The sequence below is a fragment of the Rhinopithecus roxellana genome, chromosome 21 (assembly GCF_007565055.1).
Source record: "Rhinopithecus roxellana isolate Shanxi Qingling chromosome 21, ASM756505v1, whole genome shotgun sequence".
Taxonomy (NCBI): Eukaryota; Metazoa; Chordata; class Mammalia; order Primates; family Cercopithecidae; genus Rhinopithecus; species Rhinopithecus roxellana.
In genome coordinates, this window is record NC_044569.1 from 16,607,410 (window position 1) to 16,751,588 (window position 144,179).

Here is a 144,179-nt window from a genome sequence, read left to right on the forward strand (position 1 = left end):
TGCCTGTAGTCCTAGCTCGGGAGGCTGAAGTAGGAAGGATTCATTGAGCCAAGGAGGTTGAGGCTTCAGTGAGCCATGATTGTGCCACTGCACTCCAACCTGGGCAATAGAGGGAGACCCTGTCTCCAAAACCGTGGGAAAAGATATTGCAGTACATTTAACTCACACAAGGCTACATTAGGATCTTCACAAGCTAACAAGAAAAACACAAAACAACTCATCTAGTAGAGTAGTGGACCAAACTTCAGTAGGCACATTAGAGAAGAGGAAATGGAATGATCAGTAATGTCAGGGATGGTGGGGAAATGCAAATTAAAACTATATTAAGATACCAATTACATCAGATTGTCAAAAATAAAAATGTCTGACAGTAAGTGTTGTCAACGATATAACACATCCACCACATCCAGTGATATAACAGTTCACATCTGGTCGGTGGTTTCAGCCACCCTGGGAAAACAAATTAGTGATATCTGATCATACTGAAAATATGCATACTGTGTGACCTAACAACCATACATATATACTTTAGATCAGGGGTCGGTGTGATGACTCATGAGTTTAGAATGGTTTTTAACATTTTTAAGTGGTTGGAAAAAAATAATATTTTGTAATTTATAATGTGAAAATTATATGAAATTCAAGTTTTGGTGTCCAAAAATAAGCTTGGAATATTGTCACTCATTTACATACCTCTTACAGATGCTTTCATGGTACAACACTAGAGTTAAGTGATTGCAACAGACATTGCATGGCTCAAAAAGCCTAAAATCTTTATCATCTGGCCCTTTGCAGAAAATATTTACTGACCTCTTCTCTAAATAAATAGTCTTGCACATGTGTACTAGTAAACATGTTCAGGAATGGTCATAGCAGTATTGCTTGTAATAGTGGAAACCTAGAAAGAACCCAAATGTCCGTTAAGAGTAGAGTGGAGAAATATGGTTTGCTATGCCAGTGGAATACTATTCAGTAGTGAAATGGAATTGGATGCATGAATGGATCCGAGCATATGGATGAATCTCAGAAACAGTGTTAGAAAAAAGCAAGTCAGGTTTTTCCACCTATAAGCAGTTCAGAAACAGTGAAGTATAAACAAAGGATTGTTAAAGATACTCGTGAGGTTAAATTATCAGGACAAGGAAGGACCGTAAGTTAAGAATAGGGATTGCCTTTGAAGAGTTGGGGAAAGGTGGGATTTGAAAGGGAATTTTAAAAGTCATGTTCTTATTGTTAACCTAGGTGGTGGTGATGTATGTTGTATTGTGATCATTTATTTCTGTGACACATTTTATATGTACTTTTTTGATATTTTATAAGTTTTTGTGATCTGGGGCATTAAAAAGTATCTTTTCAAATAGTATAGTCTGTCTCATAATATATAATTATGACCCACAGAGGGGAAGCTCATCAGCAGACTAGAAGCTGCTTTTTACCTGTAGCCCCCTCTTCCCTGGTTCCCCAAGCATTCTGGTTGTATCAGGAACCCAATTCAGATTTTCTTAAGCAGAAAAGGGACTAATAGGAGGATTCCTTGGTGGGTCACCGAAGCCAAGGAAGAGTCAGGGACTTGGTCACTGTCAGGGCGCTCTGCCTCTCACCTTTATGTCTCTGCTTGGCCTCGTTCTTTTTAGCTGCAAGTGGCCTTCTGCATGTCGGGGGCAGTGTGACTGAGTGCAGTCCTAGAGCACAGCCTTCCAGGTCTGTGACTCAAGAGGCCAAGAAGGAGTCAGGTCCTGTGGTTAGCCTGGCTAGGTCATTTAACTATACTGTGGCCAGGCAACTGGATCTGTTACCAGAAGAAACCCTTCAAGGAGGAGAGGAGAGGTTAAGGGTCAGAATCATGAGCCAGGGAGCCACCTTTGTTTGTAACTGTTACATATGTATTAAGTGTAAAGCACTATGTGTGGCATTTTGTCACACCTTTGTGTGGATATTAGGGCTGTTTTGACATTAACACTAAGATGCCGTGATGTTGCCTAAGACATGACACTGAGACATGGCTGAGGTGGGAAGAGGGGTTAGAAATGTCTGTTGAGCGTATTACCTCTTAAAAATCAAAATACAGCATGATCAGCTGTCCTGCCACTTTACAGTCACACCTGTCTCCTTACCTTCTTCCCATGAGGACATTTAAGGCATTAAGTACTTGAGTTTAAATAGATGTTACAAACTTGGTTTAAAACATAACATGTATCTGGCCAGGCATGGTGGCTCACGCCTGTAATCCCAGCGGTTTGGGAGGCTGAGGTGGGTGGATCACGAGGTCAGATTGAGACCATCCTGGCTAACACAGTGAAACCCAGTCTCTACTAAAAATAACAAAAAATGAAACAGGCGTGGTGGTGGGTGCCTGTAGTCCTAGCTACTCAGGAGGCTGAGGCAGGAGAATGGCGTGAACCCAGGAGGCGGAGCCTGCAGTGAGCTGAGATCAGGCCACTGCACTCCAGCCTGGGCGACAGAGTGAGACTTCATCTCAAAAAAAAAAAAAAAAAAAAAAAAAACCACACACAAAACAAATTTACTATTCTGAATGATTGGAAGGGCATTTAACCCATTGGTGTTTAATTGAGATGCAAATTTGTAAGGTAGTTTGTATCTTTTGCTTTTCTGTTTGCCAGGTTCTTTGCTTTGAACATACATTACTTTACAAACAGGAAAAATATAAACTTTTAAAGGTATTGCTGGAAGTCAGTTTATCGTCTTAAAAACTGACACTGCACTCAAGACACTAAACATTGTATTCCCTAAATTGAAACATTTGAGCCAATAAATTTTGTAGGAGTTTATTTACATGATGACTACCCAAAATGATAAGCTTGTTCTTCTGACCTCTAAACTTGAGATAACACCTGGGAAATAACTACAGAAAGAGAATATCCAGGTTTTAATGAAATTTTGTGGACATCAATCTGGGCAGGAATTTTGGATTTTTTTTTTTTGCTAATTTTTGTTAAATGCTTATGTTGAATAAGAAGATTGTAAGACCTGAAAATTGGTTCTCCTTTTTCTTTGTCTAGTGAATGAGGCTTCTCAGTGCTAAATTTTGATCAGTAATCACTTGACACCTCAAAAACTGTGGCGGAAGTGTTGGCCTGAACACTTTATAGGAAGCTGGGAATATAAATTGAAGCCTACGGGACTGGAGCTGTACTCACTTTGGCTAGTAGGGTTAGGCCGAATAGCTGCTACTTGGTTTTGACAATTTTGGCTTCAGTTATCTTTCCACAGATTCACTTTTTTATTGCTATAAGGTAGGATCCAAGTTTATTTTTTTAGTTATATGGAAAGCCACTTGTCCCTGCATCATTTTTCTTTGTAGTAGCATCTTTTTAGTTTTCAGACTTGTATGAATTTGTCTTGGGGTACCATATAGTTTTAAGTACTTCTGCTTTATAATTAAATCCCATCCAGGCCATGTGCGCTGACTCACACCAGTAATGCCAGCACTTTGGGAGGCCGAGGTGGGCATATCACTTCAGGTGAGGCGTTCAAGACCAGCCTGGTCAACATGGTGAAACTTCGTCTCTGCTAAAAATACAAAAAGTAGCTGGGCATTGTGGCACGTGCCTGTAGACCCAGCTACTTGGGAGGCTAAGGCAGGATAATTGCTTGAACCCAAGAGGCAAAGGTTGCAGTGAGCCAGGATCCCACCACCGCACTCCAGCCTGGGTGACAAAGCAAGCCTCTGTCTCAAAATAGATAAATAAGTAAATGAACAAATAAATAAATAAATCTACTCCCCAGAGCCTCATTTAGGTTTTGATCAGAATTATATTGAATTTATAGATTAATTTTGGGAAGAACCTGGTATTCATTTTCTCATCTGTTAGTTAGTTGTTCTTTTGTATCCTTCAATAAAGCTCCACAGTTTTCTTCACCTCTTGTACCTATTGGGTTTTTATAGCTATTTCGAATGTGGTTTTTTTGTATTGTTTTGAGATGGAGTCTCACTCTGTTGCCCAGGCTGGAGTGCAGTGGCGCAATCTCAACTCACTGCAAGCTCTGCCTCCCGGATTCACGCCATCCTCCTGCCTCAGCCTCCCGAGTGCTAGGACTACAGGTGCCCGCCACCATGTCCAGCTAATTTTTTGTATTTTTAGTGGAGACGGGGTTTCACTGTGTTAGCCAGGATGGTCTCGATCTTCTGATCTCGTGATCCCCCTATCTCGGCCTCCCAAAGTGCTGGGATTACAGGCGTGAGCCGCCACGCCCAGCCAGTTTATTTATATATTCTAGTTAGTTATTACTACCATATAGGAGCATGACTGATGTTATATGTTCATCTGTATTCATCTGTCTTGATGAAATCAATAATTAGCTCTAATGGTTTATCTATTGATTCTTAAATAATTTCTATGTAGAAATCATACCATCTGCAGATGATAATTTTGGCTTTTTTCCCCCTAAGCCTTATTTCACTTTCTTGTCTGTTGCTTGGACCTTCAGTACGGTGTCAAACTGAAGTGAGGATACATACTTGCCTTGTTTCAACTGAAGCTCCATCATTAAATATGATGTTTATTGTAGATTAAAGAATTCCCTTTCTAGTTCTAGTTTGCTGTTGAAGTTTTCTGTTGCTGAGTAATGAATTACCTAAAAGTTTAATGGCTTTAAGCAATGAAGTTATCTCCTATTTTCTTTGGATCAGGAATGGAAGAGCAGTATGTTAGTGCATTTTTACACTGCTATGAAGAACTACCTGAGACTGGATAATTTATGAAGAAAAGAGGTTTAATTGACTCACAGTTCCACAGGCTTACCAGGAAGCATGACTAGGAGGCCTGAGGAAACTTACAATCATGGCAGAAGGTGAAGAGGAAGCAAGCATGTCTTACCATGGGGGAGCAGGAGAGAGAAAGAGGTGGGGGAAGTCCCACACACTTGTAAACCCTCAGATCTCCTAAGAACTCACTCATTATCATGAGAACAGCAAGGGGAAAATCTGCACCCGTGATCCAGTTACCTCCCTCCAGGTCCCTCGCCAACACTGGGGATTACAATTCAACATGAGATTTGGGTGGGGGCACAGAGCCAAACTATATCAAGCAGCTTAGCGGGATATTGGCTCAGGATCTTTCATGAGGTTGTACTCAAGCTGTCAGCTGGAGCTGCCGTCATCTGAAGGCTTGCCTGGGGCTGCTTTAAAGGGGGTCCCACTTGCATGCCTGGCAGCATAATGTTGGTTGTAAGCAGGAGGCTTCAGTTTCTTACTATGTGGACCTCTCCATAGGAATGCTTAAGCATCCTTCTGACATGGCACTGGCTTTCCCCGGAGTGTGATCAGAGAGAGAGAGCTAGGGGAGGCCATAGAGGGTTTAATGACTCAGTCTTCACTTCCATCATATTCTGTTGGTTAGAATCAAGTCACTATTAGTCCAGCCCACACTCTAGGAGGAAATTAAATGACACAAAGTTTTTGTGTGTTTCTTTTAGTCTGTTCGCCCTCACAGAGTAGCGTAAGTCAAGGGCTTCTGTCTGGAAATCTTTACCTCAGGCCTCTCCTTTGAGCCCCCGAGTGTGTATCCAAGCAGCCATGGTAGCATCTCTCATTGAAGGTTCAAAGGCAGCTCAACATGTCCAAAATCACACTTCCCATCTTCTCCCCTCCAAAAATTGGTCCTTTTTCACTGGTCCCCATTTCCATGATTGACACCATTCTCTATCCAGTTGTACAAGCCAGGATTGAGTTTGTCCCGTCATATCTCTTGAATCTTCCCACTTTTATCATCTCCAGCTTCATCTCACATCACAGTTTCCTTTTCTTTTTCTTCAGTTCACTAGCTTTTCAGTGTTGGGCTCCTTTCTGCTATACAGCCTTTACTATTCACTGCCTATAATGCTTATTTTCCCTCAAACCATGTCTTTCTGAGGGAAGCCTTTTTGACAAAGTCAAATCTATTATAGATGTGTATAGAGCTGTATACCTTCTTTCAAAGCAGTTGTCACAATTAGAATTTCACATTTATATGATTGATTAATGTCTGCTTCCCTGGAGCCAACTCTGAACTTCATAAGATCAGGGAGTGTGTGCATTTTGTTCACCCTTGTATTCCCTGCATTTGACACATTCCCTACATTTACTGTTTGGGTGATTGAATGAGTTAATAAGTGAATGAATACATTGTTAGATTCTAGTTCTGTTTGAGAAATAGAGCAAATAAAATATAAAATTAATAAAATAATCTAGACTCTATTGTGTTAGAGGATAACACTTGTCTTTTTAAGTCTTTTAGTTTTCTTGGCAGAAACTTTAGCTGTTAATTAAATGAATAGATTTGTTGAAGGGTCTCATATGTAATACCCCTGTCTGGTTAGTATGATGTAAAACTAGTGATCCTGGCTCTGGGTGACTGGGAGAATGCTGTGTTCTCAGGAGAGAGGAGTAAAGCGTGGATCCAAGAGAATGAAGCTTTGTTTTCTTAGAAAGTTACTGTCGAGCTGAGATTCTCTCAGAATTTCTGCAGAGCTTTGGTTAGAAATATGAGGGGTAGGAGAAAATCATTTGGCCCTAGAAAATACTGATTAATCTTTGGGAAAATTTGGCATATGATATTAAGAACAGGATCAGGGTTGGGCGTGGTGGTGCATGCCTATAATCCCAGCACTTTGGGAGGCCGAGGCGGGTGGATCACTTGAGACTAGGAATTCCAGAGCAGTCTGGGTAACAAAGTGAGAACCTGTCTCTTACTAAAAAAAAAAAAAAAAAAAATAAGAAGAAGAAAAGGAAGGAAGGAAAAAAGGAAGGGAGGGAGGGAGGAAAGAAAAGAAGAGAAGAAAGAAAAGAAAGAAGAAGAAAAGAGTTGGATCAGAAGTTTACTGATATGCAAATGGGCCCTGACTTAAGATTTTTTGTCTTTACAAGAGTGTAAAACCATCAGAATTTATATGTAATGTATGGTATTCAGTAAATTGCATAAGATATTCAATACTTTATTGTAAAATAAGCTTTGTGTTAGATGATTTTGCACAACTATAGGCTAATGCAAATGTTTTAAGCACCTTTAAGGTAGGCTAGGCTAAGCTATAATGTTCTGTTGGTTAGTTGTATTAAAGGCATTTTCGACTTTCGACTTAAAATGTTTTCAACTTATGATGGGTTTATTGGTACATAACCCCATCGTAAGTCAGGAAGCATCTGAAATTAATCACTATACTTTGATATTAACTCTACTTTTATAACTTTAAAAATAAGTAGTTAAATGCATTTTAAATGGAAGGTTTTAAGTTACTGTGGTTGGAACAAAATAAACAACTTTAAGTTACTTCCAAAATGAATTTTGGTATGCATCTTTTGAGAAAACATAAAACAGTTTCTCTCTTTGTAAAACTGGCATTATTTCTTTGAGGTTTCCTCTCCCCCATGTTTATTTATTTTTAAGTTGATTGAGATTGAATTTATTTACAGTAAAATTCTTTTTAGGTTTAGTTTTATAAGTTTGCACAGTGGACACGGTTGTATGATCACCACCCCAAGGAAGTTATGGAATGTTTTCATTGCCACAAATTCATTTATGGGCAATCCCCTATTCCTTTTTCAGCCCTTGGCAGCCACTGTTCTGATTTATTGCTGGTTGCTGGGTGGTGTTTCATTGTGTAAATATAGCGCAATTTGTTTATCCATTCATCAGATGATGGACATTTGGATTGTTTCCAGATATTGATGATTATAAGTAAGCTGCTATAAAGATTTGCGTACAGAGCTTTGTGTGGATATATTTTCCTTTCTTCTGAGTAAACAGGAATGGGATTACAGATTCTTCTGGGGAGAAACTCAGCTGTTTTTCAGAGAGCCTGTACCATTTTGCATTCCCACTGGCACTGTATTAGAGTTCCAGTTGCTCCAATTCCTTTCCAGCACTTGTTATTTTTCTTTCTTTTTTTAGCTGTTTTCATCAGTTCATAGTGGTGTTTCATTGTGGTTATAATTTAATGTTGAACTTCTTTTCGTGTACTCATTTGCCATCTGAAAAAAGTGTTTGGCTTTTTTGGTAAAGTGACAATTCAGACCTTTTGCCCATTTGATTGGATTGTTTGTTTTCTTATTGTGTTCTGACAAATTTTTTACATATTCTGGATACAAGTCATCTATTAGATATGTAATTTATAAATATTTCTCTCAAATTTGTGACTTTATTTTCTTTCAAAGAAAAATTGGAATTTTTAACTTAATCAATAAAGGTGTATCACCTGAGCATAAACAGATATTTTCTTAATGGTGTCTTTTGAAGATTAATTAGGAAGTCCAGTTTTTTTTTTAATGGTTTGTGCTTTTTTGTTCTATCTAGGGAATCTTTGCCTAAGCCAAGGTCTCAAAAGGTTTTATTCCAGATCTAGTTCAAAAATTTGAGTTAATATTTATATGTGGTATAGGATATGGGCCAATATTTGTGGGGTTTTTTGTATATGGATATCTAATTGTTCTGGGACCATTGAAATAACTATTAACAATGGACTGTATATGTGTGGGTCTTTTGTAGAGAGCAGGGCTTGGCTTAGTGCTAAGGTTAGCACTCACTGGTGCACTGTTGTCACCAACAGTGTCGTCTGTGGTGACAGACAGTGCTTTGGCTGTGCCAAAGATTCCCAAATGATGTTGTCCGTCTTCTCCTCTTGGAAGAGTGGGAAATTGCTCAGGTGAAGGCAACACCAGCAGTCTCTGAAAAATGTGGGACGTTCATTCTTCAAACTTCTTTTGTTTCCTGAACCTTATTAAAGGTCTCTGGGCCAAATGTAAAATTCCTTTTCAGGGCCTCCTAGATTATGGCTCATCTTTTTGAACAAGGAGATCATGTTAATATTAGTTATTAATGGCTACCATGGACCTAAAAATATGATTTATGACTTAACAATGCATTCATAATTTTGCACCATAACTTTTTATAAAGAAACTGCCTCCATCCCTTTACCTTGAAGAAAAAAACTTCAAAATGTAATTTTAAAAGTCTGATTTTGTAATATATTAATTTTTTCTAGTGATGAAAAATACTGTACCAAAAATGTAAAATTGGCCTTGAATTTCTTGGAGCAAATAATGAAGTCTGAAGACATTTTTAGTATATTACTTTGGGGTTTGATGTCCTATAATCTCTTAAAGGGCGGAAATTTGTTGTTAGACAGTTCTCTTCAGCTCTGACTCTTCTCCGCACCTGCTGATTTGTTCTGCGACTGAGCTTTGTGTGCCTTTTGGAACAAGGACTTGGTTTTCTTTGTATCCTTCATTTCAAGGACATTGAAGGACACACAAAAGTTGCTTAGTAAGTGGAGAATAAGGAATAACTTTACAATAATGGTGCCAATAAAGGTAGCAATTCTTTCCCTAAATACATTGTACTAGCTTTCATTAAACAAATTGAAATAATAATTATTTAATTATATATGAAAACTAGAATCTTACCTGCAATGCATCATGCAAATTAACAATCTTTTAGGCCGGGCGCGGTGGCTCAAGCCTGTAATCCCAGCACTTTGGGAGGCCGAGACAGGCGGATCACGGGGTCAGGAGATCGAGACCATCCTGACTAACACGGTGAAACCCCATCTCTACTAAAAAATACGGAAAACTAGCCGGGCGAGGTGGCGGGCGCCTGTAGTCCCAGCTACTCGGGAGGCTGAGGCAGGAGAATGACGTAAACCCGGGAGGCGGAGCTTGCAGTGAGCTGAGATCCGGCCACTGCACTCCAGCCTGGGCGACAGAGCGAAACTCCGTCTCAAAAAAAAAAAAAAAATCTTTTAAACAACTCTTTAGAAAGAAAAATTATCTGCCATATTTAAATAAATGTTTTTTCATTCTTTTACATCTTACATATTTGGCAACATACTTGGAACTTTATCTTCAATTTTCTAAAGACATAAGTAGCTTTATTTTTTTTCTTGAACATAAACAACAGAGTAAAAAAATTCAAGTTCCTTACATGTTATTTGCTCTTCACCAGATTTCTTCCTGATACAGTTATGCTGTTTTAAATGAATCTCAAAGAAACATCTCTTGTGCCGTTTTGTCTTTTTCTTTCCTTCTTCATTTAGAAGATGTTTTCTAAGAGTTTTCTCTGAAGCTTGTAGAGATGAGCAAGCCTTCTATGACTTCATTCCCTTGCGGGGAACAGTAATAGAAACCCCAAATTACCAGTGGCTTCGTCCTAAGAGCCAAACCCTGTGGACATTCTTTCTTTGTTATCTCAGCCTCATAGAGGGTCTAACATGGCTTATCCATACTCCTTCCTTCCTTCTCATGCCTCTCTCAGAGGGGTCTGTCTTCTTCAGTATGTGGAAAGTGATGAGTTTCCTGGAGTTTCAGCCCCTTTTTTTCTCTGCCTTCTTCGTTGGCCACCTCATCCCCTCTGCCAACCCCAGCTGCTGCTTGTGTATGTATGTTTAACAAACCTGCCTTTTCACATCAGACTCAGTTACTCCCCTGACTGCCTGTTGACACCTCGACTTGAGGCCCCTCACATTCAGTGTGAACTAACTCAACTCATGATTTAGTCTGTATTTCCTTTCATTATTGTATTACCATCATCCATCTAGCTAGTTATCTTGGCCTTAAATCTGGGAATCATTTTTTTGCCTCTCCTTTATCTTCCTTTCTCCTCATACCCCATGTAGAATGTGCCAGACACCCCTCTTCTCCCAAACACTTCCCCTTCACTGCACTTCACCTTCAATCTTAAAAGCTAATTGCACACCCTTGCAAAACTTAAGTAGAAGTAGATGAAAAGTTATATTTACATTTAACTATTCTGAAGGCATTTTTTAAAAATAGGATTTTAGAGATCGTAAAACCGCATTTGAAATTCAGATACTGCACCAGCAATCAGGCTGCTTTGCCAGTGATCAAAAGAGGCAGCTTTTCATATGAAATAACACAAAATATAAATGTATGTATATAGTTTATCTGGTGAGAACTGTTGTTCCATGACATTGTGCACTCTAATGCTTTAGGTTCTCCCCTCACCTCAGTTACCATAGTTATCAGTAGTTGCTCACTACAGGTGACCCAGTATCAGGTATTGAGTAAGCATGATTTTCAGGTAAGAACATGACAGTAGCATCCTTGTTTTCATCTTGCAGTCAGGGAGTATTGGTTTGGTGAAAGGAGGAATGTGGCAAGTGATCAAAGTCCCTAGAGAGAGGAGCATAAATAGTGACTTTACATTTATAAGTATCACTTAGTGTTTTCTCAGGTTGCTCTCTAGCAACCTTGTGAAGTAGGCAAGAACTGCTGTATGTATTTCATGGATAAACTACAGGCCTGCCCTGAATTATTCACGTAAGTGCATCTCTGATGGCTACCATGGAACTTGTTGCATAAAGTTGTCCTTGTAAGAAGCTGCTACCTTGCCCACACTCTGGTCCGTCCAGGGCGTCTGCATTTGTAGCTTTCAGCATGGACACAGTGCGAACTCTTGTTTCCTCACTCCACTTCATAGGAATGCACTTGATTTATATTTCCCCTGGTCTTCAGTGACACAGGCTTTGAGCCTCAGAGTCAGCTGCTGAGCGAGAGATTCTCTGCCTCTCTGAGGTCTCTCAGGCTGCTTCAGCATGCTCCACGATGAATTCCTTATGCATAAGACGCCTATGCTCAAACTACCCCAAATGACTTTTCAAAATTGTTAACAGTTCCTCTAGTCATTTTCTCATCATGGTATAGCATAATAAAGGGCGATAGCAGAGTGGGAAATGGAAACTAAAAACAGGGAAGTATATAAAATTATTGTCAGAGCCAAGACTAAATGTCAGATCTTGTGACATATACTTTTCTTTCCCATTATACTTTCCATGAATCTGTTTCCTGAATGATTGGTGACTGTTGGCAGTTTTAGATTGAGATTCAGTGTAAAAGAGGAATGAGAGTTAGCTCGGGAAGCTACTGTAGTGCAGGCTCCAAGGAGAACTCTGTTAATTCTTGAGCCTGGGTACTGAATGCGGACAGTTGAAATGCACTTGGAATCACTAGTTGCCTAATCCCCTGTGGTAATTAATAGCTTAACTTTTGCCTTAACACATAATGTAGCAATTGAGTAGAAAAGTAGTTAAGACCCAGGTGTTTGGTGAGTGTGAAATAGTAGCTCACTGTTGTTTTAATTTGCATTTCCTAATTGTAGGGAATTGAGCACTTTTCTACGTGTTTGTTGGCTGTTAGGTTTCCATTCTGCAAAGTACCTGTTTATATCCTTTACCTATTTTCCTATTGGATTGTTGTATATTGATTTGTAGGAATTATTTATATAGTCCTGATACTCTTTATATATTTTATAAGCATTTTTCCAAGTCTGATTTTCAAACATAGTCTTCATAGTGAAATTTCTTATTCTTAATGAAATTAATAATTTATAGTATTTAATGTTTATAATATTAAATTAATTTTATAATTCACTTTTGAGGTTCTGAATTTTTAAGTTAATCTTTTTTCCTTTCTTTATAGGGTATGAATGTGATTTCTGATGAAACTGGATTGGAATAATTTTCATCTTTGTATATTTATATATATATTTTTAAATTTTGCATTTGACTTAAAGTGCCATGAGAAAATTTGCATACTGCAAGGTGGTCCTAGCCACCTCCTTGATTTGGGTACTCTTGGATATGTTCCTGCTGCTTTACTTCAGTGAATGCAACAAATGTGATGAAAAAAAGGAGAGAGGACTTCCTGCTGGGGATGGTGAGTGACATTTTATAATACAGCTGTTTAGATCAGTATATCACTGGTTTTTACTAACTAATTTGGGTAATATAAAATTTTAACTTTTTTAGATTAACAGATGTCCCTGACTTCTGTAGGAGATATGATGATCATATTGATAGTTCTCAAATGGGTTCATCCAGCAGTTAAAACCATTAAAGTATCGTGTATAGAATTGCTAAATTCGACTTTTGTGTTCAATATTCAGTGTAGTTAATTTCTTACAAGTTACTTTATGTTACTTAATAATGTGGGTATCTCATAGTTGGGAGTATCAAAGTTGTACAGAAGATTAGTCGAATGCTGAGTGGAGCATTAAAATTGCATTATAAGGTATCAAAAGAGATTACTCCAGCCCTCCCATCTCAGTCCTAAGGGGAAGAAGTTTTTATAGTTGTGATCTGAAGAGGTTTTTGTTGTTGTTGTTAATGTTGTACATAGCTCCAGTTAGCACTTCTAGGGAGAACTTTTAAAAAGATTGGGTGATAGAGTAGAGGCTGGAGTGTGAGATCATTGCAATATCTAGTATGGAAAGGAAAGAAAATATACAAATATAAAGGAGGGAGGGAATAGGTGGTACTAATATTTTTGTCAGAGGACTTTGGAAAATTCAGTTTTAAACTCCTTTTATTCAACAAACAAATGTTGCCCTTTAAAAAAAAAATTTTTTTTTTTTTCATTTTTAACTATAATGAAAATGACTGCATAGCAAGAGTCAGTAATCCAGTTGTTCTGGGCTCTGAACTCTGTGATTAGTTATAGAATACATGGCTGTACAGCAGTTATACTATTTTTAGAAATTATATACAAATAATTACTCTTTCAACATGTTTTCTTTAAGCATATAGCCACATTTAAATTTTTTGCACTTTTATAATGAGAAGGGCCTTTGATACCCCAAAATTTACAATAGAAAAAAATATTAATTTGTATTGTTAACTGTACCAACTTAACTGTAATTGCTATATGTGGGCTTACGTAACTGGTTCTATTTATATCTTCCTGGGAAATCTGCCTAAAATTAGGCTCAGTTGCTAGCACTGAATTCCAGTAATGCCTAGGCTAATTCCTAACTTACATTTTCACTTTTTTGAAAGGTTTTAATACAATTTTTCATCCAAAGTCAGCCTGTTAGTTTGTATATTTACTTTATAGCTCTGCTGTTTAGTATCTTTGTTGGGTGACAAAATGTTGCCTCCTTAACTGTTGCTAGAGCTGTACTCATGCCGTCTATGTTTAAATCAAAGAACAGGTATTACTATTCATCAGTCAGAAACTTGAGTATTCTTTTCCCAAACAGAATGGAGTAAATTTCCCTTCACCCTACCTTAATTCATTGCCATTTACAATAAGCTCCTGGTGTTCTATCTTAAATGTAAAGACTTGACAGTGAGAAAGAATAGGCTTTGTAGCGTGTGAAGATTCACTTGAATGTTTTTTTGACTTTTATATGTGCTGGCCAAGGTACTAGGTTTTGTTGATAAACAGTTGAACAAAAAAATAAGACAAAATTCCTCCCTTCAGGGAACTCACAGTCTAATGGAAGAGAAATAACAATAATAAATACCAGCATAATAAATACCACTTTAGGAATATGCACAAGAGTAGAAAGGAAGGAATGCCTTGGGGTGTCTGAGAAGCTGCAGTAAGGAAGTATGTTCCAGCTGAGTATCAGCTTGAGCAGGTGTTTGTTAGGTCTGTTGGGAGAGGGGAAGACCTTCCAAGCAAAGGAAAGAAAGATGTGCAAGATTAGCAAGTGAGAACAGAGTTGATAGGAGAACAAGAGCACAGGATGAAGCTTGGGAGGTGGCAGAGGCCATGTCACACAAGGCCTTTTATGGCATTGTAGGGATTTTGGACTTCATCTGTAGACAGCGGCATGGCGCTGAAGCATTTTAAACAAGGGAGTAAGGCCTGATTGGACCTGGACTTCTGGAAGAATGCTTTGTTGGTCATGTGACTGGTGGACTGGAAGAGAACAAGGCAGGTAGCAGATACCAGTCTGAGACTGTTGTGAGAATTTGGAAAAGAGCTTGAAACAGACACTAAAATGACATTGGAGACGGAGAGGAAATGAATATATATGAAAAGTATTTAAGTAGTGGAATTTACATAACCTGGGGAGCCATTGAATATAGAGAATAAGAGAAAGAGAAAAGTCTAAGGTGGCTTTCCTGTCTCCATGGTTGGAAGAATTGATGTTCCTCGGAAGAGGAGCAGCTTTGATAAAAAGGTGGATGCATGAAGTTGAATTTGGAATTTTTTTTTTCATTTTTCTTTTTTATTTATTTATGAATGAGATGGAGTGTTGCTCTGTCACCAAGGCTGGAGTGCAGTGGCACGATCTTGGCCCACTGCAACATCTGCCTCCCGGATTCAAGCAATTCTCCTGCCTCAGCCTCTTGAGTAGCTTGGGTTACAGGCGCACACCACCACACCCAGCTAATTTTTGTATTTTTAGCAGAGACAGGGTTTCACCATGTTGGCCAGGCTGTTCTCGAACTCCTGACCTCAGGTGATCCACCTGCCTCGGCCTCCCAAAGGGCTGGGATTACAGGTATGAACAACTGCACCCAACCTCAGTTTGGAATATTTAACTTTGAGAAACTGGTAGAGTTGTTCTGCAGTAGAGGATGGTCGAGATGGAGAAAACAGATGGGAATTTAAGCCTTGTCTATACATGAGGCTGTGCACGGTATGTGTAGAGTTGGAAGACACAGACTCCCTGTTGGAGAGCCCCTCCTGGAGGGTCACTGAAGGAAGAGAAGGCTTCCCAAGAAGTCAGAGTAGAATGAAAAGCCCCAAGGAGTAGGTCATAGAAGCCCAGTCAAGGGTGGTGTTTGCTCAGAGATTTTGCCTGAGATAAAGTGTTTCTGATAGGTTTGGGATAGGGCTTCTCGTGACCCCAGCAAGTGTCATTTCAGGGATGGTAACTGTGGAAGTCAGTGGATTCTGGATTCAATATACCGGAGAAACAGTAGGGATGTGGCTGTTCTTTAGGAAGCTTCAGCATGAAGGGAAGCGTGTAGTATACAGTAGTTACAAGAGAGAAATGGAGCCGAAGTTGGTTTTCTATGTATTTATTATTTGTATATGTTCAGGAAGAGGTTTAAACTATAGGGGAAAGGAGGGATACTTGAAAGAACAAATTCTCAGCAGATGAGACAGTGTGGTATCAGAATCGTGAAAAGGATTCTCCTCAAAGAGCATTCACAGATTATTATAATTTTGACAGCCACTAGTGGCATGAGTTTCAAAGAAAAAGACTGGGTTTTGTACAGAAGTACAAGCTAAAGGAACAATAATCTGAAAGTAGCAGTGTAGAGGTATGAGATGGCATCATTGCCTCTGGAGGAAAGGAGAATGAATCATTCTCCCAGAAACAGTTGTGAGGTTAATGGACTCTGGAGGAGAGCTAGACTTCAGTTAGGTCTGAAGATGGAGCCTGTGTGTTGTGGAGACCAGACAGTGGAGAGGCTTTACAACAGCCTGGGGGTGTCAGGGTGTTCAGGGGACAGACTGAGAAGGACGTCCCAGTGTGAGAGAAGGGCTGAGCAGCCGGAGGGGAAGTATATAGCTAAGGGGAGATAATCTTTGAGGTCCATGGTAGTCTTAAGGGGAGAAATGATTAGGGGAAGAGCACAGTTGATGCTAATAAGCAACGGTTTGAAAAATCTGCTTTGATGTGAAGTTTCAGTGCAACAGGTGCTGAGAGGTCCTAAGTCCTTTCAGAGCCCAGAATTTATTAAGGTTCTGCTAGTGAAAAATTGCTGTGGTGAATTTGAAGAGGTGTTTACTAAAGAGGATCAGGGAGAGGGGATGGGTAATGGCACCAAGGATGCCAACTTTCTAGTGGAATTAACATGTGCATGACCTCAGAGTTTCCCTCTTTTTTTTTTTTTTTTTTTTAAGATGGAGTCTTACTTTGTCACCCAGGCTGGAGTGCGATGGCGCAATCTCGGCTCACTGCAACCTCTGCCTCCCGGGTTCAAGCGATTCTCCTGCCCCAGTCTCCCGAGTTGCTGGGATTACAGGCAACTGCCACCACGCCCAGCTAATTTTTGTATTTTTAGTAGAGTCGGGGTTTCACTATGTTGGCCGGGCTGGTCTTGAACTCCTGATCTCGGTTGATCTGCCTGCTTCGGCCTCCCAAAGTGCTGGGATTACAGGTGTGAGCCACCATGCCTGGCATCAAAGTCTCTCTTGATAGAACACATAGGGCCTCCTGGATCTTTGTTTTGAAACAACCAAAACAACAACAACAACAAAAAGCACTGAGCGTTGTAACACTCCAGAGTGACTGTTTCAATATTGGAAGCACCTAATTTCTGAACGTTCTACTCTACAGCTCTGATTTCGGTGAAATTTAGCAAATTCTACTCTCTCTGGTGTGAAAAAAAGTTTCCTAGGTTTGAATAGAATGGATTGATGTCATTGTCATAATGCTGAAGGCTTCCTGTAACGTTGTTGTTGATATGCTGTACTTAAAGAGTTTTCTAAGATTCTTCTATTTACTTGTTACTTGCCTGCTTCAAGGAATAGTGGGCCAGACTTCGGTGATTCCAGAGGGGTTTGTTTTTTTCTGAGTAGTTCTCTTATAGGTCTGTACTTGTATTTTATACCTAAGGCTATCTGAAAATAGCAGAGTTCTGCTGCTGCTGGAGTTAGATTGGGCTCCCTTGGAAAGAATACGAGTGGTGGGGGTTATGGCCTAGGAATATTTTTACTACTCTTCTGCTTACCAGAATTAGCTCATTTATCCACTTTATGGATTTGGGTGTTATATAGAGTGTTCAATATTTTTAAAGATGCAGTTTCAAGTAGTGATTGATTCTTCCTGTCAGTACTGCATTTTCAGATCATTAAAATATTAATTATTTAACTTTTCATGTACTTATACTGGAATTATTTCAACTGTTGAACATTAGGAAGCCTTGGAGAACATGGTTTATAGAAAAAACTTCCAATGGTTAAAAACTTTAAAATATTACTAGTAAAGGCTATAATAATTTTATAACAAATTTTTAAGTGTTGATTTTTATAATATGCAGCACAGGTAAATTGAACATGAAATTGGAAGTTGACAAAGATGTTGAAGTAGCAGAAAGTTACCAGTGAAAGTTATAGATGATATTTTGATGTTTAAAAAATCAGATAGTGTGCTGCATTGTATTGCATCTTACATACCTTTGCTTATAGAATATTCTGTATACCACTGTAAAAGTGATAACATTCCAGTTACCATTGTGAGCCACATTCCAATTTCAGAGATGTTAAAATGTAGGAGGAAACATTTTGAAATAGTGAAATATAGTGCATAAAGACAGTAAAGATGTTAATTGTATAGTAAGATCAGAAAATAGTTTGGGAAAAATGATTTTAGCCTTTTATTAGTATATTTACCCCCCAAAAAGAAGTCATATAACTTTATACCTCTTTACTTTCATGAGAGAAACACACATAGGAAATTTGAAAAATACCTTAAAGTGTATTCAAAGGCATGCCAGTGGTTTATGTATGTTAATCTTGTTTGGAGACTTTCAGAGTGAACCTCTGGTTTTCTTGGTAAATACCTTTTCTAAATCATGATAGTTATCTACAGTGTCATGTAAATAAAACTTAACTGAAGTATATAATAAAATATGTTTGTTCTCACATAATAGTTTGGAATGATACCTTTGTCCCTCCCTTGTCAAAGTGATTTGATTCTTAGAAATGAGCTGCATGTAGAATTTTATGCAAAGATATTTTATTTAGTTCATGAAATGACATCCAAACTCATTTCAGTTTCTTTCTAATAAAATTTTGACAGAACTAACTTTTAATATACATAGAAGACTGGCAGTAGAGTACATGGAAACTTAATGCTTACCATCTTTTTAGTTGCTTTCTAATACTGTAAATGCATTAATAATAGCATATATTCACTAACCACATGCATTTCATCCAAACTCGTTTGCCAAGAAAATTCGTTTAATGACAAATTTAATTCTGTAGGATATTGTAATTTCTTATTAATAATTAGAGTATTGTGGATTCTCTAAGTCATGCAGTAGACATATAACTTTTGATTAATGGTAATTTTAAATGTGGCTCTGAAATTTCATATGTAACAGTAGGTTAGAGTACATAATACAGGTACTGTGTTAAATTTTCAGATTATCAATAATTATCAGGTGATGAAATGTGCAAAATATTTCATCAGCAGGATTGTATATGCTGTACATTTTTGCCTGATTCTTTAAGATCTCAAGACCAACTTTAAGTTTCTAGTTATACAGTTACATATGTAATAAGCAATTAAGTTTATGTTTTGTAGTGTTTATAGTAATAATTTCTCCAGTCGTCCTTAATGCCCCTCCTCCACCTTGAAAATTCTCAAACAGAAACAAAAGTAGGGAGAATAGAAAATTATGGCTGGGCGCGGTGGCTCACACCTGTAATCTCAGCACTTTGGGAGGCCGAGGTGGGTGGATCACCTGAGGTCAGGAGTTCAAGACCAGCCTGACCAACATGGTGAAACCCCGTTTCTACTGAAAATACAAAAATTAGCCAGATATGGTGGCGCACATATGTAATCCCACCTACTGGAGAGTCTGAGACAGGAGAATCACTTGAATCTGAGAGGCAAAGGCTGCAATGAGCCAGTATTGTACCACTGCACTCTAGTCTGGGTGACAGAGTGAGACTCTGTCTCAAAAAACAAACAAACAAAATTTAAACTCTCATAGATCCGTCATCTGGCCTCAAGAGTTGTCAACTCATGGCTAGTTTTGTGGCATGGATACCTCATTCTCTTTGTCTCCCTCCGACCTGTTTTGTTGTTGAAGAAGAAATTGAGGTATTTCTCATTTCCAGTTTCCTGCAGTCTGGATTTGCATCCCTTTAATGGTGCATGCCATGTGCCTTTGCCTCGCATATATCCTGTGAATTAGGTCTAGAGGCTTAATCAGGTTGAGGATCTTTTTCCCCCTAGCAAAAACACAGATGGTATATGTATACGTTAATACTCTTCATTTAAAAATTGAGCAGCTTGAAAACGTTTCTATTTTCATTTTTCTGTAAAGCATTATTTTATACTAAAATAGGGCATGGGCAACAGAAGCATATTTATAATCAGGGCCACTAGATGTCTCCCACCTACTCTTTATGTTTTCTGTGCCATCCACGAAAGATCTTTGTCACCTTCAGACCTCTGCTGGTTCCTTTTGACCCCTGATATACCAGTCCCAAAATCTGTTGGTTGTTCTTTACTTTCAGAGGAGACTGCAAGCAGAAATGACTATACGAGTTTTACAATTTATGATTTTTAAAGCTTTAAAGGCTTATTTTATATGGAGCATTACATTTCTGTACTTGTATTATAGTTTTTGCTACTTGTTGATGATTTTTGTCATTGAGAATTTTTTAAAATTCTACCAACCATTATATTTAAGGAGCTTACTTACTGGGCAAATATTAGGCAGGACTTGTTTTTAAAAACTTGTTTTTAAAAACTTGTTTTTACTTGAGTTTCCTAAAATTTTTAAAGTGATTTGTTCCTCATAAAAACACAGTTTATCCTGAGAACAGGGGAACACTAATGCACACTTTTTTCATCATCATTCTCTGAAGTCTGTTTTTAAATTCTGGACGTGGTTGAGGACACAATGAATAGTTTCACATCCTGCAGCTCTGGTATTGGTTGGTGGCTTTGTACCACTGGCCGAAACAATCACCCTAAAGTCAACTTTACCAGTGAGTCCTGTTCTTGCACAGATGAAGCCTGACTGAAGAGAGATGGCTTTTCTGCACCTTGATGCCACTATTTTTGTTTAGAAATGTTTTGAGGATGCCTAAAAAACATTCTACAAGAGAATAAAACTTTAGATTTTAAAATAAGTAATGCATAAAATGTATTTTCATCCCGTTTTTGGCCCCACCCCATTCTTTAGCCATCCCTTTTAGATGAGAAGTCTAACATAGCACCTTCCAAATTTAATGTATCCCAGAACCTGTTTTTCTTGGATATTTATTAACATCTTAAAAGCATATAATCAGGAACAAAGCTTGGGAAGTGCTCATCAGGCACATTGCTCTTTTTATGTCTATATCAAGAGATAACATTACTTTTGATGAGAATACTTGTTCTAATGGGAGGGGTACATGAGACAGGTTTGACAATCATTATAATGAGAGATAGTAATTGGTTAGAGACATAAGAACCCTGGATGAAATAACGTGATAGTCAAAAGTAGTAAATAACCACTGTAGAGAGATTCAGAAAAGCTACAGGCAAGAGAAGCCATTTTAGTTGGGCATGGGAAGGCAAATAGGAATTTGGTGTTGCAGCGATGGAAGCGGGAAGGGGATGTGAGCAAAGGCATGGAAGCAGGAGAATGTGAGGCACATTGGAAGGAAGGCAGTGGGTGGCTGTTTGACCAGAAGATGAAGTACTGTGGGGGTGGGAGAAGAAGGCCTAGCAGGTGATAGGTTTGGAAAATTAGGTTCAATTCCACATTACAGAGGTTGGACTCTAGGAGGCCATAGGAATAACAATGAAGGCTGCACTTTAGGGAGGTCATTGTGGGAGTAGTTTTTGAGATGGGAGCCGACACCATGCAGTGACTCAGGTGAGTGAGGCAAGGTGAGGAAGTCTTGAATCAGGACACTGGTGTGGAGGTAGAAGACAAGACAGCCCCTTGGAAGGGTTGACACCCTGGGAGAGGGTGGGCCCAGAAAGGGGTCTGGTTGTTGAGGGCACAGTTCAAACACAAATGTTATTAAATAGAATCATTAATCAATCAATTGCTATGAAATTAATGTTTGTTAAGTTTCCTCCTATTCTTAGTTCTAGAGCCAGTACAAAAGCCTCATGAAGGTCCTGGAGAAATGGGGAAACCAGTCGTCATTCCTAAAGAGGATCAAGAAAAGATGAAAGAGATGTTTAAAATCAATCAGTTCAATTTAATGGCAAGTGAGATGATTGCACTCAACAGATCTTTACCAGATGTTAGGTTAGAAGGGTAAGTACCTATTGTGGTCCTGATAGTATGTGAATGAAAAGTATGTTCTGAATTTTCAGTAAATTGCACTTGAGTGCTGATTGTTCTTAAGGCAAATGTTATATCACTATGTTACTACTTACTCCACTTAGAAAATAATTAAATGCTGATAGAAATAATATCTCAAGCTTCTACTGATTATTAGCACTATGTATTTCAGGCATTGGAAGATAATTCTTTATCTTAATGGATTAGTAGGGGATTTTAAACTTTATTATTACCAAAATACATACTCAACTTTTTACAAAAGATTTAAGTTGTATGTAACTTGAAACAGTGAAATACACAGTCATAAGTGTACAGTTTGCTGAATTTTTGCTATGTATGCACCTATGTAACCATCAGCCAAATCAAGACATAGAATGATCCCATCACCGGCCGGGCGCGGTGGCTCAAGCCTGTAATCCCAGCACTTTGGGAGGCCGAGACGGGCGGATCACGAGGTCAGGAGATCGAGACCATCCTGGCTAACACGGTGAAACCCCGTCTCTACTAAAAATACAAAAAGAAAAAACTAGCCGGGCGTGGTGGCGGGCGCCTGTAGTCCCAGCTACTCGGGAGGCTGAGGCAGGAGAATGGCGGGAACCCGGGAGATGGAGCTTGCAGTGAGCCGAGATTGCGCCACTGCACTCCAGCCTGGGCAACAGAGCGAGACTCCGTCTCAAAAAAAAAAAAAAAAAAAAAAAAAAAAGAATGATCCCATCACCCTTGAAAGTCTCCTTGTGTTTTTTGTAGTCAGTACTTCCATCCCCAGAGGCAGCCATTATATTGACCTCTCTAAACATAGATTAGTTTTGTCTCTTTTTGAACTTTTTATAATGGATCCACACCATTTTTTTGCCTTTAAGATCCATATTGTTGCATACATCAGAAGTTTATTCTTTTCTCCTATAGTATAGTGATTTGTAATATGAATATGCCATCGTTTATTTATACATTGATAGACCTTTGGATTATTTCTACTTTTTGACCACTATAAATAAAACTGTGTGACATTCTTGTTCATGTCTTTTGGAGGACTTAAGTGCCTGTTACTGTTTGCTATATACTAGAGAAAGGAATAGATTATGCATTTATATAGCATTAGCATGTGTTACCAAACATTTTCCCAAAATGTTTATACCAATTTACACTCCTATCAGCAATATGCAAATTAGATGTCTACTTGCGCCATAGGAAGAAGGTAATAATACAAGGTACTAGAGTACAATAGGCCCAGTTAAAAGCAAGCAAACTACAGAGAATAGGTAGAGTAAGTGAACATACACATTCTGTGCTGAGGCCCCCTGCACTCCTTGCTCCCATTGATGCTGGCAGCCAAGCTTGCCTCCTCCAGGGAAGAGACTGAAAGATCTTTCTCATCAGAATTGGATAGCCCTAGAGAGAAGGGTAAGTACCTAGTGTGGTCCTGAGAGTATGTGAATGAAAAGTATGTTCTGAATTTCCAAGAAATTGCATTTTAGTGCTGATTGACTTGGGAAAGTTTCCAACTTAATGGCACAGCCTGATCACCCTTATGGAAACGCATAGTCAGTGAGTCCTACTCATGTGTTTAGGCCTCATATTCAGCCTCTTGGTCTTGCGTTCTTAGTAACAAATAGATAAGCAAGGAGTACTAGACATCTCAGGAAGCCCTCAACAAACAGAAAAAAGCAACTTTGAGGGAAGAAAAACTATTAAGGTAGAACACATTCAGAGAAATAACTAATAACCTCAACAAAATAGAGAATATATTACAACCATAAAATAAGAATAGGATACTATTCAAAAGATACACTGAGAGAACCAGAAAGAGCTTTTGAAAATAAAAAAATGAAAATAAAAATGCAACAAAGAGATGGACAACAGTAAAATTATATGAACATTGAAATGACAATCAGGAAATCCAATATTTTAATAATAGGAGTCTCAAAAAGAATTTTAAAAATAGGGAAGAGAAAATTTATCCACAAAATTTTCCATAACTGAATTGCACAAATTTTCAAATTGGAGGAGCCCACCAACTTTTTGTAACAATAGATGAAGATAGACTGCACTCCAAGACATTGTGACTTTCAGAACACTGAGGATTTCAACTCCCAAGGGGAAAAAAAAAAGACCTTTTACAGGTTTCTTAAGAGGCGAAAGCAGGTCACGATCAAAGGGTTATTAATCAGGATGCCTTCAAACTTCTCAGCAACAACTCTAGAAACAAAGGAGCAAAATTCTAAAGGAAAATAATTTCCAATCTAAAATTTTATATTCAGCCAAACTTGCAATAAAGTGCACCGGTTAAATAAGGATATTTTTGGACATGGAAGATCTCAGGACATTGAACTGCCAAGCATCCATTCTCAGGAAGTTACTAGAGATAGGACACTACCATTTAAAACCTTAGTTTTAAATAAACCAAGGACAAGAAAGACATAGAATGTAAAAAACAGGAGATTCAGCTTGTGTGAGAAATGGTGAGAATGACCAGAAGATGATGAAGGGACAGCCTGAGTGAGAGTTGCACAGGCAGAAGCGACCAGCCCAGACGGAGCCAGTGAGAAAATTGCAGAAGAGACTTCAAGAAGATGCCATTGAAGTTACACCTGATATGGCTGAATGTCTAGAGTAGATTTAGACAATTGATGGGAAGTTTGGGATTGAAATACGTAGAAAACCATAGTAAGAAAAAAAATTAAATGGGCATTACCTTCAGGGAAAACTTTAAAAAACTTGTTCAGAGAAAACAAAAGTAATCATAGTTTACTACTACATGGCTTAGCCATGAATAAGTCATGACAAGGTAACTGTTGAATACTGTGCATGTAAAAATTAAACAAAGGAGATGAAGAGTATCTCTTTATCCAGCAAGTTGATTAAGTGGAGATCCGTCAGAAGAAGCTTAATTTGTAAAGATTTTTCACAAACTGTTTGCTTTCCTGAAAATTTAAACATTGTTGAAGAAAACTGTAGACTCTCCACAGTCTACAGTTTAAATGATGCCTGTATTATGAACAACCTTACACTTCGTTCAAGAGCCTCAGCTATTATTGCTTCTGGTAGAATTGTTTTTGTCATTTTAATAACTCCCCTAAGTATATCACCATTCTCAACACATTTTCTTAAACATTTATGTCTTTTTGTCTTTATGTGGTTTTTGAAGATACTTTTATTAATGAATACCTTTTAAGTGCATTGTAAGTCACCAGGTTTTGGACATTGAACAGCTTTATGATATTAGGAACAATGTTGAAATGGTGTGATACAAATGCTTATGCACCAAGTTTCACACTTGATGATCAAGACTCCTTAGACCCGACAAAGTCCACTTTTGTGAAAGCTGCCAGTACATAGTCCTTCTGGCCAACCGCTGGGTCTCTGTGGGACTGGGCTGCCTAGGAGGTAGCGCAGAGTCACTACTACCACTGAGTAGCCTTTTTATATCTTCCCTCCATCTCTGGACTGATACCCTTTTTAAAAAAAAAAGTTTTAGAAGACTTTATTATGGAAAATTTCAAATGTATACAAAAATAGAGATAATAATGTAATGAACCCTCATGTATTCACCACTCAGCCTCAGCAATTCCTAACAGTTTTGTCTTATGAATTCTTATACCCTCTGAGATGTCCCCCAACAATCTTTGCCTCCTGGTATTTACATCTCTTTGTAGTCTCCATGTTGCACTAAGATTGGTCTGTTTGAGCAATAGAACATGGTGCAAGTAAAATGAAGTATCTCCTTCAATATTATGTTATCAAATATGCTGTGGCTTCCACATTGGTCTTTACTCTTGCTGTGATCATATGTTCTGGGATAAGCCCCTGACACAGCAGCAGCCCTATGTCGACACCTGTGTGGTTTATGGCTTTTTGTGAACAACCAGGTAAGTAAGATTAGAAGCATATTCTCCATCCCCAAGCAAAGACAAAACATTTCTAAATATTTCAGTATGTAGCTCTGAAAGATAAGGACTTATAGAAAAGAAAAATAAAAATCATGATACCATTTTCACCCCTAAAATAACATAAACAATGATCCCTTCATATCATAAAATAGTTAATATTCAAACTTCCCTAGTTATGACATACATATTTCTTTTTTTATAGTGTAGGTGTCAGGATCAAAATTGCAGCTGGTGGATATTCTCTTAAGTCTCTAAAGTCTGTAGGTTCCTTCTCTATCTTTTTTCCTTACAGTTTATTATTTGAAGAATCCAGGTAGAATACCTCACATCTTTTCTCAGCCTGCATTTTGCTGACTGCATCACTGTGGTGTCATTGAACATGTTCTTCAGTTCCCTGTCCTGTGAATTGGTAGTTAGACCTAAAGGCATATTGTACCAATATCCTTAAAGTCAAGTAAATTGTGTGCTTGTGGTATTAAAGGTGTGAGATCTGGCCCATAATATGCATTGTTATTGGACAGGTTCATTACATGTTTCATTTGTCTATTTTCTCTTTTTGTAGCTCCTGTTAGCTAGGAATTAAGTGCATTGAGGAAGAAAATACGTTATCAAAGTTGATAGTGTGAATGAATGCTGCATATCAAAACTTGTGGAATGAAGCTAATTCCGTGCTTAGGTGATAATATGTACCTTTAAATGCATATGACTTTTTGAAAAGAAGATGGAAAATTACTGAACTAACCATCTTAAGAAATTAGAAAAGGAACAAATTAAAGAGAATAAGTAGAAGGAAGAGTGGAAACTTAAAGCCTGGAAACTTAGGAAATAAAAACGTACAGTAGAGGAACAGCAAAGTCAAAAGTTCATGGGAAAAAAATGTTAAAATGGACTAATCAAGAAAATAAGGAGAGTCACAAATCCATATAAGGAGTGAAAGGTGGTGTCATTACAGATCCAGACCTTAGAAGATAATATATCACAAAGATGAGAAATTATAAAGTAGAATACAAACATCAAGTATAGAGGCTCAACAAAGCTGAGAGTTCTTTGGAAAAAAATCAATAAAATAATAAAATCAAAAAATGCCTTCCTATATAGCAAATAATGGTATGAAAAAGACAGCATCCCTGCACATCTTGCAGACATTTGAAAGATTATACGTAGATTTTATGAGGTTTTTTAAATAGTCAAACTCATAGAGGCAGGGTGTAGAATGGTAGTTGCCAGGGTCCCGTGGCAGGGGAGAAAGGAGGAGATGCTGATTAGTGTTTCAGTTATGCAAGATGAATAAGGACTAGATATCTGCTATACAGTATTGTGCCTGTAGATAACAATACTGCATTGTACCCTTAAAAACCTAGATCTCGTGGTAAGTGTTCTTACCACAATGACATAAAGATAAGATTATAAGTGAATATTATAAATAACATCCCAATTTTTAAAAATTTAGATGAAATTACTAGTTCCTAGAAAAATATAACTTAGTAAAACTGACATCAGATAAAAGTAGAAAATATAAGTGTTATAGCTATTAAGTATTAAGTTATAGCTATTAAGTGTTATAATAATAATATAAGCTATTAAATTAATTATTTAAAATCATTACACATGGCTGGGCATGGTGGCTCACACCTGTAATCCCAGCACTTTGGGAGGCTGAGGCAGGCAGATCATGAGGTCAGGAGATCAAGACTATCCTGGTTAACATGGTGAAACCCAGTCTCTACTAAAACTACAAATAATTAGCCGGGCGTGGTGGCACATGCCTGTAGTCCCACTTACTCCGGGAGGCGGAGCTTGTAGTGAGCCCAGGTCACGCCACTGCACTCCAGCCTGCGCGACAGAGCAAGACTCCATCTCAAAGGAAAAAAAAAATCGTTACACACAGACACTCACAAAGTCGGACATAAACACAGACATCCAGGCATAGATGGCTTTGCCAATGAAAACGAAGCAACATATCAAACTTATTTCATTAAATCAGCATGATCTTGATATGAAAATCCAACAAGGTTATTACAACAAAGAAATATTACAGACCAGTAATCTTGATATAGATGCAGATTTACAAGTGAAATCCAGCAATATAAATAATACATTAAAAATCAATTGATTTATTCCAGGCATGTGAAGTTGGTTTAGGATTTGAAAATCATTTAGATTCACCACATTTGTAGGAAAACAGGTGGTAAGTTATGTGATCATTTCGTTAGCTACAGGAAAAACATTTGATAAAATTTGTCACTGTCACGATAAAACCCCTTAGCAAACTAGGAATAGAAGGGAACTTCTTTAATCTGACAAAATGTTTCTGGAAAAACAAAACCCTCCCAGCAAATATCTATATTTAATGATAATTTTGAAAGCTTTCCCTTTGAGATCTGGAACATGACACAGATGCCTGTTAACACCACTTCTGTTCAGTGTCGTACTGGAGGTCTTAACCAGTGTAAGGAGGCGAGCAAAATAAGTAACTGTTACCAGGATTGGAAGAAAGGAATTAAAATTTATTAATTTAAGAAGTTCATTAAAATTTTATTATTTGCAGTTGACATGATTGTGTATAACAAAAATCCAAAAGAATTAGAGGATTAGAATCAAAAAGTGTTTAGAGACTGGGCATGGTGATTCACACCTGTAACCCTAGCACTTTGGGCACCTGAAGCAGGAAGATTGCTTGAGTCTAGGAATTCAAGACCAGCCTGAGCAACATGATGAGACCCCATCTCTACAAAAAAATTAAATAAATAGCTGGACACAGTAGTTCATACCTGTAGTACCAGCTACTCAGGAGGCTGAGGCAGAAGGATATTTTGAGCTCGGGAGTTCGAGGTTGCAGTGAACCATGATTATGCCACACTGCATTCCAGCCTCGGTGACAGTGTAAGACTGTGTCTCAAAAAAAAAAAAAAAAAAAAAAGTGTATTCAGCAAGGTTGAAGGTTTTAAGGTTAATATTAAAAAGAAAAATAAATTGCATTTCTATATGTTGTTTTCTTACAAAAGCTAGGAAATAAAACAATTTTAAATAATACTTATAATGCAATCTGAAAATATCAAATATCCAAGAAAGGCTCTTCAGAGTAAATTCTAAAGCAAAGAAAAATTAAATACCTAAATAAATGGAGAACTATCCCACATTCATGGGGTCAGACTCCTTGATACTATAAAGATGTTGGTTCTTTCCACATCTTTTAATGCAGTTCCAATCATAACCACGTTTGCATGTGTAATTTGACAAGTTGATTCTCAAATGTGACTGGAAATGCAAAGACCTGGTAGAGCTAGACATTCTTATAGAACTATTAAGATTTCTTAGAAAACTATAGTAATTAAGATAATGTGGTATTGTTGCAAGGATAGACAAGCAGATGAGTGGAACACAATAGCGAGTTCATGACCAGTCCCATACATACTTGAACACTTGGTTTAGGACAAAGGTGGCACTATGTGGCAGTAGGAGAAGGATGATCTTCTAGAAAATGAACAAATGAATGATGCTGGGCCAACTTGATATAATTCAAGACAAAACTGAAACTGCATCTTTACCTCACACCATACAGAAAAATCAATTTTATATGTATTACCTGAAATAAATGTGAAGGCAAACCAGCAAAGCCCTAAAAGTTCACATAGGAGAAAATATATTTGTGATCTTGGTGTAGGAAAGGACTTTGCTTTAGGTGTATTTCTACTAGATGGCTGGACTTTTTTCTTTTAAACGACAGCCTACCATTTATTTATTTAATATTTTGCTTCTCTCGTGCTCATGTTCATAGGCAGCCTACCATTGAATGGACTCTCACTATGTATATACACGCGTATATATTTTTGAGAAACAGGGTCTTGCTCTGTTGCCCAGGCTGGAGTGCGGTGGCGCAGTCACAGCTGGCTGCAGCCTCAACCTCCTGGGCTCAAACAATCATCCCACCTCAGCCTCTCGAGTAACAAGGACTACAGGTACATACCACTACATTTGGCTAATTTTTTAAATGTTTTGTAGAGATGGGGGTCTCACCATGTTGCCCAGGCTGGAACTTTGTGTTTTAAATTTAATCTTTGGTTTTTAATAGATGACTTTTATGTATATTATGACTTGATCTACATGTATTATGACTTGATATATTTGAACTTCTTTTAGGTTGAACCATATGAAACTGATATTCAACCACTTTTGACCCATGAAAATGACAGTTTCATAAACTTTGACCTAATAAATCTTGCTTTCTGTTTAGTATCTTCTTCATTTTTTTCCTCTTTTCCTGCTTTTCTAATTGATACAGTTTCAACTGGTAAAGTTTTAGTATTCATGTTTTTCTGTCTCTTGGTTTGGAAGCTGTATACTTTTCCTTTCTTAGTAAGACCTACGTATGTTGTAATTGTGAAGGTGTAGATTTATCTTTATGTGTCTACATGTTCAGTGCACATAGTATACTTTTGATGTGAGCACTGATATTATTCTTCAATTGTGGGACATTCCTAGCTGTAATCTCAAATACTGCTGCTTCATTATTTCCTCCTGTCTGTTCTTTTGGAGCTACTTATATGCATATACTAGAGCTCCTCAATCTATACTCTTATTTTTTCTCTGTTGCTTTTCAAATTGTCTCTAGGCAAATTTCTCATTTATATCTTGATAATGGCAAAGTCCAGGTCTGGCTCTGCCATTTACTGGCTATGTGGTTTAGCACAAGTTGCCTGACTTCTCTATACCTCAGGTCCTTAACTCTAAGATAAGGAGAATTACAAGGGTGGTTGTGAGGATTTGTAAAGTGCTTTGCACACTTCCCGCAATCTAGGATACAGAGAAGGCCTCTGTTCAACAGGTCTCTGTTCAGCGAGTGAGCTCCACGTCCCTATTTGATTCTCAGGAGAAGCTGACTCCAAAGGGACTTTTCCATCTCCACTTTTTTTTCTTTATTTTACTAGTCATTTCCTGACTTCCAAAGCAGATTCACAATGAAATGCCAAGTGGTAAGTATTAGATAGTATTTTCTTAAGCCTCAGCTGTGCCGGACAGAGGTAGTCAGCTGCTTTGCATTCCTGCTCCCCTACGTGGAAGGAATGATGCTGTGGGATGGCCCCTGGAGTGCAGCTTTTTCACCACCTTTTGGAATCCAGAGAAACCTTGCTTATGTTCTAAGACATGGGCTTAACTGGTGTGTAGCTGGCTGTGTCCAGATCATCCTGTCTGCCAATAACTTCTACTGCCTTGTACAGTCTCTAAGGGCACGTTTCCTGAAGGAAACTGGAGGGAAGAATGACATTATTACACTGTTCAGGAGAGTTAAATAGAACCAACAGTCCCTGAATAACTTTTCTCATGTGTGATCTTAGGGAAGGAAGTGTAAGACAGATTCCAAATCATCTAGTAAGCCAATTCCATCCTATATAGTTAGTCTTAGATATTTAAAAAGTAATTTTAATAGCATTTATTGAATGCTTTATTATATACCAGTATTATACACATTGTCATATTCAAACAGATGGGCAAAGTAGTAGTAATGTGCTCAGTTTACAAATGGGGAAACTTGGACTTAGGGAAATTAAATGATTTGTCCAAAGTACAGTTAGTAAGTGACGCAAGTGAAATTTGAACCCTAGGTCTCAGGGTCAAAATATGTGCTCTGAATCACTGTGCTTTGCCCTTACTTTTATGGTTAGATCTTAGTTGATCTTCTCTGAATGAGAGTATACAGAGGAGTAATTTTGTAACATTGCCAAACACTGCCTGGCAGGTAGCCAGACATTTTATGAAATATTGAGTTGTCATTGATAAATGCTAGTGACAGATGAAATTTAATGGGGGAAAAAGAATACATTGAAAATCATAGCTTGAAGGGACATGGAGGAGAGCATTGGATTATACATGCATAGTCACCTTGGTGTGGAAATTTCTTGAAAATTCTTTTCTTCGCTTTTCTTTCAAACTGTAGTTCTTGACATATATATGGATGATTGATGAGCAGTACAAGTTTTATCGTAAGTTGTGGATTCAGCTTGTAGTTCTGTTACTAGCTGCTATCATGAACAATCTACTTTATTACTTTAAGCCTCAGTTTCCTCATCTGTAAAATTTGGAGAGTAATAAGTCTGTCTTAGGGTTTTTACAAGCATACATGGGATAATATATTTAATCCTCTTAATGCAGTTTCAAGAACTTAATAAAAAGTCAGCAGGACCTTTTCAGGCCAGTGCCCTGAGATAAGATAAATAGAGTAGGACTTTTTTAGAAATGGGGTCTCACTTTGTTGCCCAGGCTGGTCTCAAACTCCTGGGCTCAAGTGATCCTCCTGCCACAGCCTTGCAAAGTGCTGGGATTGTAGACGTGAGCCACTGCATCCAGCCAGAGTAGGACTATAACAATTGAAAAATATTAGTAATAGTAAATTCCAAGTGACTTCTGTAGCTCTGTATTTCTGAATTGTTAGGTACACTTATGTGTTATTTAATGACTGGAGTATGTTCTGAGAAATAGGTCATTAGACAATTTTGTCATCGTGTAAACATTATAGAGTGTACTTACACAAACCTAGATGCTACAGCCTACTACACACCTAGGCTATACAGTATAGCCTATTACTCCCAGTCTGTAAACCTGCATAGTATATTTCTGTACTGAATGCTGTAGGCAATTGTGTAGTACAATAGTGTTTGTGTATGTAAACGTAGAAAAGATATAGTATAAATACGGTATAAAAGATGAAAAATGGTACACGTGTATAGGGCACTTACCATGAATGGAGCTTGCAGAAGTGGAACTTGCTCTGGGTGAGTGAGTGCTGAGTGGATGTGAAGGCCTAAGACTTTACTGTATACACTGCTGTAGACTTTATCAACACTGTACACTTAGGCTCTACTAAATGTACTTTGCATATTAAGTAATTATGCTAGTATGTTGATGGTGGCCACAATGACACTAGGCCATAGGTATTTTTCAGCTCCATTATAATGATATGGGACTACCATCATATATGTGGTCTGTTGTTGTGGGGGTGCTGTTGAAGTTCAGCGGGGTGAATGCCCTGGTTATCCACCACATTCCACTGGCAGCCGCACAGTTTGAGGGAGAGGAAAACCAATGGAAGCACACTGGAACCGGGGAGGGAAGTATCTTCCTCCTGCATTGTCCCTCCAGCACCTTTTACCTACAGAGCTTAAGTATGCATCATGCGGACTGCAAAGGAGAAATGCTTATAGGGGCCAGTTCCATTATTACAGTGCAGGTAATAAAAGGTGTATTTCGAACTAAGAGGCAATACATTGATAATGGGTACACTACATGGCAATGATGAGTCATCTCCAAGAGCTAATGTATTATGTGTTTGTGGATGCCTGCGCTTTAAAAATGGTTTTAATTTATAAGATGGTAAACATTAATAGCCATAATCCACATAAACAAAAGCCCTTTGGGGTCCTCAGTTTCTAAGTGTGTAAAGGGATTATAAGTCAAAAAGTTTGAGAACTGTTGCTTTATATTACTCCCTTTAAGTAATGTTCAAAAAGTCAGGCAAAACTCATCAGTAGTACTAGAAGTCCTGTAGAGTGGTTACCTTGGACAGGGGCACAGAGGAATCCTCTGGGGTATTGGTAATCGTCTGTTTCTTCATCTGGGTGCTGACTGCTTGATGCTTTCACTGTGGAAATTCATTCAGCTGTACACTTATGATTTGTCAACTTTTTGCATGTATATATTTCAATAGAAAGTTTGACTCTTCCATTTCTTCCTAACCTATACCTTGCTGTTAAACCTGTATGTAACTTTTAGAAATTAGCATAAACTGGCCAGGCGCGGTGGCTCACGCCTGTAATCCCAACACTTTGGGAGGCTGAGGCGGGTGGATCACGAGGTCAGGAGATCGAGACCATCCTGGCTAACACGGTGAAACCCTGTCTGTACCAAAAATGCAAAAAATTAGCCGGGCGTGGTGGCAGGCGCCTATAGTCCCAGCTACTCAGGAGGCTGAGGCAGGAGAATGGCGTGAACCCGGGAGGTGGAGCTTGCAGTGAGCCGAGATCACGCCACTGCACTCCAGCCTGGGTGACAGAGCGAGACTCCCTCTCAAAAAAAAAAAAAAAAAAAAATTAGCATAAACTTACAGTGGCTAGTTTTCATAACTGAGGATAAAAGTCTCACTTGGGCCAGTGTGGAAGAAAGCTGCTTCCTGAACATGGCCTGTGGCCTTTCTGCTCATCCTCAGCTCTGTGTTCTATGAACCGGTCCCCCTACCCACTTCAAACCCTGAAACACAAAAGGACAGGTGGTTTCTTGATTGGAAAAGCTTAGCTAGAATGCTAAAAGGCTCTTTGGTTCTTCTCAGGTACCTTGTGGCTCTTCCAGGTTAGGGATGTGTGTTTGTGTGCTTTTGTACCTGTTCTGAAGTTAATTGTGGTTGTTTAATATTTTCTCTATGTTTTCTCGTTTGCTTTGAGAGAATATTAACTTTTATGAACTTGTTATGGCCTCTGATTAACCATTTGATTTAAAAAAATTATTTCATTTTTATCATCTGTCTTTCTGGATTGTAATATTGCTTCTCCCTCTGATTCTTCCGTCCAGTTTCTTTCTAGTGTTCTTATACTCTTATAATCTTACTTCCTTTCCATACAGTTTTAGAATTTTATTCTTAAACATATTATACAAATAGTAAATTTGGGTTATCACTTCTCTTCTGCAGAACCTGCTGTCTCCACATTTTTCTGTCTTCCTTTCTGTTTCCTAGCCATAGACATGGCTAACAGTACCATTTGTACACTGTACCTCTTTCATGCATCACTTGATTTTATTATTTTATTTTATTTTGGTAAGGTAGCAGCTTATGTGGCCACTTTGGCTGTTTCCTGCTTCCCAATTCTACGATAATAATAAGTAGGATTCACTTGGGAAAAGAGATTGTATGTGGCGTAATAAGATTCAGCTAAATAATATAAGAAACTCTTTTTCTGACCCCCTTTTACCCATACATAGGCCATTCCTGACTTCAGAGTCTTATTCCAGGAGTCTGTGCATCAGGAATTCAAGATATAGCTTGCTCAGCTATGATGTACCTGAAACTAGTACTAGTTATAATACATAAATATTGTAGCCACCATTTATAACAGAGTTTTGATGGGAAACTATTTTCAGAAGTATTATTAGGACTGCTAAGGACACATCTTTTCCCCTCTAGCCTAGTCTTTTGGGCCCCACCTCTTTAGTCTAGACTTGGAAGGAGGGAGCTGCAGACAGGGTGGCAGGCTGTGTGGGCTTTCTTGTGGTTGTTAGAGTGAACATAGGAAGTGGGCAGTGAAGTGGAAATGAGGCTGTGGGTAGAGAGGAGGTTACTGGTAGTAGGAGATGGAGACCATCCTGTGAAAGGGGTCTTGGGAGTGGTGAAGAGGGAGAGAGGGGCTGCAGTGGAATATATCGAAGGACGGGAACAGCTACTTGTTGCTCCTTGTCTCCTGGGAGAGAGAAAGGACAAGGGCTGATGGGGCCCCTATGGTGACTTCTTTCAACCCTCTTACTTTGTCATCTTTTTACTCTTCCTTTTTCCTTTTCTTCCAACTGCCAACCGGCAGCCCTAGGGTAGAGTGTTCAATAAGAAGAGTTAATTCAGCAGCTTCAGAAGAGGAGTCTTGTTTGTGTTTTCTTCATTTCCTCCCCATCCTTCCCTTTTTCCACTCCCACTGACAGGCGATTACAGTTGAGACTGGGGAGTGGAAAGTTTGAGGAGCTTGAGAGAGAGCAGGGAATAAAGGAAGAAAGAGGAGGGTGGAGCAACTGTTAGAATTGGGGATACCTGGGAGAGAATTATATATGCACTGTTTAGAGCGGGCTTATGTTCTAAAGCACATCTCTTGATCTCAGGTTACCTACGCTGTTACTTTCTCTAATAGGCTGTTATCTAGTAATTTCATCTAGCTAACAAGGTTGAAAAAAGAGACCATGTTGCCTAACAAAGTGCTAGAAACACAATTATTGTGTGGATTTTGTGTGCGTATCTTTTGAGTGTGTTTGGTATTTCTGATGATTGCATGCTCAGGCATAAATAGTCTTTACTGAACAAGATACATGTTGATATTTAATTGTGGAGGTGGCAGCATCAAGAATTGGAGCAGCAGGGCATGGGCTGTGGAGTCTTCAGTCAGATTCTGCTGCCTCCTCGCTATCCCTGCCCTGTTTCTCATCTGTGAAATGTGGCTGCACACATCTGTCTTACAGAATGACTAGGAAGATTAAGAGCCTGGTACATGATAGGTACTCACTAAATATTTATCTTCTTTTGTGGAAGACATATTTTTGTTTAGATTATTAAACTATGTAAACTCCAGTGGTTCTGATTTTTTTGTCTAATAGGGTCCTTGAAGTACAGTCAGTTTTGGGTAGATAGCTTTATTTCATTCTCTATTAAAGTGAATCACCTGAAAACATTCATCAGGAGGAAGTACCTAATTTTAAGAATATAAATGACATTTTTGAAATAATTTTAATCTATATCATTTTAAATAGGTGCTATTTATTAAACATGTAACATTAACCAAGACTTAAATAAAAAGGTACCAAGGATCCCACCCCTAGAGCAAACTGCTTTTATTGTTCTATCACCCCTTCTAGTCCAGATTCCTTTATTATGCAATCTTAACAGTCACTTTTTATAAAGGCATTTGCTTTGTCTCTAGGTGTAAAACAAAGGTGTATCCAGATAATCTTCCTACAACAAGTGTGGTGATTGTTTTCCACAATGAGGCTTGGAGCACACTTCTGCGAACTGTCCATAGTGTCATTAATCGCTCACCAAGACACATGATAGAAGAAATTGTTCTAGTAGATGATGCCAGTGAAAGAGGTAAATTTTAAATTTTAATGCCAATAATTTGCTACACCTTTTGTCACTAACGGTTAAAGCTAGTTGCTATAATTTTTAACCTAATAATTTTATACAAAATTCTAATTTATCCCAAAAATACGGCATTTGGATTCATTCACATACGTAAAAAAGTACACTCTTGTGAGACTTAAAATATTTAATTAACATTTGATGTGTATTGCATCTTAATCTTGTTTCAAAAGGAAATAATGCTATATAACATAAACTATTATGCAGGACAGTGAAAAAACTCATCATTTTGTTAGGATTTTCTCTGTGGGAAGCTGCAGGACTGAGTCAGTAGAGAGAGACTGGATTCTGCTTACATCCATGAATGGAGAAATGTAGTTCTATGTTTAGTAGGAAATATCTCTGACAGCAAGATGGAGCCTTAGCTGGGTGAACCTTTGTTCTCCAGATTTTTCTTAGATTTCCCTATTTTCTCCATTTCTGAGTTTCAGGAATGATCTATAGCTAGGTACATAAAAGGGTTAGGAAGGATGAAAAGGTAGGATGTAATATGACTCTCATAATAAATCTCTACCGACTGTTGCCTACATGTCCTTCTAGGAATCTCAGAATTTTTCACAAGCCTAAAATATCCCAAACTATTGCATGAAATACTCTTTGGGAAAGGACATATTAATGAAAGGTGCCTGGGTCAATATTATATATTCTGAATCCTTACTAGAGATTTCACACTACAGAGTACCATATAGAAAAGGCTCCACTTAGTCCATCAGTAAAGAAACTAGCTTAACTTAGATACCCAGCATTTCCTAATTTTCTTATTCATATCTCATCTCTGTAGGAATCATTGGTGTCATGTGTTCCACCAATGTTCCTGTGTTCACATGAGAAAAATTTAGAGCTACAGAAAATAATTTCCTACTTCTTTTCTTCATCAGCCTTAAATGATCTACCATTTTAACCTCTTTTGCTAGTATCTTCAACTTTCTTGCCTATTCTCCCGTTGCATCTGCTATGATTTAGTTAAGTATCATACTTTCTCCTTCCTGTGCCCACACTGAATACATGCATTTAATAGAAATTAAGTTTATTCATGTCAAATATCAATTATTTGGAGTAATTAGTGCAATAAAAACTATTTAAATCTTGTTACTTTGCCAGATTATACAGATGCAAATGAAGAATAAGATAAATCCTACCTTTTAAATTAGCTTATATCTAACCTTTTTAATCAAATTAAAGAGATAGTTTATAATCACACAAGACATTTAAATAGTATAATACATGACATAATTACATGTCAAAAGGAATAAGAGCTGTTAAGAATACCACACATAAAGAAAGAATTGTTGACAACAGAAGTATAAACCTCATGTGGATAATCTACTTGCTAGGAGTTAATTCCTCTGTAAGAAAATTAACCTAAGTTAATATAAGGAGGAATATATACAGACATCCTGCAAATGACTTGTGCTTGGTTTACTTATATGTTAATATTTGCTGGATTAAATATATTCTTCCAGAAGAGATACTTAACCTGAGATAAAATTGATTATTTTTTCATTTCCTCCTTTGTTTTTCTCTTGTTCTGTGAATGCCCAAGAAGGCTGTGTAGAATAATAAATTTTTATAGGATATGGCCTAATTTAAAAGGTGCAGAGTCCCACAACAAGTGACAGAGAAACTCACCTATACCAGTTCTGTCTTTCCTTCCCCTCATGCAGACCTCACCTAACACCCCAGTCTGTGTACATCTGTGAGAGGAAACTGTTGTGAGCAGGTGTCTACCTCACTGCTCCACCTGAGGCTTAGTCTCTAGGTGGGGTCCTGGAGTGCCGCTCCAGAGTCCCTGCTGAGGGTTGTGTTTCTCCTTTATCTTCCTGCCTTGGAAGCCTCAAATATCCAGGTTACCATTTCTGATATCTGGGAGACACTAGATCTTTGTTTTTGTGGTTATAATTTGCAGTCTTGCTTTCCAGGTTGAGAATCATCTAATGTGTTTTTCTTTGGCTCCATTGTTTAAGTCGTAATTGTTAGACCCAGAAACCAGAGCAACCTCTTTGCTTTTATGTAACTCTTTAAATCTGCTTTTTTTCCTATTCATGAGACACATCCAAGGCACCATCATTTCTCACCTGGATGTGGAAATAGAGTAACAAGTCAAACTAATGCCCCCATATACTCTTACCCCCTCCCATCTAGATGTTCATCATGGTGCCTCCAGAGTGAGCTTTTTTAAAGCATGCAAATCTGATCATTTCACTTCCATGATTTAAACCCCTCCACTAAGGCTTGTATGACCTGGCCACACCTGGCAACTCCAGTCACATCTTGAACCATTCCCATACTTATTCCCACTGTCCAATTTTCTTCTTTCAGTTTGTTAAAGAGTATCATCTTCCTATCTCAGGGCCTTCACTTGTACTGATTCTATTCCCTCTCCCTGGAACATTGTTCTGTAGGGAACATTCGTCTCCACCATCTATCTCCCCAGCGTTGTCAACATTGAATCATCCATCCATCAGAGTTCAGCTCAGATGTGATATATTTAGAGAGGCCTTTCTTGACCTCTCCAGACCTTTCATGTCTCTCTGAAAACATCTCATAACACTCTACCCCTCTGCAGCCCTAACCAGGGTTTGAATTATTTATTTGTCTGTTTAATAGGTATCTTCCCCCAATAGACTGTATACTTTGTCAGGTCTGTTGGCTCACCATTATCACCTCACTTCCCACAGTGCCTGTACATAACAACAGTCTAGAATTATATAATGAATGGGTGAAAGAATAATGTATGCTGGTACATTTAATCGTCACATTTACTTCTTTTCTGTGCAAACTTCGTAATTGGGTTGTATAGCATAGATAGTGTGCCCATGGCCTCTGAATACTTGATTTCAGGTTAACCTGCTGAGTAACTCTATTAAAAAAGTATGAAGTAGGTGCTGTAATTATTTCTGTTTTATTGATGAGGAAAATAAGGCTTAGCATGGTAGATGAGTATCCAAACCCTGTATAAATCCAGAGCCTGACCTCTTAACTGCTGTGTACCTCACTTCTGATTGCTTCTGGTGCAACTTTACTGTTACAGGATCTGTAATGAAGTCAGAATTTGGACGAATCCCTAGTTTATGTCAGAAGTTATGTAATTTTCATCTCAGAAAGTTATCTTAAGACTTAGAATTTATGTAATGTTTCTAATCTGAGAAGACTATTATTTTTTCATTTTATACAAAAAGCAGAGGTTTATATTTAGTAGAGGTTAGGCGTCAGATTTATTAGACTCTGATTTCCTTATTCTTCCCTACTACTCTTTAGAGTTTTGGCTAATATTTCTCAGGCATTGCTGTGAACAGTGAAATTTTTCCCTGATGTTCACACTCTCTGACAACCTCATACCCTGAGAAATGCATAGGGATCTATTTATAGGCCAATAGTTATAAAGATGTCCTAGTAAGAAGATTCTCCCTTGTTTTTAGATGTAATAGTAGCTTCTAACTATAATCTCTTAACTCATGGCTTCATTTTTGTAAAATGAGACTTGGATAGTTCCTAATCCCCCACCTAGCCCTGAGTCCATAATTCTATATTGACTGAAAAGAAGACACCTGTATCCTGATGTTATTGTGTGAAAGCCACAAAGATGTCAAACAAAGATGCCAAGAAAATTTGTGGAAGAACAAATTTTGTGAGTTACCAGACCACAGAATCATGCATCTTTTTTTAAATTTTGTTCATAAACAAGATAGTATAGCTTTCAAAGACATGTGGGACTTGGGGACTAGATTGCTTTAGTTCTGAAGAAACATTTTAAACTGATATTTTTGGAAAAACTTGTTGGGAGACACATTGTTTATGACACACCCAGTCTTGATTGATCTAAGGTACTAGATTATATCTTATACTCTACTGCATGAAATTCTATCAAATTCTGGATACAAAGTATTTTAAATTTGCGCTTGATCAGGTGCTTCCACAGACCTGAATTGTTCTCTCTATAGAGTTCCCTTCTAGGATTCTCTTGTTGTAGATAAAAAGATGGGCTTTAAAGTCAGGCTGACCTGGGTTTGAATCTTGGATCCATCCCTTACCAAGCTGTATCACCTTAATCAAATTCATGTAATATGCTGAGCCTTAGATTTTCATTTCTAAAGTATGCATAATAACACTTAACCTCATAGGATCGTTGTGAGCATTAAATGAGATAAAATACATAATGAGACTAGCATTACATATGTTAGCATTGTGCTAAACAGACACAAAATGTTAATAGGTACCACAAAATGTTGTTCTTCTCTGGGATTGGCACTACCTTTACCTTTTTACTCAGAATCAAGTTAGATCCTTTTGACCCTAAGACTTGGTTCATAAAATCACAGTGATATCTTTCAGGTAACTTTTTAGCTCAAATATTAGAAAATATATTAACAGAAATGGGAAAGATCAGTGTTTTGGTGCAGTGGGACACACAGGCCTTTCTCTTTTACAGCTTTTATATCCCTGATTGTTTCATTATTGAGTCATTTTGTCTTGTTGAGTCAAATAGGCAAGAATCATTTTACTCCCATTTGTCTTTTCCACCTCACTATGCAGGACGCCTTTTGGATCTCTACTTTTAGTATTTAATTAATAGATGTAAGGATAATCTCTCTAGGGGTCCCAGTAGTTTCATCTCAAATATTTTCTTCCCTAGAGAGATTATCCTCATACTTACTGTATGGTGACTAGTTGGAAAGGCATTTGGCCATATTACCACCAATAGCTTCTCTAGCATAAATTCTGTAAACCTACCTGATCTAAAAAATACTTTCTCTTTGCTTTGAGGAAGTTGCACCTTTTCTGCTTTTTAAAGTCAGTTGTGAACTTTGGAGGAAAGGTTTGCCTTATCCTATATGCTTGCCTGTGTCCTGAGGAGCATAACCTCTTATCTGAACTCTCCAGGATATTTATTGATTTCATACACCCACATACTCTCCCTTTCCCCTGTTGCCCCCTTTTTCTCTTCTCTTCTTCAGTTGCCCTTTCCTTTTTAAACTTTTTTTCTTAACACCTAATTGTCGGTTTAAGGATCTCTATTTGGCCTTGCAGTTAACAGTCCAGCATTTCTTTTCCAAGCATTACCTCACTTTCTGCCTCCTGATTTAAAAAAAAAAAAAAAAAAAAAAAAAATGCGTCGTCAAAGACTATGGTAATCAACAAGACAGTTTGTTTCTGCTTTCACAATTTTCTGAACTCTACATATTACATATTCTGTGTCTTCTCTCTGTTGAGGTCTGGATTTAATGCCTTCTTTGTATTGCTGATCCCTAAGCATGATTAGGAAAAGAATTGAGTCTGACAGAGTTACTTAGTGAAACGTAGGAGCATTCCTATCCTTGGTTAAGTCTGATCCCAAAGGCACTCTCCTAATTCTGCATGTAATAAAATAGAGGCAGCTCTAGTCCATTCTCTCGGGAAATATAAAGGCTTCCTTTAGCAAAATGGGTTTGTGAGTCAGGGAGCCTTGCTGAGAGTGTTCAGTAAGGGTATGTTGAATAAATATTCCAAATCAAAATTACTTTAATCTGAATAGCACCAGGCCACACCTGTTTTCATATTTTGTTTTGTTCATTTTCCAGACTTCTTGAAAAGGCCTTTAGAGAGTTATGTGAAAAAACTAAAAGTACCAGTTCATGTAATTCGAATGGAACAACGTTCTGGATTGATTAGAGCTAGATTAAAAGGAGCTGCTGTGTCTAAAGGCCAAGTGATCACCTTCCTGGATGCCCATTGTGAGTGTACAGTGGGATGGCTGGAGCCTCTCTTGGCCAGGATCAAACATGACAGGTAATTTTCTGGTGTCTGTAAGTTTGTTTTTAGTACATTTGTCCTAAACTATCTGGTGAATTGCCAAATTCTATATTTTTAAATAAATATAAAAGTAATTTCCTCCTAAGTTTGCTTTAAAATATCTGTGTAAAGGACTCTAAAGAAAACATCCAGAAGACCACATTCTGAAGCCTGGCATGAATGTTTGCAGACTGTCGTGCTAATAGGGAGTGATTAGGAAGCATGTCGTTGGAATGTATACTATATGCTCTGTTCACCAAGCTGGAGCAGAACAGATAGACAGTGACCTCAGGGAAGACAGCATAAAACCCTTCACTTGGGCCGGGCACGGTGGCTCAAGCCTGTAATGCCAGCACTTTGGGAGGCCGAGACGGGCGGATCACAAGGTCAGCAGATCGAGACCATCCTGGCTAATACGCTGAAACCCCGTCTCTACTAAAAAAATACAAAAAACTAGCCGGGCGAGGTGGCGGGCACCTGTAGTCCCAGCTACTTGGGAGGCTGAGGCAGGAGAATGGCGTAAACCCAGGGGGCGGAGCTTGCAGTGAGCTGAGATCCGGCCACTGCACTCCAGCCTGGGTGACAGAGCGAGACTCCGTCTCAAAAAAAAAAACAAAAAAACAGAAAAACAAAAAACAAAAAAAAAAACCCTTCACTTGTCCTTGCTCTCTAAAGCTAACGCTGGAGCAGGCAGATCCTCTCAACTTGTAGTGCAGCAAGAAGTAGAAGAGAATGGAGAGAAGCACATTGTGTCCCGAAATGCTTAATTTTATATGGAAAGCACCATAATCTTGGATAACACAGGAAGAATAGTGGTGTCATGAACACCTATGGTTATAGTTTTTCATGTTACACATTTTTCAAATAACTCCTTATTTCTGACTTAGTTCTTTTGCATCAGGAGAGAACTTGACTTCAGTCTGCTAGATATATGTTGGTTGAATTTCTGCTTGTCATTGTGATTTGAGGTAGAGACTATCCTTGTTAACATTTAAGTTTAGATTTTAGTGGAGTGAACTTTTACTAATCAAGTGGAGCACGGTGGGAGCTAAAGCCACAGCATCTATTCTATTTGATAGCAAATGCTGGATCTACATTTTTTTCCGGAAGATGAATAAATAGGAAAACTCAGCATTGGGCCAGTCACTGGGAAAGTAGAGCAGCTTTAGAAAAAAAAAACATTCCCTGAAGAATCAAAAGAATAGGATATCCCTGTAAATTCTTTTCTTTAAATAATAGATGACTGTTTTAGGGAATATTTGCTTGCCTGAAGATAATACATAACCCATAGAGAGAAAGCAAGATGAGGTGATGACAGAAGTATGGAAGGGAATCAGCGGAAATAGCAACCACAGTGACTTCCCGTTTGGGCTGTATGGTGGACTCGATATTCTGAATAACTTTTCCAACTGAAAAAGCTGGATAAAAGGCCAAACACATTTTAAATGCATCATTGAGTTGGCACAAAAGTAAGAAATTTGCAGATCTTGAAAAGAAGTGAGAGCAAATGTGCAGTCCAAACACTAAAGCCAGCTTTCACTGGTAGGGTTTCTGCTGAACTTTGGGGACACTAAGCTTCTGCCTTGAGAGACAAATAAGATGGAAGGATAGGAGACAAAAACCTAGGACCTGCCTCAGGTGAGAAGGTTAATAGCAAACACCTGTATAAAGCTGTATCTTAGTATAAGGCAAGAATGAAAAATAAATCCCACCACATCAGAGAAAACTTGCTGTCTCAACCTTGGTATGCAATGGCAGAGGGGAAACAAATCTTCCCTAAGAATTTGTAAACAATATAGAAAAGGAATGAACAAAACTCTTTTTATGAGGCTGGTATAACTGTGATATGAAAACCAGAAAATACTACAAGGAAAATTACAGGGCAAACCTGTTCATGAATGCTAGTGCAAAAATCTCACAATACCAGCAAACTGAACCAGCAGTACACACACACACGTGTAAAAAACATATCATGGGCCGGGCGCGGTGGCTCAAGCCTGTAATCCCAGCACTTTGGGAGGCCGAGACGGGCGGATCACGAGGTCAGGAGATCAAGACCATCCTGGCTAACACGGTGAAACCTCGTCTCTACTAAAAAATACAAAAAAAAAAAAACTAGCCGGGCGAGGTGGCGGGCGCCTGTAGTCTCAGCTACTCGGGAGGCTGAGGCAGGAGAATGGCGTAAACCTGGGAGGCGGAGCTTGCAGTGAGCTGAGATCCGGCCACTGCACTCCAGTCCGGGCGACAGAGCGAGACTCCGCCTCAAAAAAAAAAAAAAAAAAAAAAAAAAAAAAAAAAAAAAAAACATATCATGATATCATGCCTGCTTGGTTTAGCATAATATTACAAAACTAATTCATTTAATACATCCCATTAATGTATTTTTAAAACTGTGATTACAAACTTATTAAACACCTCTGATCACTCCCATAGATACTGAAAAAGGGTTCACTGAAATTTAACATGAATTTATTATTAGAAAATACTTAGCAAACTATTACACAGTGGAAGTTGAATTCAAGAAAGGACAGCTTTAAAAAAAAAAAAAGCCTTTGCAAGCAGAAATCATGTTAATGGAGAAATATTGAAAGCATTTTTTAAAAAGATGTGGAACAAGATGTTAATGCCCTCAATCACTTCAAGACTTCAGGTATTATTAGAAGTCTTCCGTAGGTTTTGCTGTACTACAATAAATAAAGAACATTTATTTATTGGAAAAAGGAAAAGCATTGTTGTCAATTATATATGTGTTTGTGAAGAAAATGAATCTGGTACATAAAATAATAGAAACAATAAGAATTTAGCAATGTCGCCAAACATGAGATTGCTATAGAAAAGTTCAGGCTGGTGCAGTGGCTCATGCCTGTAATCCCAGCTCTTTGGGAGACCAAGGTGGGCAGATCATTTGAACCCAGGAGTTTGAGACCAGCCTGGCCAACATGGCGAAACCCCATCTCTACTAAAAATACAAAAAATTAGCCATTCATGGTGGCTCCTGCCTATAGTCCCAACTACTTGGGAGGCTGAGGCGGGAGGATCACTTGAACTCAGGAAATCAAGGCTGCAGTGAGCCAGGATTGCACCACTGCCCTCTAGCCTGGGCAACAGGAGTGAGACTCCATCTCCAAAAAAAGAAAAGTTTATTTCACACCAACAAGGAATACTTAGAAAATATAATGTAAAAAGAAAAGATACCATTCGTAATAGCAGTGGAAGTCATAGACTACACCTAGGAATATGTTTACTGAGACTGACTGAAATTCACAAAAAAATCTTGAGAGAGAGGTGGTGTTCATGGATAGGAAAGTCAGTATCATAAGAGTATCAGTTCTACCCAAATTCATATATAAATTCAGTGCATTTCCAATTGAAATCTTCACAGAATTTTGTTTGAGAGACTGTACAGGCTGATTCTAGCATTAATATGGAACTGTAAAAAAAAAAAAAAAAAAATAGTTGGGATGCTTCTGAAGAAGAATCAGATCTAAGGGTGCTTACCCTACTAGGCATCAAGACTTATTTTAAAGCTGTGTTAATTACAGCAGTGGTATGTTGATGCAGGAATTCACAAAGAGACTAGTGAAACAGGGTAGGTTCTAGAAACCGCTCATTTTTGTATATAATCTTCATTTATGGCAGAACAGGCACTCATAGTTATGGCAGAAGGAAAAGGGACCATTACATAAATAGTGGTGGAACAATTGGTTATCCATAGAAGAAATAAATGAAGTTGGATACTTGCTGTATATCATAGTTAAAATCAGTCCCTTGAGGATTAAAGACTTAAATATAAAAAACAAAAATATGCTTCTTTTTAAGACAATATAGGAGTATGAATGAAAAGGGGAGGGATTATCAACCAGTAAATAATTATGACGCTAGTTTGATGTGAGATAGAGCATGAAAGTTTTCACCATTGCCTGTAACATTATAGAATGTAGTTTTATTTTAAAAACACTTAGGCCCAGGTGCAGTGGTTCATGCTTGTAATCCCAGTACTTTGAGAGGCTGAAGTAGGAGGACCCCTTGAGCCCAGGAGTTCAAGACCAGCCTGGGCAACATAGGAAGACCTCGTCTCTACCCAAAAAAAAAAATTCTTTTAATTAGTTGAGTGTGGTGTTATGTACCTGAGGTCCCAGCTACTCAGGAAGCTGAGGTGGGAAGACCATTTGAGGAGGTCGAGGCTGCAGTGGGCCCTGATTGCACTACTGCATTCCAGCCTGGGTGACAGAGTGATACCCTGTCACAAGGGGGAAAAAAGTAAAAACACTTACTATACAGTTGTTCTATAGTTGGCATTAAACAGGAATGTTTTGAAAGATTTTTTAACTTGCTTTTATGACATCAGGAGAACAGTGGTGTGTCCTATCATCGATGTGATCAGCGATGATACTTTTGAGTACATGGCAGGCTCTGATATGACCTATGGTGGGTTCAACTGGAAGCTCAATTTTCGCTGGTATCCTGTTCCCCAAAGAGAAATGGACAGAAGGAAAGGTGATCGGACTCTTCCTGTCAGGTAATTAATTTGTCAAACATTTTCCCTAAAGTGTCATTGGCAGAAGGTTGTGGAGCTTTGGGAATCATATCAAATGGATAAGTGTATTTTGAGAAACATGAAGCATTCGTATACCTTATGGTAGTTAAGAGCCATCTTTCACATATGTGAGTGTTATAAAGAAGCATTTCTCCTCTAATAAAATTAGAAATTTTTACTTACTCTGTAAATCTAGTGCACATGAGAAATGATGACATGCATGTTTTTTCATTCCTTTATGAACATTTTGCAAATGTGTAAGTCACATCTATTCTTTAATTCAGTTATTAAGGATAATAATACTTAGCTTAATTAATTGTGTCAGTATGTGAAAACTATTACCTAAAACTGGGTCCTTGCATTATAATGTGAGATTTTAAATTCAGACTTGTACCATCTGGATGAGTTATTGACTGGTAAAGTTAGAAAAGCTTGTATCAAACCTAAAAATAGCTAGAATTGACACAAAGTATAAAAAAATTCATTAATCCATTTATTTTCTGATTTTTTTTCTCTACTTGGTCATATATAGATTTTTTTTTTCAGGATGGAATAAAAATCCTCATGCTCTTTTTAGAACATGAAATTGAGACCTTTGAGCTCTTCTGAGCCATCCTAAAATTTATCCCAATTATATCAACCTGCTACTTCTGTATTAAGAGTTCCTTCAGAACCAGGCTTCAGCTGTCTTCTGTTTTTGGGCCTCCTGCATCTGCCTTCCCTTGAATTCAAGTCCAGTTCTGGCAATACTGAAGAAATTTTCCACTGACTATGTGCTATTTTCCTTAGCCTGAGTTCTTAGTAGTGCAAGGGACTTTTCTTCTCTTTAGCTGTTAGTGCAATTCACTATCTAAATCAGGGGTTCCTAAACATTTCAAAGATGGCAAACTTTTTTGAAAATCTGGTGAAAGCTATGGGTCTTCTCTAATGGAGAAAAATGCACATGTACATACAGAAGATTTAGCACACAAAAAACTCAGGTCAAGAAACCCCTGTATTAAATGATAATTCTGAATTTTGGGCTGTTTCTTTTAAACCCTTTTCTCATTCTTTTTTTCTCCTAAAATCAAAATAAGTGCAAACCTTTTTTTGAAACAACTGTTTCCTCTAGAAAGGCAATGAGTACATTTTAGGGTTCATCTTAAAATACAGTTTTCGTGGTATCTTTGGTCCTTGTAACTTAATTATTTTTTCTCCTGGTTGGAGTTCACTTTTTCTCCATACTTGTTCTTTATAAAAATCAAATGGGCTGATACTCATTTATTTAAATCTTCCTTCATTTCTTAATCATTTTTCTGCTCAATTTCACATGTTCCCACTCCCTTTGCCTACCTGAGCCCATTTTGATGAATTAGGCTCCTCTTTTGCAGAAATACCATACAGTCAGGAAGGAACATACTGATTTTATTCTATATTTTGTCTCCTGTCCTTAAAGATTTCTTGTGGGTATTGGGAAAAGACCTCATTGTTTCCATCCTGTTTATCTTATGTGTTTAAAATATTTGCCACCCTTTAGAATGTGGCATGGTAACTCTAACCTGAATCTGCTTGGTTAATATAGTCAACTGCCTTGAAGTTACCAGGATCCATGGAGTGGGTGCACAGTCAGATGGAGAGGATTGTGAGGAATAGCTTTAATTTAAGGAGTTTGAGATCTAAACTCAGGACCTGAGGACCAAGCCAAGAAAGATAGAAAGTACTCTTAGAACTGTGACAGAGAGGGATGTCTGGGCAGAAGCATGACCACGGTGCAGGTCATGTCTGAAGACCAAATAACAGCATAAAACACAGAAAACCCCTAGGGCCTGTGAAAGTTTATGAAGAGTGTGAGAATAAGTACTTACTCAGTAGTTATAAATAGTTATGAAACTGCTTTTAAAAACAAAAGCTGATTGTAAATTTTAAATTGCTAATGGTATAGCGTTATTGAATTTCAGAACACCTACCATGGCAGGAGGCCTTTTTTCAATAGACAGAGATTACTTTCAGGAAATTGGAACATATGATGCTGGAATGGATATTTGGGGAGGAGAAAACCTAGAAATTTCCTTTAGGGTAAGTTCCCTTCAATCCCTTCAAAAAAATTAATCTTTTATTTAACCTCAAGTATAGATGTGCTTTGATTATTCATGTATCCCTATATAAAAAATAAAAATTGAATTTAATACAAGTTTAATGTAACTTCAGAACCTTCGGTCCATAAAAAAGACTGATATTAAGGGTTCATTATAAACTATTGAAGCAAATAATTTCGTTACCTTTGAAGTCCAGCTATAAAACTTACACAAGATTCCCTAGTTGTTTTTAATTTTTATTATTTTCAAGGAAGTAATTTAAGCTCTAAAAACTAATATGTAGTTTGAATATGCTACTTTGGTACTTTACTCTCAAAAACATAAATTTCACATTTTGTAATATGCTTTTTAGTGTGAAAACTTTTCTATATAAAACCTAGTCACTTTACCAGCTTTATATTTTTCAATAAAAAGAAAAACGCAAAAGAATTCTAAAATGACTCTAAATTGATTTAACCCAGTCTACATATAAAGTCTTTCCATTTCATGTTCACTAGAATCAACATATCATTTAAATGGCATTGCATATTTTTGAAAATAACCAACTTTAGACACGTAACTTATTATAGTGGAAGTCACACTGACGTGTACTGTAATCTGAACCAGTGAGCTCACTTTGTTCCCAGTGAATCGCTTTGCCTTCTTGTCAAAGAGAGGGTTGGACTCTAGATCATCTTGGAGATCCTATCCAGCTCTAACACTTTATGATCCTGGGAAAACTTGAAGGTAGGAACACTGAATATTTAACAAAATCAGAACTTTCCAAAATGTTATTTTAATTGTAAAGAGTTATGAGAGTTTTAACTTGGTTGGGGGAATATATTTTGAAAGGAACAGAAGGATTTCATTAAATTAAGGATGTAAGCACATACTTGATCATCTTTCTTTTACCCCTTTTTTTGTTTTTATTGTTCTAACAAACACAACAAAACATGCTTTTACTGTCTCACTGAAGAACTTACAATGGATCTAGTTTAGATTCATAGGTTTGGTTTCATGTATAAGCCGTGACACAGGTTTGGAAAGGGGTGAACAGATGAAAATCTGGCTGGCTACTCCATGGTCAGGTTTTGTTTGGTGGTTGCTTTTAACCATGAATCACATTAATACATTATATACTCTGTACACACAAAACATAAAATTTAAACATTTTGTGAAACAGTATGTCCTTGTTAACAAGTACGGGTTGCAATTCATCAATTTGAATGTATGATTCTCTTAGGAATAATGGTCTGCAGTTAGAAGAACACTGCTCTAGATCTCATGTCTTTTCTGTATTTAGCCTGTAACCTATGTTTTCTTTGTTTTAGTCTTCAACTTTTGGTTTGATCAGAACCTAAATTAGAGAAATGTTTCTCTTGAGGAAGCACTGACTTTGTAACGTAACCCTACAGTCAGAGCCCACCATGTGCCCCTGATATTGCGAAATTCCAACTGTGGAACCCAATAGATGTCAACACTTTTTTTTTTTAAACTATCAATGTCATGTATGGTCTTAGCTGTTATTTTCAGATTTGGTAGTATGGAGGTACTTTGGAAGCTTTTTACCAGTAACTACAATATGTTCCATTTAAGTTTAAACAAAAGCCAAACCCCTATTTAATTGAAAAGAAAAATGCTATGGGAAAACTAAAGTGAACATTTCCTGATTACTCAGCTACATCTTACGGTCATCTCTGCTGTTTTCAGATTTGGCAGTGTGGAGGAACGTTGGAAATTGTTACATGCTCACATGTTGGACATGTGTTTCGGAAAGCTACACCTTATACGTTTCCAGGAGGCACAGGGCAGATTATCAATAAAAATAACAGACGACTTGCAGAAGTGTGGATGGATGAATTCAAGAATTTCTTCTATATAATTTCTCCAGGTTAGCATTGTTTTGCATTAGAAATACAAGACTGTACCTTTCTTGACCCTGATGCTGGAGGAGAATTAAGAAGCATGGAAGTGAAGCTTTGAGCAGAGGTGAACACCTACCTCGTAAGGTTATTGTAAGGAATGAATGAAATCACACACAGTATAGAAAGTGCTTGGCAGAATGCCTAGAATAATACATAATTAACAGTAGTAAATTATCCAGGTCAGTGTTGCTAGCCCAGATTTTACAGATGTTCTATTTTTTTAAAAACCTAACCACAACATTTAATATTTATTCCTGTGAAGTTTCATCTTGTTAAATTTTCAGCTATTTTTCTAGCTTGCATGACTTTTTCTTGATTCTTGGAGTTTTCATTCAACATAACAAAACCACTGTTTTTGCAGTGGGTCATAAGCATTCTCTATAAGCAGCCCCTCGATGCTGTCATAGGAGGCTTTCATCAAGTATCACAAGGCCACCGAGAGCCCAGAACATGTCACAAGAGCCTTCTTTCCAGGAACTTTGCTATTCAGACTTTTGTAGGAAGAGTTGTTCCATCAGCTATAAGTCGGCCTGACATTGTTACTAGTCCATCCTTATTTTTTAGTTACTGCAAGACTGTCAAGTGGCAGAGTGAACAATTCAGTGAGTTGTGTGAGAGAAGCCTGACTGCAAACAATTGCTCTGTTTAATATTTGAGCAAAATAGACCTTGATTTTTTTGTTTGTGCCTTAACATATATTGAAGTTTACTGCTCCCATATCACTTATATTTCATTCTCACATAAATGTCATTTTTCTTTGAAAAATTAAAACACATGTTAATGTCTTTTCCTTGCTTTATACTTTTGGTGGATTCATAGTGTCTCACTTGGTATAGTCACATATCACCCAACTGATACCACTGTTCTCATTCATCTGGCTTATTAGATTCAGTAATAAACATGTGTTACCTAAAACCACACTAATAATTCAGAGTCAATTATTTCAACAGGTGTTACAAAGGTAGATTATGGAGATATATCATCAAGAGTTGGTCTAAGACACAAACTACAATGCAAACCTTTTTCTTGGTACCTAGAGAATATATATCCTGATTCTCAAATTCCACGTCACTATTTCTCATTGGGAGAGGTAAGAAATATATATATATTCTATGTGGTTATTATGTTCTTACTTTTTTATAAAAAAAAAAAATAGAAGTTAAACTTCCAATAAGGAAAGTCTAAACAATATTCTTTTTCCCATTCCTCCTTCCTAAAAGTTGATTTCCACTGAGTTGATGCATCTGGAGATAAGCTGTGTACTGTGGAGTCTGTTTTTCCCTATTCTGTGTATAGTGATGTGTTTCCTAAACAGACTGTACCATCTGCAATTGTGAATCCGTAAAATCTGTATATATATATTAAAAAAAAAAAAAAGACTCCTTGCAGGTCTTTGTGAACTTGTAATTATAAGATGGCTTTTAGAAAAAAACATGAAGCCAAGTAGGGAAAAAATCCAACCTTTTTGCGATAGAAATCAATAGAAGGACAAGATTTCCTTTTATAAATCACAGCAGGAAATAATGATATGTGTAGACAGGGCCAAAACCAGGCCTATCCCAGGACTAAATCTCAGGAAAAGTGGCCTCCCACTCTGAAGAAGATTGTCACTTCTTCAGTCCTTTCATTCATTCAACAAATATTTGAGTAGCTAGTATATGACAAGTACTATTTTAAGTACTAGGAATACAGCAATAAGTAAAGCAAAGATCCTGCTCTTGTTGATCTTACAGTCCACGAGTAAGATAGATTATGAAAGGCACACAGTATGTCAGGTGGTAATAAGGGCAGAAGAGATAGAGAATGACTGGCAAGTAAGCATGGGTAGTAGTACTGTTTTATGTAAGGAAGTTGAAAGAATAAAGAAGTTGAAAGAGTCCTGTCAAGGTGATTTTGAGCAGAGATCTGAAGAAAGTGAATGAGCAGGTCATATGAATTTTTAGGGAAGGAGTATTCTGGACACAAGAAAGAACAAGTATAAAGATTTCTGGTTTTTGTTTTTTTGAGATGGAGTCTCGCTCTGTCACCCAGGCTGGAGTGCAGTGGCGCTGTCTCAGCTCACTGCAAGCTCCGCCTCCCAGTTCATACCATTCTCCTGCCTCAGCCTCCCGAGCAGCTAGGTCCACAGGCATCTGCCACCACGCCCGGCTAATTTTTTGTATTTTTAGTAGAGACAGGGTTTCACTGTGTTAGCAAGGATGGTCTCGATCTCCTGACCTTGTGAGCCACCCGCCTCAGCTTCCCAAAGTGTTGGGATTATAGGCGTGAGCCACCACGCCCGGCCTAAAGGTTTCTAAGATGATGATGTACTAGTGTGTTCCAGAAACAGCAGGGAGACCAGTTGTCTGGAATAAAGTGAACAAGGTGGAGAGTAGTAGAAGGTAAGGTCAAAGACATAGTGAGGTTCAAATCATATAAAGCTTATAGGTTATAGTGAGAACTTTGCATTTTGCATTTTATTCTTAATCAAATGGAAGCCATTGAGAGATACCAGCAAACTTCCATTAGAAAAGGATCACATTGTCTGCTATGTGGAGAAAAACTATATGGAAACAGGAGTAGAGCTGGTGTATTGTTGGAAGGAAGAGAGTAAAGGATTATGTAAGGTTTCTGTCAAGCTTGAGACACTGTAAAGCTGCCGTTACTGAGATGGGCAAGCCTACAGGAAGAGCACATGCTCAAGGGAATCAACAGTGTAGTTTGGGACACATTAAATTTGAGATCCAAGTGAAGATGTGAATTGGTCTTTACATTTAAGAATATTCAGTTTGGGGGAGAGGTTGTGATAGAGATGTAAACTTAAAGGTTGTCAGCATATAGGATGGTTTTTAAAGCCACAAAACTGTATGAGGTCATCTGAGGAGGAGAAAATGTTAAGTATGAGAGAGAAGACCGAGGACAATGCCAGAGGGAACGCCACAGTTTAGAAATCATGGAGATGAGAAGGAATCAGCAAAAAAGATTGAGAAGGAGTAGGCATTGAAATAGGAGAACCTAGAGAGTGGTGTCTCCAAGACTAAGGGAAAGATGATGTTTCAGGAAAGAGGAAGTGATGAGCTGTATGGAATACTGCAGAGAAGTTGAGGAAGATGAGTACTTAGAATTGGTGATTGCATTTGGCTAGGGAAATGTTATCAGTAGCCTATCTCACAGTGTTGAGTTTCCCATGGATGTTGTTAAAAACCGTGTTTTCAAGAGAGAATGGAAGAAGCAACATAGATGAATGTTTACAAATCTTGCAAGAAATTTTGTTGTAAAAGAGGGAAGAGAAATGGCTGGTAGCTGGAGGAGAATATGGGCTTAAAGGGGTTTTTATTTGTTTATTAAGATAAAACTATGCTGATATGAGCAACCCAAAAGAGAAAATTTAAAGATGCAAAAGAAAGAGCCAACTTAACACCCATTAGGATGGCCACTATCAAAAAAAAGACAGACAGTGACACATGTTAGCAAGGATACTGAAAAATTGGAACCTTTGTGCATTGTTGGTGTGAATGTAAAATGGTACAACTGCTATTTAAAAACAGTATGGAGGTTTCTCAAAAAAAATGCTCAAAAAGAACTACGATGTTATCCAGCAATTCCACCTCAGGGTATGTATCCAAAGGAAATGAATGCAGGGTCTGAAGAGTTATTTTTACTTATATGTTTATAACAGCACTATTCACAATAGCCAAGAAGTGGAAGCACCCCACGTGTCCGTTCTTTCTGGTCCAGCTACCAATGCACAGGCATTGTCCAAAATTGGGTCAGTTCAAAGGAAAAAACTCCTCATTCTTGGTTCTAAAGACAAGCTACAGAGTGACTGCTGTAAATCTTGATAGAACATACAATGGAATATTATTCAGTCTTAAAAAAGGAAGGAAATTCTGATACATGCTACAACATGGATGAACCTTGAGGACATTACGTTAAGCATAAGACAGTCACCAAAAGAGAAATACTGTATGATTCAGGCAGCTAGAATAGTCAAACTCATAGAAACAGAAAGTGGAATGGAGGTTACCAGGGCTAAGGGAAGGGGGTAAAGAAGAGTTACTTCATAGGTCTAGAGTTTCACATTTGCAAGATGAAAAAGTCCTGGAGATTCATTTTACAACAGCATGAGTATATTTAACAGTACTAAACTGTACACTTGAAAACAGTTTAGATGGTAAATTTTATGTTATGTGTTTATGTACCAGAATAGAAGGAAAGAAGGGGTCTGTTTAACAGGAGTCGTGTATTTGGATGGATAGGAGGTGAAATCTGTACACAAGTAGAGGTTGTTGGTTGGGGGTGGGAAGAAGAGAGGTCATCTCTTGTCATAGGAAGGAAGATAGGGGAATGGGAACAAGTGCAGGGCAGCTGTAGGTTTGGAGGTGGACACTGGCAGTTTGTGGTGGAAGTGTGAGGACCTTCTAATCTGGTGGCTTGTTTCCTCAGTTGAACACAAAGATTATGGGCTGAGAGTGAGGAAGCTGTTGGTGAGGGGGAATTGGGGAAAGAGAAGAGGATGTAAAATAGAAATGTAAGATAAGGGAAAGCAAGTAGATCCCCGAAGGAAGCCAGATGGTGGAGAGTTGGTGAAGCCATCTGGCCGGGTGTTTTTTCCAGTGCCAGGGCAGGCACAGACTTCTGCATTTATCCTTAACAATTACTAAGGCTATTTCAGGATTGACTTGAGCTCCCTACCTCTGAACTTTGTTGTGATTTAAGGAATTTGTTTTCAAACAAGTGAGGACTACATTGAGTTTCTTGAGCCTTTCATTCTCACCGATGCCTCATTAATGGGAATGTGTTTTCCTTTGCTATAACCTCGTACTGGTCAAAGAAGGCCCAGGGTGAGTGGTGCACCAGGGAAAGATTTCTAGCAGTCATTCTGCAGCTTGTCTTTAGAACCAAAAATGAGTTGTGGTTTTTTTTGTTTTGTTTTTTTTTTTTTTTTTTTTTTTTGAGCTGACCCAATTTTGGACAACACCTAGGCATTGTTAGCTGGGCCACAGTTTGGGCGTGTGACAAAGAAACACTTGTCTGCTCCATGGTAGATGGCTGCCAAGGCAAGCTTGCGTCTTACCTGCCTCTTGCCAGCTGGCTTCTGGGCAAGTCACAGCATTTACCCTCTGTGGCCTGCTTGTTGTCGCCTTATTAACTTAGCAGCTGGTCTTAAGCCTTGTACGCCGTTAATCCCAGGCCACATCCTCCAGGTTAAAAGTGTCATTTCTAGATTGGAGGTCATTCTTGAGAGTACCCACCATAGTGCAGCCAGGGATCTTATGCTTCTGATCACAGCTTCACCCATGTCAGCCTTCCTTTGCTAGCAACAGTAATTTAGCCTTTCATAGATCTCTTGCCATGCTTCAAGGGTCCAGGGAAACCTGAAATCGTAGGATTTTTGAGCAGAAAGGGAAGTCAGAAAATGTAAATATGACTATGGTAATAGATATAATTTAGAGCCTCTGGCTTCAGCTAACTCTGACTTTTGTAGTTCCTGTAGAACGTGAATAAGTGTGTTTCATTGTGGTATCTGATAGCTGTTAACCCAGGAGCTGAGTATTCTAAACAACAACAAAAAGTAAACAGTCTAGACCTTTATTGGTTTAGTCAGTTTTAGGGGCTGACCAATTGCTTTTCCAGGCAGATCTAATAATCCTAACATTTACTGAGCATGTACTTTATGTCAAACACAAATCTGAATGCTTTATGAATATTAAAGCACAGTACTATAGAATTGTGCTGTTATTCCCACTTCACAGATAAGTAAATTGAGACACAAATAAATAGTTTAAAAAACACGGCTAAACTCACAACCATCTGGTTTGAGAGCCTGTGCTGTTAACCCCTAATGTCGGTATTCTTTCTCATATCTAACCAATACTTCCCTTGCAGCAGAGAGTGGAAAAGTGAATCCAGATTCACTAATACTAGATTATAAAAATACTTTAACAAAGCTCCTATATTGTCCATTCTAATGAGATAAGATACTGATTCTGGAGGAGACTAATAGTAGAAACAAAGGAACTTAAGCTCTCACCCTTGCCTGGTTTCCCAAGAATGAGTGCATTCACAATTATTTTCAATTCCTAATGTCAAAAATAGTATTTTTAAAGTAACAGTCAGGTACAGCTAAGTTGCCACTTCTGAAATGGGGTTGAAGAGTTGCTAGGTCTGTGGAAAAAGGAAAGAAAACCAACAGTTACTGTGTGCCTACTATGTGTCTGTCTGTATGTATTATCTCAATTAGAGCACTTAACAAACCCGAGAGAGAGAGATTTATCTCTGCTTTACCAATGAGAAAGGGTTCTTATAGCAGTGTTTTCAATTCTGTGTTATAAATAATATTGATGTCTGATGTCCCCAAGGTGCTCAATTAGAAAGGCGAGGTACTGGGGAGACGAAGGTAGATTTTGAGGTCAAATATGTTTGGGTAATACTATTTTACATCTTACATCCATCTGTACCACCATTCCCCACTCCTACCAAGAGTCGTAGTATATTAAAAGGCTTTGAGAAGTCCTTCAACAAAGAAACCAATTTAAATTTATTTATTTGGTATTTTCCAAACATATCTGATCATAAATCACCTTTTTTAGTGGGGCACCTTGCAAGATGCTGTTCTTCAGATTGTGGTTTTTGGAATCACAATCTTAGAGTAAATAACTTGCTAAAGGTCTCATGGCTAGTTGGGAATGAAGCCCATCTGCATGTCCCCAAAACCTAAACTCTCACCCCTACAGACTCTTTGAAAGTGTGGATATTCACACACTGTAAGTCAGACATTGCTATGATTCAAGTAGAAAAGTTTGTTTCTAACAGCTCCTCACCCTTTATGATACTCTCAGTCTGTACATCATTTCTAGATTGTTTTGGCTTGACCCAGTGTCGTGCCTGGCCACGTAAGGAAAGATGTGTTAATCAGCCATAAACAATTCCTATGAAGAGTGCCATTAACCCACTGATCTCTCCCCTTGAAACAACTAGATGTCCTAGGATTTACACTGTTTCAGAAAGTACAAACCAAACTTGGGCACTTTCCACATGACTTTCATAGGGTGGCCAAGGGTGTGAGAACTGGGGTTTATTAGCATGTTGTGCAACTTTTCCCATCATTGACAAGTAGCTCCTCACAAATGGTGAATGATTTTCTCCTATGTGTCAGGATCTGGACATGCACATCCAATGTGTCAGCTACATTGAATTTAATTAAAATTAGGCCATGCCTGGTAGCTCACGCCTATAATGCCAGCACTTTGGGAAGCCAAAGTGGGTGGATCACTTGAGATCAGGAATTCAAGACCAGCCTGGCCAACACGCTGAAACCCCGTATCTACTAAAAATACTAAAAATTAGCTGGGCATGGTGGCACGCATCTGTAGTCTCAGCTACTCGGGAGGCTGAGACACAAGAATTTCTTGAACCCTGGGGGTGGAGGTTGCAGTGAGCAAAGATCATGCCACTGCATTCCAGCCTGGGTGACAGAGCAAGAGACTGTTTCAAAACATAAAATAATATAAAATAAAATAAGTTTAATTAAAATTAAATAGAATTTAAACCCCAGTTCTTCAGTCACAATAGCCACATTTGAAGTGCTCAATATCCACACATGCGTAGTGGTTACCATATTAGCACAAATATAGACATTTCCATCATCTCAGAAAGTTGTACTGGATGGTGCTGGAGACATTAACATCTGCTGTTTTAAAATAGCCACACGGCCAGGCGTCAGTGGCTCATGTTTGTAATCCCAGCACTTTGAGAGGCCGAGGTGGGTGGATCACGAGGTCAGCATTTCAAGACCAGCCTGGCCAAGATAGTGAAATCCTGCCTCTACTTAAAAAAAAAAAAAAAAAAATTAGCCAGGTGTGGTGGCAGGCGCCTGTAATCCCAGCTACTCGGGAGGCTGAGGCAGAGAATTGCTTGAACCCGGGAGGCAGAGGTTGCACTGAGCCAACGTTGCACCACTGCACTGCAGCCTGTGCAACAGAGTGAGACTCTGTCTCAAAAATAAAATAAAATAAGATAAAAAATAAAATAGCCAACCCAGGAGGTTACCCATCTGTCTGTATCATGTACTGCTACCCTGTCATTTCACTCATTTCTCCTTCCCAGGTCCTAAGTTGAGGTGACCATATTTGCCTTGTCAAATCTAGTGTTTTCAGATCTTACAACTAATGTGTGCCCCCTCTAATTCTCTCTACTCTGAAATCATTTGGAATTATCATAATTCATAAGGATGTACCATATCAAATTCCCAACCCACCCTGTCAGTAGATACCCTTCTACCTGGTTAAGGAGAATATCAGGACCATATTGATATTCAGGAGTATCTACTTCAACCAAGAAAAGCTCCCTTCTTTTCCCATATCAAATCTGCCTTTTATTTAAGGGTTCCTGATAATTTAGAATCTCAGTTGCCATTAGATGTTCTGATGACTACTGAATACGTTACCAAACAAGGCTCACTTCTTGCTTTTCTCTTTCCAAGATAGTCAAGAGGTGACTTGAAAGGAGTGAACTAAAAGGAATTGGTAGTGTAATAAGACCACTAAGCAGTTAGCTGTAGACTTGTGTGTACACCAAGAGATGGGATAAAATCCTCTGAAGAGTGTAAAACTCCAGAAGAAATCTGGCCCATTTGTTCCTTAGATTGAACTTCAAAATACCCCTTATCAGAAGGTTGTCACTATTTTTAGAAGTCCAACAAATAAGACATTTGCATAGAACATCCTTACAAGCTAGTCCTCAATTCTTGAATATATTTTTTCTTCCTTCTATGTTTTCCACATTCTGCTGTTTTAAAATTCTTTTCTCAAATGTCAGATTTTGAATAACCAACCCAAATACCTATTTTCATCCCAGATAAACTTGAAACAAGTATGTGTTGTCACCATTTCTGCCCTCCATGTCTCATTAGAAAGCTGGTAATTGGTTATATAGCCTTTTATGGAATTACAATTTTGAACATTTATTCAGCATCCCTAGAAAATGTTTGTTCCTCATTTTCCCCTTCTCCAAAGGCTCTTCAAACTTAACTCCCAGCAAACAAACCTATTAGGTGGTCCTCTCCCTCCTAGAATCCTAAAGGACAAAACTTACCCCATAGTCATCTTAATTTTCCATGTCCTTGAGAAAAACATCTTACACGCCCCATAGATGAGGTAGTCCACATGTATCACTACACAGAAAAGAAGAATATTCTCTGAAAACTCTATATTCTCTAGCCAGGCAGTATATAGAAGGACCCACCTGGAGAGCAGATGTCCCTTCAGCTACAAAGAAGCCACTTATTTGTTGAGCCAAACAGAATCCTCTGTCCTCTAATGTGAAATTCACTTAGGGACTCAAACATCATAGCTGTGCTCTTTCAGGAGTGTAATCTCCAGTTTCTCCCCTGTACATTGGAGGACTGCCTCCAGGCCCCACCACGAGCCTGAATCTGGGTCTCTGACCACGCCACCCACCTCACCTGGGCCTCACTGACCACATGTTGATGCAGTTTAGTTGCTCTTCAGTCTTTTTTTTTTATTATTATTATTTTTTAAATTTTAAGTTCTAGGGTACATGTGCACAACATGCAGGTTTGTTAACGTATGTATACATGTACCATGTTGGTGTGCTGCACCCATTGACTCATCATTTACATTAGGTATATCTCCTAATGCTATCCCTCCCCGCTCCCTTCTCCCCACTCCCCGCGACAGGCCCCAGTGTGTAATGTTCCCCTTCCTGTGTCCAAGTGATCTCATTGTTCAGTTCCCACCTATGAGTGAGAACATGCGGTGTTTGGTTTTTTGTCCTTGCGATAGTTGCTCTTCACTCTAACAGCTAATGGGAAGCAGTGGTTTCCAGTCCTTGGAGAAACTCCACTTTGAACATCTAATGGTCAGTAGTAACCCCAAGAGATAGAGGCCCACATCTTGCATGTTGGGAATTAGTTGTAGGAATCTTGTTAAGGGTGGTATAAGCTGTTACGTACAAATCTCTTACAACAGTGCCTAGCACAGAAGCACAATGAATTTACTGTAATTATTAGCAGGATCACTTATAGAAACAAACTAGCTAAGTTTATTTATTAATAAGATACTTAAAACATGATAGGAAATCCTATTAAATTTCAGGAGAGTTTCATTTTTAAAAAATTTTATTTATAATTATAAAACAGAGGCAGGGTCTCATCATGTTGGCCAGGCAAGTCTCAAACTCTTGAGCTCAAGTGATCCTCCTGCTTTGGCCTCCCAAAGTGCTGGGATTCTACATGCATGAGCCACCACGCCCCACCATGAATTGCCTTTTTTAATTTGTTTTGAATTTTGGTAAAAGGCAATTATTTAAACAAATGGCCATTCCATATGAGAGCAAGAGAAGCTGAAGATAACGATGGTGTTAATCTAATAATTCCTGTGGCATTTATCATCTTTCTTTAGCAACCTTTACATCTGCATTTGGGGGAAGAAATAGAGGAAAACAAAATTGGAGAGTTTATAATTTTTATCAAAAGTATAAGGAAATGATTATTTTATGTGAATGTATGAGATAAAGACTCATCTTGTCACAATATGAACTCTTTTTTTTTTAACAGGGCCTTGCTGTGTCACTTAAGTTGAAGTGCAGTGGCACAGTCATAGTCATAGCTCACTGCAGCATTGAACTCTTGGGCTCAAGTGATCCTCCCACCTCAGCCTCCCAAATAACTGGGACTACAGGCGTGAGCCACCGTGCCTAAGTTTTTTTATTTTTATTTTTTGTAGAGACAAGGTCTTGCTGTGTTGCCCATGCTGGTCTCAAACTCTTCATCTCAGGCGATCCTACTGTCTTGGCCTCTTAAAGTGCTTGGGTTGTAGCCATGGGTCACTGTGATTGGCCCAATCTGAATTAAATTCTTTTTCAAGTGAGATAGCCATCATCATCTGGTATTAGTTGATCACCTACCAGGATGAAGGAAGGTGTGCTTTATGCAAATTGGTATTTAACCATAAAATCTTTTACACAACCTATTTATGAGGTAATAGGTTTCACAATTAAAATAATGGAAAAAATGATGATGTAAATTATGTGGTAAAAGAACTCCTGGAAACTGATATGATGTATTGGACCCCAAGAAAAAAACATTTTGAAATTTCTAGCTTGAATAATTGGACAAGTTGTAGGAATATTAATAAAAATAGGAATATCAGGAAAATGGGAAATTTTTGGAGGAATGATAATGAGGTTTGTTTCAGGTAGCAATTCTCAAGAGGGGATGAGGTGGGGACGTATTAAAATGTGAAGATGATTCAGTGTTCATATTAGAAAATAGAAAAATTCTGTTTTGAATGAGCCAAGTTTGAGATTTTGATGGAATAGCAAGATGGATGTGACTAGTGGTAAAGTAACAGTGCAGATTATTACTGTCTCTGAGCCTGCTCATGCTGGACTCTGAATTAGGTGCCTGGATACGTTGCCTTACATAGCATCAGCATAGAACTGACATTACCCCCCAGTTCCTGATCTCAAAAGGTTTAGGTAACTTGTATTTAAACCTGAGTCTTTTATGTCAGAACCCTAGTTTTTATTCCTGGCTGCCTGGGAATATTGGAATAATATGCAGACTGTATATTTGTTTATAGAAGTAACTGGCTTTTTTGTGGTTTTAACTTTACCCCTACTTTATCTATCACACAAAATTAGTTACCTTTTTAAAAAAGTCTACATGACAGATGTAGTTTCTCTTCTGGCTTAACCTGCTGACAATACCATACATGGGAATAGATTTAAGACTTTCAGATGTCTGTTAATTTACCATATGCTTTTAAAACTGCAACAGTTTAGAGGAAACAAAATATCCAGGAGCATTACCTAAAATATTCCTCCTAATTCTGATGACTAACTTAAATTCCTTTTACGTAATCCACAAATGTCTAGTGAAAGAGTAGAGTTTGTACCACACTACGCTTCAGCTTCCAGGAAAGAAATTCCAAGCTCTTTGACTAGAGTCACCTTAGTCTCTCCTAAGTCAGAGTAGTTATCAGAATTAATGTTCGTGTCTTCATTGATTAATAGTGTCCTCAGGGAGTTAATTGCTTTAAATCATTAGCCAAAGTAGAGTTTTTTGAAGTCAATACGAATTTGAAAGGAATAACTTGAAAAAAATGAAAAAAAAAATTTTAAGGATTTTCCCCCATAAACACAGAAATTACATAAACAGTTTGTAAGACCTTTCTAGACAAATGAATTTTAGATAGCCAGACAGTGATAGGCCAGTAGGCCATTTCAGAGTAGTGTCAGGAAAAGTTTAGGTTGCTTTTTAGTGTATCTGTGTGTTTGTCTGTCTAATTAACTTCTCCAACTCCTGATATTTTCATTATTCATTGTCCCATAGATACGAAATGTGGAAACAAATCAGTGTCTAGATAACATGGCTAGAAAAGAGAATGAAAAAGTTGGAATTTTTAATTGCCATGGTATGGGGGGTAATCAGGTGAGTATCTTAGAAAACTCTTAAAAGGGATATTTTTCAGATTTGTTTTTACTTTGCCTTTTTTATCCCATGACATCATTCAGGAAATATTTTCCTTCCTTTAAAGAGAAAATAATAAAGACTTTTAGGTGAAGGGAACTTTCAATCCAGTGACTTTTTTTTTTAATGAAACATTTGTGAAAGGCCCATTGTGAGAACTGTATTTACATTGCTGAGCACAAAATTTATTTTGCCCTTTTTATTCAAACAGATGACAGCCCTTGGCAATACATTCAGTGTATACAGAGAGCTCAAGGTCATTTTCACTTCACCTTGTAAGCAAGAAAATTAGTAACATAACATCAGTGTAAATTAGTGGTAGCTTTTCTGAGTCACTTTATTCTTCATTACTTTAATAAAGTACATAAATCATGTACCTTGAAATACTTGTATTTTCCCTGACAGGTAATTGGGCATTTAAAATGCTGACTAATTTATTTTTTCTGTTTATGTGTGTGCATTTTTATTTCCAGGTTTTCTCTTATACTGCCAACAAAGAAATTAGAACAGATGACCTTTGCTTGGATGTTTCCAAACTTAATGGCCCAGTTACAATGCTCAAATGCCACCACCTAAAAGGCAACCAACTCTGGGAGTATGACCCAGTGGTAAGTTATTTATGCAGTTGCCTATAGTAATAAAATTATGTGTGTCACTGGGTATATTTATATACTTTATAGCTAAAGGAATGAATTCTTGTGGACCTTGAATATGGATCAAACTTGTCTTATACACTAAATATTGACAGGTGGGAAAAATAAGTAACATAAACATGTTTTAATTCTCCCTAATAGTTAAATTTTAGTCTTATAAAATCACAGTTGCCGCCAATCCCTGGGTCCTTGTTTATTGAGTAGCCACCGTTCCTTCTGTATGTCTTCAAGTTCTATAGTCTAGTTTGGGAGAAATGAGGCAGAAAGTAGGCTTTTAAAATTACTTACTTAAACACTTAAGTGAAAGATAAGTTTTAATTAATAAAGTTCTCTGGCTTGTGATGATTTCTCAGTGACATACATAACAGAACCTTTCATATTTATCTTTCCTTTTGTCTGGAACCTTTCTCTCCACCCACCATCAAATGAGCTCACATGGAAGTATTTAAAAGGTATTAGTTCAATTAAAGCATCCATGGTAAACTTACCTCTTTCCACCTATTTGCCTGATTTTTCAACTTGTGCTTTTGTCTTGTGGTTCTGGAACCAGCACCAACATCTTTAATATCTCTTTCTCTGGTTCTTTTTATTTTGGCTTAACTTCTCCAAGGCATTTGGTGCCGCTAAACAGATGATTTTTGTTTTGTTTTGTTTTGAGACAGGGTCTTGCTGTGTCACCCAGGCTGGAATGTAGTGGTACAATCACAGCTCACACAACCTCCACCTCCCAGGCTCAAGCGATCCTCCCACCTCAGCCTCCAGAGGAGCTAGGACCCAGGCACATGCCATCATGCTCAGCTAATTTTTGTAATTTTATAGAGACGGAGTTTCACCATGTTGTCCAGGCTGGTCTTGAACTCTTGGACTCAAGCGATCCACCTGCCTCACCTTCTCCGAGTTCTGGGATTACAGGCGTGAGCCATCATGCCTGGCCTGGTATTTTCTAATTTTTTTTTTTTTTTTTTTTTTTTTTGATGGAGTCTCATTCTTGTCGCTCAGGCTGGAGTGCAGTGGTATGATCTCGATTCATGCAACCTCCACCTTCCCGGTTCAAGCTATTCTCCTGCCTCAGCCTCCTGAATAGCTGGGATTACAGGCACCTGCCACCATGCCCAGCTAATTTTTGTACTTTTAGTAGAGACGGGGTTTCACCATGTTGGCCAGGCTGGTCTTGAACTCCTGACCTCAGGTGATCTGCCCGCCTCAGCCTTCCAAAGTGCTGGGATTATAGGCATGAGCCACCGCACTCAGCCTGACCTGATATTTTCGTATCTTCTTATCCCTTGGCCATAAGATGCACTACTGTTTATGTTCTTCTCTTAGTTTGCTCTCTGTTCCTTTTGTTGGCCTGGCTGTCTCTCCTTCCTCATCCTACTCCTTAAATGGAAATGTTGTCCAAAGTTACCGAGTTTGGCCATCTTTCTTCCCTATACTGTGTCATACACCAACCATGGTCTACTTTAATCATCAATATGCTGTTCTGTGAACATACCTTATACTTTCCTAGTTCACAGCTAAGATAATATGCTTCCCTCTGCCTGACAAACCTTACCCATTCTTAAGAATCCAGCTTTGACATCACTTCCATGAATCCTAGCCTGAAATTAACTCTGTCAATCCTAACTTAATTAGTCGTCTCTGACCTCTATAAAGCTGTACTTCTTTGTAGTTATTTATCTAGCAATCTTTTCTCCACTATTAGATTGTTACATCCGAGAGGACAGAGATCATCTTTTATAAATCCTGGGTCTCCTTTCACAATGTCAGACTATAGAAGAAATAATATTACCTATAATAATAGCTCAGTTAATATGGCCATTGGAAATGGCCTGAATGTGCTGTTCCAGGGTTTCCCATGGTATGTGCTGCTGCCATTTTGGGTGTGACTACCCCATGCATTGCAGGGTGTGTAGCATCTCTGGCTCCAGACAGTAAGTGCTAGTGGCAGCCCATAGCCATTGTGACAACCACAAAATTTTAAAAATGAAAAATCTCTTACTTTAAAGTTTATTGGAAAATGACAGTATATTTATTAGGCAGTATTTTTTAAAACCTATTTATTATAGCTAAAACAAATAGGGATTTATTTTTCTTACATAAGTCTAGAGGTAAGTAAATTCAGTGGCATAGTGATGTCAGGGATAACATTGTTATAATATTCTTAGCTTTTCCTTGTGGCCACAAGATGGTTGCTGCAGCTCTGTCACATCCCAACTCCAGGCAGAAGCGGGAGGGGAAGGGGAATGGTACACTACCACATGTGTTGCTCTTCATTAGCAAAGTAAAAGGTTTTTCTGGAACCCCCTTAGCAGGCTCTGCTTATGTCTTATGGACCAGAACTTCATCCCATGGTGACCCCCAGCTGCAAAGGAAGCTGGGAAAGCAAGTCTTTGGTTTTCTAGTAGTTAGAGTGTGAGATGACCAAGAGAGATACATACAGGGATTGGGAATGACTGTTGGCTAGCCAACCTACACAGTCTACCACAACAGTATTCCAAAAGTAAATGTTTGATGAGACAGGTAAAAAGCTGGAGATAGAGTATTTAGAAAGAGCCAGTTACGAGTGTGAAGTTTTAAAACTGGTAGATCACTTTGCAAGGTTTTTTCCCGCTGAGATAAAACATTAATACTGGGAGTTGATTTCTCCCAGAAGCAGACTCCAAGATAAAGTTGAGCATTCAGGATGTTTATTAGGGAGCACTTTTTGGGTCAATACCTGTAAAAGGAATACCTCCCTCTCCCTGGGCAGAGGGAGAAGTTGAGTTGCAGTGCAGGTCCAACAGCCTGAGCAGACTGCAGGGGAAGCACTGGAGGGGAATAGCCCATCAGAATCATCCTTCCTCCATCCATTGAAAACACAACAGTCTAGAAAAATAACAGTCAATTATCTGTAATCTAAAATCATGAATTCTTAGATTTCAAAGTAACCCTAGAAATTAAACCCAGGATACTTTTTATACAAGTAGAAATTGAAACTCAGAATTAATTTCCCAAGGAAATTAATTGCCCAAGGTCCCCAAGCAGCCAGATAGTATGACTAGATCTCAAATCTGGAATTCTTAATTCTCAATCCAGGTTTCTTTGTACAGTCTCATACTATTTTCAGTTAATAGTTTTGAGTCTTCCTTATATTACATATTACATAAAATTTATAATAAGGCACTGGGCTCTTTTGCTTTGACTGCGTGTATCTGTCCTTTCTGGAATAAAATGCAGATTTTAGACCTAGTTGCATCTAGAGATTAGGAGTAGGAGGTTGGCAAATTGTTTTATTCTAGGATGCAGGTAGACTTTACTCAATGATTAATTATAGCTTTTATCCTCTTCTTCAAAGGTGTACAGTTAGATGCTTGTCACCTGCTTGTCCTGATGCCTTAGTCCAGCTCTCTCTGGATGGAGACTAGCTGGTGTTGCCTGAGTCCTCTGAGGAGTGCTTGATGACAGCATCCTACCCACAGGGTTCCAGCCCACATGGCTGTGTGCCTGCTGTCAGCAGCCAGAGTTGTATCTGGAACGGGGTTCTCCACCAGAGTCTAGGCTTCCTGGGGGTGCTTCTTACCTTCCAAGTTATGGGGATTCTGTCCTGATGTCGAACAGTTAAATACTCAGCACAGAGCAATAACCTATGTCTTTGTGATGGGTTTATTTTAATGAATCTAGATGAGTGAAATGCACATTTTTAGAAATTGGGTTGAAAGAGACCAACTCTCCCAACTAAAATTTTCATTGTGCTTAGTTGGGGTTTTTTTGTTTTTAGTAATAGTGACCATGGGCCTGATGAGGGAGGCCACTGGGGTAAGCTTTGCGGGAACTCCCAGAACGTTTGAGAGTTTCTCTTGTTTTGGTCTTTCCTGAGACTGAAGGCATTGGCAGCAATGTGCACACTGAGCCGCAGCGCTCTGGCTGCTGGATTGTGTCCATGACTGCTCAGGACATTGCTAGGATGTTGTGTTTTCCAATAATAAGCATTACTCTATAAATGCAAATTACCATTGTATGTAAATGTCATTGTACCATTTATCAAGCATTTACTCTGGGATAGGCAGCACTTTATGTACATTATCTCAGTGTTTCCTCATGAAACCCCGGTGAGGTATTTTTGTCCCCTTTTTATAGATGAGGAAACTGGGTCTCAAAGAGTTTAAGTTTTTGCTCAGAAGCATATAGTTGGTGTGTGACAAATCTGGAAATCACCCCAGGAATGTCTGACTGCAAAGCCCCTCCTCTCAATAAACTACACAAAGTCTGCATTTTAAAAAAGAAAAAGAAGAAGAAAAAAAATTCCCACAGCCTTGCTGACTCTTCCAGGTTCTAGTCTTACATTTGGAAGCATTAAAGATAGAATCCTGAACCTAAAGACACTGTCAATAGTGACATCTGCAAAGGTAGACTGTCATCTGCCAGGTCCTACTTTGACCACAACACGGAAGAATAATAAATGGCTGGAAACCTAAGTAGTATACAATTATTAGATTTTGTTTTAAGTTCTAATAGGTGCAAAAAAGACCTCATGAAAATGAAATGTTTCAGATAAAAGAACTACATTAAAATAGAGCCATGAGTAAAAGAATCATCAGATAATTATGTGTTAGAACATTTTACATTTCCTTCGAGTTAATTTGCATTCATAGAGTAATGCTTAATGCACATTCCTGTATACAACTACTTTGAAGTCCTTAACATGACCAGAGCATATTATCACAATCATTGATGTGGATCATTGTTAACTATCTATCTGTTCATTCTTACCTGCCCTGCCCTTTCAAAATTATCCTAATAACATGTTGCAGCATCAAATCTAGAACTTAAATAAGTAAAATATATAGCTATGTCTGTTAACCATTTATTAAGAATCTCCTTTGTAGATGAGGCACTATGTACTTTATCTTCATTATCTATGTAGTTTCCCAAAATCTGCTCAAAATATGTAATGTGATCCTAATTTTTAAAATGAGAAACCTCAAGTTACCCATGCTATGAACTCAACTCCACATTCCTGTGCTTTTCTTTCTGTACCACACCATCTCCTTTAACCACCAGAATAGCCTCTGGGTTTGCTGTGGACATAGGCATAAGATTGATTTTTACTAAATCTCAGCTGTCCCGACATTTTTATGATTTTGAGTTACCTGAGTTTCTAAAAACTTGAGCTTTGAAATCACAGAATTAACTTGAACAGCCCTATCATAGAGAAATGAAACAATTTTGAAATAGCTGTTTGAAAATAGGTTGAGAATCCTAAATTAGGAACCACTAATCTGGTCTTTTTTTGTTGTTTAGGAAACTGAAGCACAAAAAAAGAGAAGCTTCTCATAGTGTTACAGAGCTTATGCCAGAATTAGGACTTAGAATTTAGGTCATCTTGCAGCAAGTCAAGTGTACCCTACTGGACCCCAGTGCCCTTCTCCCTCCCTCGTACCTCTTTATCGACCTACCTGCCTATCTACCTATCTCTTCTTCTCTCTCTCTCTATCCATCCATCCACCTACCTACTTTTTCTCCATTGTCTTTTAAATAATGTATATTACCAAAAAAACTCTTTTTTCTACAGAGGAATTTAATAATCACCAACACTGATGCTTGAGGTGTTTTGTTTTCTTCCACTCTCATGTTAAGATTTTTTCTGTTACTTTCAGAAATTAACCCTGCAGCATGTGAACAGTAATCAGTGCCTGGATAAAGCCACAGAAGAAGATAGCCAGGTGCCCAGCATTAGAGACTGCAATGGAAGTCGGTCCCAGCAGTGGCTTCTTCGAAACGTCACCCTGCCAGAAATATTCTGAGACCAAATTTACAAAAAAAAAACGAAAAAAATAAGGATTGACTGGGCTACCTCAGCATACATTTCTGCCACATTCTTAAGTAGCAAAAAAGGAAAAGTGCTTTCCTCCTCTGCAGGATGTAAGGTTTATCAGCCATTAAAACTTAGACTTCTCTAGCTTTTCACTAGCTGTGAACCAGCCTTCCTGTCCATGGACGTGAAACTGCATAGTAATGAGACTGTGCACACTGATGTTTACAAGACTGAAAGAGTCTTTCTCCGAAAATCATGGTAAAGAATATTGAGACAATGAAAAAAATAAACAAAATATGCTTTCTGGAGAACTGCACCTTCTATGGTTTGCTTGCACATCAGTAATTTCTGCTGAACGTGCTGTCATAATGAAGAGATTTCCAAGATTTTTTTTCCTGATTAGAACTGGTAGCCAGTATATTAAATATTGATATAAAAATAAAAGAACTGGAACCAGATTCAGAATCATGAAAACAACATTTTTACAACAACAACAACAACAAAAACTATATTAAACAGGGTTTAAAGGAAATTAGAACTATGAGAAGTACAATTTGTTATAGTATAGTATCAAATTTCTATCTAGATTTTATACCTCAGTGGGGAAAAATAACTGATTCCAATGACATTCATTTTGTTTTCATCTGTGATAGTCATGGATGCTTTTATTTTCCTTGGGGTGCTGAAATCGAGCTGAAAAAAAAGGCTCTTTGAATATAGTTTTACTTTCTCTCTACAGTTTTTTTTGTTTGGTTTGTGGGCTGTTGGAATTGTAATTTTTAATTGCCTTCTAAAAAATGGAAATTTAACAATGTCTGATCTCAACAAATTAGATGTTTCAGTCGCTCCTGGGTCAGCCGGCTTATAGATTGACACGTGCACACACACACACATTTCTTACCACATTTCCAACTTCTTGACCCAACTGATTATGCTAAATACCCAAGATTCATACTACTGTACCACAGATTTGTTTTCACAGCAATAAATCTTCAGTTCTTTGTTTATGATTCCACTTAACAAAAGGCCTGCAGAAGTGATTTATTATTTGGGTATTTGGAGATAATATATTTGATGGTTTTTTGGAAAACCTTTTTCACTCCATACTCAGATATGCTTCATTGTCAAGTGCATATTTAGATTAGATTATTGAATTGTAATGTTTATCTGCTGCTTTTTTTAAATAAAATTTGACTGAAAATGTTTAATTGGCATTTTTTAATGACTTAGCCAAAGAAGTGCAGCTATTATTCCATATTAATAGGCTTGCATTTCTTTCCCTAAATTTTAGGCTAAATCAGTTTTATTTTTCTCTGATTTTTTTTAATACCACAGAATCACCTGAGTGTCAGTTAAAAGTTGTCAATTAAAAGGTAACCTTTTAATCTCATAGGAGGAATCTCATTAAGACATTTTTCCTGATATGTAGAGCAGTCTGTTGGCAAAAATGCATATATTTTCTTTCATATTTGTAAAATTATATGTAATGGAATTCTTTTCTTTGATTATCAAGGACTTTCACTGCAGGCAGTGCTATTTCTTGTGCCTATGAATGTTTCTGAAAGTCGCATCGCTAATTATATTTGCGAGGTTGAGTGTACACAAAGTTTCTCATATCCTGTTCAAGTTAATCAACATCAAGCACATGGGGAAGCTTTAGGGTGAGGCTATAGTACAAAATGCATAAACCATGTCCCCAGGAAATCTGAAAGGAAGCAGGTGCTGGATGGATTTTTTTTTTTTTTCTTTTCCATGAGCTGTGTTAATTCTATCTCCAGTAGGCCTAATGCTTGAATAAGCAAGATGTCTAATCAATAAATTATTTTCATGCTCAGAATTTCAGGTTTTTGTACTCCAGCATAGCTTGGTCTTATTTCTTACTGTATGAAAGCTTAACAGCAATGTGATTTAAGGTTTTGTTTTGTTTTTTAAGTGGGAGATGTAAGTGATTTAATTCATGGGTACTTTTAGAACCTGATAGATATTCCCATTGCCTTTATTTTTCTAATTAAAGAATTCCTAAATACTTTGAAAATACAAAATATTCCTGTATAGTTGTGCCTTACATTGGTTTTATTTGAAAGAGTGGATCCCTGTTTGTCATAATTATTTGTAATTAGGCAGATGCTTATCACTCTATTATAAATCAAATTGGGAAGAAAAGAATGAAAAAGAAAACAATGGCTGGGTACTGGCTCATACCTGTAATTTTAGTATTTTGGGAAGCTGAGATGGTGAGACCACTTGAGGGCAGGAGTTTGAGGTTGCAGTGAGCTATGATGGTGCCACTGCACTCCAGCCTGGGCAACATAGAAGAAACCATGTCTCTAAAAAAAAAAAGAAAAGATAAAATGAAGGATGAAAAAATGGGATTATTATTTAACCAGTGAGGAATTCTTAAATGTGACAATTAAGGATAATTTGAATCTCGCAAATCTATTCATGCCAGTCCCAGTCTATTTTAATATATCTCTCTGTCTTAATTGGCATTCTTGAGAAATAGTGCTGCCATTGAACATTGGGAATATTCATCCATTCTGCGGATGGAGGACATCATGCAGGCCATGTCCTCATTGCTCCCATTCTACGTTTAGCTGAAAAACAGAGGTTCCTCTTTGTAAGGATTTGATACACTTCTCATCTTCCAAGAAGTATAGCAAGAGCAAATTTAACTCTATAGTTACCTGTTCTTCAAAGTAAAAAGAAACTTAGAAGGTAGTGTTTCTGAGGTCATAACTGTGAGGGGTTGTATACAAAGAATGAGTCACTTTTTAAGCCATTTGGAAAATTAGATCTGTTTCTAATTAGATGACATTTTCTCCATTCTCTGATTTCTTGAAGATTGCCAAGCATTTGCTTGATAATCTACCAGGACTGATAATTTTGCAGAATATGAGGCAAATATATGAAATTCAGTTGTGTATCTCTACCCTAACAACAAACACTTGAAAATTCAACGTTGAAATATGTCATTTGTAATAGCATCAAAGAAGTCAAACTTCTAAGTAGGAAGAAAGTTAACAAAAGATGTGCAAGACCTCTACTCTGAAAACTACAAAACAGTGCTGGGAAGAATTATAGAGCACCAAAATAAATAGATATTCTATGCTCATAGATTGAAGTACTGCATAATGGTAAGATGACAGTTCCCCACAAATTGATATCTAGATTCAATGAAATCAAAATCCCACAAGGCTATCTTGTAGAAATTGGCAGCTACATATATGAAAATGCAGCAGACTCTAAGTAGCCAAGATAATTTTGAAGAAGAAAAATAAAATTGGAGCACTTGTACTACCCAATGTCAAGACTTGCTCTAAAGCTACAACAGTTAAGAGAGTATGGTACTAGAGTTAGGGTAAACAACAAATAGATCAATAGACATGTCCAGAAATAGACTCACATATATATTGTTACTGGCTTTTCAGCAAAAACAAGCTATTCAATAGAAAAAGGAAAGATTTTTCAGTTGGAGTTGAAGTAACTGGATGTCTGGTAAAAAGCAATGTTGATGCCTTCTTCATACCGTGCACAATTTATTCAAAATGGATTATAGAACTAAATGTGAATGGCAAAACAATACATCTTGTAAAAGGAAACACAGACTATCTTCATGACATTGGGGTAGACAAGGATATCTTAGGCGAAGATAGGAAGGTTAAACAAAAAAACATAAATTTAATCAAAATTAGATACTTCTCATCAAAAAGATACTTTTAAAGTGAAAAGGCAAGCCACAGCCTAAGAGAAAATATTCACGATACACAGAACACAGGAAAGCAAAGAACATTTTAAAACCATTGTAACATCTACCCAGTTTAACAATGAGTGAATTGAATACATACTTCACAGAAGCTCTCCAGATACAGGGGTAGCATAGAAAGTGGCACTCAAACATCAGCCATCAGGGAATGTAGAATGAAACCACAATGAAATACCACTGCATAACCGCCAAATGGTGAGAATGTGGAACAACTGATAGAAGTCCAAGATGGTTTAATCACCTCAGGAAACAGTTTGCCGGTTGCTTATAAAGGTAAACATAATGCCTACCCTGTGACTTAGTGATTCCACTTTTAAAGATCTACCCAAGATAAATGAGGGTGTGTTTTTACAATAAGACTTGTACAAGAATAGCAGTTTTATTTATAATATCTCCAATCTGACACTACCCAAATAACTGTCAACAAGCTAATAATCAAGTAATGGTATATTTGTACATTGGATACTAGTCTGCAATTAAAAGAATGGGCTGGGCTTAATGGCTAACACCTGTGATCCTAACAATTTAGGAGGCCAAGGCAGGATCACTTGAGCCCAGGAGTTCCAGACCATCCTGAGCAAGATGGCAAGACACCATCTCTACAGAAAAATTTAAAAATCAGCTGGGCATGGTGGTGCACGCCTGTAGTCCCACCTACTCAGCAGGCTGAAGTGGGAGGATCCTTTGAGCCCAGGCGTTCAAGCCTGCAGTGAGTTGTGATCGTGCCACTGCACTCTAGCCTGAGTGACAGACTGAGATCTTGTCTCTAAAAATAATAAAAATGATACACTGTCAAAACATATTCCATTTATATGAAGCTCAAAAACAAATATGGAATGGTTATCTTTGGGGGTGAGTATAGACTGAAGAAGAGCATAGGAGAACTTTCTGGAATGATGGAATGTTCTATAATCTCGATTGCAGTAGTAGTAACATATACATATATATGTATGTGTGTACATATTTTAAAATATAGTGAGCTGTATACTTAGGATATATGCATTTTGCTGTATGTAAATTATGCCTCAATAAAGTGCTGGCGAAAGTGATGAAGGTAGTCACCCTGCTGGCATCAAGGTTTTCTGAAAAGTCCTGCACTGCTACAAAATATCCAAAGGCTGAATAAGTTACTGCAAATGTACTTTAAAGTGGAATACTGAACTTACCGGAAAATACAGAAAATTCCTAAAGACCAGACAAATTTGAAAAATGATAAACATGAACCTCGATGATAGTTGTAACTCTTACGTATGAAAGCCCTTCCTCTTCTAAGAACAAAGTATAATGCCTAGAGTTTGGGGGCCTGAACAAAGTTGGGGAATTAAACCAAAGAGACAGCTGGGCATGGTGGCTCACGCTTGTAATCCCAGCAGTTTGGGAGGCTGAGGTGGGTAGACCACCCGAGGTCAGGAGTTCAAATCTAGCCTGGCTAACATGGTGAAACCCCATGTCTACTAAAAATACAAAAATTAGCTGGGCATGGTGGCGCACACCTATAATCCCAGCTACTCAGGAGGTGGAGACAGGAGAATGGCTTAAACTCGGGAGGCAAAAGTTGTAGTGAGTCAAGATCACGCCACTACACTCCAGCCTGGGTGACAGAGTGAGACTCTGTCTCAACAAAAACAAACAATAAACCAAAAATCCCTGCATCTTCAGTTGGAATATTAATAGGTGTTAACACCTACAAGTGAAGGGTGGATAGGGAAGTCAGCCTCTTGAAACCAAAGGGTAATCTGACTGACTCTGCCCCTTTTCCAGGTAGTACATGAGATGATGGTGCCGCCTCTGTAATCATAGGCCTCCTTTCATGTAGATCAGGGGTTTAATGCCACATTCATGAAGTCCGCAGATCGAGAAAATAAAGTGAGTCTTAAGATTTATACCACTTCCTGAAAACCATCAGAATAAAACAAGTCTTGGCAGGGCACAGTGGCTCACACCTTTAATCCCGGCACTTTGGGAAACCAAGGTGAGTGGATCACTTGTGGCCAGGAGTTTGAGACCAGCCTGGCTAACATGGCGAAATCCCATCTCTACTAAAATACAAAAATTATGTGGTGTGGTGGTGCCCCTGTAGTCCTATCTACTTGGGAGGCTGAGGCATGAGAATTACTTGAATCTGGGAGGTGGCGGTTGCAGTGAGCCGAGATTGCAACACTGCACTCTAGCCTGGACAGAAGAGCAAGATTCTGTCTTAAAAAAAAAGAATAATGTCCTTTGAAAAAAAGAAAAAAAGCTGTCAATCCTGACCCCCATACTCCCACTAACTAAATTCAGATACGAAATTACTATCAAAAAGAGGAAGTAAGCCATCATGTGTGAATATTAACAAAAATTAATTCTAGCTTCTGGCAATGCAAGACTAGCTTGTATCAGACTAAAGCTTAGTAATAATTTGGAACAAAATATTATTTAGAGTGATGCCCCAGGTGAGTGAACAGAAAGTATAGGGCATTTGATCCCTGTTAAAAAGGTGTTCACTGGGTAAGATCTCAGCATTTTCCCAGAGAGTGTCCACCATGCACTCAGCACACTGAAGGTAGAGTTCATGCAGATGGTGACGAATAATATTAGGCTGAGGAGTCAGATCTTATTTGAGAGCAAACAGAGGCTGGAAATTGAGAAAGGAAATCCTAGACTGCAAGGAATCAGAAAAAGAAGTACCCAAATCTACATACAAACTTTCCTCAGATGGTTGGCTGATTAAATTTGTGTGCACAGAATGAAACTCCAAGATGGTCACAGAAAACCACCAAAAGGCAGAAAGATCTGAGCAGCAGTCTCGGCAATTGCCCAGCACCACAAACACAGATTGAAGTTCAAATTTGGAGGGGCTTGATAAACACTGTTAACTTTATGTTGAAATCCAAGAAGGGCATATGTAGAAATTAAGACCATGTCTAAGACCTTAGGGCTGTTTCTAGAGCCAACTACAAAATGGAAATCGACCACATCTAATAAAGTGGCTATTTTATTGACTATTTTTGAAAAGTCAATAAAAAATGCAGACCCACTGGTGACCTAGACGTTGGAATTGGCAGACAAATTCTTCAGTGTTTTAAAAATGTATACAGAGAAATGTGGATATAATAAGTAAAACGATGGGAAGTTTCAGAAGAGGCCTGGAAACTAGGGGGGGAAAAGTCCTAAAACCAAAAAGTATCTAAAATCAAAAATTCACTGGATGGGATTTACAGCAAATTGGACACACACAAGAAAGGATCAGTGAACTTGAGCACAGGTCAATAAAAAATGTCCAAACTGAACCACAGAGAAAAAAGATAAAGGGATTTAAATTAAAAAAAAAAAAAAAAAAAAAACAGCCTTGATGATCAAATACATGCATTGACCTGGAAGGAGAGAAGACAGAGAGTGGAGGCTCTGAAGGAGACTCTTGTTTTCTCGATTCTGTGGTTGCTGGCAATTCTTGGCTTATCAGATGCCTCACTGCAATCTCTGCCATTGTCTTCACTTGGCATTACTCTGCATGTTTTTGTGTCTTTCTTGTCTGCCTCCTCTTATAAGGACACTAGTTATATTGAATTTATGGCCCAGTCTAATCCATTATGACCTTATCTTAACTAACTGGATCTGCATAGACTGCAGTGAACCGAATTGTGTCCACTGGTAAGAAAGACATGTTAAGTCCTACCCACTAATACATCAGAATGTGACATTATTTGGAAGTCAGGTCTTTACAGAGGTAAGCAAATTAAAATGAGATCATTACAGTGAATCCTAGCCCAGTATGACTGATGTCCTTATTAAAAGGGGAAATGACGGCCGGGCGCGGTGGCTCATGCCTGTAATCCCAGCACTTTGGGAGGCTGAGGCAGGTGGATCACGAGGACAGTAGATGGAGACCATCCTGGCTAACACAGTGAAACCCCGTCTCTACTAAAAATGCAAAAAAACTAGCCGGGCGTGGTGGAGGGCACCTGCAGTCCCAGCTACTGGGAGACTGAGGCAGGAGAATGGCGTGAACCCGGGAGTCGGAGCTTACATTGAGCGGAGATCGTGCCACTGCACTCCAGCCTGGGCGACAGAGGGAGACTCCATCTCAGGGAAAAAAAAAGGGGGGAGGGGGTTGGCGCGGAAATGACACAGACACATAGAGAAGGAAGATGATGTGCAGATACGGAGAAACACCATCTGCAAACCAAAGGGTGTCTGAATCTACCACAACCTAGGAGAGGCATGAAGCAGATAAGCCCTCACAATCCTCAGAAAGAACCAACCCTGCCAACACCTTGATTTTAGGCATCTAACCTCCAAAACAGTCAAAAATTGTTGTTTAAACCATTCAATTTATAGTACTTTGTTACCACAGCCCCAGGAAATTAATGTAAGTTGTATTTCTAAACTGAGTCTCATGCTGATATTCTGAATAGATGAAATTCGGATACACTATTCAACCTAATACATCTACTAAATGTTTAAAGAAGAATTAACAACAATCATTCACAAACTCTTACAAAAAGAAGAGGGAACAGTTCTCAATTTGTTCTATGAAGCCAGCATTACCCTGATACGAAAACCAGACAGACGTAACAAGGGAAAACAAAACAAGCTAAAGACCAATATTTCTGATGAATATACAGGTATACCTCATCTTACTGCACTTTGCAGATACTGTGTTTTTTATAAATTGAAGATTAGTGGCAACCCAGCATCAAGCAAGTCTCACCGTGCCATTTTTACTTGTGCTAACTTCATGTCTCTGTGTCACATTTTGGTAATTCTTGCAATATTTCAAACTTTTTTATTAGAATGTCTGTTAAGGGGTTCAGTGGTATTTGATGATACTATTGTAATTGTTTGGGGGCATCACAGACTACACCCGTATGAGAGGATGAACTTAAATGATAAATTGTGTGTGCATGCATGTGTGCGTGCATGTGGACTGTTACACTTATTGGTCCTTCTGCTGTCTGTCTCCCTCTCCTCAGCCCTCTTTATTCCCCGGGACACAACAATTTTGAAATAAGGCCAATTAATAATCATACAATGGCCTCTTAAGTGTTAGAGTGAAAAAAAGAGTCACATATCTCTCATTTTAAATTGAAAGCTAGAAATGATTAAGCTTAGTGAGGAAGCCATGTTGAAAGCTGAGATAGTCCAAAAACTAGGCCTCTTGCACCAGTTAGCCAAGTTGTAAATGCAAAATAAAAGGGCCTGGAGGATAAAAAATGCTGCTCCAGTGAACACACAAATGATAAGAAAGCAAAACAGCCTTATTGCTGATAGGGAGAAATTTTTAATGGTTTTAATGGTCTGGATAGAAGATCAAACCAACTACAACATTTCCTTAAGCAAAATCCTAATTCAGAGCATAGCCATAGCTGTCTCCAATTCTATGAAGACAGAGCAGAGAGGAAGCTGCAGAAGTAAAGTTTGAAAATAAAGAGGTTGTTCATGAGGTAGAAGGAAAGAAGACATCTCCATAACATAAAAGTGTAAGGTGAAGCATCAAGTGCTAATACAGAAGCTGCAGCAAATTATCCAGAAAATCTAAGATCATTGAGGAAGGTGGCTACACTAAACAACAGATTTTCAATGTAGACAAAACAGCCTTCTGTTGATTGTAGGCATCTAGCCTAAAATGGAAGAAGTTGCCATCTAGGACTTTGATGGGTAGAGAGGAGAAGTCAATACCTGTCTTCAAAGGACAGACTGACTCTTTTGTTAGGGGCTATTGCAGCTGTTGACTTTAAGTTGAAGCCAATGCTCATTCACCATTCCAGAAATCCTTGTGCCCTTAAAAATTATGCTAAATCTACTCTGACTGTGTTCTACAAGTAGAACAACAAAGCCTGGATGACAGCATATCTGTTTATAGCACGGTTTACTAAATATTTTAAGCCCACTGTTGAGAACTACTACTCAGAAAAAAAGATTCCTTTCAAAACATTACTGCTCATTGACAGTACACACCTAGAGCTCTGATGGAGATGTACAACAAGATTAATATTTTCATTCCTAACACAACATTCATTCTGCAGCCCATGGCCTAGGATTAATTCAGACTTTCAAGTCTTATTATTTAAGAAATAAGATTTCATAAATCTATAGCTGTCATGGATAGTGATTTCTCTGAAAGACCTGGACAAAGCAAATTGAAAACCTTCTGAAAAGGATCCACCGTTCTAAATTCCATTAAGAACATTCATGATTCATGAGAGGGGGTCCAATACCAACATGAACAGGAGTTTGGAAGAAGTTGATTCCAACCTTCATGGCTGACTTTGAGGGATCCAAAACTTCAGTAGAGGAAGTAACTGCAGATGTAGAAATAGCAAGAGAACTAGAATTATCCTGAAGATGTGTCTGAATACTGCAATCTCATAATAAACTTGAATGGATGAGGAGTTACTTCTAATGGATGAACAAAGAAAATGTTTTCTTGAGATGAAATCCTCCTGGTGAAAATGCTGTGAACACAGTTGAAATGACAACAAAAGATTTGGAATATTCCATAAAGGTAGTTGACAAAGCAGAGGCAGGGTTTAAGAAAATCAACCCCAATTTTGAAAGAACTTCTACTGTGGGTAAGATGCTATCATACAGCATCAGAAAAATCTTCTGTGAAAGGAAGGCTCAATCAATGTAGCAAATTTCATTGTTGTCTTATTTTAAGAAATTTCTACAACCACCTAACCTTCGGCAACCACCACCTTGATTAGTCAACAGCCATCAACATTGAGGCAAGACTCCACTAGCAAAAAGATTAGGACTCACTAAAGTCTCAGGTGAACATTAGCATTAAAAAATGCTAAAAAGCAGTAAAGTATTTTTAATTAAAAATGTACATTGTTTTGTTTTTAGACATAATGCTATTGCACACTTAGGCTACAGTATAGTGTAAATGTAACTTTTATATGTGCTGAGAAACAAAAAATTTGTGTGACTCACTTTATTGCAATATTCACTTTATTGCCGTGGTCTGGAACTGAACCTACAATATCTCTGAGGTATGCCTGTAGGTGCAAATAGCCATTACAGGATACTAGTAAACCAAATGCAGCAGCATATTAAAAGGATTATACACCATGATGAAGTGGTATTTATCCTATGGATGCAAAGTTGTTTTAACATTTGAAAATCAATCCATATGATACACCATGTTAACAGATTAAAGAACAAAAGCCACATGATCATCTTACTAGAGAACAGGAAATCCAACACCCTTTTATGGTTAAAACAACCAAACAAAACTGGGACTAAAAGGGAACTTCCTCAATTTGATAAAGGACCCCAATGAAAAGTCCACAGCTATCATCATATTTAATGGTGAAAGACTGGATGCTTTTCCTGTAAGATCAGGAACATGCAAGGATGTCTATTCTTGCCACATCTATTCAACATTAACATTATACTGAAAGTTCTAGCAGAACAACTAGTCAAGAAAACGCACCCAGATTGAAGAGGAAGAAATAAAACTATTTTTGCAGATGACATCATTTTGTATCTAGAAAATCTCAGGGAACCCACTAAAAAACTATCAGAACTAATAAATGAGTTCAGCAAGGTTGCAGGACAAAAGATCAATATACTAAACTCAGTTGTATTTATATACACCATCAATGAACAGTTCAAAAATGAAATTTTAAAAATTCCATTTAAAATAGTATCAAAAAATAAAATAGGAACAAATTTAATTAAAAAGTGCAAAAGAGGGACAAATGGCCAACTAGATGCAACCAGGAAGAGCATCCTCCACCAAGAGAGACCAAAATATAGAGTAAACCATCATACTTTGAACAGATCTTTGGGGAGAAAGCACTGAGAGTCAATGGAGAGATGATGCAGACACCAGGGCTGAAGAGAGAGGAAGCTCGGAACCCTGCATGGGATTGCCAAGCTCTGGAACTTATTCCTGGCCCTGAACAACTCCTAAGAAAGGGTTGGATGAAGTAACTGCAGACAAGCCCATTCTCATTACAGATCTCCAAGATCCTAGCTGCAGGAGACCCTATGACCCCCACGGACATATAAGTTGGCAGGAGAAACTGCCTGGAGAGTCAGCAGAGATAGAGTTTGAGCCTCTTTGCAGGGGGACAGCTGTAACAAAACATGGCCATAGATGCTCATCCCCCAAGGCTCTACATATTTCTCTATGAGACTGTAACCTTTGTTGACTACTGAACCTGGAGAGAGCAGGGCTCTTTCCTGCATGACCAGGGCACATCTGACCTGTGCACCCACCTGTCCACTGACTGATCCCAGAGTCCCTTTCTGGCCACTCCCATAGGAGCGGGCACACAGCACAGCCTACTCTGCCCCAACAGAGTGCTTTTGCTAGCAGCTACCACTACAGCATTTTTGTTGGCATCCTGGGAGGACCTGGAATGCCCCCAGCCCCTGCATGGCTGGTGCTTAACCTTGAGGGGCCAGACAACAAAGCCATGGACCCACTCCTAATCTCCCAGGGTTAGAGCATGCAGCCCAGGAGGACTGAACAGAGATCTGTGGCCGAAACTTAAGTGAAGGAAGAACCCTCACTCTCAAAGTGCTGGGAAGAGTGAGGCAGGGGTTCATGGGCTGACAGAGGAGATGGGTTTGCCTGCTTCTGCTGGGCCAATCTGGGAGGGGTGTGGCCTGTCTGGCAGCCACAGCCTCTCCACAGGGAAGCCTCGTGCCCCTGAATGCCTAACAGCCCAGCAATCTGGGTGCAGAAGGCTTGGGACAAAAGCTGGTCAGGCCAAATTCTGGGACACTCATCAGAAGGAGACCTATTGGTGTGTGATGTGAGGACATCCTGTGTCCAAATGTCCTCATTGTTCAGTTCCCACCAATGAGTGAGAATATACCGTGTTTGGTTTTCTGTCCTTGCAGTAGTTTGCTCAGAATGATGGTTTCTAGCTTCATCCATGTCCCTACAAAGGACATGAACTCATCCTTTTTTATGGCTGCATAGTATTCCATGATGTATATGTGCCACATTTTCGTAATCCAGTCTATCATTGATGGACATGTGGGCTGGTTCCAAGTCTTTGCTATTGTGAATACTGCCACAAGTCCCACTGCTGACTGCTGGCAAAACAAAACAAAACAAAACAAAACAAAACAAAACAAAACCCGAGGGTTTCTAGCTTCATCCATGTCCCTACAAAGGACGTGAACTCATCCTTTTTAATGGCTGCATAGTATTCCATGGTGTATATGTGCCACATTTTCTTAATCCAGTCTATCACTAATGAACATTTGGGTTGGTTCCAAGTCTTTGCTATTGTGAATACTGCCGCAAATCCCACTGCTGACTACTGGCAAAAAAAACCCGAGACATGGGCACCACACCAGCTGCACACCCACAACAACACTGCCCTGCCCAGAGATGCTCCACCCTTGACCTACTGCATCAACAGACCACCCACAGACCACAGATATACCCCACAACCTGCTCTCACTCTGCCAAGCACAGAGGACCTCAGTGAGCCTCCAGAGAGCTGTGGGTCTCCCAGTGACCTAACCTTTGGCTTGGACCACCTCAAAGGGAGGGAGGAGCACAGCTCACCAGAGCCCCCTTTGAGGCTAAGGAAAGGCAGGCACGGCACCAGTGATTGGAGGGGACTCCCTTAAGAGCCAGGAATGGACTTGGTGAGGGGATCGTCTCTCTCCCAACCCTGTCTGCCCCACCAGAGAGCACTGTTGCCAATGCATTGAAATACACTGAGAGGCACATGGCTCAGCTACAGTCTATCTACAAGCCCTTACTTTTTTTTTCTTTTTTTAAATTATTATACTTTAAGTTCTAGGGTACATGTGCACAACATGCAGGTTTGTTACATATGCATACATGTGCCATGTTGGTGTGCTGCACCCATTAACTTGTCATTTACATTAGGTATTTCTCCTAATACTATCCCCCCCTCCTCCCACCCCACAACAGGCCCCAGTGTGTGATGTTCCCCATCCTGTATCCAAGTGTCTTTATTGTTCAATGCCCACCTATGAGTGAGAACATGTGGTGTTTAGTTTTCTGTCCTTGCAACAGTTTGTTGAGAATGATGGTTTCTAGCTTCATCCATGTCCCTACAAAGGACACGAACTCATCCTTTTTGATGGCTGCATAGTATTCCATGGTGTATATGTGCCACATTTTCTTAATCCAGTCTATCATTGATGGACATTTGGGTTGGTTCCAAGTCTTTGCTATTGTGAATAGTGCCGCAATAAACATATGGGTGCATGTGTCTTTACAATAGCATGATTTATAATCCTTTGGGTATATACCCAGTAATGGGATCACTGGGTCAAATGGTATTTCTAGTTGTAGATCCTTGAGGAATCACCACACTGTCTTCCACAATGGTTGAACTAGTTTACAGTCCCACCAACAGTGTAAAAGTCTTCCTATTTCTCCATATCCTCTCCAGCACCTGTTGTTTCCTGACCTTTTAATGACTGTCATTCTAACTGGTGTGAGACGGTATCTCATTGTGGTTTTCATTTGCATTTTTCTAATGACCAGTGGTGATAAGCATTTTTTCATGTGTCTGTTGGCTGCATAAATGTCTTCTTTTGAGAAGTGTCTGTTCATATCCTTCACCCACTTTTTGATGGGGTTGTTTGATTTTTTTTCTTGTAAATTTATATAAGTTATTTTTGGATTCTGGATATTAGCTCTTTGTCAGATGGGTAGATTGTAAAAATTTTCTCCCATTCTGTAGGTTGCCTGTTCACTCTGATGGTAGTTTCTTTTGCTGTGCAGAAGCTCTTTAGTTTAATTAGATCTCATTTGTCAATTTTGGCTTTTGTTGCCATTGCTTTTGGTGTTTTAGTCATGAAGTCCTTGCCCTTGCCCATGCCTATGTCCTGAATGGTATTGCCTAGGTTTTCTTTTAGGGTTTTTATGGTTTTAGGTCTACCGTTTAAGTCTTTAATCCATCTTGAAATAATTTTTGTATAAGGTGTAAGGAAAGGATACAGTTTCAGCTTTCTACATATGGCTAGCCAGTTTTCCCAGCACCATTTATTAAATAGGGAATCATTTCCCCCTTTCTTTTTTTTGTCAGGTTTGTCAAAGATCAGATGGTTGTAGATGTGTGGCATTATTTCTGAGGGCTCTGTTCTGTTCCATTGGTCTATATCTGTTTTGTTACCAGTACCATGCTGTTTTGGTTACTGTAGCCTTGTAGTATAGTTTGAAGTCAGGTAGCATGATGCCTTCATATTTGTTCTTTGGGCTTAGGATTGTCTTGGTAATGTGGGCTCTTTTTTGGTTCCATATGAACTTTAAAGTAGTTTCTTTTTTTTCCAATTGTGTGGAGAAAGTCATTGGCAACTTGATAGGGATGTACAAGCCCTTACTGTTAAGCCTCATCTACTGATTGCAGCCTGAACTACACCAACAAAAATTCTTCCCACTTTCATTGCTTGTGAAACCCAATGCAGGGTTCTAGCAACAAGTAAAAATCCTGTACAGAGCCTTTGCCCTCTGAAAGCATCCAGAAACAAAGCCGATCAACTATAGTCAACTTACACCACAGTCAAACCCTCAAGGGAAATAAAGAACATAAAAAGCCCCATCCAAATGACAGCAACTTCAAAAGATAAAAGAACACCAGCCCTCACAAATGAGAGGGAACTAGCACAAAAACTCCGGCAATTCTAAAAGCCAGAGTGTTTTCTTACCTCCAAGCAATTGCACAAGCTCCCCAGCAGTGGCTCTTAACCAGACTGAAATGGCTGAAATGACAGATATAGAATTCAGAATCTAGATAGCAAGGAAGCTTAAAAAAAAGAAAAGAAAGAAAGTTGAAGCTAAAAAAAAGAAAAAAGAAAAAAGAAAAAAAAAAAAACGGGAAAAAGTTGAAAACCAATCCAAGGAGAATAGTAAAACAATACAAGAGTTGAAAGATGGTATAACCTTTTTAAGAAAGAACCAAACTGAACTTCTGGAATTGAAAAATTGACTACAGGAATTTCAGAATACAATTGGAAGCATTAATAACAAAATAGATCAAGCTGAGGAAAGAGTCTCACAGCTCAAAGACTGCTCCTTCAAATAAACTCAGGTAGACAAAAATAGAGAAAAAATGAACCTTTAGAAATGAACAAAACCTCTGAGAAATATGGGATAATAAAAAGGGACCAAACTTATGACTAATTGGCATTCCTGAAAGGGAAAAAAGAATAATCAACTTGGAACACATGTTTGAGGATATTGCCCAGGAAAACTTCCCCAAGCTTGCTACAGAGGTCAACATGCAACTTCAATAAATTTAGAGAACCCCTGCAAGACGCTATATAAGATGACCTTCCCTGAGATACATAGTTATCAGATTCTCCACGGTCAACAAAACAGAAAAAATCTTACAGGCAGCTATAGAGAAGGAACAGGTCATTTACAAAGGGAACCCCTTCAGGCGAACAGTGGATATTCCAGCAGAAACCTTACAAACCAGAAGAGCTGGGAGCCTCTTTTCAGTATTCTGAAAGAAAAGAAATTCCAACCAAGAATTTCATATCTTACCAAACTAAGCTTCCTAAATGAATGAGATATAAAACCACTTTCAGACACACAAATGCTAAGGGAATTCATTATCACTAGACCTATCTTATAAGAGGTCCTTAAGAAGTGCTAAACATGAAAGTGAAAGAACAATACTTGCTGCCACAAAAACACACTTGAGTACATAGCTCACAAACACTATAAAGCAACTACACAAGCAAGCCTATATAACAACCAGCTAACAACAATAACAAGATCAAATCTTCATATATCTATATTAACCTTTAATGTAAACAGACTAAATTCCCTACTTAAAAGGCATAGAGTGGCAAGTTGGATAAAAGAAAAAGACCCAAGTGTCTGCTGTCTTTAAGAGACCCATCTCACATGTAACAACACCCATAGGCTCAGATTAAAAGAATGGAGAAAGGTCTATCATGCAAACAAAACACAAAAGAGCAGGAGTTGCTATTATATCAGAAACACAGACTTGAAGACAGCAGTGATAAAAAAGGACAAAGAAGGGCATTACCTAGTGATAAAGGGTTCAATTCAGCAGTACTTAACACATGACAGTGGAGCACCAAGATTCATAACAAGTTCTTATAGACCTTATGAAGAGACTTACCCACATAATAATAGTGGGAAACCCAAAACCTAACTGACAGCATTAGACAGATCATTGAGGCAGAAAACTAATAAAGATATTCTGGAATTAAACTCAATACTTGACCAGTTGGACCTAATAGACATCTGGAGAATACTCCATCCAACAACCACAGAATATACATTCTCCTCATCTGCACATGGAATATACTCCAAGATTGACTACATGCCATAAAGCAAGTGTCAATCAATTTTAAATAAATGAAATCATACCAACCACACACTTAGACAACAGTGCAATAAAAATAGAAGTCAAGGGGGGTGCGTGCAAGATGGCCAAATAGGAACAGCTCCAGCCTCCAGCTCCCAGCATGAGCAACATAGAAGATGGGTGATTTCTGCATTTTCAACTGAGGTACCAGGTTCATCTCACTGGGGCATGTTGGACAGTTGGCCCTGGTCTGCAGGTGCAGCCTGACCAGCGAGAGCTGAAGCAGGGCGAGGCATCGCCTCACCTGGGAAGTGCAAGGGGGAAGGGAATTTCTTTTCCTAGCCAAAGGAAATTGAGACACAAAACACTGGGAAAATCGGGTAACTCCACCCTAATACTGTGCTTTACCAAGGGTCTTAGCAAATGGAACACCAGGAGATTATATCCCACACCTGGCCCAGAGGGTCCCCATGCCCATGGAGCCTCCCTCATTGCTAGCACGGCAGTCTGAGATCTAACTGCAAGGTGGCAGCGAGGCTGGGGGAGGGGCGCCCGCCACTGCTGAGGCTTAAGTAGGTAACAAAGCCCCTGGGAAGCTCAAATTGGGTGGAGCCCACCACAGCTCAAGGAGGCCAGCCGGCCTCTGTAGACTCCTCCTCTGGGGACAGGGCACAGCTAAACAAAAAGCAGCAGAAGCCTCGGCAGAGGTAAATGCCCCTGTCTGACAGCTTTGAAGAGAGCAGTGGAACTCCCAGCACAGAGGTTGAGATCTGAGAGTGGACAGACTGCCTGCTCAAGTGGGTCCCTGACCCCTGAGTAGCCTAACTGGGAGACATCCCCCACTAGGTGCAGACCGACACCTCACACCTCACACAGCGGGGTACACCACTGACGAAGCTTCCAGAGCAAGAATCAGACAGCAACACTCGCTATTCAGCAATATTCTATCTTCTGCAGCCTCTGCTACTGATACCCAGGCAAGCAGGGTCTGGAGTGGACCTCAAGCAAACTCCAACAGACCTGCAGCTGAGGGTCCTGATGTTAGAAGGAAAACTAAAAAACAGAAAGGACACCCACACCAAAACCCCATCAGTACGTCACCATCATCAAAGACCAAAGGCAGATAAAACCACAAAGATGGGGGAAAAGCAGTGCAGAAAAGCTGGAAATTCAAAAAATCAGAGCACATCTCCCCCTCCAAAGGAACACAGCTCATCACCTGCAATGGAACAAAGCTGGATGGAGAATGACTTTGATGAGTTGAGGGAAGAAGACTTCAGTCGATCAAACTTCTCAGAGCTAAAGGAAGAACTACATAACCAGCACAAAGAAACTAAAACTCTTGAAAAAAGAATGGATGAATGGATAACTAGAATAATCAATGCAGAGAAGACCTTAAAAGAACTGACAGAGATGAAAACCATGACACGAGAACTACATGACAAATGCAGAAGCTTCAGTAACAGACTCGATCAAGTGGAAGAAAGAGTATCACTGATTGAAGATCAAATGAATGAAATGAAGTCAGAAGAGAAGTGTACAGAAAAAAAGAGAAAAAGAAATGAGCAAAGCCTCCAAGAAATATGGGATTATGTGAAAAGACCAAATCTACATCTAATTGGTGTGCCTGAAAGTAATGGGGAAAAGGGAACCAAGTTGGAAAACACTCTGCAGGATATCATCTGGGAGAACTTCCCCAACCTAGTAAGGCAGGCCAACATTCAAATTCAGGAAATACAGAGAATGCCACAAAGATACTCCTCGAGAAGAGCAACTCCAAGATACATAATTGTCAGATTCACCAAAGTTGAAATGAAGGAAAAAATGTTTAGGGCAGCCAGAGAGAAAGATCAGCTTACACACAAAGGGAAGCCCATCAGACTAACAGCAGATCCCTCAGCAGAAACTCTCCAAACCAGAAGAGAGTGGGGGCCAATATTCAACATTCTTAAAGAGAAGAATTTTCAACCCAGAATTTCATATCCAGCCAAACTAGTTTCAAAAGTGAAGGAGAAATATAATCCTTTACAGACAAGCAAATGCTTAGAGATTTTGTCAACAACAGGCCTGCCCTACAAGAGATCCTGAGGGAAGCACTAAACATGAAAAGGAATAACTGGTACCAGCCATTGCAAAAACATGCCAAAATGTAAAGTCCATTGATGGCTAGGAAGAAACTGCATCAACTAACGAGCAAAATAACCAGCTAATATCATAATGACAGGATCAAGTTCACACATAACAATATCAACCTTAAATGTAAATGGACTAAAGGGTCCAATTAAAAGACACAGACTGGCAAATTGGATAAAGAGTCAAGACCCATCAGTTTGCTGTATTCAGGAGACCCATCTCACAGGCAGAGACACACATAGGCTCAAAATAAAGGGATGGAGGAAGATCTACCAAGCAAATGGAAAACAAAAAAAGCAGGGGTTGCAATCCTAGTCTCTGATAAAACAGACTTTAAACCATCAAAGATCAAAAGAGACAAAGAAGGCCATTACATAATGGTAAAGGGATCAATTCATCAGGAAGAGCTAACTATCCTAAATATATATGCACCCAATACAGGAGCACCCAGATTCATAAAGCAAGTCCTTAGAGACTTATAAAGAGACTTAGACTCCCATACAATAATAATGGGAGATTTTAACACCCCACTGTCAACATTAGACAGATCAATGAGACAGAAAGTTAACAAGGATATCCAGGAATTGGACTCAACTCTGCACCAAGCGGACCTAATAGACATCTACAGAACTCTCCACACCCCCAAATCAACAGAATATACATTCTTCTCAGCACCACATCGTACTCATTCCAAAATTGACCACATAGTTGGAAGTAAAGCACTCCTCAGCAAACTTAAAAGAACAGAAATTATAACAAACTGTCTCTCAGACCACAGTGCAATCAAACTAGAACTCAGGACTAAGAAATTCAATCAGAACCGCTCAACTACATGGAAACTGAACAACCTGCTCCTGAATGACTACTGGGTACATAACGAAATGAAGGCAGAAATAAAGATGTTCTTTGAAACCAATGAAAACAAAGATACAACATACCAGAATCTCTGACTCATTTAAAGCAGTGTGTAGAGGGAAATTTATAGCACTAAATGCCCACAAGAGAAAGCTGGAAAGATCTAAAATGGACACTCTAACATCACAATTAAAAGAACTAGAGAAGCAAGAGCAAACCCATTCAAAAACTAGCAGAAGGCAAGAAATAACTAAGATCAGAGCAGAACTGAAGGAGATAGAGACACAAAAAACCCTCCAAAAAATCAATGAATCCAGGAGCTGGTTTTCCGAAAAGATCAACAAAACTGATAGACTGCTAGCAAGACTAATAAAGAAGAAAAGAGAGAAGAATCAAATAGACGCAATAAAAAATGATAAAGGGGATATCACCACCATCTCCACAGAAATACAAACTACCATCAGAGAATACTATAAACACCTCTACACAAATAAACTAGAAAACCTAGAAGAAATGGATAATTTCCTGGACACTTACACGCTCCCAAGACTAAATCAGGAAGAAGTTGAATCCCTGAATAGACCAATAGCAGGCTCTGAAATTGAGGCAATAATTAATAGCCTACCAACCAAAAAAAGTCCACGACCAGATGGATTCACAGCCGAATTCTACCAGAGGTACAAGGAGGAGCTGGTACCATTCCTTCTGAAACTATTCCAATCAATAGAAAAAGAGGGAATCCTCCCTAACTCATTTGACAAGGCCAACATCATCCTGATACTAAAGCCTGGCAGAGACACAACAAGAAAAGAGAATTTTAGACCAATATCCCTGATGAACATTGATGCAGAAATCCTCAATAACATACTGGCAAACCAAATCCAGCAGCACATCAAAAAGCTTATCCACCATGATCAAGTGGGCTTCATCCCTGGGATGCAAGGCTGGTTCAACATATGCAAATCAATAAACATAATGCAGCATATAAACAGAACCAAAGACAAAAGCCACATGATGATCTCAATAGATGCAGAAAAGGCCTTTGACAAAATTCAACAGCCCTTCATGCTAAAAATGCTCAATAAACTAGGTACTGATGGAGCGTATCTCAAAATAATAAGAGCTATTTATGACAAACCCACAGCCAATATCATACTGAATGGGCAAAAACGGGAAGCATTCCGTTTGAAAACTGGCACAAGACAGGGATGCCCTCTCTCACCACTCCTATTCAACATAGTCTTGGAAGTTCTGGCTAGGGCAATCAGGCAAGAGAAAGAAATCAAGGGTATTTGGTTAGGAAAAGAAGAAGTCAAATTGTCCTTGTTTGCACATGACATGAGTGTATATTTAGAAAACCCCATTATCTCAGCCCAAAATCTCCTTAAGCTGATAAGCAACTTCAGCAAAGTCTCAGGATACAAAATCAATGCGTAAAAATCACAAGCATTCTTATACACACCAGTAAGAGACAAACAGGGAGCCAAATCATGAACGAACTCCCATTCACAATAGCTTCAAAGAGAATAAAATACCTAGGAATCCAACTGAAAGGGATGTAAAGGACCTCTTCAAGGAGAACTACAAACCACTGCTCAGTGAAATCAAAGAGGACACAAACAAATGGAAGAACATACCATGCTCATGGATAGGAAGAATCAATATTGTAAAAATGGCCATACTGCCCAAGGTAATTTAGAGATTCAATGCCATCCCCATTAAGCTACCAATGACTTTCTTCACAGAATTGGAAAAAACTGCTTTAAAGTTCATATGGAACCAAAAAAGACCCCGCATTGCCAAGACAATCCTAAGCCAAAAGAACAAAGCTGGAGGCATCACGCTACCTGACTTCAAACTATACTACAAGGCTACAGTAACCAAAACAGTATGGTACTGGTACCAAAACAGAGATATAGACCAATGGAACAGAACGGAGCCCTCAGAAATAATGCCACACATCTACAACCATCTGATCTTTGACAAACCTGACAAAAATAAGAAATGGGGAAAGGATTCCCTATTTAATAAATGGTGCTGTGAAAATTGGCTAGCAATAAGTAGAAAGCTGAAACTGGATCCTTTCCTTACTCCTTATACAAAAATTAATTCAAGATGGATTAGAGACTTAAATGTTAGACCTAAAACCATAAAATCCCTAGAAGAAAACCTAGGTAATACCATTCAGGACATAGGCATGGGCAAGGACTTCATGTCTAAAACACCAAAAGCAATGGCAACAAAGGACAAAATTGACAAATGGGATCCAATTAAACTAAAGAGCCTCTGCACAGCAAAAGAAACTACCATCAGAGCGAAAAGGCAGCCTACAGAATGGGAGACAATTTTTGCAATCTACTCATCTGACAAAGGGCTAATATCCAGAACCTATAAAGAACTCAATCTAATTTACAAGAAAAAAAAGCAACCCCATCAAAAAGTGGGCAAAGGATATGAACAGACACTTCTCAAAAGACATTCATACAGCCAACAGTCACATGAAAAAATGCTCATCATCACTCGCCATCAGAGAAATGCAAACCAAAACCACAATGAGATACCATCTGACACCAGTTAGAATGGCAATCATTAAAAAAATCAGGAAACAACAGGTGCTGGAGAAGATGTGGAAAAATAGGAATACTTTTACACTGTTGGTGGGACTGTAAACTAGTTCAACCATTGTGGAAAACAGTGTGGTGATTCCTCAAGGATCTAGAACTAGAAATACCATTTGACCCAGCCATCCCATTACTGGGGATATACCCAAAGGATTATAAGCCATGCTGCTATAAAGACACATGCACACATGTTTTTTGCGGCACTATTCACAATAGCAAAGACTTGGAATCAACCCAAATGTCCATCAGTGACAGACTGGATTAAGAAAATGTGGCACATATACACCATGGAATACTATGCAGCCATCAAAAAGGATGAGTTCGTGTCCTTTGTAAGGACATGGATGCAGCTGGAAACCATCATTCTCAGCAAACTATCACAAGAACAGAAAACCAAATATCGCATGTTCTCACTCATAGGTGGGAATTGAACAATGAGATCACTTGGACACAGGAAGGGGATCATCACACACTGGGTCCTATTGTGGGGAGGGCGGGGGGAGAGGAATAGCATTAGGAGATATACCTAATGTAAATGACGAGTTAATGGGTGCAGCACACCAACATGGCACATATATACATATGTAACAAACCTGCACGTTGTGCATATGTACCCTAGAACTTAAAGTATTATCATAAATTAAAAAAAATAGAAGTCAATGCCAAGATCTCTCAAAACTACACAATTACATGGAAATTAAACATTGCTCCTGAATGACTTTTAGGTAAAGAATAAAATTAAGGCAGAAATCAAAAAAAAAAAATGAAACTAATGGAAATAGAGAAGCAACACATGCAACACAGTAGAATCTTTGGGATATACCTAAAGCAGCATTAGAAGGAAAGCTTATAGTGCCAAATGCCTACAACAAAAAGTTGGAAAGATCTCAAATTAACAATGTAACACCACACCTAGAGGAACTAGATAAACAAGACAAAACCAACACCAAAATAAGCAGAAGAAAAGAAATAACTAAAATCCGAGCAGAACTGAAAGAAATTTAGATGCAAAAATCCATACAAAAGATCAGGGAAACCAAAAGTTGCTTTTTTGAAAGAATAAACAAGATAGACCACTAGCTAGATTAGCAAAGAAAAAAGAGAAGATCCAAATAAGCACAATTGGAAATGACAAAGGTTACATTACAACTGAGCCCACAGAAATAAGAAAAACTCCTCAGAGATTATTATGAACACTTCTATGTAAACAACTAGAAAAATCTATATGAAATGGATAATGTCCTGGAAACACATAACCTCCCAAGATTGAACCAGGAAGAAATTGAAACCCTGAACAGACCAAATAATGAGTTTCAAAATTGAATCAGTAATAATAATAATAATAAAACTTGCCAACCAAAAAAAAAAAAAAAAAACCCTGGACCAGGTGGATTCACAGCCTAACTCTACCAGATGCACAAAGAAGAGCTGGTACCTTTCCTACTGAAACTATTCAAAAAAAAAAATCAAAGAAGAGGGACTCCTCTCTAATTTATTCTATGAAGCAAGCATCATTCTGATACCAAAACCTGGCAGAGAGATGATGAAGAAAGAAAACTTCTGGCCAATGTCCCTGATAAATATAGACACAAAAAATCCTCAACAAAATACTAGCAAAATGAATTCAGCAGCACATCAAAAAGTTAATTCACCACAATCAAGTAAGCTTCATTCCTGGGACGCAAGTTTGTTTCGACATATGCAATCAGTAAATGTGATTCACCGCATCAACAGAATTGGAAACAAAAGCAATATGATCATCTCAATAGACACAGAAAAAGATTTTGATAAAATTCAACATCCGTTCATGTTAAAAACCCTCAACAAAGGAGGCATTGAAGAAACACCTCAAAATAATAAGAGCCATCTATGACAAACCCACAGCCAACATCATACTAAATGGGCAAAAGTTGGAAGCATTTCTCTTGAGAACTGGAACAAGAGAAGGACGCCCACTTTCACCACTCCTGTTTAATATAGTACTTGAAGTCCTAGCAGAGCAATCAGGCAAGAGAGAGAAATAAAAGGCATCCAAACAGGAAAAGAAGAAGTCAAACTATCTCTTCACTGATGATATGACTCTATGCCTAGAAAACCCTAAAGACTCCACCAGAAGGCTCCTGGTAAATGACTTTAGTAAAGTTTCAGGATACAAAATCAATGCACAAAAATCAGTAGCATTTCTATATACCAATAATGTTCAAGCTGAGAGCCAAATCAAGAACACAATCCCATTTATAATAGCAACAAAAAGAATAAAATACCTAGAAATACAGTAACTAAGGAGATGAAAGATCTGTACAATGAGAATTATAAAATGCTGCTGAAAGAAATCAGAGATGACACAAACAGAAAAACATTTCATGCTCATGGATAGGAAGAATCAATGTCATTAAAATGGCCATACTGCTCAAAGACATCTACAGATTCAATACTATTCCTATCAAACTACCAACAACATTTTTCACAAATTTAGAAAATCTATTCTAAAATTCATATGGAACCAGAAAAGAGCCTGAATAGCCAAAGCAATCCTAAGCAAAAATATCAAAGCTGGAAGCATCACATTATCTGACTTCAAACTACACTACAAGGCTACTGTAACCTAAACAGCCTGGTATTGGTACAAAAATGAACACATAGACAAATGGAACAGAATAGAGGACTCAGAAATAAAGGCACACACCTACAACCATCTGATCTTCAATAATGTTGACAAAAATAAGCAATGGGGAAAAGACTCCTATTCAATAAATGGTGTTGTGATAGATAACTGGCTAGCCATATGGAGAAGAATGAAACTGGATCCCTACCTATTACCATATACAGAAATTAACTCAAGATGGATTAAAAACTTAAATGTTAGACCTCAAACTATTAAAATCCTAGAAGAAAACCTAGGAAATACCTTTCTTGATGTTGGCTTTGGCAAAAGATTTATGGCTAAGTCCTCAAAAGCAAGTGCAACAAAAACAAAAATTGACAAGTGGGACCTAACTAAACTAAAGAGCTTCAGCACAGCAAGAGAAACTATCAGCAGAATAAACAAGACAACCTACAGAATGGGAGAAAATATTCACAAACTATGCATCCAACAGAGAGGCCGTATATCCAGAATCTATAAGGAACTTAAACAATTCAGCAAGCAAAGAACAAATAACCACATTAAAAAGTGGCCAAAGGACATGAACAGACACTTCTCAAAAGACATACAAATGGCCAAGAAACATGAAAAAAAAAAAAAAAAAAAGCTTAACATCACTAATCATCAGAGAAATGCAAACCAAAACCACAATGAGATACCATCTCACACCAATAACAATGGCCTTTGTTTAAAAGTCTAAAAACAACAAATGCCAGTGAGGATGTGGGGAAAAGGAAACACACACTTCCAGTGGGAACGTAAATGACATGGTTTGGCTCTGTGTTCCCACCCAAATTTCAACTTATAGTTCCCATAATTCCCACATGTTGTGGGAGGGACCCGGTGGGAGATGACTGAATTATGGGGGCAGATCTTTCCCATGCTGTTCTTATGACAGCAAATAAGTCTCACGAGATCTGACGGTATCATAAGGGAGTTTCCCTGCACAAACTCTCTTTGCCTATCACCATCCATGAAAAATATGACTTGCTCCTCCTCATCTTCTGCCATGATTGTGAGGCCTCCCCAGCCATGTGTAACTGTGAATCCAATTAAACCTCTTTCTTTTGTAAATTGCCCAGTCTCGGGTATGTCTTTATCAGCAGTGTGAAAAGAGACTAATAAAGTAAATTAGTCCAGCCACTGTGGAGAACAATTTGGAGATTTCCTAAGAACCAAGAGTTGAACTACCATTTGATTTAGCAATTCCATTACTGGGTAAATAGTCAAAAGAAAGTAAGCTGTTCTACCAAAAAAATAAGTTTACCAGTATGTTTATTGTAGTGTAGTTCACAAGAGCAAAGACATGGATTCACCCCAGGTGCCTACCAACTCTGGATTGAGTAAAGAAAATGTGGTACATATATACCATGGAATATGATGCAGCCATAAAAAAGAACAAAATCAAGTCCTTTGCAGCAACATGGGATGAAGGTGGAGGCCATTATCCTAAGCAAACTATTGCTGAAACAGAAAACCAAATCTACATGTTCTCACTTATAAGTGGGAATACACATCAAGTACACATGGACATAAAGATGAGAGCAATAGATACTGGGAAATACAAGAGGCGAGAGGGAGGGAGGGAAGCAAGGGCTGAAAAACCATCTATTGGGTACTATGCTCACTCCCTCGGAGATAGATTCATTCACTCCAAACCTCAGCATCACACAATATACCTTTGTAACAAAATTGCATATGTACCCCCGAACCTGTAATAAAAGTTGAAGAAAAAAATACCAAAAAAAGTGCAAGACTTACATACTGAGAACTAAAAACATCACTGAAAGAAATTAAAGAAGATCTAAATAAACACACGCTAATGAATTTAAAAGCCTAATTTTAAGATACTTGTTATAAGTTTAAGTTTGTTTAATATACCTGCCGTCTCAGCATCCATTTTTTTTTTAATTTTTTTTTTTTTTTTAAGATGGAGTCTCGTTCTGTCACCCAGGCTGGAGTTCAGTGGCATGATCTCGGCGCAAACTCCACCTCCCGGATTCACGCCATTCTCCTGCCTCAGCTTCCCGAGTAGCTGGGACTACAGGCGCCTGCCACCACGCCCAGCTAATTTTTTGTATTTTTAGTAGAGATGGGGTTTCACCGTGTTAGCCAGGATGGTTTTGATCTCTTGACATTGTGGTCCACCCGCCTCGGCCTCCCAAAGTGCTGGGATTACAGGCTTGAGCCACCGCGCCCAGCCTCAGTATCCATTTTTAGGCCTGATGTAAGTTATTTGAAACCCAGTTGTACTCCATCACCTTTGGCTTTTAAAATTTCTCCTCCCTGTGTGGTTGTTTCCAGTACAGGCTGCTTGTTCCTCATCCTACTGACTCAAAACCCAACACAGCTCACAGCTGCTGGCCACAATAAATCATAATGGTCAACACCAGAATCACAAAAATAAGTTCCCCATTCAGCAGGTTTTTGTTAACTAGTCAGTCTACAACTCCTGAGAGAAAGCCTAAAGGTTAATGCCTATGGAGCTTAATAAAGGTATAGTACAACCAGTCCTCCTCCCACTTTCTCCTCTCCCATCCTCCCTGCCTGCCCCCTTCTGCACTGCATCCCTTGTTGGCTCCAGACGTCCCAACACTTTTCATAGGCACCCCTGACCTCTTTGGGACCTGTGAGTAACAAATTTCTTCTGTTTCACGAACTTTGGTTTCACTTTCTCATTGTGTCTCACCTGACAGACACACTTGAACCTAATTATCCCCCTAGTCTGGGGGATATCTTAGCTTATAGTCACTCTTAAGAGAGAGACCTCAAGAGTGGCTATCTTAGGTCTAAAGGGTGGCTATCTTAGCTTATAGTCACTCTTAAGAGAGAGACCTCAAGACCATATTAGAAAAAAACAAAAACAAACAAACAAAAAAACCATAATAATAGAACTCACAACAATGGTACTACTCCCTGTCCTGTTTGGGGTCAGGTTCCAGCTCATGCTGAGGTCCGAAGGGAGCAGATGGATGAGCAGATAGCTGAAAGAACACTGTGGGGGACAGGGCGGGCATAGGCAGGCATAGACAGGGGATAGGCAGTTTTATTCAGCAGCTCTCTCATCAGCAGCTCACTCACACTAGCTCTCTCACACTGTTCGCCTTGTCTTGGCTGCTTAGTCCAGTGGCTCCCACACAGCTGCATGTCTGGCTCTCCCTTCAGGGTCAGCAGCTTAACTCTTTCTCTCTCTCTCTGGGTACAAGTGAGCCGAGCTGTGTCCTGGCTCCCTCCTGTCCATCTGCAAAGACGGACAGCTCTGGCTCTGTCTCTCCTTCTCTGGGCACAAGCACACCTGTACAATGTCAGCAGGTCAGTAATGCCTTTTACAGACAATAGTGGCTTAGAGCCAAATGATGAGCCTTCTTACATTATGGCTACATGGCTGTGATAACAAGTGGAGTTATACGCCTATGCTGTAAACTCACTGAGTCACGCTAGATGTTCACCTCAGCCTATCCATGACCAAGGCACAGCCATGTTCTTCACACTCCCCAAATTGATCTGAAAATTTAATACAATCCCTACCAAAATCTCAAGTGTCTTTTTTTGTGTGTAAATTGACAAGCTGATTCTAAAATCCATATGGAAAATCAATATACACAGAATAGCCAAAACAATTTTGAAAAAAAGAATATTGGAGTACTCACACCCTAAGATTTACAACCTTACTACAAAGCTACAATAATGGAGAAAGTGTGGTACTGGTGTAAGGATAGTCATATATATCAACTGAACAGAATTCAGTCTAGAAATAACCCTTATATTTAGGTCAATTGATTTTCAACAAGAGTGCCAAGAAAACATAATGGAATGATAGTCTTTTCAACAAATGGTGGTGGGACAACTGGGTATCTGCCTGCAAAAGGAAGGTGGACCATATGTAAACAGTAACTCAAAATGAATCAAAGACCTAAATATAAGAGCTAAAAGTATAAAACTCTTAGAAGAAAACATGCATGATCTTCATGACCTTGGATTAGACAATGACTTCATAGACATGAAACCAAAAGCACCAGCAAAAGTAGGGAAAAAAATAAGCTGGACTTCTCCAAAACTTAAAAGTTTTGTGCCTCTAAGGATGCAATCAAGACAGTGAAAAGATGACTCACAAAGTGGAACAAACTATTGGTTAATTATGTATCTTATAAGAAGAAACTTATATCCAAGGCCAGCCATGGTGGTTCACACCTGTAATCCTGACACTTTGGGAGGATGAGGTAGGAAGATCACTTGAGGCCAGGAATTCAAGACCAGCCTGGGCAACATAGCAAGACTCCCATCTCTACAATTTTTTTTTTTTTTTTAATAGCTGGGTGTGGTGGTGCATACCTGTAGCCCAGCTACTTGAGAGGTTGAGGTGGGTGGATTGCTTGAGCCCAGGGATTTAAGGCTGCAGTGAGCTGTGATTGTGCTACTGCACATCAGCCTCAGCAACGGAGCATGACACAGTCTCTAAAATATAAGCCTGTGCAGACAGAGCAGCTCCAGGAGTCTGAGCTCCTGCCTCATAGCCTGTAAAGAACTTTTCACTTTCTGTCCTCAGTTTGGGCCTTTGCCAGATTTCAGAACAGCAGGCCAACATTGCACTGTAGTTCCTATGGGGGGGTTGTGAAAGGAGGGAGTGGGACATGGTCTCAATTCATAATTATGCCATTTAAATGACCAAAGTTAGGGGGTCAGCTGTGAGAGGAGACTGGTATTGTGGAAAGAACACAGGCTTTGAAGCCAGATAGCTATAGGTTCAAATCCAAAGATCTAGGCCTCGGTCTTGTCCTCTCTAAAATGCCTACCTCATTGGGGAATCACAACATCTTGATAGAGATAACATTAACAAATGATTTTTTCCCTTCTGCTGTTCTCATCATTTCCTTCTGCTAGGGCTGGTGTCAGGAGCAGGGGAGCAACTGTCCCTAGCTGTGTGCCAGACCAGACCAAGGACCCTCTGCAGCTGGGCAGCTGGAAGTGGATCCAGTGCAGAAGCATGTAAATCTATTCCACTTAACCAATACATGACTCAGCTCAACTCTAGCAAAGAGACGTTTAAAACTGCAAAAAGTGAAAAGAAACAAGATAGTATTTACACTTCAGCAATTCCATTGTTACTAAGCCCAGGCCACTTGGCTTCACCCTACACACTGAGTGTGCCTTCCAAGGAAGACAGACTCACATACCACAGGCAGCCACAGGAATAAAAAGCTGGCGTGGGACAGAAAATTCTCCACACCACAGCCAGAGTGACTGTTTTGAAACTTTTGTCAGTTCATGCTGCTCCTCTGCTCAAAACCAGCCTTTCTGGCCCACTCACATTGAAATGCAAGTCCTCGCCATGGCCTGCAAGGCCCACATGACATGGCTCCTGCGTGCTGCTCAGCCCTGCCTCAGGCCCTTTCTGTCCCTTCATGATGCCTGGCCACACTGCCCTGCAGGAGAAAAGTCTCATCCAGTCTCGCGATGGCAGACTCAAAACTTCTAGATATGATGTTACCAGATAGAATTCAACATTTTATTAAAACAACAATTTACTTCAAGTTGGGATTATCTCAAAATGTAGCTAAGGTTCAATAGAAAATCTATGAATGTATTGGACCAACAGATGTGGGATAAAACATTAGTAACTTGTTTCAAAAGCGTATGTTTAACATACATCTTTAAAAAGTTATTGCACTTTAATGTTACTTCAACAGCTAAAACTATATTTAATGACAAAACCCTAGAGACTGTGCTATTTAAATCAAAAACAAAACGAGGATGCCTGCTATCACCATTACCGCTTGATAGCGTTCAGGAAGTTAAGCAGTAATGCACTCCTGGCAATGCATTAGGACGCAAAACAGAAAGGAGAGGCAAAAAAGTGTCATCAAGATCAACAGTTTGTTATCATTATTTGCAGATGATGGTCATTTATTTGTTCATTAAACCACCAAATACACCCTTGAGCCACCTCTATGTCTCATACCGCTCAAGGACTCAGAATGCCAGACTCCCTGCCCTTGTGGAGCTGACATGGCAGGGGGAAGAAAATAAATAAAAAGCAAGTTAACAATGAAGAATATGCCATGAAGAAAAATAAACCAACTGACAGAGTGACAGAGCAGACAGGGCCATTCTAGAGTAGGTGGACAGCCCACCTCAAGAGGGGATATTTGACCAAAAGGCACAAAAAAGCAAGCCGTGGAGCAAGTGGCCAGTATTCCAGGTGGGGGAACAGTGAGGATCAAAGCCCTGGGACCAGCAGATCAGCATGCAGGAGGACTAACAGGGCAGTGTGGCCAGGCGTTGTGAGGGGACAGAAAGGGCCTGAGGCAGGACTGAGCAGCACGCAGCAGCCACATCACATGGGCCTTACAAGCCATGACGAGGACTTGTATTTCAATGTGAGTGGGTCAGAAAGGCTGGTTTTGAGCAGAGGAGCAGAATGAGCTGACAAAAATCTCAAAAAAGTCACTCTGGCTGTTGTGTGGATAATTTTCTATTAGGACTAAGAGTGGCAACTGGGGTCCAGTAAGGAGTATGTTTTAAGAACACAGTGAGTGACAAGAATTGGGAGACAGTAACAGCATGGGGATGTGGATTTTTAATATAAAACCAACAGACGTGAGGATGCGTGGGATGTGGGATGTAGAAGAAACAAAAGAGTCAAGGACAATGTTTCGCCTTTTGGCCTGAGGAACAGGTAGTGATCATTGCAGTCAGAGAACCATGGTGAAGGAGGCCATAGGTCAGGAGGTCTGTGCACCTTATCATGCCAAATGGGCACATGATGTTAAAATAAAATGTTTTGGTAATCAGAACATAGATAATTGTGTTCCAGGATGGATCATACAGAGCCACACCCATATCTGATTTAGATGTTGAAATTTGAGAATTTTGAGATGATGAGACTTAGATGAGATTTTTCAACTTGATGAGACCTTGAGGAACCTTGGGATGGGATGAATGTATTTTGTATGTGGGATAGTTGCAAATCTTTAGGAGTCAGAGGGCAAAATTATTGTAGGTAGAATAATGATTTCCAAAGATGGCCATGTCCTAATCCTTGGAAACAGTATGTTAGCAAAGGCGAATTAAGGTTACAGATGGAAATATGGTTGCTAATCACCTGACCTTAAGATGGGAATATTATCCTGGATTATCCCAGGGTTATCCCTTGGTTGCAATGTAATCCCAATGCCCTTAAATGTGAAGGAAGGAGGCAACATCTCTGTCAGTGTCAGAGAGTTGTGATGTAAGAAAGACTCCACTGGCCTTTGCTGGCTTTGAAGATGGAAAGAGGCCACCAGTCAAAGGAAGTAAGCAGCTTAGAAGCTGGAAAAGTTGAGAAAACAGATTATCCTCTTAAACTTCCAGAAAGGAAAACAGCTATACCGACACCTTGATTTTAGCCCAGTAAAACCCACTTTGAACTTCTGACCTTCAGAATTGTAAGATAATAGGCTTTTGTCTTTAAGCCACTAGTTGGTACTACTTTGTTACAGCAGCATTAGGAAACTAATACAATGTTGGATTACACTGATTGATTTTAAAATATTGAACTATGCTTGCATCCCTGAAATAAACCTCACTTAGTCATGGTATGTAATTCTTTTATATGTGAATTGTGCTTGCTAATATTTTGTTAAGAATTTTTACATCTATATTTGTGAGCAATATTGGTCTGTAGTTTACATTTTTGTACTATCATTGTGTGGTTTGGTAGCAGTTTAATGTTGACTTCATAAAATGGGCTGAGAAGTGTTCCCTCCTCTTCTATTTTCTGGAAAAGAATGTATAAACTTAGTATAGAATTCTTCAAGTGTTTGGTAGAATTATCCAGTTAAACCATCAGGAGGTGGACATTTCTTTTACAGTATTTGTAAACTAAAAATTTCTCTAAATTGTTACAGGACAGTTTAAGTGATCTGTTTCATATTTAGTGAGTTTGGTTAGTTTGTACTTTTCAAGGAATTGGTCCACTTCATCTAAGTTGTTGAATTTTTGTGTATAAAGTTGTGTGTAGTACTCCCTTATTATCCTTTTGATGTCTTCAAGATCTGTAATGATATCCCATTTCACTCCTGATAACTTCTGATTTATCTTATTTCTTCTCTTTATTTGTCAGTCTTACTAGAAGTTTGTTAATATTATTGACCTTTTCAACAAATCCATTTTGGTTTCATTGATTCTTTTCTATTATTTTTTGTTTTCAATTCCATTTATGTCTACCCTTACTTGTATTATTCCCTTCCTTTTCCTTGCTTTGAGCTTATTTCAGTCTAGGTTCTCAAGGTAAGAGCTTACCTTATTGATTTGAGATGTTCCTCCCTTCTTATGTACATGTTTAGTGCCATAAATTTCCTTCTCAGCACTACCTTGGTTGTGACTCACATTTTGATATGTTGTATTTTCAATGCTGCTCAGTTCAATTTCTTTAATTGCCCTTGAGATTTCTTCTTTGTGTGTGTGTGTATTGTTTTTTATTTTTATGTTTTAATTTTTTATTATACTTTAAGTTCTAGGGTACATGTGCACAATGTGCAGGTTTGTTACATATGTATACGTGTGCCATGTTGGTGTGCTGTAACCATTAACTCATCATTTACATTAGGTATATCTCCTAATGCTATCACTCCCCCTGTCCCCTCCCCAAAATAGGCTCCAGTGTGTGCTGTTCCCCTTCCTGTGTCCAAGCGATCTCAATGTTCAATTCCCACCTATGAGTGAGAACATGCGGTGTTTGGTTTTCTGTTCTTGTGATAGTTTGCTGAGAATGATGGTTTCCAGCTGCATCCATGTCCCTACAAAGGACACAAACTCATCCTTTTTTATAGCTGCATAGTATTCCATGGTGTATATGTGCCATGTTTTCTTTTTTTTTTTTTTTTTTTTTGAGACGGAGTCTCGCTCTGTCGCCCAAACTGGAGTGCAGTGGCCGGATCTCAGCTCACTGCAAGCTCTGCCTCCCGGGTTTATGCCATTCTCCTGCCTCAGCCTCCCGAGTAGCTGGGACTACAGGCGCCCGCCACCACGCCCGGCTAGTTTTTTGTATTTTTTAGTAGAGACGGGGTTTCACTGTGTTAGCCAGGATGGTCTTGATCTCCTGACCTCGTGATCTGCCCGTCTCGGCCTCCCAAAGTGCTGGGATTACAGGCTTGAGCCACCACGTCCAGCTGTGCCATGTTTTCTTAATCCAGTCTGTCACTGATGGACATTTGGGTTGATTCCAAGTCTTTGCTATTGTGAATAGTGCTGCAATAAACACACGTGTGCATGTGTCTTTATAGCAGCATGATTTAAAATCCTTTGGGCATATCACCAGTAATGGGATGGCTGGGTCAAATGGTATTTCTAGTTCTAGATCCTTGAGGAATCACCACACTGTTTTCCACAATGGTTGAACTAGTTTACAGTCCCACCAACAGTGTAAAAGTGTTCCTATTTCTCCACATCCTCTCCAGCACCTGTTGTTTCCTGATTTTTTAATGATTGTCATTCTAACTGGTGTCAGATGGTATCTCATTCTGGTTTTGATTTGCATTTCTCTGATGGCAAGTGATGATGAGCATTTTTTCATGTGTCTGTTGGCTGTATGAATGTCTTCTTTTGAGAAGTGTCCGTTCATATCCTCTGCCCATTTTTTTATGGGATTGTTTGCTTTTTTCTTGTAAATTTGTTTGACTTCTTTGTAGGTTCTGGATATTAGCCCTTCATCATATGAGTAGATTGCAAAAATTTTCTCCCATTCTGTAGGTTGCCTGTTCACTCTGATGGTAGTTTCTTTTGCTGTGCAGAAACTCTTCAGTTTAATTAGATCTGTTTAGTTTAATTAGACAAAATTTGTCCATTTTGTCTTTTGTTGCCATTGCTTTTGGTGTTTTAGACATGAAGTCCTTGCCCATGCCTATGTCCTGAATGGTATTACCTAGGTTTTCTTCTAGGGATTTTATGGTTTTAGGTCTAACATTTAAGTCTCTAATCCATCTTGAATTAATTTTTGTATAAGGAGTAAGGAAAGGATCCAGTTTCAGCTTTCTACTTATTGCTAGCCAATTTTCCTAGCATCATTTATTAAATAGGGAATCCTTACCCCATTTCTTGTTTTTGTCAGGTTTGTCAAAGATCAGATGGTTGTAGATGTGTGGCATTATTTCTGAGGGCTCCGTTCTGTTCCATTGGTCTATATCTCTGTTTTGGTACCAGTACCATACTGTTTTGGTTACTGTAGCCTTGTAGTATAGTTTGAAGTCAGGTAGCATGATGCCTCCAGCTTTGTTCTTTTGGCTTAGGATTGTCTTGGCAATCCATATGAACTTTAAAGCAGTTTTTTCCAATTCTGTGAAGAAAGTCATTGGTAGCTTAATGGGGATGGCATTGAATCTCTAAATTACCTTGGGCAATATGGCCATTTTCACGATATTGATTCTTCCTATCCATGAGCATGGTATGTTCTTCCATTTGTTTGTGTCCTCTTTTATTTCACTGAGCAGTGGTTTATAGTTCTCCTTGAAGAGGTCCTTTACATCCCTTTCAGTTGGATTCCTAGGTATTTTATTCTCTTTGAAGCTATTGTGAATGGGAGTTCGCTCATGATTTGGCTCTCTCTTTATCTGTTACTGGTGTATAAGAATGCTTGTGATTTTTGCACATTGATTTTGTATCCTGAGACTTTGCTGAAGTTTCTTATCATCTTAAGGAGATTTTGGGCTGAGACAATGGGGTTTTCTAAATATACAATCATGGCATCTGCAAACAGGGACAATTTGACTTCTTCTTTTCCTAACTGAATACCCTGGATTTCTTTCTCTTGCCAGATTGCCCTAGCCAGAACTTCCAAGACTATGTTGAATAGGAGTGGTGAGAGAGGGCATCCCTGTCTTGTGCCAGTTTTCAAACGGAATGCTTCCCGTTTTTGCCCATTCAGTATGATATTGGTTGTGGGTTTGTCATAAATAGCTCTTATTATTTTGAGATACATTCCATCAGTACCTAGTTTATTGAGCATTTTTAGCATGAAGGGCTGTTGAATTTTGTCAAAGGCCTTTTCTGCATCTATTGAGATAATCATGTGGTTTTTGGTTTTGGTTCTGTTTATATGCTGGATTACGTTTATTGATTTGCGTATGTTGAACCAGCCTTGCATCCCAGGGATGAAGCCCACTTGATCATGGTGGATAAGCTTTTTGATGTGCTGCTGGATTTGGTTTGCCAGTATGTTATTGAGGATTTCTGCATCAATGTTCATCAGGGATATTGGTCTAAAATTCTCTTTTCTTGTTGTGTCTCTGCCAGGCTTTGGTATCAGGATGATGTTGGCCTCATAAAATGAGTTAGGGAGGATTTCCTCTTTTTCTATTGATTGGAATACTTTCAGAAGGAATGGTACCAGCTCCTCCTTGTACCTCTGGTAGAATTCGGCTGTGAATCCATCTGGTCGTGGACTTTTTTTGGTTGGTAAGCTATTAATTATTGCCTCAATTTCAGAGCCTGCTATTGGTCTATTCAGGGATTCAACTTCTTCCTGATTTAGTCTTGGGAGCGTGTAAGTGTCCAGGAAATTATCCATTTCTTCTAGGTTTTCTAGTTTACTTGCGCAGAGGGGTTTATAGCATTCTCTGATGGTAGTTTGTATTTCTGTAGGGTCAGTGGTGATATCCCCTTTATCATTTTTTATTGCGTCTATTTGATTCTTCTCTCTTTTCTTCTTTATTAGTCTTGCTAGCAGTCTATCAGTTTTGTTGATCTTTTCGGAAAACCAGCTCCTGGATTCATTGATTTTTTGGAGGGTTTTTTGTGTCTCTATCTCCTTCAGTTCTGCTCTGATCTTAGTTATTTCTTGCCTTCTGCTAGTTTTTGAATGGGTTTGCTCTTGCTTCTCTAGTTATTTTAATCATGATGTTAGGGTGTCAATTTTAGATCTTTCCTCTCTTGTGGGCATTTAGTGCTATAAATTTCCCTCTACACACTGCTTTAAATGTGTCCCAGTGATTCTGGTATCTTTGCTCTCATTGGTTTCAAAGAACATCTTTATTTCTGCCTTCATTTCGTTATGTACTCAGTAGTCATTCAGGAGCAGGTTGTTCAGTTTCCATGTAGTTGAGCGGTTCTGATTGAATTTCTTAGTCCTGAGTTCTAGTTTGATTGCACTGTGGTCTGAGAGACAGTTTGTTATAATTTCTGTTCTTTTAAGTTTGCTGAGGAGTGCTTTACTTCCAACTATGTGGTCAATTTTTGAATAAGTACGATGTGGTGCTGAGAAGAATGTATATTCTGTTGATTTGGGGGCGTGGAGAGTTCTGTAGATGTCTATTAGGTCCGCTTGGTGCAGAGCTGAGTCCAATTCCTGGATATCCTTGTTAACTTTCTGTCTCATTGATCTGTCTAATGTTGACAGTGGGGTGTTAAAATCTCCCATTATTATTGTATGGGAGTCTAAGTCTCTTTATAAGTCTCTAAGGACTTGCTTTATGATTCTGGGTGCTCCTGTATTGGGTGCATATATATTTAGGATAGTTAGCTCTTCCTGATGAATTGATCCCTTTACCATTATGTAATGGCCTTCTTTGTCTCTTTTGATCTTTGATGGTTTAAAGTCTGTTTTATCAGAGACTAGGATTGCAACCCCTGCTTTTTTTTGTTTTCCATTTGCTTGGTAGATCTTCCTCCATCCCTTTATTTTGAGCCTATGTGTGTCTCTGCCTGTGAGATGGGTCTCCTGAATACAGCAAACTGATGGGTCTTGACTCTTTATCCAATTTGCCAGTCTGTGTCTTTTAATTGGACCCTTTAGTCCATTTACAATTAAGGTTAATATTTTTATGTGTGAACTTGATCCTGTCATTATGATATTAGCTGGTTATTTTGCTCGTTAGTTGATGCAGTTTCTTCCTAGCATCGATGGACTTTACATTTTGGCATGTTTTTGCAATGGCTGGTACCTGTTGTTCCTTTCCATGTTTAGTGCTTCCCTCAGGATCTCTTGTAGGGCAGGCCTGGTGTTGACAAAATCTCTAAGCATTTGCTTGTCTGTAAAGGATTTTATTTCTCCTTCACTTATGAAACTAATTTGGCTGGATATGAAATTCTGGGTTGAAAATTCTTCTCTTTAAGAATGTTGAATATTGGCTCCCACTCTCTTCTGGCTTGGAGAATTTCTGCCGAGAGATCTGCTGTTAGTCTGATGGGCTTCCCTTTGTGGGTAACCTGACCTTTCTCTCTGGCTGCCCTAAACATTTTTTCCTTCATTTCAACTTTGGTGAATCTGACAATTATGTATCTTGGAGTTGCTCTTCTTGAGGAGTATCTTTGTGGCATTCTCTGTATTTCCTGAATTTGAATGTTGGCCTGCCTTACTAGGTTGGGGAAGTTCTCCTGGATGATATCCTGCAGAGTGTTTTCCAACTTGGTTCCCTTTTCTCCGTCACTTTTAGGCACACCAATCAGACATAGATTTGGTCTTTTCACATAATCCCGTATTTCTTGGAGGCTTTGTTCATTTCTTTTTACTCTTTTTTCTCTACATTTCTCTTCTCACTTCATTTCATTCATTTGATCTTCAATCAGTGATAATCTTTCTTCCAGTTGACTGAGTCAGTTACTGAAGCTTGTGCATTTGTCATGTAGTTCTCGTGTCATGGTTTTCATCTCTATCAGTTCTTTTAAGGTCTTCTCTGCATTGATTATTCTACTTATCCATTCATCCATTCTTTTTTCAAGGTTTTTAGTTTCTTTGCCCTGGTTATGTAGTTCTTCCTTTAGCTCTGAGAAGTTTGATCGACTGAAGCCTTCTTCCCTCAACTTATCAAAGTCATTCTCCATCCAGCTTTGTTCCATTGCTTGTGATGAGCTGCTTTCCTTTGGAGGGGGAGATGCGCTCTGATTTTTTGAATTTCCAGCTTTTCTGCACTGCTTTTTCCCCATCTTTGTGGTTTTATCTGCCTTTGGTCTTTGATGATGGTGACGTACTGATGGGGTTTTGGTGTGGGTGTCCTTTCTGTTTGTTAGTTTTCCTTCTAACATCAGGACCCTCAGCTGCAGGTCTGTTGGAGTTTGCTTGAGGTCCACTTCAGACCCTGTTTGCCTGGGTATCAGCAGTGGAGGCTGCAGAAGATAGAATATTGCTGAACAGCAAGTGTTGCTGTCTGATTCTTGCTCTGGAAGCTTTGTCTCAGGGTGTACCCAGCCATGTGAGGTGTGATGTATCGGTCTGCACCTAGTGGGGAATGTCTGCCAGTTAGGCTACTCAGGGGTCAGGGACCCACTTCAGCAGGCAGTCTGTCCGTTCTCAGATCTCAGCCTCCCTGCTGGGAGAACCACTGCTCTCTTCAAAGCTGTCAGACAGGGACTTTTACATCTGCAGTGGTTTCTGCTGCTTTTTGTTTAGCTATGCCCTGTCCCCAAAGGAGAAGTCTACAGAGGCAGGCCAGCCTCCTTGAGCTATGGTGGGCTCCACCCTATTCGAGCTTCCTGGCAGCTTTGTTTACCTACTTAAGCCTCAGCAATGGCGGGCGCCCCTCCCCCAGCCTCGCTGACACCTTGCAGTTAGATCTCTGACTGCTGTGCTAGCAATGAGGGATGCTCCATGGGCATGGGACCCTCCAGGCCAGGTGTGGGATATAATCTTCTGGTGTGCTGTTTGCTAAGACCCTTGGTAAAGGGCAGTATTAGGGTGGGAGTTAACCGATTTTCCAGGTGTTGTGTGTCTCAATTTCCCTTGGCTAGGAAAAGGAATTCCCTTCCCCCTTGCACTTCCCAGGTGAGGTGATGCCTCACCCTGCTTCAGCTCTCACTGGTCGGGCTGCACCCGCAGACCAGCATCAAATTTCTGACACGCCCCAGTGAGATGAACCTGGTACCTCAGTTGAAAATGCAGAAATCACCCATCTTCTGTGTCGCTCACGCTGGGAGCTGGAGGCTGGAGCTGTTCCTATTCAGCCATCTTCGGGATTTCTTCTTTAGCCCATGGATTATTTAGAAGTATGTTGTTTAGTTTCCAAATGCTTCGTGATTTTCCTATTTTTTTCTGTTATTGATTTGCAATTTAAACCCATTGTGGTGAAGGAACACAACCTATTTTGTTTCAGTTCTTTTAAATGCGTTGAGGTTTGCAAAATAATAAGAGCCATCTGGAACAAACCCACAGCCAACATCATACTGAATGGGCAAAAACTGGAAGCATTCCCGTTGAAAATCAGCACAAGACAAGGATGACTTCTCTCACCATTCATATTTGACATAGTATTGGAAGTCCTAGCCAAAGCAATCAGGCAAGAGAAAGAAATAAAGGGCATTCAAATAGGAAGAGAGGAAATCAAGCTATTCCTGTTTGCAGACAACATGATCCTATACCTAGAAAACCCCATAGTCTCAGCCCAAAAGCTCCTTAAGCTGATAAACAACTTTAGCAAAGCCTTAGGATACAAAATCAATGTATAAAAATCACTAAGTTTTCCTATATATCAATAGCAGTCAAGCCAAGAGCCATATCAGGAACTCAACCTCATTCACAATTGTCATAAAAAGAATAAAATGCCTAAGAATACAGCTAACCAGGGAAGTGAAAGATGTCTACAATGAGAACTACAAGACACTGCTAAAAGAAATCAGAGATGACACAAACAAATGGAAAAATATTCCATGCTCATGTATAGGAAGAATCGATACCATTAAAATATCCATTCTGCCCAAAGAAATTTATAGATTCAATGCTATTCCTAATAAACTATGATAACATTCTTCATAGAACTAGGGAAAACTATTTTAAAATTCATATGGAACCAAAAAATAGCCCAAATAGTCAAGCAATCTTAAGCAAAAAGAACAAAGCTGGAGACATCATGCCACCTGACTTGGAACTACACTTCAGGGCTACAGTAACCAAAACAGGTTGTTACGGGTATAAAAACAGACACGTAGACCAATGGAACAGAACAGAGAGCCCAGAAATAAGACCACCCACGTACAACTATATAATCTTTGAAAAAGCTGACAAAACAAGCAATAGGAATAGGACTCCCTAGTCAATAAATGGTGCCAGGATAACTGGCTAGCCATATGCAGAAGATTGAAACTGGTCCCCTTCCTTACACCATATACAAAAGTTAACTCAAGATGGATTAAAGACTTAAAGGTAAAACCCAAAAGACAAACTAGGCAATACCATTCTGAACATAGGAATAAGCAAAAATTTCATGACAAAGATGCCAAAAGCAATCGCAACAAAAGCAAAAATTGGCAAATGGGATCTAATTAAACTAAAGAGCTTCTGCACAGTAAAGGAAATTATCAGCAAAATAAACAGACAACTTACAGAATGGAAGAAAATTTTCACAACTATGCGTCTGACAAAGGCCTAATATCTAGCATCTATAAGGAACTTAAATTTATAAGGAAACAATAAACAAGCCCATTAAAAAGTGGGAAATATACATGAACAGACACTTTTCAAAAAAGACATACATGTGACCACAAGCATATGAATAAAAAGCTCAGCATCACTGATTATTAGAGAAATGCAAATCAAAACCACAATGAGATAACATCTCACACCAGTTAGAATGGATATTAATAAAAAGTGAAAAATAACAGGTGCTGGCAAGGTTGTGGAGAAAAAGGAATGCTTATACACTGCTGGTGGGAGTGTAAATTAGTTCATTGCGGAAAAAAGTGTGGCAATTCCTCAAAGACCTAAAAACAGAAATACCAGTTGGCCTGGCAATGCCATTACTGTGTATATACCCAAAGGAATATAAATAGTTCTATCATGAAGACACATGCATGCATATGCAGCACTATTCACAATAACAAAGACATAGAATCAACAACCCACCTAAATGCCCGTCAATGGTCAACTGAAGAAAATGTTGTACATATACACCATGGAAAACTATGCAGCCATAAAAAAGAATGAGACAATGTTCTTTGCAGGAACACAGATGGAGCTGGAGGCAATTATCTTTAGCAAATTAATACAGGGAAAGAAAACTAAATACCACACATTCTCACTTATAAGTGGAAGCTAACTTATGAGAACACATAGATAGAGGGGAACAATAGACACTGGGACCTATCTGAATACGAAGGGTGGGAAGAGGGAGGGGATCAGGAAAAATAACTAATGGGTACTAGGCTTAATACTTGGGTGACGAAATAATCTGACACAAGTTTACCTATGTAACAAACCTTCACATGTACTCCTGAACTTAGAATAAAAGTTAAAAAAAAAAAAAAAAAAGAAAAGAAATGTGTTGAGGTTTTATGGCCCAGGATATATCTATCTTGATAAATATTCCATGGGCACTTGAAAAGAGTGTGTAATCTACTGTTTTTGGGCAAAGTGTTCTATAAATGCCAATTAGATTCTGTTGGTTGATGATGATGTTGAATTCTCCTATATCCTTGTTAATTTTCTAATTGTTCTATGAATCGTAAATTCTCTAAATATATTTGTAGATTTGTCTATTTCTCCTTTGAGGGTTTTTTATTTTTTTGTCTTGTATTGTTTTTTGACAGAGTCTCAGTCTGTCACCCAGGCTGGAGTGCAATAGCACAATCTCAGCTCACTGCAGCCTTCACCTCCCAGGTTAAATGATCCTCCTGCCTCAGCCTCCTAAGTAGCTGAGACTACAGGCATGTGCTAACACACCTGGCTAACTTTTCTTTTTTTGTAGAGATGGGGTTTTGCCATGTTGCCCAGGTTGGTCTCGAATTCCTGGGCTCAAGCAATCCACCTATCTTGGCCTCCCAACATGCTGGGATTACAGGCATGAGCCATCATACCTGGCCTCTCCTTTCAGCTCTCTCAGTTTTTGCTGTATTGGTGCATACATATAAAAGATTTTTATGTGTTCTTAGTTCATTGACTCTTTAATCATTTGTTATGATCCTCTGCCATCGCTTCTTGGCCTTTTGACTAAGATCAAGTATAATGATCCTCTGTCTCCAGCAATGTTCTTTGCCCTGAAGTCTACCTTATCTGATAATATAGCTGCAGCTACTTCATTTCAATTAATGTTTGCATGGTATAACTTTTCCCATCCTTTTACTTTCAACATACATGTTATCATATTAAAAGTGAATTTTTTGTACCTGGATATAGTTGGAACATTTAAAAAATGTCTTCATCTTTTAATTGGTATATTTAGATCATTCACTTTTAATGTAATTGGTGATATGTTAGACTTAAGTCTGCCACTTTATTTTTTTGTTTTCTGGTTGTTTTCTCTACTTTTAATTTCCTGGGTTTTTTTTGTTGTTGTTGTTGTTCTTGCTTTTGTTCAAGGCTTCCATTTTTATCCACCTTCTAGAGTTTTTATTTTCTTATGGCATTTTGGAACATATCTTTTGTACCATCTTTTTTAAGCAGTTGCTCAAGGTGTTTTAGTATTCATACATAACACCACAGTCTATGTTCAGTTCAAGTGCACTATTAGGTTTTTACCGTTCGTTTTTAAAGTTTGTGTTGTGAGTATACACATAGGGTTTTTGGTTCAGAATCAGATTTCTTATTATTTATATTATAGAAAATAATGAGCATACACTTGTGTGTCCCTGAGACAAGGTGATAAGATCCAGGTCAAATGTCCTATACATACAAAATCTGTATTGTAAGTGAGGGACACAGAAAAGTCCATTTTAGCCATTTATGTTCAAGAGAAAGAAACAACCACCTCCCTCTCCCCTTCTGAAAGATTCTTCTTAGAAATGTCTTACTCTAACACTTTGGATTAAATACATATCTCTAGAAGTTAAATAAGCTCAATGTGTTAGTCCAGTTTACAAATGTCTCTGTGTCCTGGGTTTCATCCCTTTTGAAATTTCAATGCCTAGGAAAATAATGTTATAACATTATCTGGGTGCCTATCCTGGATGGTAACTGTTTGACTCTTGGGGAGATAAGATAAGGTCTATTGGATGGAAGCTATTAGCTCTGTCATTAGGGCAACACATGACTGCAGACTTAATCCTAATGATATGTGAAAAGTAACATGTTTCTAGGAGAAGGAAAGACAACATTTATTATCTTCGTTGAGTATTAATTTCTGAGTCCCCGGTGTTTGAGGTTTTTACAGGAATGCTGAGAATCCAGGCGTGATTTTTTCTTCCCACAAAACTTTGCCTCCCTTTAAGTCTCTTTACTCTTCTCCCATTTATAATATAATTGTCTTCACTATTTCTTCTACATACACTGAGAAACACATCAGAAAATAGCAACTTTTGCTTCAACCTTCAAACATAACCTAGCAAACTCAAGAGCAAAAGGAAAATCTACTGTATTTAGTTGAACTTCTTACCCTTTCTGGGTTTTTTCTTTCTTTTCCTTTCCTTTTTTTTTTTTTTTTTTTTTTTTGAGACAAAATCTCACTCTGTTGCCTAGGATGGAGTGCAGTGAGGCAATCCCAGCTCGTCGCAGCCTCGACCTTGCAGGCTCAGGTGATACTCCCACCTCAGCCTCCCGAGTAGTTGGGACTACAGGTATGCGCCACCGTGCCCAGCTAATTTTTGTATTTTTTGTAGAAACAGGGTTTCACCATGTTGCCCAGGCTGGTCTCAAACTCCTAGGCTCAAGTTATCCACCTGCTTCAGCCTCCCAAAGTGCTAGGATTACAGGCGTGAGCCACCATACCTGGCCTCTCTCTTCCTTTTTGATGTTCCAAGACTCCTTGTTTTTTTTTGTGTGTGTGTGTGTGACAGCTTTATAATTCATACAACAATTTGCCCACAGTGTACAATTCAGTGTTTTTTTAGTATATTCACAGAGTTTTACAACCATCATCACAATCCATTTTAGAACATTTTCATCACTGCAGAAAATACCTCCACGCCCTTTAGCTATCACCACCCCCATCCTAGGCAACCATTAATCTACTTTCTCTGTAGGGATGCCTATTCTGAACATTTTATGTAAATGGAACATGGCAATATGTGGTGTTTTGTTCATTTAGGTTTTTTCTACTTTTAGGCTATTACGAATAATGCTGCTATGAACATTCATGTACAAATTTTGTGTAGAAATATATTTTCATTTTTCTTGAGTATATAGGAGTGAAATTGTTGGGTTACATCATAACACTATGTTTAACATTTTAAAGAACTGTTAAACTGTTTTTTGAAGCAGCTATATCGTCTTACATTCCCACCACCACTGTATGAGGATTATAATTGCTTCACATCCTTGCCAACACTTGTTATTGTCTGTCTTTTTCTATAATAGCCATCCTTGTAGGTGTGGAACAGTATCGCATTGCCATTTTGAATTCCTTTTCCCTAATGGCTAATAATGTTGAGCCTCTTTTCATCTGTTTATTGGCTATTTGCATATGTTCTTTGGAGAAATGTCTATTCAGATACTTTGCCCATTAAAACAATTATGATTGTATTGTAAGACTTTTAAAATATATTATAGATACAAGCCATTTATCAAATATATGATTTGAAAACATTTTCCCCTTATGTGGGCTAGGTTTTTCACTTTCTTCATGGTATACTCTGAAGTACAAAAGTTTTACATTTTGATGAAATATAATTTATCTATTTTTTTCTTTGATTGCTGTGCTTTTGATGTTGTATTTAAGAAACCATTGCCAAACCCAAAGTAACAAGGATTTGCTCAGCTATGTTTTTTTCTAAGAGTTTTAGTCAACAAAAATAAGCAATTGAGAAATGACTCCCTATTTAATAAATGGTGTTGGGATAGCTGGCTAGTCATATGTAGAAGAATGAAACTAGACCTCCATCTTTCACCATGCAAAAAAAGTAACTCAAGATGGATTAAAGATTTAAACTTAAGACCTTAAACTATAAGAATCCTAGAAGAAAAGCAAGAATACACCATTCTGGACATCAGCCTTGGGGAGAAATATTATGACTAGCTCTTCAAAAGCAATTGCAACCAAAACAAAAAAATTGACAAGTGAGACCAAATTAAAGTAAGGAGCTTCTACACAGCAAAAGAAACTAGAAACAGAGTAAACAGGCAAATTACAGAATGGAAGAAAATATTCACAAAGTATGCATCTGACAAAAGTCTAACAACCAGAATCTATAAGGAACTCAATTCAACAAGCAAATGATAACAATTATAACCCCATTAAAAAGTGGACTAAAGACATGAACAATACTTGTCAAAAGAAGATGTGTAAGTGGTCAAAAACATGTTGAAAAATGCTCAACATCACAAATCATCAGAGAAATGCAAATCAAAACCACAAGTAGATACCATCTCATACCAGTTAGAATGGCTATTATTAAAAAGTCAAAAAACGATAGATGCTGGCAGGCTGCAGAGAAAAGAGAACACTTATACACTATTGGTGGGAATGTAAATTAGTTCAGCCACTATGAAAAATAGTTTGATTTCTCAAAGAACTTAAAACATAACTACCATTTGACCCAGCAATCCCATTACTGTGTATATACTCAAAAAAAATAAATAAATTGTTCTACCTAAAGACTCATGTACTCTTGTTCATCACAGCACTATTCACAATAGCAAAGACATGGAATCAACCTCGTGCCCATCAATGGTGGATTGGATCAAGAAAATGTGGTACATATACACTATGGAATACTGTGCAGTCATAGAAAAGAATGAAATCATGTCCTTTGCAGAAACATGGATGCAGCTAGTGGCCGTTTTCCTAAGCGAATTAACACAGGAACAGAAAACCAAATACCACATGTTCTTATCTATAAGTGGGAGCTAAAAATTGGGTACTCATGGACATAGAGATGGCAAAAATAGACACTGGGGACTACTTGAAGGCAGAGGAAGGGAGGGGAGCAAGAGTTGAAAAACTAGTTATTGGGTACTGCACTCACTACCTGGGTGATGAAATCAGTCATACCCCAAACCTCAGCATCATGCAATGTACCCTTGCAACAGACCTGCACATGTACCCCCTGAATTGAAAATAAAAGTTGACACTGTTTTTAAAAAGAGTTTTATAGTTTTATCTCTTAAATGTAGGTCTTTGATCCTTTTTGAGTTAATTTTTGTACTTGAAATAAGGGAGGGGTCAAGATTCCTTCTTATATCATTTCCTTTTGGTTTCAAGAACTTCTTTTAGCCATTCTTTTGGGATACTTCTGTGGGCAACAAATTATCTTAGTTTTTCTACATCTGAGATTGTGTTGACTTACCCAGTATTCCTAAAGGATACGTTCACAGAATTCTGGGTTAACAGTTCTTTACTTTTAGCATTTGAAAAATGTTTTGCCACTTTCTCTGGCCTCTGTGGTTCTCAATAAGAAATTATCTGTCATTTGAATTATTTTTTCTTTATAGGCAAGGTGTCATTATTCTCTCAGTGATATCATGGTTTTAAACATTTGTCTTTCATGTTCAAAATCTTGATTATGATGTTCTTGATGTAGCTTTCTTTGGGCTTATCCTGTTTGAGGTTTGCTCAGTTTCTTTTTTGTTTGTTTGTTTTTTTTTCTGTTGTTGTTGTTTTTGTTTTGTTTTGTTTTCTTTCAGAAGGAATCTCATTCTGTCCCCCAGGCTGGAGTACAGTGGCATGATCATGGCTCACTGCAACCTCTGCCTCCCAAGTTCAAGTGATTCTCCTGCCTCAGTCTCCTGAATAGCTGGGATTACAGGCACATACCATCACACCAAACTAATTTTTGTATTTTTGTGGAGACGGGGTTTCACCATGTTGGCCAGGCTGGTCTTGAACTCCGGACCTCAAATACTCAGCTTCTTGAATCTGTAGATTTATGTCTTTTGCTAAATTTGGGATATTTCTAGCCATTATTTCTTTGAACACTGTTTCAGCCCCATGCTTTTCCTCATCTCCTTCTGCAACTCCAGTGACACAAATGTTTGCTCTTTTGTTATAGTCCTGCAGGTCCCTGAGGCACTGTTCTTTTTCTTTCTTTTATAAGCCTGTTTTTATCTTTATTGTTCAAATTGGGTAATTGCTACTGATCTATTTGAAATTCAATATTTTCCCCTCCCCTCTCCATTGTTCCATTGAGCCTATTTGTTGAGATTTTTTATTTCGGTTATAAGTTTTCAGTTCTAAAATTTCCATTTTGTCCTTATTTATATCTTCAGTATCTTTGCTGGAAATTTCTATTTATTTGCTGAGACTTATTTTTTTCATGTGTTCTAAGTGTGTTCATAACTGCCCACTGAAGTATTTTTATGATGGCTCCTCTAAAATTCCTGTCAGATAATTCTAAAATGTGTGTTGTGTCAGTATCAGTATCTGTTACCTATCTTTTTAAATTTAGTTCAGATTTTACTGGTTTTTGATTTGATAAGTTCTAGACTGCCTCCTTCCTGGTCCTTAAGCTAGAGGGAGTGACATGGTTTGGCTGTGTCTCCACCCAAATCTCATCTTGATTTATAGTTCCCATAATCCCCACATGTTGTGGGAGGTACCCAGTGGGAGGTAATTGAATCATGAGTGTGGTTTCCCCCATGCTATTGGCAGGATGATGAGTAAGTTCTCACGAGATCTGATGGTTTTATAAGGGGTCTCCCCCTTGGCTCAGCTCTCATTCTTCTCCTTCCTGCTACCATGTGAAGAAGGACATGTTTGCTTTCCCTTCTGCCATGATTGTAAGTTTCCTGAGGCCTCCCTAGCCCTGCAGAACTGTGAGTCAATTAAACCTCTTTCCTTTATAAATTACTGAGTCTCGAGTATGTCCTTATAGCAGAATGAGAATGAACTAACACCGGGAGTGAGCCGCTCTTGGAGCTTCTTCTGTCTGTATTCATTGGTGTCTCCAGGCTGCAGGCTTCTCTAGCATCCACTCCAGGTATATAAGACAAAACACAACAACAGACACACACACACACACACACACGCCCTCAGGGAATTCACAATCCTATTGCTCATAAGGTCCTGAGTCCCTCCCTGGTCTGCCTTCTTCTCACCACCTTTTAACATCTTTTTATTTTGTTTCATATATATAATGCCCATAGTTTTTAGTTATCCTTAGCAGGACAAACAGGGAGAGGTATGTTTATTCCCTCTTGTCTGGAATCATGAGTCTCCCCTTTTACTTAACATTTTTAAGTATTTTAATGTTCCCAAGGTTGGGACATATCTTAGAGTTGCTGTGTACATATGACGTTTTATGAGCTCTGTAGCACACCTTATCATCATGATTGTTTACAAAGGGCCTTCACCATTACCTTCCATGTTGGTTTTCTATGGCTGCTGTAACAGGTTACCAAAAGCTTGGTGGCTTAAAACACCACAAATGTATTATCCTGCAGTTCTTGAGGCTAGGAGTCCGACATGGGCTAAAAGCAAGAGGGCGCCATTCCTCTCTGTAGATTCAAGGCGAAAACCTGTCCTTACCCTTTCCAGCTTCTGGAGATTGCCTGCATTCCTTGGCTCATGACCTTCTTCATTGTCTTCAAAGCCAGCAAGAGCAGGTTGAGGTCTCACCTTGCATCACTCTGATCTCCTCTTCTGCCTCTCTCTCTTCCACTTTAAGGACCCTTGTGAGTATAATGGCCCCAGCTGGATGATACAGGATAATCTCCCCATTCGTAATGCCAGCTGATTAGTAACCTCACTTTCACCTGCAACAAATGTAATCCCTTTGCTATATAACCTAACATATTCATAGGTTATGATGTGGACGTCTTTGAGGGGTCATTATTCTGCCTCCCACATTGCCTGCTTTAATATAAGTAAACACACTTGGTGGATGTGAGCTTTGACGTCAATACTACTGTTACTAAGAATAACAAGGAATTATTATCATAAAAACTCTGAGAAGCAGTTATTATTTCCATCACCTCCCTTTACAAGGAAAATTATCATAAAAACTCTAAGAAGCAGTTATTATTTCCATCACCTCCCTTTACAAGGAAAATTGAGGTCCCAGAAGAGTTAGTATTTTGTCCCAGGTCACAAGACTGTTGCTATGAGGTGTCCCAGAGCAGGGTTGGGGCAACAGGACCAGATGTCTAAAACAAACATCTTCCCAGCCACAGGAGGTGCCTGTGTAAAGGCAGCCCCCTCTGTACCAGAAAAGGTCCAGTCCTTGGAGTAACAGACCTGGTTCAAATCTTCATCTCCCTGCTCACTGCACCGCGGCCTGGGCAAATTATTTGAACTTGCCATGCTCCAGTTTCCTCCTCCTCCTCTGTTCAGGACAGGACATGCCAGGGCCTAGGAAACAGTATGTGGAGAAGACACAGGTGGGGACATGTCCCATGTCTGCACCAGTGTCCTGGCTCCTTGGCTATCAGGTCCACACCTGCCTTACCCTGCCCGGCCCTGCCCTGGAGGAAGGATGTGCCCTCAACTCCAGGACCCTGTGCCGTGTGTCAGCAGGGCTGGTAGGCTGGGTAGTCCCTGACCCAAAGCATCTGTGAAGTATGCAGCAGACCCCATAAGGTGAGAAGGGCCAGCACTGGGCTCCCTCCCCATCTGCACCAGAGTATAACACCCTTCCTTTGGGAGTCCAGGCCCCCAAAGTCTCAGCCCCAGCTCCAGCTTCAAGAGAGAAAAATGGGCTGAGAAATGCACTGGGAGATTCCCAGCCTGGCTCTCCTGGGGGAACCAAAAAGACTGCAAGTCACAAGGTGCCTCTGAGAACTCCAGTCTGCCGCTGTGGAGGCATGGGGATCTGCACGAGCTTCTGCTGTTGCTAACGATCCTTACAATAACTTATAAAGAACCTGAGGTTCCCCCAGCCTTCATACATGGGTCTCCCCTGGGCCTCCCCAGCCCTAATGCAGGGATGGAGATGACAGATTCACAGAGGGACTTGGCCAAGGTCACACAGCTCACATGTGGAGGCAGAACTAGAATCTGAGCCTCGGGGGTTATAAACAACATTTTGCTAAAACTTGGGCTTTGGGAGAACTGAGTGGGGCCCTGCAAAGCTGTGCCCACAGGTTGTTACGGCTGGTGGGTGGGCCAGCCCCTCCCTTTGTGGTAAACAAGGAAGGCCCATGGGACGTGGGGGGGGTGGTGGGGGTGTGGTGCTTGGTTTGAGGTGGAGAAAGAAGCAGGAAAGAAATGAGGGGAGGGAGCAGGGAACAGGAAAGGGATGGAGGACAGGGTGGGGTGACCATCTACTACCCCCCAGTCCCCATGCCCAGCTCAAGTCTGGGGTAAAGAATGAGCCTCGGCCTTTGGGGGCCTCACTTGCATCGGTAGAGGGGATCAGAGGCCCCATCTGGCCAGGCACTGTCCTTAACATGCTATGACACCTTCTGTCAATCACCTGCCGCCCAGGCTTCAGTCTGCTCCTCAGTTAAATAAAGGATGTAGCCATAAAAGATCCCGAAGGCAGTCCCCTGCCCTGACAGGCAGAGGGCTCTGGGTGGCCTCTGTCAGATGGCAGGTTGGGGACTTCCTCATTCGTTTGTTCAGCAAATATTTACCAAGCATTTTCTGTGTGCCAGGCAGCAGGGTGAGGCTGGGCTTTCTACCTCTGCTTGTACCGAGGAGACTGCAGGTACAGGGGTGAGTGGAGCGTATTAGGCTGTGATTTCCTCAGAGTCTGATATGCACAGAGGTGAAACAAGCCACTGCTCACACCGACCACACATTTTAAAAGCCAGCCCAGCACTGAGGCTCACCACCAGTCCGGGGGGGAAGTGCCAGCCTGGGCAGGGCTCCTGTGGCTAGGGGCAACCTGGCTTTGCCCATCTAGCCCCAGCAGTCAACAGGATATGGGCAGATCCAGGAAGACCTGCAGGATGTTGGAATCCGCAGATTCAGGTGGCCAAAGCCAAGCTGACCACAGATAACAGAATGGATGGGCCAGGAAGATGCACTTGACCCTGTTGGGGCTCAGAAAACAATACCCTGAAGCATGGGGCTTTGGCATGCTGAAGACTTTGAACTAAATGAAACTGGACGGTCATAGTAGCAAGTTCTTTCTGATCTTCTCCTGCCCTCCCATCTCCTCCTCCTCTTCTTCCCTGAAGCAAGTCATAGGATCCAGAATTCAGCTTCCCCAGGATGGATCCTAGAAACTACAACCCCTTTCCCCCAAAGCAAGCCATAAAACCTAGAAAGGTCATTCTCTCCCTTCTGCTGTCCCCTCATTCCAAAATAGTCCTGCCCTATACCTGGGAGCCAAAATGAGTGATTGAAGCATAGGTCTCAGATCATTGAAGTTTATGGAGCCAGCTTGAGGCATGCACCTGTGAAAAACTCGAGTCACGGATGCATCTGTGGCTCTTTCTTCCAAAGACGCTCTCAGGAGGTTTTGTATTTATACATTTTCCTTAAAAAGTGTGGGGGCGGGTGGCAGTGAGCTGAATGATTACATACTTGTGTATGTGCCCAGTAAATCTACATTTTATGTAAGATGAAGTGAACATTGGAAGAAAATGAGAATAGAGGAAGACTATGTCTCAGGGAGGGATGAAGGGATGATCAATCTCATTTTACCTTTGTTCTGTACCTGGGAAGATAAGCTAGTAATCAACATTATCAATGTGGAGCCTTTTGAAAGGGCTGGTTTCTGTTTACTCCTTAGAAAAGAAAGCTTAATGGTAGTTAGCAAGGAAGGGGGTAAAACATTGAGGCGAGTCTGACTTCCCATCCTGTCATCGTCATGAAATCAGCTTTCATGGATTCTCTTGAGTCCCGTTGGCCCAGAGAGGGCCTGTTCAGTCATTTGGAGGCTTAGAGTTTTATTTTTATTTCTCAAAAAAAAGCTGCACAGAGAGGCTAATAATCTGAACACACAGGCCTATGGGTTTCCCCACTCTGCCTATTATTGTTACCAGAAAGGGGTCCCAATCCAGACCCCAAAAGAAGGTTCTTGGATCTCAGGCAAGACAGAGTTTGGGGCAAATCCATAAAGTGAAAGCAAGTTTATTAGAGAAGTAAGAGACAAAAGAACGGCTACTCCATAGGCAGAGCAGTGGCATGGGCTGCTTGACTATTTTTATAGTTATTTCTTGATTATATGCTAAACAAGGGGTGGGTTATTCTCATCCTGTGACTAAGAAGGCCTGACCTCCTGGGAATGTGGCCCAGCAGGTCTCAGCCTTATTTTACCTAGCCCCTATTTAAGATGGAGTCACTCTGGTTCCAACGCCTCTGACATTACCATTAGATCATACCCTTTGTCCAACCACATTTCACACAGCTGTCCACTCTTCATCAAACCTAAGCATAAAAACAGTTTTCCCTGGGTGTTTGGGTCTTCATTTCTGAAAGCTCCCATGTCACATAAGAATTTGATTACATAAATTTCTTATTTTTTTTCTTGTTAACCTGGCTTTTGCTATAGGAGGGTTGGCAGTGACCCGTATCGTTAGTGGTGGAAAGCATCTGAGTTACCGGCAGTGAATCCACACACGTCTGCAGCAACTTCAATTCTTGCCTCCTCAGAAGAAAGAATTTGACTAAGGGGTATAAGGCAGAAAGACAGGCAAGTTTCGGAGCAGGAGTGGAAGTTTACTAAAAAGCTTTTCAGCAGGAAAGAAAGGAAAGTATGCTTGGAAGAGTCCCAAGCTGGCGACTCTAAGAACAAGTGTGATATTTAACCTTGCTCCTAGGACTTTATAGGCTGGCCCCTTTCCCATGATTCTTCCCTTAGCAGGAGTTGCCCGTATGTGCAGTGTCCCCCTTATGCTTGAGAGGTGAGCACACGTAGTGTGTTTAGGAAGTTGTACACGTACCTGTCTGAGGCTTTCTTCCCTTTTCTGGTGGAGTGCCCCTGGAAGGTCATATGCTGCCATTTTGTCTCTTAATGCGCATGCCCAGGAAGTTGCTTCTCCCTGGCGTCTGCATTCAATGAATAGTTTAATGCAACAGGTGTGGACCATCAGGAAATGGCCCCTCCCTGGCGCCAGCTGCCAATTTATCACTTTTAGAGAGGCAATGTGATAATTGCTGAATTATCACCTGACATTCCTAGTGGGTGGGGGAAGAGCCCTCTCCTGCCCTACTCATTCCTGTCTACCTACTGTAACATTATGATGGGTCACATAGGGCTTCTGCCCCTAAATCCCAGCAGAAATAAAGACAAAGGGGCAGTGTGAAGCGGACACACAAAGAGTGAAGTTCAGAGTGGAAGTGTAACAGGTGAAAAAAAGAGGAGACAGCTCTCTCTGCTGCAGAGAGAGGGGTCCTGGAGAAATGGGCTGCTGGTTCCATGGTGGAATGCAGCAGGTTTTATAGATGAGCTTGAGGAGGTGGTGTCTGATTTACATAGGTCATGAAAGATTGATCAGACCAAGTGTTCTATTTGCATAGCATGCAAAAATCTGGTCACCCTTCCCCAATCTTTTGTTATGCAGCCATTGGGTCTCTGCATCTGGTGCCATGTTGCCTGCTTCTTTACTGTACACGTGGTGACAAACAAAAGGGAAGATGGAGCCTCTATGTTGAACATAGCTGACTTCCAGGTAGCCCTTTTCTATTGGCACAGCGGCCGGCATTCACTCCTGCATACTTAACTGTCCGCAGCTCAATTTTTCCAGCTGCTTTTTGTTAGAAAAGAAATTATTGGCCAGGCGTGGTGGCTCACTCCTGTAATCCCAGCACTTTGGAAGGCTGAGGTGGGTGGATTGTTTGAGGTCAGGAGTTCGAAACCAGCCTGGCCAACATGGCAAAACCCCGTCTCTACTAAAAATACAAAAATCAGCTGGGCGTGGTGGTGCACACCTGTAATCTCAGCTACTCAGGAGGCTGAGGCAAGAGAATCACTTGAACCTGGGAGGTGGAGGCGGAGGTTGCAGTGAGCCAACGTTGTACCACTGCACTCCAGCCTATGCAACAGAGTGAGACTTCGTCTCAAAAAACAAAAAAAGAAAAAAGAAATTATTTTAGGGCTGCTTTTTGTTAAAAGGGAAGCCTTGCTGAGGACTCCGTTGCCCTTACTATCTGCCTAAATCATTTCTTTCTAGCTCCTGTATCAAAATCTCAGTTCGTGGGCCTAGGAGTTTCCTCAGAGGGGGCCCAAGAAAATGGACAGTCTGGCTATGAAAAATCAAAAAGACTCCAGCCTCCTGGCAGCATGCAAGGGCTGGTTTAGCCCTACCTAAGACAGGCCATTGCTACGGCCACCCTGGCCTCTGGTCCGGTGGCGAAGGCCGCTGGTGGAATTGTAACCACCCAGTGGGTTCTTCCTGCCCACCGCACAGAAAAAAACCCATTCACTGAGACCACAACATTGCAATAAAGAAAGAGTTTAATAGACACAAGGTTGTCCACACCACATGGGACATGGAGTTATTCATCAAATAGATCTCCTTGAAAACTCCGAGGCTAGGGTTTTTAAAAAATAGTTTGGTGGGCCAGGAAGACCATTTCTGGGTGGGGCCACAGGACCAGCTGGTGGGAGTCAGTGGGGGTCAGAGATGCAAAAACCTGAAAAGACATATCAAAAAGCCAGTCTTAGGTTCTACAATAGTAATGTTATCTGCAGGAGTAGTTGGGGGAGTTGCAAATCTTGTGGCCTCTGGAATAATAGCTGCAGTGGCTTACACCTTCGAAGAATTCAGGCTCCTCACATCCTCCTAACCTGGTGGCCTTTCATTAGCTTTAGGTTTAGTTCTGGGGAAGGGCTATTATCATTTCAACTATAAATGTCTCCCAAAGTTAACTTGGCCTATGCCTGGAAATGGCTCAGGGCTGTTTGAAGGTTAAAGGCAAGATGGAAGTTAGTTAGATCACATCTCTTTCATTGTCATAATTTTCTCACTGCTAAAATTTTTGCAAAGGCAATTTCAGGATTAGAGTCCCCCAGCGACACCTCTCTGTCATTCCCAGGGTCCCAGGTCCTGCAGAGTCACGAAAACCAGTCTGTGACGTGACATGTCCCTTTGCTCTAGGGAGGGCTGCCTGGAGCTGCGCACTGTGCTAAGAGCAAGAGTGTCCAGGGGAAGTGATGAGGCTGCAGTCCTAGCTCACCTACCCTTCCTGGGCTTCATGTTCGCCTCAGAAAGGCCCAGCTTTAAGGGCATCAGCAGTAGTTGCATGGGTTGAAAGCACACAGCCTGGACCAACTTGTACACTGGGCACTGGGGAAGGGACATTGGCTCTGTGATCCCAATTCTCCCATCCCCACCCCCTCCATTGGCTGCAGAACAGAGTTTCTTTCAGCATCTGGGAGACACTCTGTGGGTTCCAGGGGCTTAGACACCCCATTAACCCAGAACAATGTCCTCTCACAGCAGAGCCCTTGCCACCCTCAAGAACACCCTCAGATGACACAGAGTCCTCAAAGCCTGAGCCATGGGCTTGGTAAACATCATGTTATTGGGCTCCACCCCGGACTCAATGCATCAGAAACTCTGGGGTTGCTTAAGTTTGTGTTAAATGATACTTCTCAACAAAAAGTAAAATTACGATTCTAAAGCAGTTATAAAACCAATATTGTTAAAGATTTTATTCAGCTTATTATTAGTGAGGAAAGCGAGAATAGCAAAGGTCACCTGGTATCCATAAAGCAGACCATCTGGAGGCAAAACTCTTTAAGGAACTCACAAGTAATTAGACTTTCCTATTTTCTAAAGCCAGCATCTGACACCAGGCTTCTTTCTAAAACATGTATAAGTAACTAGGATTTCTAATGCATCTCCGTAATGCATGTATGTCGAAACTCATTGTGCAACCCTTGCCGACATCAAGGCACCAAATTACCTATGTGGCTAATATGGTCCAAATTACCCTTAAGTTCCTGCTTTAAGGTCCATAAATATCCCTAAGGAAAATTCACCTTGGCACGCTCAGTCCTGTTTTGCTGAAGTCCCCTGCTGTACTCTGCTGCAGTGTTCTTTCTGTTTAATAAAACTTTCCTCTTCAAACCTATTCTGCTGTCAGTACATTGTTTTACCGCGTGTGAGCCAATCGCTCTCCGCTGCCAGGGCTCTGACACCTTGTCTGGCAGAAACCTACAGGATGTTTCAACATGTTCAAAGGAGAATCCGAAGAATAGGCACATTTATACATCAGGAATATTAAAATGAACTTACAAGTGGATCCCAAACTGGTTTCTCCACATTGGCGGGGTCATCCCTTCACCAGAGAGAATTTATGTGCATGTCCATAGGCAAGACTTATTTTGTTTGCTGTCAGTCATTTACAACTTACAGAGCTGTAAAACAGCACACAGTGAGATACCCCCAAAGGGTGTGATCTAAGCAATTCATAGTTTTCCATTAAATCACACATTTTCCCCTCCATTTAAGAATCTCCAGCTGAAATGATCCAACAGGATTTGGTCAGTCTGTGGCCTGGCCAGCTGGGGGCCACACTCTGACGGAGGCCCATAGCTCCTGATAAGTGGGAGAGGATGGGGATGCTTGGAAAGAACCTAGGGTTCCCACAGTGAGGATCAGCATGGCTTTGTGTAACCCATCTCTGAATGCCTTAGAACCCACTAGGAATAAGCAATTTACTGTTCTTGAAGTCTGTGAAATAATTCGTTCCTAGGGACGAAAAATAAATTTGCTAGGGAATTGTGGGCTGTAATTACTGACAGACATTGCCAGACATTGAAGGCCTGTCAAGCAAAAACCAAATAGAACCAACTAGAATTGCAGGCGGGTGCAACACAGGTGAAGCGGCAGGAGGAGGCTGCGTGGGATGCAGCCGGGTGGTTTGCACGCTGTGTCCTCATCCTGGATTATCTTCTTCCAAGGCCTTGGCATAAACGAGCTCCAGGTGTGGAAGACAGAGGATGATGAAGGAGCTGCCTGAGGTGGCCCCTGAATTCGGATTCCCCCTCCGCAAGGTGGTTCCTGAGGGGCACGGGGCCTGCTGGAGTTCCGCAGGGCTTCAAAGCAGACAGACCTGGAGTCCCTGTCCTGGCCCTGCCATGTCCCCAAGTCGGTGACCCCAGAGTGAGCCTTGCACCCCCGAGGCCCTCACCACATGTGCTAATAGTGTTGGAAATAGTGACTTGAAGCCCCAGCTCTGTCCTGGCTCAAGAGGCACTCAGTTCCCTTCCTCCCACCAGTGTGATGGTACCTCTGAGTTGCCAGAGGAGCACTGGGCAGCCTGGCTCGCTGCAGCCTGCAGGATGTGGGCAAATGTCAGAAGGTCCTGTGTTGGGGCTCCCCAATATCCAGGATCTCAGAAAGGTCTGGGTGGTGTTTGCTTCACTCTTGAGTGAAGCCTCACCCCTCAGGCACTGGTTACAGCATGGCCAGGAACTCCTTTGCCTATTATAGTGGATTCTGACCCAGTCTTTCTGCCACCTGCCCCTTCTCCTTCCACTCCATACACAACCCCTGTCAGCTAGACCAGTAACACTGGGCTGGGTCTGTGCAGGCAACAAGCTAACAACATAGGGGAAGGTCACATACTTCGTCCTTGGGAATGTTGGCACCTAATGCCCTGGTGGACAGTGAGCACATTCTCCCTGCAAGTTTGCTGATCAAATGCCCTTAGCAATAAACAAGAAACATGCTCACAGGCTGGCAGGGAAAATGGATGTGAAATAAATCATTGCAAATGACTAAGTAAACAATTGACAACGTGATAAGGACCAGGAAGTATTCTAGTATTCTATGGGAGCCATGGTCTGAGCTGAGCAGGTGGTGGGTGGTCAGGCAGGCTTCCCTGAGGAAAGAGACTTACACTGAAACCTGAAGGATGAGAAAGAGTTGGCTGGGGGAAGAGCAGAAGAAAGAGCGTTCCAGATGAAGGGACAACATGCAGGGCCCTGCAGTACAGCTCTGCCACAGCTACTGCTCAGCTTGGATCCCCTCTGGGACTCCCGGGGACACTGCCCAGCAAAGCCCACACTCCTCTCCTGGGGCCCCATGCTAAGGTCAAGCCCTTCTGTCAGATTTCTCACCTGCTGCTCTCCTTGAGCACTCAGGACCCAACCAGATGAACTCTTCTTGCCCCCAGAGCCTGTCCTGTGTTCTCAGCTTTGTGGTTTGCCTGGTGCTGCAGTTCTCCTGGAAATGCCCTTTTGCCTCCTCTCCACCTGCTAAAATCCTCCCCTTGGTTCCAGTTCTGGATGAGATGGAACAAGCACATCCTGACTTGTCTATCTCACCGAATGCAGCTGTAACCCTGGATGGCATGTGTGGAGCAGCCATCTGAAGATTCGGAAAAGTAAATAGCAGCAGATGCATTTGGAAGAAAACCAAAAACCTTAAGTATCTCAGCACTAGCAGTGACTTTACCACTCTTGCTCCTCTGGGATTCCCCTGCCTGGGCTTAAGGCACCCCAAAACCTGGGTGTGGATTCAGGTAGGGATCTATCAAGCAGTTTGATTCCAGCCAGTCTCATCAGAGAATCCTTACCAAGGGCTTCTGCATCTGTGACACCAGCTGCCCATCAGCAGCCTCGATTTGTTTCCACAGTTTGCTACTCCAAAGACGGATGTCTGTAACTTTCCAGTCTAGAGTCTTTCCAGCAGCAGGGCAGACAGCCAGGCCATTGGTGCCAGCTAAGAGTTAGTTGACATGTAGCAAGTTTCTTTGCGGGGAGCATTGATGAGGGCATTAGGTCTGCAGTGAGTTCTGCCCCCTGAGCAGAGTGATCATGTTCACTTACTGTTTTATGGAGATGGTGCTGAGGCTGAACACCTATAGCAGCTTTGCTTTAGGGGGCATGGTGGATGATAATGTTTCCCCTAAAGGGATTGCTGCCAAGATGCTGCTAAGGAGAGGCCAATTGGCTCTTGAATACTCCATTTCCTTTTAAACGGAGAGATCTCTTAGGTTCGTCTCACCTTTTTAGTCATTGAGTGAGTTGATACACCCTACAATGGGGATGGCAGACCAAAGAGTCACAAAGCATCCTCGAGTCAGGCACTCAGTTCCACCAAGAGCTTGGTCACAGCTGCCTCAGAACAAAAAAAGTGTATTTGGCTTCTCTTCCAGCAGGTGGCGCTGTTACATTAGAAACTACCTCTGAGTAGTCTTGCAGCCATTAAATCTTTAATCAAATTGATTTCTCTTTCTCTTGCTGTGATTCTTTGTCTCTGCTAGACCACCAGGTGTTGTTTAGGTAGGTAAGAGGGGAAGAAAAAAATGATACCAGAAGAAAATGTGGAACATTAGAAATGAACAAGAACAGAAATGGCAAATATCTGGGTAAGTATGATAGGTTATTCTTCTCTTCTTGAGTTCTTTAAAATATGTAAGACAATTAAAAGCAAAAATTTTAACACCATTTAAAGAAGTTTCAAAATATGTAGCTGTAATACATAAGACAATTACAACAAAAAGAGGAGGAAGGTAAGGTGATCTATTTGGTGGTAAGATTCCAATATTCTGCTTGAAATGGTGAAATATTGATTCTAAATAGACTACAAAAAGTCAAATATGTATATTGTAATCCTTAGAACACTGAAAAAGTATACCAAGAGTTAATGTCAAAAACCCACTAGAGGCTGGGAGTGGTGACTCACACCTGTAATCCTAACACTTTGGGAGGCTGAGGAGGGTGGATCACTTGAGGTCAGGAGTTCGAGACCAGCCTGGCCAACATGGTGAAACCCCGTTTCTACTAAAAATACAAAAATTAGCCAGGCATGGTGGTGCATGCCTGTAGTCCCAGCTACTTGGGAGGCTGAGGTGGGAGAATTGCTTGAACCTGGGAGGCAGAGGTTGCAGTGAGCCGAGATTGTACCACTGCACTCCAGCCTAGGTGACAGAGAGAGACTCCATCTCAAAAAAAGAAACACACACACACACACACACACACACACACACACACACACTAGATAACTTAAACTAAAATACTAAAAAAGAAGTTTAAGTAAACTAAACAAAGGAAAGAAAAAAAGGGGAAATTAAAATTGCAGGAAAAAGCAGAAAACAAATAATAATTAGAAGGCCCGAATTCAAACATATCAATAATTACATTACATGTAAATGACATAAACACGCCAATTAAAAGAGATTGACAGAATGAATTTTATAAAAATGACTCAAGTACATGCTATCTACCAGAAACTCTCTTCAAGTATTATAGTATAGGTAGGTTAAAAAGAAAAACTATGAAAAAAAAAACTGCACATTGAAGACCCCAATGGAAACAAAACTACTATGTTAATATCAAAGTAGACTTCAGAGCAAAGAAAACTACCTGGGTTAAAAAGGGATATTACATATTTGTAGAAAAGTTAATTCACTGGTACTGGCATAAAAACAGACACATAGAATAATAGAACATAATAGAGAACCCACGTATAAATCCACACCTTTATAACCAACTCATCTTCAACAAAAGACCCAAGAATATGCAATAGGGAAAGGACAGTCTTTTCAATAAATGGTGCTGAGAAAATTGAATAACTAAATGCAGAAGAATGAAACCAGATCCCTCTCACTATACACAAAAATAAAGTCAAAAAGGATTAAAGATTTAAAAGGACTAAAACCTGAAACTATGAAACTACTAGAAGAAAACATTGAAGAAAAGCTCCAGGCAACCAAAGCAAAAATAGACAATGGGGATTACATCAAGTTAAAAAGCTTCTGCACAGCAAATGAAACAAGGTGAACAGACAACCTACAAAATGGGAAAAAATATTTGCAAACTGTCCATCTGCAAAGGGAGTAATAACCAAAATATATAACAAGTTCAAACAGCCCAACAGCAGAAAACAAATAATCTGATTTTAAAATGGGTGGCTGGGCACTGTGGCTTACACCTATATAATCCCAGCATTTTGGGAGGCCAAGGTGAGAGGATAGCTGAAGCCCAGGAGTTTAAGATCAACTTGGGCAACAGAGTAAGATCCTATCTCTAAAAAAAAAAAAAAAAAAAAAAAAAAAAAGCTGGGCGTGGTGGTATTCCCAGCTACTCGGGAAGCTGTAGTGGATCATTGGAGCCTAGGAGGTTGAGGCTGCAGTGAGTAGTGATGATGCCACTGCACTCCAGCCTGGGTGAAAAGAACAAGACCCTGTGTCAGTTTAAAAAGAAAGTTTTAAAAGAGTAAAAAGTATTAAAAATTTTAAAATATGGAGAGGATGTGGAGAAATAGGAACACTTTTACACTGTTGGTGGGACTGTAAACTAATTCAACCATTGTGGAAAACAGTGTGGCGATTCCTCAAGGATCTACAACTAGAAATACCATTTGACCCAGCCATCCCATTACTGGGGATATACCCAAAGGATTGTAAGTCATGCTGCTATAAAGACACATGCACACATATGTTTATTGTGGCACTATTCACAATAGCAAAGACTTGGAATCAACCCAAATGTCCATCAGCGACAGACTGGATTAAGAAAATGTGGCACATATACACCATGGAATACTATGCAGCCATAAAAAAGGATGAGTTTGTGTCCTTTGTAGGGACATGGATGCAGCTGGAAACCATCATTCTCAGCAAACTATTGCAAGAACAGAAAACCAAATATCACATGTTCTCACTCATAGGTGGGAACTGAACAATGAGATCACTTGGACACAGGAAGGGGAACATCACACACTGGGTCCTATTGTGGGGAGGGGAGAGAGAAGAGGGATAGCATTAGGAAACATACCTAATGTAAATGATGAGTTAATGGGTGCAGCACACCAACATGGCACATGTATACATAGGTAACAAACCTGCACGTTGTGCACATGTACCCTAGAACTTAAAGTATAATAAAAAAGGTTTAAAAATTTTTAAAAATAAATAAAAATCAGTAAAAGATCTGAACAGACATTTCTCAAAAGAAGATATGCAAATGGCCAACAAGTACATCAAAAAATGTTCAACATCACTAATCATCAGGAAAATGCAAATCAAAACCACAAGGAGATATCATCTCACCTTGGTTAAAATAGCTTGTACCAAAAAGGCAGGCAATAACAGATGTTGACAAGGATGTGGAGAAAGGGGAACCCTTGTACACTGTTGGTGGAAATGTAAACTAGCACAGCCACCATGGAGATCAGTATAGAGGTTCCTCAAAAAACCAAAAATAGAACTATTACATGATTCAGCAATTCCACTGTAGGGTATATATCCAAAATAAAGAAGATCAATGTATCAAAGAGATGTCTGCCTTCTAATGTTTATTGTAGCACTACTTACAATATCCAGAGTATGGAATCAACCTAAGTGCCCACTAATGGATGAATGGATAAAGAATATGTACATATACACAATGGAATATTATTCATCCATAAAAAGAGTGAAATCTTGCCATTTGCAACAACATGGATGGAACTGGAGGCCATTATGTTAAGTAAAATAAGCAAAGCACATAAAGACAAACACTGCATGTTCTCACTTGTGGGAGCTAAAGAAGCGGATCTCATGGAGATGAAGAGTAGATGGGTGGTTACCAGAGGTTGGGGAGGGGAGAGGGGAAAGGGGAATGAAGGGGGAAAATAATGTAAATGTATTTATCATCATTGAATTTTACACTTAAAATGGTAAAGATGGTGAATTATACATGTATATTTTACCTCAATACATTTTTTTTAAAAAAAGAAAAATCAGTTCACCAGGAAAGCATAACAATTCTAAATGTATAAGCACTTGAGAATAGAGCTTCGAAATATAGAAAACAAAAATGGTCAGAATATAAAAAGAGTAGACATGCTGACAATAATACTTGGAGACTGCAACACTCCTTTCTACATAATATATAGAAATAGTGGCAAGGATAGAGTGGAACACTATTAACTAACTTGAATTAAGTCATATTTATAGAACACTACACACTACAACAGCAGACTCCACATTCTTTTCAAATGCACATGGAACATTTACCAAGATAGGTGATATTGTGAATCACATATCAAACCTTAAATTTAAAAGGATTGAAATCATACAAAGTATGTTTTCTGACTATAATGGAATTAAACTAGAAATCAATAAGAGAAGGATAACAGGAAAATTTCTAAACAATAGGAAAGCAAACTACACACTTGAAAAAGGGAAATTAGGGCCGGGCGCGGTGGCTCAAGCCTGTAATCCCAGCACTTTGGGAGGCCGAGACGGGCGGATCACGAGGTCAGGAGATTGAGACCATCCTGGCTAACACGGTGAAACCCCGTCTCTACTAAAAATACAAAAAAAACTAGCCGGGCGAGGTGGTGGGCGCCTGTCGTCCCAGCTACTCGGGAGGCTGAGGCAGGAGAATGGCGTGAACCCGGGAGGCGGAGCTTGCAGTGAGCTGAGATCTGGCCACTGCACTCCAGCCCGGGCGACAGAGCGAGACTCCGCCTCAAAAAAAAAAAAAAAAGAAAAGAAAAAGGGAAATTAGAAAATATATATTGAATTGAAAGAAAATAACTGTAACATATGAAAATTTGTGGTCTGTAGCTAAAGTGGGAGGAGAATTTGCTGCATTAAATTATTGTATTACAAAACAAGAAATGTGTCAAAACAATCGTTTAAGCTTCTACCATAAGAGACTAGGGAGGAAAAGAGCAAAATAAACCCAAAGTGAACAGGAGGAAGGAAAGAATAAAGAGCAGTGTATTAAGGAAATTGAAAATAGAAAAGCAATAGAATCAATGAAACCAAGAGATGGTTCTTTGGAGGATCAATAAAATTGATGTAACACTGCTCAAACTGACAAACTTAAAAAGAGAGAAGACAGAAATCACCAAAATCAGGGCTGGGTGCGGTTGCTCATGCCTGTAATCCCAGCATTTTGGGAGGCCAAGGCAGGCAGATCACCTGAAGTCAGGAGTTTGAGACCAGCCTAGCCAACACGGTAAAACCCTGTCTCTACTAAAAATACAAAAATTAGCCAGGCGCGGTGGCTGATGCCTGTTATCCCAGCTACTTAGGAGGCTGAAGTAGGAGAATCACTGGAACCTGGGAGGCGGAGGTTGCAGTGAGCTGAGTTCTCACCACTGTACTCCAGCCTGGGTGAAAGAGCAAGACCTCATTTCAAAAACAAAAAGGAAGAAAAAGAAAGAAGGAAATGACCATATCAGGAATGAAAAGGGGATGTAACAACAGACTTCACAGATATTAAAAATATAATAACATCTCTACGCAAGTAAAATTGACAAATTACATGAAATGGACTAAATCCCCAGAAATCACAAACAATCAATCTCACTCAAGATGAAACAGATAATTCAAACAGTCCTTTAACAATCTGAAAAATTGATTTTGTGGTTTAAAACAGTATTAAAAAAATCTCCCAACTCCTGATGTTTCCACCAATATATTTCTTTTCCTAATACAACAGCTCTATTGGAGGATTGCTCACATACTATACAATTCACCCACTTAAAGTGGGCAATTTAAATAGTTTTTGGTATATTCACAGAGTTGTGAAACCATCACCGCAATTAGTTTTAGAACATTTTATCACAGCAAAGGGAAATCCTGTATCCTCTAGCAATCACCCTCCATTTTCCCCCAACCCTCCAGCCCTAAACGACCACTAATCTTTCTTTCTGCATGGGTTTGCCTATTCCAGACATTTCATATAAATGGAATAATACCATATGTAGTCTGTGACTAGTTTCCTTTCACTTACCATAATATTTTCAAGGTACATCTGTGTTATGTAGCATGTATCTGTACCTCATTTCTTTCTATAGTCAAATACTATTCTATTGTATGGATATACTACATTTGATTGAGACATTCATAAGTTGATGGATGCCAGGGTTGTTTCTACTTTTTGGCTATTACTAATAACATAGCTATAAACATTTGTTTGCAAGTTGTTATGTTATTATATTAGTATATATAACATATACATTAGTATAATAACATATACTAATAACATAGCTATAAACATTTGTTTGCAAGTTTTTATGTGGAGTTGCTTTTTCATTTCTCTTGGGTATATAGCTTGAAGTAGAATTGCTGGGTCATATTGTAACTATATATTTATCTTTCTGAGAAACTGCCAGACTTTTCCAGAGTAGCTGTACTGCTTACATTCTCACCAACAGGGTATGAAGTCTCTAATTCCTCCACATCCATACAACACTTATTATAACCTGTCTCTCTCTTTTTTTAAAATTCTAGCCATCCTAGTGAGTGTGAAGTAGCATCACACTGTGGCTTTGATTTGCATTTCCTTGAGGGCTAATAAGGTTGAGTGTCTCTTTATTTGCTTATTGGCCGTTTGTATGTCTTCTTTGGAGAAATGTCTATTCTGATCCTTTGCCTTTTTTTTATTGAATTGTAAGTGTTCTTTATATATTTCAGATACAGGTTATCAGCTATATTAGATACAATTTAGATATATATATTTATATATTTAGATACAATTATCAGATATATATTTATATATAGATATATATGTTTATATATATTTATATATATTTAGATACAATTATCAGATATATATATCAGCTATATATATTTATATGTTTAGATACAATTATAATTTGCTAATATTTTCTCCTATTCTCTAAATTGTCTTTTCACTTTCTTGGTCATATTCTTAGCATAAAAGTTTTTAAAATTTTGATGAAGTTCATTTTGTCTTTATTTCTTTTGTTGCTTGTGCTTTTGCTGTCACATCTATTTATGTTTATTCTAATCTAAGATCATGAAACTTTACCTGTATTTTTTTTCCTAAGAGTATTGCAGTTTCATTTCTAACATTTAGGTCTAGAATCAATTTGAGTTCATTTTTGTGTGTGGTGTGGGAAAAGAGTCTTTCACACGTGAGTATCTAGTTGTCCCAAGTACCATTTGTTGAAAAGACTATTCTTTCCCCCATTGAATTATCTTGGCACCTTTGTCAAAAAATCAATTGACCATAAATAGCAGGGTTTATTTCTGGACTCTTAGTTCTATCTCATTAGTCTATATGTCTATCTTTATCCTAGTACCATGCTTTCTTGATTCTATAGCTTTAAGTTTGAAATGGGCAAGTGTGAGTCCTCCAATTTGACTGTTCTTTTTCAAGATCATTTTGGCTATTCTAGGTCCCTTGCATTTCCATATGAATTGTAAAATTAGCTTGTCAATTTCAGCAAAAAAGGCACCTGGAATTTTATAGGGATTGTATTGGATCTGAAGCTTGGTTAGGAAGTGTTGCCATCTTAATATTAAGACCTCCAATCCAGGAACATGGGCTGCGTTCATTTATCTTGGTCTTTAATTTTTTTCAATAAATGTTTTGTAGTTTTCAGTGTTCGTCTTATACTTCTTCAGTTAAATTTATTCTTTTTTATTATTATTATTTTAGAGATGGAGTCTTGCTCTTTTGCCCAAGCTGGAGTGCAGTGGCACAATCTCGGCTCATTGCAACCTCCGCCTCCTGAGTTCAAGTGATTCTCATGCCTCAGCCTCCCCAGTAGTTGGGATTACAAGCACGCACCACAACACCCAGCCAATTTTTGTATTTTTAGTAGAGACGGGGTTTCACCATATTGGCCAAGCTGGTCTTGAACTCCTGACCTCTAGTGATCCGCCTGCCTCGGCTTCCCAAATTGCTGGGATTATAGGCATGAGCCACTGCGCTCAACCCACTATTTTATTTTTTGATGCTATCATAAATGGAATTGTTTTAATTACATTTTTGATTGTCCATTGCAAGTATATGGAAACACAATCGATTTTTGGTATATTGATCTTGTATTCTACAGGCCTGCTGAACTTGAAGTTTTATCAGTTTTCAGTGTATTTTTGAGGATTTTTCTATATTCAAGATCAGGTTATCTGCAAACAGATAGTTTAAGGGAAGATCACATGAGACAGTGCACGTGTCTAGCACATGGGAGCTTTCACTAGATGACATCCTCATTGGTTGCTACCTCCTCTCATGTCCCTGGAAGTGGGGGCTCCCCTTCTCTGCAGAGTCAATCCTCTATCTGCCTTCCATATTGGGTGGGATCCTAAGAGATGGGCTGCCTGGATGCTGCCTCTGCCTAAACAGGTTTACTCTGAACACATCCTTCAGCCCCATCATTGCCCCCTGGCTCCAGCCCCTTCTCCCAGGCAGAAAGCAATCCCAGGCCTAAAATGCGCTCCCTCCACATGGAGTCCCCTAATACAGAGAAAGAAAGAGGGAAGTGGAGGTTTTCACGATCCAACATTTCTTTTTCCCAAGGTGAGGCCCCCACTGTGCGTCCTGGGGCCAGGAGACTCTTTGAAGAGGGGACAGGGGAGAGCAGCCAGCCCTAGCACAGCACCATTCAAGCCACATTCTGAATGACTCCAAATAAACAGGAGTAAAAAGAGCTGCATACATGCTAATTGTACACCAAACATTTAATATCTGGAAATTCTGCTCCTACAGTTGTTACATACCTGTATCACAGTTTCTAAAAACTCAACACATTTTTATTGCTCACCCTCATGGACTGGATCCTGCCCCCAGTTCAGTGACTGAGATGGGGCTGAGCTGTGCTGGGCAGGCCTTGCTCACTCCTTGACAGAGTCCACCCTGAATCAGGTGGTTCTTAGATTGTTCTGTGGATTCTGGGGGCTTTGAAGTACACAGTCTCCTCTTAGTCCAGGGCACAAGCCCAAGGGTATCCTCTGGCTGCTCCCAGCGTGGGTGCAGGCCTTGGTGGGTACAGAAGTCCTGCTGCCTCTGAAAAGCAGATGGTTTCACTCAGCCTCAGGCCAGGCTCACCACCAAACTCTGCCCCAGATTCCTGGTGTCCCATTTCCTTCACAGGTAGGCCAGGGGATGGGCCAGTCTCTTCTGACAGAGCCCTAATGTCCATGATCACTCACTGCCCCATGCTGCATCTCCCCAGCCCCTCTGTCAAGACAGAGCAATAATGCCTCCTCTGTGTGATCACTGTGAGGGTAAGGTTGTCACCTGACACATAGCACAGGCTCTGAGAGCATCTGTTTCTTCCTTCCTACAGGGGTGGGAGGTTCAATGGTTAGTGCTAACAGGTCACTTCCTCTGAGTCAAGCACTGTGCGTGGCTTTTTTAGGGAGTGTCTCATTCAGCCCTTGAGTCAGGGAGCCACACCCTCCCACTCACTGGAACTTATGGAAATGATTGGGCTCCTCTGGAGCATTGTAACTAGAGAGGTAATATGAGGAGTCAGGAAGCCTCCAGACAGAAGAACCCCCTCCCACCTGAAGGCTGCCTGGTGATGCTAAGCCCCGGCCAGTCCCAGAGGGCACCGGTATACATGTACCAACTCAGCCCCAGAAGGAGCCTCAGACTCCCATCCCAGATGATAACACAGGATTACTCAGATAAATTATTCTCCGCATTGAAAAAATAGCAACACCATCGTGAGCAGAGCCTGCTGAAAGAAGGACCAGCAGCATTTTGGAGATGCATTGTTCTTAGTTGGTTTTATGGCACATTTGCATTTAAATAGATTCTTTAACTCTTTTGCTGAACTTCACAGTAATATAGCCTTAGAAGTGCTGACTAATAGGGCAGCACGTGCTTAATTTTCACTTTGATCTTAACGCTGATACATCGTCTTATCGTAGCCATTCCTGTCCAAATGACACTTGCAAAGGCAAGGTTTAAATTAGTTTTTTTGTTATTTTTGGTTAAAACAGACAGCCCCTAGGCCTGCAGACATGGAAGGTGCTCCTCTCACAGTTGGCCCAGCTGGCCCCAGTTCCGAGCTTCCGAGCTCTTCTTGGAAGTCGTTTCTCTCAGTGGGAACAAGGCTTCCCAACAGCAGGGGAGCCCAGTGCCTCGCGGGCAAGCTCTGTGGGTAGGGGCTCCCGGGACCCTGTCAGGTCCCCTCCTGGGGTCAGCAAGTGCTGTGCTGGGGCTGGCTTGTGCCACCTCTCAAGGGTTGATTATTAAATTTTCAGGAATTTTACATGCTGCTTCTTCAACAGTCATTATTAAAAATTAAATGATGTAAACTCACGAGTAAATTACACTTAAAATCAAGGTAACAGATACTTGAAACTCATTGTTTCATTACATGTCTGCAATGTATGCCGTTGAGGTCATTCGTATCTGTTGTGTTTTTCTGGTGGAAGGATTATATGCTGGTGTTCAGTGAGGTCAGGCTGGTGGCTTGAAATGCACCATAGTGCACCCCACATTTTCTTTCAATAAACTGATTGTTAACCAGCATGTAACCGCTGGTAACAACTGGCATGACCTGGAGGTGTTATGGGCCTCCATTCACCCTCCATCTCTCTGGGGGCACCCTCACGAGGCGACCACCAACCTCTCAGGTGGTTGTCAGCTCTGGGCAGGACAGTGTAGGGAAGGAAAGCTGCTTCCCTCTACCCTTCTAGTTCTTTGGCTGGTCTATTAATTAAGATGATACAAGACAAATTAATAGGAGAAAAAACATTTTAACTATGTACATAGGCATGGGAGTCCCACAAAAACATGAGACTCAGAGAAAGGCCAGATGATGGAGGCTTTTAAGCATTCTTTTTGTTTTTGGTTTTGTTTTTTGAGACAAAGTCTCACTCTATCGCCCAAGCTGCAGTGCAGTGGTGCGATCTCGGCTCGCAGTAACCTCCACCTCCCAGGCCTCAGCTTCCAAAGTAGCTGGGACTACAGGCGCACACCACTACACCTGGCTAATTTTTGTATTTTTAGTAAAGGTGGAGTTTCACCAAGCTAGCTAGGCTGGTCTTGAACTCCTGGCCTCATGTGATCCACTCACCTTGGCCTCCCAAAGTGCTGGGAATACAGGCATGAGCCACCGTGCCTGGCTGAGTCTTTTAAGCACTCTGAGATACAGAAAGGAATAGGGGTTTGGGGCTTACGGGACAGGAAGTGGAGGAAATGTCTTGTGAATAAAGGTCAGCTCATTATGCAGATAAAAGATTCTTAGGTGATAGAAGTTGTCTCAGAGTAGCGCCCTTCCTGGTACAGACACCTTTACTAATAACAATGTCTTTTATAAATGTAAATTTTCTTTACAAAATGTAAAATTTTTACCTTATTTTAGGCCGTTGAAGGAAAGGTAAACAGCTTTTCCTGCATTGGCTGGTTGTCTATTTCTTTTAGCTCAAAATAATCAAGACAACAAAGTGGTACATTTTGGGGTGACACATTCTGAACTTCAACAGCATCTGGTGGATGCCTAGAAGGACAGCTCTGGGCATTGTAGATGTTTGGCTGGGGCCAAAGGCCTGCACGGTTCCTCTGTGGATGCAGCACAAAGTAGCAAGTGAAAGCAGCTGCATGAAAAGCACCTCTAGAGGGTCTGCCAGACTGCGCACCCCTCCCTCTTGGCTCTTAGATAATCCCCAAAAGGACCTGTCTCCCGTACTCTTCTTCAGCCCTGGACCCACCTCTCCTGGAAGACATCCAATGCCTGAGGCCCCGCAGGTTTTCTTATCCTCAGGACGTCCAAGGTTCCCGCCTTGTGCCTGGATGATGGGAGCTGCCTCCCACTGATTTCTCAGCCCCCAGCCGACTCCCAGGCTGCATCTGGCTTCATCTTACAAGGCTCTTGTGATGTCTCTTCCCTCCTCTAGGATCTATGCTGCCTCCCTACTGCTGCCACAACCAACACCAATTCCCCACTCTGGCTGTCAGTGACCCCCAGCCCTGCAGTCCAGGTACTCTTTAGAATGAGGCTCTGGGAAGGAGTTAGCTTATGTTGGTGAACCAGCCTCATTCTATCATGGCCTAGGTCCAGCATCCTTTTGGCCAAAGAGAATCATTGAAATGGCCTAGGTGCCAAGTACCTGAGGTTTCTGCCCTTGGCCCCCATCCTCCAGGTGTCCCCAGCCCCTGTTGCCCTGCAGGGACCCTGCTCCTGTGCTTGCTCTCTGGCCTCCTTGTCCCCTTTGTAAAGCCTGTCCCTGTTTTGGGGTCCACATAAAGGCCATCACTGCCTCTAATCATTTGTCCCTTTAAGAACAAAGGGCCAGACCTACACATATAATGGGACATGTGAAAGGCAGTTTGGGCAGACAGCAAATTGCACAAGCTGCCATGTTCCAGGGAGGTGTGAGCCTACGGAGGACTTGTTGGAAATTCTGTGACTTTTCTACCTCTAGCCCTCATCCAGGGCATAATGGGCTGAGTTGGGATGCGGGGGTTTCGCCTTCAACTTTGGTACTGAGAGGGGCTTCAGCAGGACACATGAAGAGCTGGATTCATGTTCTCTGTGGTTTGGTGGTGGCATGGACGGCGTGTGATGTCCGTCTGGAAAACATGCAGGGCAAGGGGCTGCCTGGCCCATGGCTTCTCATACAGGCAGGGCAGGGGAATTAAGAAGAGTCTAGAAGATCAAGGAGGGCATTCTAGGCAAGAAGAACAGGACAGAGGCTGTGGTTGAGATGGCCCCTTCCAGCCTCAGGGGCCCCAGCAGCCTGGCTGAAGTGCAGAGAGGTCTTGTGAGAAACTGTGAGGGCCTTGGAGAAGGCAGTTGGGGCCAAGTGAGAGCCCAGCTTCCCTAACCACTCTCCCTACCTCTCCATCTCCTGTACCAGCTTCCTCTCGATTCTGGTGCCTGGTATGAGATCTCCAGGGCCTCTTCCGTGTCTCTGTGCTGCCTTACCTCTCCAGGTTTTCATGCTTCCTCTGCTGCAGCAGCTTCTGGTTCACGCTCCACACCTGTACTCCTCTTCTACAGCACTGCCTCCTTTACATCTCCCCTTAGATGTCCAGTCAACTTCTCAGTCCCAACATATCCCACTCTGAACTTGTCATTGCTCCCTCAAAACCTGTTTCTCCATTTTCCTCAGCTCTGTGAGTAACATCACCATCCTCCCAGTCAGAAGTCAGAGAGCTGCCTTGAGCCTCCTCTGTCCACATCCAATCTAGCACTACTCCTGGTCAAATCTCTCTCTCTCTGATGGTCACTTAAATCCAGTCATTTCTTGCTACTCCCAACGCACACCCATATGCAAACAGCCACCATCACTTCTTGTCCAGCTGCCTGGCCTCCAGCTGTCCCCTGCGTCCTCTACTCCCAGTGAGGTATTCTTTCCACAGCAGCCAGAGTGGTTTTCCTGAAAACACATATCAAATCATATCACTCCACGGCTTAAGCCCTCCAGTTGCTTCCCACAGCATCCAGATTTAAAGCTGTGGTCCTTCACCCTGGCCTAGAAGGCCCTGTGTCATCTGCTTTCTTCCCACACCATGGGTCATTGTGTCCTCCACACTTCCTACACTCCCCAGGAGCCCCAGTGACTCTGACCTCCCCTGTCCCTGCCAGGGCATACCTCTCCTGACCAAGGGATTTCTACACATGCTGGTCTTTCCATCTGAAATGCTCTTCCCACAGGACTCCTCTTTCAGAGCTCAGCCTAAATTTCTGCTCCCTGCAGACACCTTCCCTAACACCTCTCCCCAACTCTCTGCTTCCACAGAGATTTTTCCCTCCTCCCCATCCTTTAGTCACCATTATGAAACCACCTTTGCAAAAATTATAACAGTGAGAAAATTATAACAGTGAAAGAGATCTGATCTAACCAATTCCATCTTGCCTTTAATCTCCAAACTGTTTTTGGTCATTACTGGACATAGGCCAAGCTGAATTTGGGAGAAATTTACTGTATAGTTTAAATGATATAATAGCCCTTCCTAAAACTAAACCAACTTTGTAAAGCTCATGAAAAACCTTAAGGTTAGGAAGATGAGATGGGGCCTGAATCTGCTAAGACATAGGCATAAACTTTTACCAGCCATTATTCTGGAGGTCACAAGATTTGCAACTTCCCAATTATTCCTATAAGTAACATCACTATTGTGGAACCTAAGATTAGCCTTTTGAGATGTCTTTTCAGACTTTTGCATTTCTAACAACCAGGTGGCTCCACCTGGACCCAAGATTCATGACCCAATAGCCCTGTGGCTTCCCTCCATCAAGACTCAGTGCACAAGGACCATGTTCCATTTTCCAAACTCTTATGATTCCATCCCCAACCATTCAGCAGCATCCGTTCCCTAGCTCCCTGCTGGCCAAGCTATCTTTAAAAGACCCTAGCCTTGGCCAGGCACAGTCACTCCTGTAATGCCAGCACTTTGGGAGGCCGAGGCGGGTGGATCACCTGAGGTCAGAAGTTCGAGACCAACCTGACCAACATGGTGAAACCCTGTCTCTACTAAAGATACAAAAACTAGCTGGGCATGATGGCAGGCACCTGTAATCCCAGCTACTCCAGAGATTGAGGCAGGAGAATCGCTTGAACTCGGGGTGGGGGGTGGGGGGCGTTGCAGTGAAACAAGATCATGCCATTGTGCTCCAGCCTGGGTGACAGAGCAATACTCTGTTTCAAAAAACAAAAACAGGCCGGGCGCGGTGGCTCAAGCCTGTAATCCCAGCACTTTGGGAGGCCGAGACGGGCGGATCACGAGGTCAGGAGATCGAGACCATCCTGGCTAACACAGTGAAACCCCGTCTCTACTAAAAAATACAAAAAACTAGCCGGGCGAATTGGCGGGTGCCTGTAGTCCCAGCTACTCGGGAGGCTGAGGCAGGAGAATGGCGTAAACCCGGGAGGCGG

At 39.8% G+C, this 144,179-nt stretch overlaps 1 protein-coding gene across 1 annotated transcript; it reads left to right on the forward strand.

The window, feature by feature from the left end:
- Positions 1–12,427: 12,427 nt before the first annotated feature.
- Positions 12,428–71,542, forward strand: GALNT1 (polypeptide N-acetylgalactosaminyltransferase 1). The gene is made up of 11 exons (XM_030925900.1): positions 12,428–12,664; positions 21,516–21,690; positions 36,266–36,432; positions 42,042–42,249; positions 46,601–46,771; positions 48,727–48,844; positions 50,554–50,734; positions 51,719–51,858; positions 63,106–63,204; positions 63,717–63,851; positions 69,533–71,542. The coding sequence occupies exons 1-11, from the start codon at positions 12,526–12,528 to the stop codon at positions 69,677–69,679; spliced, it is 1,680 nt and encodes a 559-aa protein (XP_030781760.1). The 5' UTR covers positions 12,428–12,525; the 3' UTR covers positions 69,680–71,542.
- Positions 71,543–144,179: the final 72,637 nt, after the last annotated feature.

What these genes read in the sequence shown, in the direction of transcription:
- GALNT1 (XM_030925900.1), top strand. Translation starts at nt 12,526, where the DNA reads ATGAGAAAATTTGCATACTGCAAGGTGGTCCTAGCCACCTCCTTGATT. An exon ending in GATCGGACTCTTCCTGTCAG is followed by an intron (nt 46,772 to 48,726) that starts GTAATTAATTTG and finishes ATTGAATTTCAG; the next exon opens with AACACCTACCATGGCAGGAG. An exon ending in ACTATTTCTCATTGGGAGAG is followed by an intron (nt 51,859 to 63,105) that starts GTAAGAAATATA and finishes ATTGTCCCATAG; the next exon opens with ATACGAAATGTGGAAACAAA.